Source organism: Oryzias melastigma, linkage group LG11 (assembly GCF_002922805.2).
Source record: "Oryzias melastigma strain HK-1 linkage group LG11, ASM292280v2, whole genome shotgun sequence".
In the NCBI taxonomy this organism is placed as follows: domain Eukaryota; kingdom Metazoa; phylum Chordata; class Actinopteri; order Beloniformes; family Adrianichthyidae; genus Oryzias; species Oryzias melastigma.
This window is the reverse complement of record NC_050522.1, coordinates 13,301,346-13,445,524: the sequence shown is the minus strand read 5'-3', so window position 1 is coordinate 13,445,524 and position 144,179 is coordinate 13,301,346. Positions and strand designations below refer to the sequence as shown.

The 144,179-nt window shown below is 40.7% G+C and overlaps 3 protein-coding genes and 1 long non-coding RNA gene across 6 annotated transcripts in view; all 4 read right to left on the bottom strand.

Annotated features, from left to right (window-relative positions):
• Positions 1 to 7,583, bottom strand: part of cica (capicua transcriptional repressor a) — a 37,789-nt gene extending 30,206 nt beyond the window's left edge. Inside the window, exons 1-2 of one of the 3 annotated variants that reach the window (XM_024299583.2) lie at positions 7,375 to 7,583; positions 1 to 3,578 (exon numbers count right to left, since the gene is read on the bottom strand). The exon at positions 1 to 3,578 is cut by the window's left edge and continues 33 nt beyond it. In XM_024299583.2, coding sequence (XP_024155351.1) covers positions 1 to 3,375 — 3,375 coding nt within the window. In that variant the 5' untranslated portion in view covers positions 3,376 to 3,578; positions 7,375 to 7,583. Of the gene's footprint in view, positions 3,579 to 6,706; positions 7,346 to 7,374 lie in introns of those variants that run through there. The other 2 variants (XM_024299597.2, XM_024299590.2) reach the window with 2 other exon arrangements.
• A 5,969-nt stretch (positions 7,584 to 13,552) lies between these two features.
• On the bottom strand, positions 13,553 to 43,933 carry erf (Ets2 repressor factor). Its single transcript, XM_024299609.2, has 5 exons — positions 43,177 to 43,933; positions 25,732 to 25,966; positions 18,799 to 18,911; positions 16,967 to 17,862; positions 13,553 to 16,888 (listed from the first exon to the last, which is right to left on the bottom strand). Exons 1-5 carry the CDS (start codon positions 43,196 to 43,198, stop codon positions 16,280 to 16,282), a joined length of 1,875 nt encoding a protein of 624 aa, XP_024155377.1. The 5' UTR covers positions 43,199 to 43,933; the 3' UTR covers positions 13,553 to 16,279.
• Positions 43,934 to 44,693: 760 nt separating this feature from the next.
• Positions 44,694 to 58,099, bottom strand: LOC118599401. Its single transcript, XR_004948735.1, has 3 exons — positions 57,714 to 58,099; positions 57,449 to 57,602; positions 44,694 to 45,907 (listed from the first exon to the last, which is right to left on the bottom strand). It is a non-coding gene; the product is annotated as an uncharacterized LOC118599401 (long non-coding RNA).
• A 13,815-nt stretch (positions 58,100 to 71,914) lies between these two features.
• Positions 71,915 to 133,188, bottom strand: LOC112137261 (POU domain, class 2, transcription factor 2). Its single transcript, XM_024259492.2, has 16 exons — positions 131,396 to 133,188; positions 88,247 to 88,312; positions 88,121 to 88,149; positions 87,907 to 87,963; positions 85,749 to 85,868; positions 83,492 to 83,752; positions 83,284 to 83,398; positions 82,446 to 82,537; positions 81,896 to 82,150; positions 81,674 to 81,815; positions 80,829 to 80,977; positions 80,402 to 80,599; positions 80,243 to 80,291; positions 79,607 to 79,745; positions 77,830 to 77,903; positions 71,915 to 74,780 (listed from the first exon to the last, which is right to left on the bottom strand). The coding sequence occupies exons 1-16, from the start codon at positions 131,493 to 131,495 to the stop codon at positions 74,398 to 74,400; spliced, it is 2,229 nt and encodes a 742-aa protein (XP_024115260.1). The 5' UTR covers positions 131,496 to 133,188; the 3' UTR covers positions 71,915 to 74,397.
• Positions 133,189 to 144,179: the final 10,991 nt, after the last annotated feature.

Genomic DNA, 144,179 nt, shown 5'->3' with positions numbered 1-144,179 from the left:
AGGGTTCCGCAGGAGAACTGCACCATTGGTGGTGGCCCCATTAATAGGAACAGGGGCCTGTAAGCCTATCGTTGTTGCATGTTGTGACTGGTTACGCTCTCTTGACCTACTTCTGTCTCGCCTTGCTAATGGACCATCAGAAAACTTGGTCAGAGGGACGTCTGGGTTTCGGACGATGACTGGAGAGTCACGGAGCGGTACAATCCGGCGTGGAGAGGGTTCTTGGGGTAGTGGAGAAGGAGTAGGGGAAACCAACATGGGTGGAGGTGTGGAGGCAGCAGAGGATGGAGGTCGACTGGTGGCACTGCGAGGATGGGTGAAGGAGAGTGAGGAGGGAGTTGTGGGCTGATTCTGAGGGGAAAGGACTCTGAAGGCTGCAGGACTATGGACAAGAGACTGGTCTCCTAACACCCCACTGCTTATACCAATCAGCTGCTGTTGTTCCTGTTTGGTTTGGCAGTCCTGGATTGCAGACAGTAGAGGAGGGGGATAGGTCTCATGCTTTCTCTTGCTTGGACTTATAGGAACTGAAAAGGTGAGGTTAGTCTGAAAAGATGGGACAATCCCTGATGGGTGCCGTTCTCTTTCACCTCCTGGTGTACCAATCTTAGTGCCACTAGGTTGACGATGGCGACGTGAAGGATGAGCAGTGATGGGGCTGAAATTGGCAGGGCGAAAGCCAAAGTGTGGAGAGGGTGAGGGTGACGGGGTTGGAGAAAAGGGTGACTGGTTTGATATGGGAGAGTATGAAGGTGTGCCAGAACGGGAACCACCTAAGCAGACGAGCATGGATGCTGCCTCACACTCATCATAGTCGAAACGAGAAAGGTCCTGGGGCAGCAGGGACGGAAGGACTAAACGGGGACGGGAGTCTCCTCCACGACTGCTGGCTTCACTGCTTTCCCGTGACGTCTCATCCCAGTCAAATTCTGAGCTGGCTCTCCCACCACTCAGTCGCAAGTCAGATGGTGTCAGAGTTCCTGTGCTACTGGCTCCACTTCTGTCCCGCCCACCTCCACTAGCCTCCATTTCCTTTGTCTTCATTGAAAGGTGTCTAGAGCAGTATCCCCGTCGCTGAGACTCCTTAGAGCAACCTTCCCGAGAGCACAGTCTTCTCCACTGTTTCCCATTAAACTTCTTTCGAATTCCTGTTGGTGTACACACAACATCTCCCTTCTTGTACTTCTGCTGGGCAGCTGTGAGTGGTGTACGGGAGCGTGAAGAGCTGGAGGAGGTTGAACTGGGACCTCCTCCTGCAGTAGAATTTCCCCCTGATGCCTTTTCTCCTCTGGAGGAGGATGTAGAGCAAGAGGAGATAGGAGGAATAGGAGGGAGCTGGGATGTTGCGATCACAGCACTGGCTGCACTTCCTGGATCAATGCCTATAAGAACAGGTGGAGGATGAGGGTTCATGGCCAGGTGGGTGGGGGGAAACCCAACGCCCCGCACCACAGATGGGTGGGTATTGAGGTAGCCAGGCTGGAGCTTAGAAACAATGTTGCGTTGCTGGGGGACTGTCATGGGTTTGGCACCAGGTATGATGGGGACCATGTTAAAGTGCGACACCTCCATGTCTTCTTCAGGGGTAAGCGGCATGTATGCATGGTGCTGCTGTGAAAGCTGCTGCACTTGCTTTGAGCTGTTCTCTCTTTCTCTGTCTCTGCTCTGATTTTTTAGGAGCACCCTCTCCCTTTTCACTTGTTCAAAATTATTCTCAATTTCCCACTCTCTGCCACTTGCCAGACTAAGAGCAGATTCTGGAGTTACTTGAGAGCTAATGTTATGGCCTGATGTTGAAGAAACAGGAATTATTCCTTGATAGGACATCCCCCTTCCCAACCCTGATGCTATTCCAGGGGTTAATCCTCCGCTAAGTCGACGCACCTCCTGCTCTACATCTATCTCTTCCCTTTCTTCCTGCTTTTCTTCCCTGTCTCGAGCACTAGATTCTCCTTCTCGTGTACCACTAGAGGGAAAGTCCAGGTCCCACGGCGGCACAAGAAGCCTAAGTGTTTGTCTAGAGACCCACACAGCCTGGGGAGCACTTCTACTATCTTCTTCATCTAGAGGGTAAGGTCTTTCTTCAGACAGCAGGACACGATAGCGGTTGGCCACAGCAGGATGTGTGTCTACCTCAGTCACCACACCTTCTTTGTACCACTGCCACTGACCCTCGTTACCATCTTCAGTTCTAAATGGCACACAGACATGGGTTCCAATTGGTATTGTATGAGCACCGGGTGGTGGTGCATCCAGAATTATGTCCACCACCCCTGGGGGGCTGTCATGGCAATAAGGATAACGGCAGAGCATCTTCTCTCCATTCAGTTGCACCTCCAAGGTTCCTGATTTACCGCTGACACTCCGTACCACCCCAGCCCCGAACACCAAGTCTGAACTCCTCTTGTCGTGCCTCATTTCTCCTCCTGCCTCTTCATTACTTCTTCTCTTTCGCTGACGGGCAAGGATTCGCTGGTTTTTTAGTCCTTTGGCCAGGGCGTCAGATAGAGCATTGGGTAGACTGGGTACTGAGTGTGCAGATGAATGGGAGACATCACGCGTGTCACCAACAACCTCCAGATCAGCCGAGTGCTCACTGGCGGTGTCTGTTGAAGAACACCGAGGCAGGGGGCTGGGGGACACTCTCTCTATGTCGGTTAACTCATCACTACCTACAGCCCTCTCTCCTACAAGTGACAAAGTAGGTGGGCCTACAGAATCCCGAGGCCCATCCGCCTCAGGACAGGCAGGGTGAAAGTCATCCATTAGGCTCCTGCTCTGACTGCTGCTGTCAGAATGCAAGTTGCTAATGTCGACCCCTGAACCAGTTGACCCCTCATTAAAGGCTCCAGTGCTCAGAGACGGAGGAGGTGTCACAGAGGAGGTGGGGTTGCTATGGTGACCGGCAGTAGATGACGAGCAGTGTTCAGATGTATACTTCTTTTTGGGAACACGGGACTTGAAGGTGGCTGTTTTTCGGTTGGAGGATGGGTTTGGACTGTTGTTGGCGCTCGGTGTACTACTATTACTACAACTACTGCCGCCGCTTTCACAGCTGCTTAAGGTTGACCTGGCAGATCTTTCCTCTGAGGATGTCAACAGTTTTCCCGAATCCATTACAATCGACTCTGGTAGCCTCTCCCCCTCAGAACTGTCCCGCGCTCTCATTAGGTCTGACGGAAAAGACTCTGGCTGTGAACTAGAGGAAAAAGAGGAAGATGTAATTTGGTTCAAAGGGGATCTGCTTGTGTCTCTATTCTCGTCCGAATCTCTCTTCTCTCCTCCATCTGAGGTATCCCCAGCCCCCCGACGCTTCCCTCCTTTCGCCCGGGTGGAGGGGGGAGAGCGCCGGCCCTGCTTTTTAATCGGTTTCATCTTTTCATCTAGCTTGATTTTTCTCCAAACAGCTCCTTTTATTTATTTATCCCAGAGTTTTCACTTGGCGCTTTTGGTTTGCTCGTCTTTTCCTGCTTCCCCCTCTTCTCTTTGCTCTATTTTCCTCCTCTGCCAGGGCCTCCCTCACTCATCCTGTCTTTTGTTGCGTGACTCCAGCACTTTTCCACTTTACTCCAGTGACTCTGGAAGAGAGGGAAAAGTTATTCAAAACAAAGTGAATCCACCGATATACAACATTTGACAAAACCATTATTAAAAAAAGCACAATTTTACTACAATACATATTTACTTCACTTTACATAAGAGGTCTTGGTCATATTACAGAACACCTGCATCCACCTGGTACACAGAGAAAACATGAGGCCAAACAGTAGGGTAAACAAAATGTAGGCTTACAACGCAGCATGGAAACAGCGAGGAGTGCTCTGCAATTTGCCCAGACAAGCCTCTCTACATGCACTCCTTACTCACACTAACACAAACACACACACACTCACTACTTCTTGGCCGGGGCAGTAGAGGCGGGGGAATTCCTTCTTCGTTCACATACTGAAACCCTCCCTTTCTCGCTCTGTCTCTCTCCGGCGACCTTTATCTAACAATTTCAAAGCAGACTAAATCCGCCTCTACAAACTCCATTTCATGTGGAGAACCATAACCAAACTACCCACTACTTTATTCCTCTGCATATATTTTTTCTTTGCAACAGTTACACTTTCTTTTTTAATCCCCTGACACCATTCTGTCTTTCTGTGATATTGATTTTAACCTCTTATTTGAAATTCCCTGTGGTCTCTATCCTCTTTTTGTGCTGCAATCATCCAGAAAAACAGAAGAACTGTTACTCCACGCCGGAGTCATTCAGCATATCTCTTATTCTGAGCAGGACTCATTCACAGTTCTGCCTCCATTTAGAGTGAAACTGATTGATTTTGCTGACTTGTTGAAGTGTTGTGTTTTTAACAAGTGTGTTTGCGGTGTGGCTGATGCATGCAGGACTTGCCTCAGGTCAAAGCTCCTCTATGTTCAGCCTCATTTCTTTGAAAAGAAAAAAAAAGCCGCCAAAGAAGCAGAAATCTGTAAACAACTTGCATATAGGACTCAAACCAGTACAGTATGCTCTGTCGTCTTTGTGTGATGTCTCACTCCTACTGCGATTTTCACTGTCAAAATGTTCTGTCTTGACGGCTATCGGCAATCACTAGACATGTCGACTTGTCAGAGACTGTCTGTTAACTTACATGTCTGACTGTCTGGCCCTGTTTCTCCATCCATCTATCCCTCCATTCATCCTCCCACATATCTCTCTGTCTGTTGGATTCCCATTTGCCGCCTTACTGTGGAGGCTCGCGTTAACCCAGGTTGCTTTAAAAACTAGAGAAATCCGCCTTCAGAGGCAAGTGTCGCCCGTCTCAAGGCCACACATAGAAAACATCTACATTTGTTTGAAAAAGGAGAGCACACCTTGTTTCGTTCTACCATTCAAAGTGCGAGGGAATTCCTGTCATCCTAACCTCGCCGTAAACTGAGGGAAATTCAGCAATACGTGAAAAACTCGAGTCGGGGAGCTGAGGTATAGCGTGAAGAACCCAAGTGCAGAGCATGACTCATTAGTGTACAACCATTTTTAGATGCGGCAGCTTGATGTAATCATTTTCTGTAGGACTTAATCAGTTGCTCACATAGTGGAGGTATTCTAACACACTCTTCTTTACATCACTTCAACTTATCCAATTACTTGCTTCAGTTATGGTGTTTAAAATATACTGGACATCCCAAGTTAGCCAATTTTAGCTGCCAGATTTCTACAGAGAAGATGAAAAAAAGAGGCTCAAATCATTATCCCTCTACCCACGTGCTTGACATCTTAGCACATTTTGCTTATTTAAAAACGTGTTTTGCTTCGGTACAAACTGCAAAGGCTGCAACAGGGATTGTAAAAGTCATACCCCAGTTATTTTGTTGTAATACTAACATAAACATTTAACAACAGGACCTATTAGCTAAGAACCGTCCTATTATTTCTAGCAACCTCCCACAGCATTGTGATGCCTGACCTGGTGCTGAACTTGCAGTGATGATCTTGGCTGTTTTTTTATTTTGCTTTGACATAGTTTAGAGGAGTCCTAAATTGATGGGCAGCTACCATTTGTACTCCACGTTCACCGCTTGGGTGAGTAGCAATCAAGTGCTGAATGCTGCCTTCCACCTTGAGCTCTGGGTTAGCAATGATCGCATGCATATTTTCTTCCTGCAACGCTTCTGCATTTTGGCTTCATTTACACTCGTTAAACAATGACAGTGTGTAATAAGTTGGGTGTTTTGTTTGTCTTATGTTGCCTAAATTGCACATCTTGTTAAAACCATGCTATTTGCATCATATCAGGGTGTGTAGCACCTCCAAACTTTTTGAATGTGTTCGATGCTTGCTGATAGCAGAGCTCCATGCAAATCCCCGTTTAATCCAGACTACGCAAAACAGTCACCATAAAATAATTTGGCAGCTGCCCTTACTTGGTCATGACACAGGCATGCTACATGTGTTTACTCAGTAGTGCGTTGAGTACAACAGCTGGCGTGAGAGCCACGGTCCTCATGATAACAGCTTAAAGGCACACTGATGCAACCTACTCTCTGCAGAATGAAATATGGAGCAAGAGTCCTTCTCTTGTGTGCAGCAATCATTTGGCACGGAGCAGGGGTGCGACTTAAATCTTATTATTTCTTTTTCTTTTTGCAGAGCTGCATTTAAGCTGATAGGAGTGTGTAGTAAACACCAGAGTTGGCAGAATCCAGCTGGCTAAAGTCATTTGAGGTGAGGAAAACAGCAGCAGCTGTTTTTCTGTGTTCCATTGACCTTTAACATTTTCTAGACTCTATTTTTGTCAATTTTATTCATCTAAACAGCCTTTAGTTTATCGTGGTATGTCAAATTTAAATTAAATGTATGTATTTGTTGCTTTTGATTGAGTTAAAAAGTAGTTTCATGAGTCCTTAAAGTTTATAACAGGCTTACAACAGATTTCCACAGCAGGCCAGGGACATATAACAGCAGAAACGAGCTTAATCCATAGATAACAGCTGCTAACTTCTTCCCCAGAGAATACAAACAACAAGCTACGATGTCGTAATCTCTGGTTTAACTGGATAGTACCGTGACAAGTCATCGTAGTACAGCGATTACTACCAGTTTTACTCCCCAGCACTGCAGGCCGTGGCGTGCAGCGACCAGGCCGCAGCTCCACGTACGAAAGGCCGCCAGGAAATCCTCCTCCCCGGGGATGAGAACCGGTTTAACGGGCATACTGACCCCTAATGCCCTCCCGGGCGACCCATATTCCCCGCGCGGGCGGTGTTCAGTCAGTGTCCCGTCCAGATGGATCCGCTCCCCGGGCACGCGCGTCCACAAACACCGCGCAAAAGTTAAGTTTGTCCAGCCAATCTGACGGTGGCAGTCGCCGGGACGTAAACAACTAACGCTGCCTCGGCAACTTTTGACGTTCGCGTTACTACGGCGGCGTTACAAAGTACCGAGAAAGCTCCCCGCAAACAAGTGCAAGGGGAAGGCCCGCAAAACAAGACACGCACTCATCCTAACGGCCGTGAGAAAGAAAGGAAGGGGCGGAGGAGGAGGAAAAACCCCGCACGAAAACGTGTCAGTCCGAGGACGAAGAACGGCACACTTTTCACTATTTGTCCGGCGACAGTTATGGCGTTGTATTCATTTCTAGAGGAAAAGTTTCTCGCTCGCGGTGTGTCGCCGCACCGCTCCCCTTTTTTTCCTCCCAACACAGAAAAACAGTCCGGCCGGACTATTTTTTTTTGAAAACAAAATCCGCCCAGATGTCAAAAACTACGCCGCTCAGATGAGCTGCTAACTGGGTTTCTGAGCATAGCAAACAAGCGTTAGCACCGCGGCTGGAGCACAACAAGCCTCACCGCAGTGCTGCAGGAGATTTGTAGGCAGCTGGTACTCACCGCGGCTAATATGGAGCCCGCGTGCCTTCCTCCGCGGAGTTCTCCGGCTAAAATGGGGGCCCGGTGACTAGCCGCCCGCACCTGCCAACTATCGGCCGCTCATTTTTATCCGGCGACGCAACTTTAAAGGAGGAAAAACTACTGCCCTGTACATTCTACTCTACAGTCGCAAAATGGTGAATGAAGCCCAGCAGCCCTGACAACCAGCCCGCGCGGCCAATAGCGACGCACGAATGAGTACAGTAGCCAATAGGAAGCGGTAGAAGTGGAGCGAGGGCGGGGCCGCGTGTCAAAGTAAATCTGATTGACAGGGTGGCTTGGCCAATCAGCGTGTGGGAAAACACAGAACAGCTGTTGGAAAAGCCAGACTGCTGTGACCAATAGGACTCCAGCATGGGTATGTCTGAGACTTCACACAGGCACGCAGAAGAGAAGTGAAACCTTCCTCTCTTCTATCTGTCTGTTTTTCTTTCCTTTTTTCATCCCTTTATCATTTATTTGTTTAAACAGTAGCGTGGAAACAACTGTGGACTCTGTTTTTATGAAAACATGTTAAATTGACCTGAAAAAAGAGCCTTTCTAAAACTTTAGGAGTGTATTTTTTGGAAAACTTTTGTCTTTAAAAGATAACTCTTTGCGGTTTTTGTTGTGTTTGTGTGTCCGCACTCCAGCGTGAGTAATCCACAGGTTATGTGTAGTTTCCACAAAGGCCAAAAACACCAACTCCCAAATTCTCAGCCTCAGCTCTCCATCTCACACACAGACAACTTTTTCCTTCTCTGAGCCAATCAGAGCTCACCAAAGCAGCGGAGCGTCCTTAAGTCCAGCCCCCTCCGCCAATCAGAGGAGCCTCTTGGAGCTATACGTCATCAGAGCGAAATGCGATTGGTCGAGAGGCTGGAGGTCTGCAGGCCAATGACCGTGTGCTGTGATGAGGTCATTATGCTTGTTGCCATCAGCTTGGCCAAACAGGAAGAGTGAAACCCAAGTGAGTAAATTGAACGCAGGATTATGGTTCCTAAGAGAGTGACCCAAATGCACAGCAGGTCCTGCCTGTGAACACACAGACAGACACAGGAGGTTGTGCACGGAGCAACACAACATGCAAATGATCAGACACAAACTCTTGAGCAACACAACCTGCAGGGACTTCGGACAACAGAACAACGTTGTTTTGTGACACAGTCAATGATTGTAGGATCTAGGTTGCTCCTATCATGCTCAGGGGACTCACAACTACACTAATGCAAGCAGTTACAACGGGGCGCACACATACAAGCAAGCACCTGCACACACAGCATAGTGAGAACACGCCTGAGCGTTATATAAGCTGTACGTGTGGTGCAGCATGCACACACAAGCGTGTACACACACAGGCGCTTGTGCAGACAAGGCAGTCTGCTAAGAGTCTGCAAACACAAAAACACTCTCGGGTTCTTTGCACACTCATGCTCATTAATTTATCAGTTGTGCATCACTTATTCCCATAACATGTGCAACATGTGACCGAAAAAGCAACGTGGCGAAGTGCAGGGAGACTCCACACCCATGGTGGTGTGAAGCACTGCAGTCTGACTGCTTCCTCTTGGAGGGCGGCTGGTTTCGTAACGCTCCATGAGGACAAGACACGAAGACGAGATTCAAGTTCAAGAAGCATTACAGACAGAACTGATGCAGGAGAGGAGTTGTGAATGAGCCCTGCAAATCCATGCGGTATTAACACCTTTAAGCACTTTCTAAGAACGCGGCTGAGGACTGCAGCTAAGCCCCTCCCAAATCCACGGGGCCATTGAACTACCAAAAGGCTCCAGGAGGCCCTGCACCACAACCAAGCCCACACTCATGCGAAATAGATCCAGCCTCTTCAGCAGGGCCAACATTTTCAAGTTGAGCAGATGTAAAAGCGATTCAGCAGCAGGTGTGAATGATTCACTCATACACTCACTCACAGACAATGCTTACACAATAAGCTCGTAAAGCTCTAAATAACCTCCTGGTGTTGGCTGAGCAGGTCATCCCAAATCTGTTTGAGCATCGGCGGAGAGGACCATGTGACAGCCCCCACAGTGACTCAGCAGCATTGCTGTCCTGTAATCATGTAATAATATTATTATCACTTTTCCATCCTTGACATGCAAACTGTAAAAACATTGCAGCTTCCAAGTAAATTTAGGTCTATGTGGCAGTTTTCTGCCAAACTGTTGTGTTACAAAAAGTAACTCTGACAGCATTCCCATGCTCACGTCAAAATGTGCAAACGAGCATGAGAGCCTGCAGTCCTTAAATAGCCATTAAACTGACTGATTGGCAGGAAACATGCACTCAACAAGAGAGCTGTCGACTTATGAAACTCAGAGATTCAACATGGAGGAGAGAAGAAGCAGACGGGCAAAGGGAATGCAAAAATCTGTACGTTGACCCCTTTATTACTACTTTAAAACCCACTCCAACAACAATATTCTTAAAGTATTTTCAAAACGGAGAAGAAAATTAAGATTAAAGTTGTGTTTGAGTATTTTTTTTAGCTAAAAGCAGACAAAAAATGTACGTTGAAGCTACAGTCGGTAGGCCGCAACCTCCCTCCTCCACTCCAATCTGATGCATCAACTTGCAGACAAATAGATCCATGAGCGTCTTCCTCATTCCATCTGTTTTAGAAATGTACGGCTGGATAGCTCCAATTTCGATCTCCATTTTTGTTGCATCACTAATGTTAGGATGGAGTTGTGAGGGGCTGTAAGCTAGCAGGAGAGTGTAAACAAAAGGATGATGGGAAATGAGGGAAGGCTTACTGTTCCACCCACAATTCAGAGGCGAATTTCTCCAGAAAACAACATCGATTTTGGCTTAAAACAGCATAATCATAATAAAAAAAAACCACTTAAAAGATAATCGGAGTGGGACTTTAGTATTTTAATGCCCATTTTTGCAGTTTTTCCACTCTGTTTAGGCCTGTTTACAGTATTTCTCCACCGATGCAGACGTCACATATTTTAGTACACACCTCTGCATCATGCTCACACACGCCATCAGCAATGCCAGGAAATGAATGTGCTTTGTCCTTTTCACTGCCTGGACGATCTCCTCCTCCTCCTATATGACACGTGAAACCTGACATCTGCTGAAACATGGACTCATTCAGACCCAGAGCGCATGTCCACTATCTCTTCACCCATCTCAGAGGAGCAGATGTCTTGTGTGTCATTGCAGAGATGATATATGGTTACTTCCAGGCACAGTGTAAAATGACAGTGACTTTTCAACCCGCTCCCGAGTCCGTGTGGCTGCATCGATTCTGACGACAGCTTCCCACACGCCGACATCTGAGAGCTTGAAGGTCACACACGTCTGATTGGGGTTTCTGGCCTTGACCTTTAACGGCGACTGTTAGGATTTTTACACTACTTTGCTCCATAAAATGATAAAAGATGTTTTTGCAGTTTCACTCTGGATGAGGTACTTTAACATTAAGGAGGATGTGACAAAGACTCAGCAGGTCTACTATGTGCAAAAAATAAGGTTAGCAATAGATAAAAAATGCAGATTTAGAGCTCATTTTTTGCCCAAAAAGGAACAACTAATGACTATATGAAACCGAAATAGTTTAGCTAGTCAGTCAAATGAGATAAATGAGCATTTCAAGCATAATTTCCTTAGTTTTATTATTATAAATACATATTTGTGAACCATATCTTGATTTTTCTTTTAATTTAATTGACATTCATTGTGTATTCATTTGGAACTAAGACTGACATCTTTGTGTTATCCATTGCACATGGTAACTGTTTTTTTTAACATGTTTAAGGTAAAAGAGCAACGCATGACACCTTCATTTATATCAATTAACAAAGAAAAATTAGAGAAAACAAAGATTTTGGTGTTTTAACATTTATAGCAGTTACTCCTTTTCACCAGTAGATGGTGCTGTCTCCATTGTTTCTGAGCCTTACTGAGTAACTCGTTTTTATTTTCTCTCCACAAGTGAATAAATGTGATTTAGAAATGATAAATTTGACATTTTTTATAATGGACTTTTCAAGTTTAATATTATTATCCAGATAACTCTCTTTATAGTTAATATTTTTCTTTGCTTTTAGGATGTTTTCCTCATATTACCTTTACTTAACCAGGAAAAGCCCCATTGAGATGACAAATATATGTTTGAAGGAAGTCCTGGCGCACACAACGGCTACACAAAACATTCAATAAGAACAGTGCAATTAAAAAACTATTTAAAACCTTTACAAGGATAAGTTTAAACTTACTCATGCAGACCAGATATTCTTTGTTTTTTGTAAAAGTTTAGGTTGTAATGTTGGGTTCCTCTGCTTGACGCCAGTTTTTATCTTCACTTTCAACCTTAAAACAAGCAAACACTGACATCAGCAGCAGCAGCAGCAACAGCAATGAGCGGCTGGATGTTGGTTTCAAGCTACAAGGACATTCCAGAAAAAATAATCATCAAACTTTTTCTTTGAGCTCTGATCTTCTACAAAAGCTTTCCCGGCTAAAAATCAGTCTGTCATACTCTTTGCTCATTTTTTACAAAACATCTACGCTCAGTTTCCCTTTAAAATGAGTTCAAAAAGTGATTTATCTCCTACCTATTTAAGTAATTTTGCAGTTTAGCCCAGCAGAAACCCAAAAGCTTGGCTCAAATGTTTAATTGGAGTGGAGCAACCCTGCCTCGTTACTAAGAGCTTTCTGTCGAATGCAACTTTAAGCCTTATTTTCTACATATATGTACTCAATCATCAGAAAGATGCCACAAGAACATGTTGAAAACACAGTTTTCATTGAAGCGAGTCTTTTAAGATATTCCTTGCATATTTTTTGTCTCTAGTTGAAGCTAAAACTGGCATAAACTGCTGTTGAAAGTTTCATTATGATTAATGGTGTCGATAATGAAACACACGAGCCGCATGCGTCTCTCAGAGGTTGCACAGATGAAAGTGAAGGCCTTTCAGTTTCACCGCAGGATAATTAACCCGTCTGCTGTGATCTGGTTTGTGTCTCGGCCTCTGAAGGCCGCGACCTCTGACCTCAGTCGTCAGCCGGAGAACAATTCCTCTCTGCTGGAGGCGAGGAGCTGGTCAGTCAGCCTTTTCATGCAGCCCACCGCCCTGAGGGGAGCGGAGGCCGCCTCACGCTTCAGCCCGACACAGAGGAGACCAGAAATGAAACGAGGAGTTGTTGTTTAACAGAGTTCTAACACTGAGAGAACAATCGCTTTATTCTGGAGGGTTTAGTGTCATATTTCCCCTTAAAAGGTTGCATTTTTACAGCTATATTTACTTTAAATGTTTTTAATTTAATACTCATCAAGGTTTAAAAATCTAACTTAAATAAGCCTAAACGCCCCTAAAAAAAGTGATCCGGCAAGGAAAGTTGCTGTATTCATTATTTCCATCTTAACTTCCAGCTTCAGATGGCAAACAGATGTCTAAAAAAAAACTTTGAATTTCAGTAAATTGCACAGCTAAAGTTCACAGAGCCAAAAATATTTAGTAGTCTTTTATTTGGACCAGAATCAAACTGGAACATTTAAGTTCCCGTTTTTTTTTCCAGGCAAACGACTGATTGATGTCATCTTAAATGCTGGTTTGAACTTTCTATGCAAACAATCTTTAGGCAAACATTTACAACATTATCCATGATGGCTTTATAATTGATCTCGCGAGACTTTTTTTGAGAAGGAACTTTAAGATTCAGTACTACTAACTGCCACTAGAGGGAGCCAGAGTTCCAGCGCGTGCAAAGCAGCTTCTTTAAGAAAGCTCAACAGCAAGCAGGTCAATTTTGACAAATTTTTGGAAAATTTGGATTCTTTACAATTTTTTGTAGACTTACTTTTCATTAAACTGATATTTCACCAATTGGATCTGTTCTCTTACTAGTAAACTTGCATTATTTATTAACAAAAAATGCAGGGAAAATTTCTGAAATGGTAAAAATACAAATAATCCTGAAAACAATACAATTATGATCTTCTACTCCATCTGATTTCTTGAAACAGTACATTAGTTTAAATGAAATATTTCAGTTTAAAGCCAAAAAAGTGCCTTTTCAGTTCCACAATTTGGATTAATGACTATCAAAAGTACTTCCAAAACTAGAAAACAGCGTCAGTGTCAGTCATGTTGGGATGAAAAATGGTAAATAAAGACAGAAAAAGCAAAACATTTCCACCTTTTTTTTAATGAACCCTGATTACTGTTGAATTACAAATGAAGATGAACAGATATAGAAGGAAAACAGAAGAATGGTACAAAGTGTCTTCTGGAGTGAAAGCTCACTAAAGGAGTGAACACAAGAGAAGACCAGAAACAGATTAGAGATAGGAAAGGGAGGGGGGCACATGTCAAATAACAAAACAAGTACAATGTTTTTTTTTTCTCTCTTACATAATCCTGCATAATGGCAAAAATATATGTACACAAGTAAAAAAAAAAAAAAAAAAAAAAACTGAAACCTGTAACCCCCGGCTGTATGTAGGCATTACTTGGCCCTCCGTTTTTCTGCTGGAACAATTACAAAATAAGCACGAGTACAAAAGGGAAAAACTGCACCAAAGCCGAGCTCATGAGTGCAAACTGGCACAAGAGATCACAAGAAAGCAGGAATTCAAGGAGAAGAGGCCAGGCCTAATCGAAAAGATAGTTTAAGAATATAATTACAGGGAAACGATAAAACATCTGAACAGAAAAAAACATGAGTTTGAAGCCACAACAGGTAAAGGCAGCACTGGTTGAAGAGCTCAGGTGCTTTCTTATCTCTTCCTCAGCAGACGGTGAAAACCTGCTCTGATCGGGACCAAAGAGCTACGTCTGTCTGCTGAGGGAAAAGGAGGATTTAAAGGAGACGACAATAAATCAGCCGCTTAGAGCATCCAGCCTAGATGAAGGTTTGTGTGCAGAAGGCTCAACCACACACGCACAAACACACACGAGCGCGTTTGGGAAGTCCCTCATTGCTGTTGAGGTTTTGTGATGCCGTTTCCTCTGTGTGTGTGTGTTTGTGTGTGGTGGGTGTAGTTTCTTTGGTTAGGCCTTCTACTCTTGAGAGACTGCGGGGGCGGCTGATGTCACCCGTGATGTCATGTTTCCCTTTATTGCAGCCGCAGAAAAGCCTCGCTCTAACCAGGACAGCGTGTGCCGCACACAAACACACACAACCCAAAGTCCAGGCGTATCTGCCGAAACCTGTCCTCCCGTCGCAAACTCTGGCTCCTGGATCCTCAGCAGATCTGGGTTCAACCACACTGCGGGACTTTGGATTGAGCGCCAGGAAGGAGCCGAACCCCACCCCACCGCAAACACGGCTGCTCGCAATGTAAATTAAAGTCCACCTCGCTCCATCACGCCCTCGCTCCTCTGAAAGCACGCGTTACATTTATTTTACAATATAAATATAAACTCTGATACTGGTGGCCTCTGTGGACACGGCGCGCCGCTCAGCACAAGGCGAAGGCGGAATTATACTGCTAACAATAGAATATATACACATCTTTACCGTCAAAAATAGGACTCTCCTGATTTGTATCAAATGACCGTATTGAAATATAACATTCGAATATATAGTTATGTTTCTTTTGTTTGTAAATGATCTGATTTCGTGGTTAAAAAAGCTGAAGGCATGGTGGTTTAGTCTAATACATTTAGCTGGGGCTTTCTAATAAAAACACATGTTGGCTTAGAAAAAGGCACAGTCTCCTCTATGGTTAAAAACGCACAAATAAAAGGTCATAAAAATAAAAGTTCTCTTTTCCATGTGAGTGAAGCGAACCTTGAGGCTCCGCATTCGTGACATGACTCCCGCTCTCTTCTAGACTAATCACTTTGCTTCTCAAAACATCACATGAACACGTTTGGTGATTCAATCCAAAATACAGAAGAAGGCCTTCGGATCACTGCAAATGCTCTTCAATACTGCCTCCAGAGTCGAACACGTCCAAAAGAACAAAAACAAAAGAGGAATGTAAGATCTTTAAGTTTAAGGGCGAAGCGCCCCTCAAAGGTCGTGTGAAGACACGAAAAGGCGGGGCAGCTGGTGTTGCTCTTGTTTCTCCGAGTCGAGGACAGTTCTTCCATCTCCTTGTTCGTAGCTCACCTGTCCATGAAAAGGACGTCTTTATACACTGTAGTGACAGAGCCGGAGCCGTTTCTGTCCAATCACGGACGACCTCCTTGAGTTGTGACAGCGCTCTTCAGGCTGCACACAGGAGGCACTTCTGTAATCTCTATCAGGACTGTCAAGTCTTTAGTAACATCAGGATGGTCCACCCAAGAGCTGGAGACTCACACCGGAGTTTCCCAGACATTCACCTCTGCTCTGAAGGTCGGTTTAGCCGTTTCAGACGAGATGTTGACCCACTGGAGGCCGCCTCCGCCTCCGTGGGGCTTGTCTAACGAGGCCTGAATGACAGCACAATCCAAGTCTGGTCATCTGTTAGTGTTAAAGTCAAAGCAGATCCAGCAGAGAGTCCGTGCACGGCAGCCGTATTTCATGAGCGCCGAGCAGCTGCTCGCTGACAGTACTGACCAACAGATTCTGCAGAAGTAGCAAAACCTGAAAGATTAAATTTAGATTTTTTTTTCTTTTAGTTTCCTGGAAACTTGTGTCATACGCAGGAAATTATTTTGTTCGGTAAGTAATTTCAGGAGCGTGTGCACGCGGCTGTGAGGTCAGTAAAGAGTGCCAGACAGCTCCTTTAATTATTGCACAATAAAGTAGTTTCCTGCCTATGACACGCCAAGAACCAAAGTTTGTGTCCGTTTCAGCCCTGAAGCTGCGCTGAACGAGAACCTGCTACATCTACTGCAGCTGGCCAGAGCTGCGGAGGCGCCGCGCTCCGCCGGAAACACCGGAGGAACTTCCCGAGGTGTTTCCTGGATGTGAGCGACACTCAGCAGCCGGCGTTCTCCAGGGACAGCTGCGCCGTCGCCCTCTGCAGCTCAGAACTGGATCTGCGCTGGGTGGGAGCGGGGGGCAGCATCAGCCCCAGGATCCCGTCCCGCCCTCCTCTGTTCTCGTCCTCCCCATCCCTCCTCCCGTCCACCTCGTCCTGGCCTTCAGCCTTAACTTTCTTGTCCTCCGCCTCGTCCCTCTCTCCGTCCGCCTCCATCCTCTGGTCTTCGCTCCAGCGCCGCTTGAAGCGGAGTTTGAGCGGGATGCAGCGTGTGCCCCCGGGGCTGATGGGGGGCTGACCCGGCTCGCTCTTCATGGTGGTGATGAGGGGGAAGGCGGGGCTACTCCCGATTGGGGGAGTGGCGGGCGTCTTGAAGACCTCCTCGTCGTCGTCATCGTCAGGGTGATTGGATGGAGGAAGAGCAGCAGAGGAGCAGCTGACTCCTCCGTTCATGTGGTGGTTGCTGTTCGGGTAAAGATGGCGGCGGCAGGCTGTGGGGGTTCCAAAGTCACCTTCTTCCTCCTCGTTGTTGTGATTCAGCTCCTCCTCCTCACTGAGGTCCGTCACCTCTACGTCTTCTTCTGACATGTCTGACATGGGCTCCACCTGAGGAGGAAGAACAGTTTAAAACGTTGCCCTCGCCATTTCCCTGAAATGCCTCGTTCTGAGCACGCTCAGACTCACCTTGATCTTAGGGGGGCCTCCTGCTATGACGGAATTACTCATCTGACCAGAACCCACAAGTGAGGATGTGTGGATGGAGGAAGAGGAGGAAGAGGACGCTGCCAAGGAGCTTCCTGCCTCCCTCTGCTTGCGCCCGAGGGGAGGGGGCTGCAGCTTGAACTTGAACGGCGACGGGTGCTGCTGACCCTCCTCTGCGCCCACCGGATGCTGACTGAGTGGGTGGGAGAGCTGCAAGGCGGGGGCGTGGAGGTGGTGTGCGGTGGCTTTCTCGGGGGTGGGGCGGTGGGGCTGAGGGACGATGATGTTGGGGTAATGCAGGAAAGCTCGGGGGCTGAGGTGGTAGTTGTAGACGGACTGGGTGTGGGCCTGCAAGTAGTGCTTCATGTCCTCCGGGTTGAAGGAGAAGTGGGAGCCCATCATGGGGGACGAGAGGGAGGGAGAGGGGGTGTAGGCCAGGTGGGGGGTGGGGGTCATTGATAAAGATGGGGACAGGAGGCTTCCTGGGCCGGGCAATGGGGAGACGGGGAAAGGGGACAGAGGATCTGGGTGAACCCTGTGTGCCGGTCTGTGCAGTCCTGCTGGGTTTTGAGACCCCCCAAAAACCCTAAACAAAGAATCGTGCGGCAGGCGAGGGGGCAGCAGACCCCTGAAGGCCCTGTCGGGCCCCACAGCTCTTTCGTCAGACCCCACGGCCTCCTCCAGCTCCGAGTTGGTGGAGGTGCCGTCACTGCAGTCGCTCACCGAGCCGCGGGCCATGCGGCGGGCCACGCCGCTGAAGATGCCCGGACTACGCAGCTCCTCGCTGGACGACAGCACCTCTGACGGCGTGGACGGGGGAAAGCGGAAGTGGGTTCCTCCAGTTGGTACAGGCGGGGCGCTCTGGGGGACTCCCCGACCTGTTAGGACAAAATCAGATGAATTGTTTACAGCAAATCCAGGACTCTAAATCTGAGAAAAAGCTCTTTTTTTAAGGCAGCTTGTTTCCCTCAGTAATCAGACACACAAAAACAACAACCATGAGTTGTGTGTGTCTGAATTACAAGTTCTCTTTTTAACCCTCCTCTTTTCTCTTCTGCCAGGGAGCCTGTGGCACTGCAGCAAATTCTTGGCTCGGGAACAGATGCCAGAATTAAATGTTGGAAAAGTTGTTCTTGCTGCCATCACAAACATGGGTTGGGTTCCTCTATTTTTCCAGTGCTGCTGAGTGACTGTGTGTGTGTGCGTCTCCCTCTCTTTTGGAAAAAGCCCGGGTCTCTGCCATGGGTGTCAGAGCGGAGGGGAACTGCATGTGTTTGTGCTATCCGCCATTAAAGTGTGCGAGCGTCTGTGCTCACGAGCCTATCCAGATTGGCGTGGGCACTCGTGTGTGTAACCATCACATGAAACCATCATATCACAAGATGTCAGTGTCTGGGCCACATCACACAGAGGCTATAATTAAAGTTTTGTGCTGCACTTATGTCACCCAGGATCCAGAGCTCCATCGGAGCCGTGTTTACCCTGGGTGGCCGGGACCAGACCCAGACATTAATTCCGGGAAAGCGGGATAGGGGATACGCTGGGACGTGGCACACGCTTGTATTAGACACTCAGACGTGCACACGTCTGACACGCGCCACCTCCATGGAAAACACTCCATACACCAGCATGTATGCTGTGTGTACTAAATGCTTTTTTCAAGTGTTAAACTCCACAGATTTTCCCTGCCAGGAATAACTCCAGCTGCAGGATCTCTGGTTCAGAGCTGCTTCTTCTGGCGTTTCACCCTTTGAGGCTCGACTTTCCACATCGGTGTTAATGTGTGCAAAACAAACGTGTGCATGTGTACATACCAGAGCCCATGTCGATGAAGGGGTAATTGACAAGCACGAGTTTGTTGAAGTTGAACTTATAGGTGAACCTCTTCCCTTTGGTCTTGTGGAGAATCCTCTTGTTGTAGTAGTATCTATAGAGACATACAGGAAAATGAGACCTTCCAGCAAGTGAGCGAAAAAATACAAAAACAGAAGTTGTCTGAAGACTGGACAAGAGACGGCTACAGCAGAGAGCTGATGACAGTAAAGACAATGGTTGAAATCAGAACCAGAGAGACAACAACGTTAAAATGTTCATTTATTCGAACACATTTAAGGTTTAAAGCCAATTTTAATAAAAACAAGGATGTCTAAATGTATTTTTGCCATTTATTGACCATTTTTTGCACCGTTCATTCTTAGTTAGCTTGTCGCAATTAGCATGTCTTGTAGTTTTCTCTTGATATTGAACAGCTACAGTTTCTTGGGATAGACACAAACGTTTCATTCTCTGTTGAATAAATATGCAAATTCACACTAGGTCCTCACTGCCATTTCTTTAACTAACAGTTGATATTTTAAAAATGAGATAAATTGTGTCAGAGAAAGGTTCACACAACAGTAATGCCACAGGTTTATAATGGCTGAAAACGTCATTTAGCCAAGCATAATCAAGAAATCAGATTTTGGGTTAGGGTTAGGATTTTGGCTTCTTGGAACCAGCAGGTACTTCGTCTTTGGAATGCAAGAGGGAAGGGGTTACTTGGTCCAGGTCGTTTATAGTCCATTGTAACAATCCAGGTTGGGATTTCTCGAAAGAATTAATTTGAAAAGAAGTCTTCATTATAAGGTAAAGTTCATCTGTCTGAGCTGAAAACAGTTTCCCTGGTTTGGTTCTGATTCTAGGTTCTACCACCTGGTTTCTTAGAGATCTTAGAACTCTGTTGGGGTTGTGAACCAACCACTAGATCTGACAGGTATTTGGGCCCCAAACCTTTAAGTGATTTATAAACTAGCAGCAGTCCTTTCAAAACTGTTCTATTTTTATCTGGTAGTGAATGGGCCTGACCAGAGCGATGTGGTCACTTCTTCTGGTTTTGGTTTTTGGCAGCAGCCGTCTGAATGGGCATGTGTGTAGTACTTTTTTTATGGTTGATGCTGCCTTTTTATTTTATTTTATACAAATAAATACATCTACATGCTCCAATAAATAAAAGTTCCAAACCACATGAAGTGTATGTAAATAGAGGCTTTACTTGGACCAGATCATACATGTTTCTTGCACCGTTTAAAGCTTTCATTTTTCATTTTCAACACAAAAGCCCTGGAGTGCAGTCACTAATTCATTATTCCAAACACATTCCAGATTCCTGCGTTTGGACAGGTTAGGGGTGTAAATGAAGGCATTTGAGTGTAAAAAAAACTATTATTTCAGAGTCAACTGTAAAGTGAGTTTCTTCAGTTTCAACCTTAAATTTCTGAACTTAGTGTGGTGTAAACTCCAGGTTAATCAAGATTAACCATCAATAGATTACAAGTGACTTTAGGCCATTTATTCATTTTTAAACTAACATTCAATAAGAAAAACAGCTTTGAAACACAAGAATAAAAGCTTTATATTTCTGATCTTTTTTGGCCATTTCCTTTTCAAAGGACAAACGTGAATGACTGTATGACATTGTGCAAAACGAAACAAAAAGGATGAACAAATGGCTCACATGATGGAGATACGTTGAAAAATCTCTGTTAGACTATAACAGCCATTCAGCCTTATCCAGGTGGCTCCATTAGAGGCAGAGTTAGTCATCATCCGTTCACAGACTGATGTAGAGGAGTGAAAAGAGCCGCCGACGGCTCACGTTAACCACAACCAAACGCCTTCCTGTGACTCACCAACCAACGCATTCAGATTTCTTTATAGAAAATTAACAAATAATCTCATTCAGCTCATTCGACTGGCCGCTTCATTGTGAAAATATAATATGCATCATTTCCAGGGCCATTAAGCGCAGAAGAGCTCCAAACGCATCTGCACAAAGGGGGACAAATTTTCCTGAAGTTGTAAATGAGCTTCCTGCCGAACATTTCTGATTGAGCTGCTCTCCAGCAGCAGAAGAGGCTTCACGTAAAACCACACAGCGGATAAAAGCTGAGTCATGCTGCTTTTGTAACTGCTCTTAATTCATTAAATCAATTCTTCTTCGCTCATCCGTCTCTCTGGATCGATTTCAAGAAGTTGCACATGTAACGTCTAGGGGTGCTCCAAGCAACATGACGAATGTTTATGAGTACAGCGTTTGTCCAGGAAGTCAACTTTATAAAGGCATTGTGTGACTCATTCATGACGTGGTGTGCTGGACACAACTGGAACACAACACTGGTCATTCGAGGGTGGCGCAACAGAGAACAAAGCAGAACAGAGAGAAGCGGAAGGCCGTCATTGGCTGGATGAGTAAAAGCTCTACTATCTGTGACAGACGTGAACACGACACACTGTTCAGGGGAAGAACAAACAACGTGCACAATGACTAATAATCCTAAAGAAACCTCTGCATAAAGGTTTTTTGATATCAAGTAAGTAGAACGTACAACAGAATCAAGTTAGTAAAGTATTCCTTACAGAGTCATTGTACAAACACTTCCTGTTCAGAGACTTTCTGAACTGTTTTTTTTCCTCTTATTTATTAACATTAATCAAATAATGGCATCTTCTGAGTGTTTTCTTTATCTTTAAATCATTTCCACTGCTGTGGGTTACTCATGGCAATGCATATTATTGAGTTTTCCACCCTAATGCTTCGACAGGTCTCTCAGTATGGCGGTATCTCATAAGTGGCTAAAATCAATGAGTCTGTAACATGTTGTATAACGTCTGTCAGGCTGCAAAAAACCGTCTTGAAATGACTGCTCGTTTCCAGTTCTATGAAAGGAGGGACGGTCAGTTTCTTACAAAACAGGGTTCTAAAACGGTTAAAAAATATGTTTAATATTCTGCACATCAAGAAAGAAAAACAAAAGTCACTCAATCATTTGTTGGAGAAAAAAAATTCTAAATCCTCCTTTAAAAATGCTGCTTCTCATTTTTGCTTTGATATAACTTTGTTCATGAACTACTAGAAAGTTAGATTAGATCACCTAACTTTACCTCTGCTGGCCTATTATAATCATAAAATCTACAATGAATCACATTTTAGGTAAATCCTGTGTTTTTACTAGTGAATATTTTCATAATGGTTTGCATGGTTTTAGCATTCAGCTGTCTTGTTGACGGCATGCTTCCTGTCAATAAGCCAGGAGCAACAGCTTGTTGAGGTCTGCAAAAGCTCTGAACTGTTGACTTATTTGCATATTTAGATTTGTGCTGGTATTCGTCACGACTGAATGATTCATCAGTGATTGTATTTTTCTCCTATTTGAGCACAAAAATTCATGGAACCTTAGAGTAAATTATTTAACTCTACAGATAAATGAGAGGGAATTTTAAAGTTCTGCAAAATGCATAACGGAATCTCATTTTCTCAAAGGTGACGGGCCGTGTTTGAGCGTGTGTGCCAACAATCTCAGAGCTGTGAAGCAAAAACCTTCAAGAGTGGAAAAAAAAAAAAAAAAAAAGTTCACGAGTGTGATAGATGGATGCGTCTTTGAACACGTCTGGGAAATGACCAGGCACATACTTGCGAAATGAACACACACACACACAAGCAAGTAAAGTCAACATGAAACACCCTGGCTCCCTCTCACCCCCCGACATCATCCCAACTTCCTCCAGATCAACTAGAAAGGACTTCTGGCTGTTTAGACTTTCTAAGTTTCTGCTTCAAACACACACATTTAAAAGCTGCAACAAAACCGACACACACTCTTAACACATGAATACGCACACGTGTGCAAACTGACTTCAAAAGCACAGAAGCATCAATCAAAGATGAAGAGAACTTTCTTCTAAAGGAAAGTCGTTGCAATTAATTAACAACTTGTTGTGCGTATAAAAAAAGTTTCTAGAAAAACCACAATAAAGAAAACGACGGACGGGGTTTGGTTTCAGCTCGCCTTAGATGTGAAACAGTTGCTTGAGATCAGAGAGGAAAACATTCTTGTTTTAGCACATTAAATGTTCGCAAACTAATGAACCTTCATGGGCTTGAACTATGTGAAAGACTGTAATTCATAAAATGGAGAAATTTTGATGATTATTAGCAAGTTTTTTTTTTATTATGGAGTGAAACCCAATAGCAATATTAACTGCTGTTGTGATAAACTTTCGTGCAGCAGGTTTTTGGGTTGTGGTTTACATCAAAGTTTACATCAAAGTATTCTGTTTAAAATTACCCAGAAATTGGCCATGTTGTGTCTTATTTCTAAGTTTATTAGTTGTACCTGGAGATAAGCAATATGATTTATTTGTTGTATCTTTGGAACAGTTATCTTAACAAGTTTAATTATGGTGGTTTTTGATTTGGTTTCTTTCATTTGTTGTTTTAGGTTGTTCCATATCTTGACTCCTTGAATTGAGACCATTGAGTGTATATATTCACTGGACAGCTCCCCCCCCCGTGTTCTAAAAAGGAAGTATCAGCTGATTCCAAAAAGTAAAAATCCTATAGACCTCTATTGAGAAATAGACAGTTATTCCTCAGTCATTCTATTTTTCAGAATAACCATTCTTGCTCTAATATCTTCTTCTTAACATCTTCTTTCTAATCCTAATTCTTTTTAAGATGCTTTTTCTTTATCGTAACATATTCAAAGTTGACCAATCAGATGGTTTCAGTAAAAGCATGTGGTGCCTGCTGGCCCCACCTCAAATGTTTGATTGACAGCTTCTCCAGAGCCCTCTTTCTGTGGAAGGAGTGTGGACTTTGAACAAGCTCACTTATGATTGGCGACCGTAGTTCCCCCCCAAAAAAGTGACTGACCGACTTGAACCAATCCCTGTCATCAAGTTTCAAAATGGTGGTGCCAGTATCAGGAAGCAATGGTGAGTGCTTTGGCCTGATTTCGCAAGGGCCAGAAGCAAGGCATTTTCTATGGGTGACGTCAACACCACTCTCTGTCCAGTGATTAATGTATATGTCTATGATTTAGATACATCTTTCCTTTGTTTTTGGTCTGAATTTTGGCAAAGAGTTGTTTTGGCTCATGGAGGGTCGTAGAGAAGAGCGAATGCATCTTCATCAGGTGTGTTTCCCTTGAAGCTCATGCTGCCACTTGGAGACTTCATGAAAATGGAAATTATAATTGTTGTAGGTATGGTATACACATTGTAAGGTATTTGGAAGAATAATGTAACTTGCATGCACTTATGTCGTATTCTGTCGTATGGTGCTGTAACACGGCACTCTAGTCATTAATAAGGTGCATGTACTGGCTCCTTATTGATTGCAGCCAAATATTCATGAACTGCATGTGTTCATGTGCCAGAACTACGCTCTGATTGTCTAATTTCCTTGAGCTCCTTGTGCAATGTGCAAGATTTGGGGGAGGTTGTAAAAATAGAAAATCTGTATGACGTGGCTGCATCTCACCTAATTCACCCTTATGTGTGTACGAATTCAATGAGTGGTCTATGATGTCAATATTTCTTGTGTTCCCCATACAAGTTTACCCTTTTTTTCCCCCCAAAGAGAGCCCATACCCAACCAAAGGAGCAGTTGTGATTAAAGCTTTAGCTGGGTTTTTTTTTTAGAGGTATAGATTTGTTTATATCTTCTTTCTTCTCCATTCAGAACAATAGGATATTTGTATATAGTTTATTTTATATGTATTTAAATGTTGTTATATTTGCGATTTTCTTCAAATTAAAAGTACTAATAATCAATCAAACCAAATGCCATTAGATTTTCTTATAAAAATACATCATATGTCTCAATATCTATAAGATATGAATAAATAAAAATACTGTTTTATCAGGTTATGTTGATCAAACAGACGAGGCAGATGGGCTGGAGGAGGGCTGACATCAAACAAGGTGTCGAGTCTTTGGGTGTGTGTGCATAAGCATGATCATGCGTGCGCGCGCGTTGACACAGCGCCGTTACTAGTCATCACCATGGCAGATGAGAACCTCCGCATGCTTTCAACCCAGGAGGCGACGGCGATGACTTATACTTGTCCGTGAGCGTGAGAGACTGAACATTTGTGAGGAGAACAGGAAAGCAGGCAGGTAGCTAAATAAAACTCGGCAGGATCTCGTGTGCTCCGTGGGGGGGTTGAAGCTGTACATTTCTAAACTAGCTGTCACCATGGAGTTTAAGCGTGAAGAGCAGATGCACACATCGAAACAAACCAGACGGTTTCTCTTTTTTTCAACACGAGCAGCTGGGATTAGGATCACATTTACTGATCTTACAATTAAATCCTTAAAAGATAAGATCAAATGTGCAAAACCAACAGTAAAAGTCTTTAACTTAATCATTTTAGGAAGATAATAACTATAATTAAGATAAAAAGGATCTTTTTTGGGTTAAACAGCCTGCCGAGGTTCTTGGATGAGTTTCTTTGTTCGTTGCATTTACCCTTTAAGTGTTTCAACTTTTTGGAATTTTCAAAATAAGAGTTCGTTATGAAAACGTTACAAGCAAACTAGGTTTCATTTTTCTAAAGGATGCTGCACAGTGTGGCATCTTCATGAAGCCATGTCTGAGGAGGGTTGTTTTGGGCTGTGATGATGAAAGGCCTCTATTCTGAGGGAGGAGGGTAAAACCATCCATGGGTGGGCGGCAAGTGTCATGATACTGACAGCTCCTTCCTGCATGTGCTGATGAAAATGTCATAAATTGATGCTAAACTGCAGCTGGCAGCCCTCAGTTTAGGCCTCATCAGCCTCCATGAAGCATCTCCACCTGCAGCTGAGAACCCAACCACGAACACACCTTCCATGCTGAACGCACTAGTGTGGGCACACTTCTTACAGGTGTGTTTCTATGTATATGAGGGTGTGGATTTACTACTACTCTGACTCTTTGCTCTCACCTTAGTGCTCGGCTGAGCTTGTCGTAGTTCATCTGAGGTTTGCACTTCCTTGCCCCCCACAAGCGAGCCACCTCGTCTGGGTCTTTGATCACAAACTCGCCGTAATCTCCCTGCCAGGCAATGACATCGTGGTACTCCTCCTTCCTCAGGAGCTCCAGGATGAAATGCCACAGCTGGATCTGCCGGGAGCCTGGGCTGGACTCTGGTTTATAGGCCCACTCAGGGAAGGCGAACCCTGCGGTGAGGAAAGCAAAACGGTCAATAAAACGGATGTTACAAAAGCTACAACAAAAAGATTTACCGCTTCCACTTGAGTTTCACTCTGCCTTGTTGTTGTTGGAGATAAACAGCTCTAGTGAAAATCTGATGGATTTTTTTGTGTAAATAAAGACATTTTTGACAAAGAACTGTGATGGGTCTTAGAAATCAGATAAAACCAGAATTTAGAATCTAATTCTTTCTTCTCTTTTAGCAGCGGATGACCATTCTGGTTCAAGCTGTTCCCACAGTCAGCAGCCATATCATGCTATCCCCACTATCAGCATCAAAGGAGGAAAATCAGCCCTGTTTTAGCAGATTATCAGGCCTTGAAATATGCACAGACAAAATATAAGATATGCTTTTATAACTACAATCAGAGCGCACACACACAGAAACTCACACAGACTATTATGCAAAAGATAAAAGTATAGGCTTTTTGTTGTAAAGCAGTGGGTGGCAGTAAAAGACTCAACACCACTTCAGGAGAAGGCCAGGCTGAAAGGCTGACTAGCAAAGGCTCGGTGACACACACATACACCTTATTAGGACCAGATGTGCCTTGGCAATCAGGCTGAGAAAACTGAGGGCGGGAAACATATGGGCACAATATAACATTGCTGAATTTAGTGTGTTCACCAAACTGCGACAGAGGCATACTAGCCTAAATAACTAGGGCATAATTGGTTTCCCACACTCTAAACTTCACCATATCTGCACAAAAGTGACTGTAACGATACGGTCAAGGAGAGATTAAAACAGTTTGAGAGTTTCAAGATCCAAGTTCAGTTAGCCTACCTTAGATGCCGCAATAAGTCATTAAGACACCAGATTGTACAGTTTGTTTTATGTTAACAGCATCAGAAAAAACTAGTGAAGTTATAGACTTAAACAGAAAAGTTTTAGATTTTTACATTTTGCTGCTTTGTCAGCATTTGATAGGAAAAAGCTTTGGGGAGGCTTCATAAAAGCCAAAGAACACTTAAAAACAAACACAAAAGCAGACTATCCTAATGAAAAACAGAAACAAGAAAACAAAAGCATGGGGGGCAAACTTCCCCTGAAGGTTTCAAAAGTATAAAAAGACACACCTGGTAATTAAACAAGATATGGAACAGCACACACGTTCGCATACAGTGTGTGTCTGGTTACTTTATAAAAACTGTAGCACATGGTCTACAAAACAGAATGAAGGAGGAGGATGACTAAAACTCTTCAGCTCCGTCTATGTGGACATCTTTTTTAGAAAGTTATTCACACTGTTTAAAGCTCACTTTGAAATGAACATGTGCTTCCTCTTATCCAGATACATATTACACTTTATTAGCAGGTGTAAATAGAACCGAAGTGAATCATGGAAAAACCTAACCTGGCAGGGAATTGTGATACCAAAGTCCACTATGAAACGTGCAGATATGTGTCGTCTGACTGCAATACAACTTGGTCTGCTGTCGCCGCACCAGCAGCAATGCAAACAAGAAAAATGCGACTGAGTAAATTTATTTATTTGGGTACAGAAAATAATAAAAAAAAATAGACCACATACAAAAAAATGTTTAAAAAAAAAGTATTTTTCCTTGTGGGACAACAATTTTTTGCTAGTCTGGTGGTTAAAAAGAACTGACAACACCAATTGTATCGCAGTTTGTGTGGTATTTGGTGTTTGCTGTTGAGTTTTTTTGTACTGCTGGGACCAAAGCAAGTCAGACTTCAATACCCAGTAAAAAAAATAGCCAATTTAAATTGCCAGAGACAAAGTAAGCAGCAAAAACCTGATCACTTCACCGAACAACTGCTTGAAAAGATTGCATTTTGTGTTTGCAATATACAGGCGTAGTGTGTCAAGTAACGGTAAAGAACAACTTAACAGTAAAATCTCATCTTTTTGATTTGATGAAAAGTGTATATTTAGACATTTGTGAAGTCTACAAAGAGTTTAAGGCCAAGGAAAAAAACGGTATGCGGTGCAGGGACAAAAGACCGTTTGAATAACTCCAGCCTTGTTTCCTTTTCTGAACATTTTTACAGCTTTTTTATAGTCTTTAAAAGGTCTGTATGAACGTTGCCAGCTTCATGTGCATCATTCAATGTAACTAAGTGTGTTGACTATGGTTCCAATTATAAACTAGTAGTGCGTATATCTGAAAGTAAGTGAACCTTCACTCTTGAACCTGACCAGATTTTTTTCCTTGCCTTGTTTGTATGACATAAAGGTTCCCCTGAACTCTGGTTCAACCACACACTTCTTGTAAGTGAACTCTGGTGTGTTTAATTACAGTGGGAATCCTGAATGGCATATTGAGTGAAGCAGAGGGTACTGACTTAATAAGTTGAGCATTACGAGGAGCAAAATAAAAAAGGTTTGCTCCTTTTTTCCATAGATAGTGCTCATTTTGGGTAACAAAGCCCTCAAATAGCTTCCAGCAATGTGAAGTTCAATGCAAAAGCAAAGCAAACTAAATGAAAGGTTTTTCTGCCCCCTGAGCAGTTTGCTAATACAGTAAGGTCTGGATGCATCTATACCGCAAGATTTAGGAATCAGAAAGACAATCAATAACAGTGACTAATAAACTACATCACAGCATCTCATGTTTTTTGAAACACAGAAAAGCAAGAAATGTAAGCGTGCTGTGACAGTTGCTAATAGCCATCTGAAAGCAGATTACTAATTGAGTACAAGTGTGTGATTCATGGTTTGGACAATACGGCTCTTGTTACTGGGGAAAGGTCACACGCTGTGACACAGAAAACGTACTGCTTTATGATGGGGTCCTGCAGAATATTAATAAAAGAAGTGCTCAAGTACAAAGACACTTGTGCACTGATATAAAAACTTGAAGCGAGTAAGGATGCTAATAGAAATTGAATTCACAAAGATGTACAACACAGGTTAGTGGGGAGAGGTAAGTGGGTTCATGCGTGGGTGCACATAGCACACAGACAAAACACAGGAATAGCAACGATGTCCAACTCGTGTGTATGTTGCAGATGTCTCTGCTGACTCATAGCTTGTTCGTTTGCCGTTCAGCTTTCGCAGATTCCTCATTTCTCCCCCTCAACATCATGGCCATTTATTTGCTTCTCTTCCCTTTTATTATTGTCCCTCCCTCACTTGGCCTTTCCAAAGAAACTCAGTCTCCTAGCAACAAAAGCTTTTAGCTCTAAAAATAAAAGGTGGAGTCACGACAAAACAAAATATCATTCAGTAACGGAAACTTGGTTGAAGAGTTTTGAATTTAAGTGCAGACTCAATTTGCTTATGGCAAAAAATTACAGTATTGGTTTTAAAAGATATCACATTGTTTCTTATCACAAAACAAAAGCAGATTTGGCCAAGAAACATTACTTGGCTTGGCTGTATCAGTAGAATGACCATTCAAAATCCTCGAGGGATGGTATTTTTTCCTGGTTATCTGAGTGAGATTTGGCTAACACCATTGGGAAGTAACAAGGTTAAAAAAAGAAGTAAATGACTGATACTCAGAGACTGGGATTATACAACTCTGATTGAGTCTTTGATATAATCCATGCAGGCTCACTACAACCTAATTTTCACCCTAATGAACTGGTGCTCGTGCCATTGCTTAGCTGGATCCACTAAGGTGCTTCAAGAAAAAAAATTCTGTTTTACATAAACACTGAGTCAAATAAGTACTATGTCAATACATCCCATGTTTTTGAATACGTCCGTCGAGACAGAAAGAAATGAAAAGCACTCGTGCAGAGATGGTAAACGCGTCAGAGTTTATTGTGCCCTCACAAGTACTGCCTGCGTCCTTGCAAACTTGTTCTGACATTCACAGTTGGACAACTTACAAGTTTATTTCAAATCAGTCCCTATTTATTACTAAAGGCAAAAAATGACAACTAGGTTTAAAGAAGAAGATAGTTCTTTGAACCGAATTTATGATCCATTCATAGTTCCCAATTGTTGACACATAACCTCATAAAGTATAGAAAAGTGGTTCTTTGCTCTCAAAGAGCTTGTCCTTGTGAAGAACTTTGCTTGAAAGCCAAAAGATTTAGGTAGGTAGTGAAAAGCCAAAGATTGATGCCAAGTCCGGCTCTGAAACTAGCTCTAGATCGAGTTTGGTGTATTAGCATACCTGCTACTTACAGCACACCAGTTGAATCACGCCATTCCCAAGGCGCCACAAGGGGTTGACTTCTTGTAGCCCTGGCTCCACTCATAAACTGTATTTACAGTCAGTATCTAGGCTTGGCTAACACATGCTTCCAACACGATATGGGGGCAGAGTTGCCTCCCTCTACTGGCTGGAAAATCGTGTGCACCACAATCTTGTTTTGGAGTCCAGGGAGTATGACCCACCAACACAAGGTTGGGCCAGTGGCCAGACCCTGAGGGTGGCATCAGACAGTAGGGGAGTACTTCACGGTCAGATGCCCCCACACAGCTCAACTAGGTCCCACAATTTCAAGGCTCGTAGGATTGCATGCATTTCTAAGTTTAGGTCTGATGAAGCTATTTTACTATTTCCCTGCAGTCCCACACCACCTGCACTGTCTCTTCCAAGAGAAACAAACAATCTGCAGGCGCAATCTGTGGGTGAGCCAGTTTGACATGCAGGTCTGCTTTGCTTTGGGCCTCTTACGTCACAATAGTTGGAATATCCCCTGTAATAACTGATTGGGGTACTGTAAATAGGGTCCATAGCCACTGAAACAAAACACAGCCTCCTCCACAAAAACTCCCTCCCTTAAAAAAAAAAAGTTTCAGTAACATGCCTATCCATCCATCTCCCATTTTTTCCCTCCCTTCCTCCTATTCTTTGGAGGATCTATATTTAGCCAGTGGAAAGGTCAGTCTGTGTCTGTCTGCAGGCTAATGATTCAGGGGCATGTGGAGCCACACACAAAGGTAACAGAGTGGGCTAAAAGACCCTGGACTGGCAGACTGCTGAAATCTGGTTGGTGTTTATCAGGGATGGGATCAGGACAATACAGAAAAGCAGGAAATAAATGGGTACATAGCAGGAAATGGGGATTCTCAGATGGGCGTAAACAACACTGGTATGTGCAAAAAGCTGCATTTTATGGGGGAAAAGAATCTCAACAAAATGTAAAGTTGATTCCTTCAAATTCAACTTTTATTTTTCTATATAAATCCAGGTGTGAGTCAAACTTGTTCTGAAAATGAACTAGTTTTTGGTGATTAAGTTCTAATCATATACACAAAACTGTCTGCTTTCTATGTTTGCTTTTCAAACCTAAGTGTCTCTTTGCGACACTTTAAACAGTTTTAATGAGGAGGGATGAACCACAAACTACTGTTTTAACAACAGTCTGCTCCTAACGGAGCTAATCTCATAATTACCCTGAAAGGATGCAGGTCAGATTGGAGGAGCCAGCAGCATCGAGACACGGAACAGATAAGAGGTGAGGAAGAAGAACTTGGGTGGAAGTTTAGAGATAAAACTAAAAGGTGAGGGAAAAAAACATTTAAAAAATTGAGATCTGCAGGTGAACAACATAAACCTTCACTTTAGCTCTCACCATTATATAAATCTTACAGATACTGATAGACTAAAAGATATTCAGGAAGAGAAGATGGGGACAATGAGGACAATGAAACAGATATCATTTTAATTTCATAGAGTACTGTAATATTATTCCTTTCTAGCTTTATGCATCTTTAGAGTAAACCGTTTGCTCCATTTGAGGATAGGAAGCCATTATAGTCTGGAATTCTAAAATGAAGCCAGACAGAAATCTGTCGCGTCCTGGAAAAGTCCAAAATACCTTTAAGTCAGCCAAGACTATGATTACGCAGCTCCTGGATTTGTTTATGTATGTTTTTCCTTTATGTGTGAATTCCACAGCCAGTCATTAGGAGACAAAGCTGCAGCTCCTTCAGTGGATTCCATTTTTGCTTGTTTCAATCTGATGTAGACTTAAACTTGTGTCCAACCAGCGTCAACTCAGCTGCTTAAAGAGCATAGATCAGAAACACAAACCCAACACCATCACATCATCAATGATCTAACAGCTCAGAAGCTTATATCTTCTAATCTGTGGAAGCTTGAGCCAAAATTGAAGGCAGATTATTTTCAGGCCTATTTTCCCAGAGGGGGAAGCAGATGCAAATACACATGCCCTGGAACTCGTTTGTGCTTGCTTTTCTTTGAGAAAATGGCAGTCCGCACCCCCCACCCCCACCCAGTACATTTAACTCTAATGAGCTTCTGGCAGCTCGACTACGAAGCAGGAGAACTTTTTTGCCTATATCTAGAAGGGGAACTCAGTGTATGGATGAGAAAAAGTGTTCTGCTACAGCAGCAGTATCCTAGAATGAAGTTTATGTCACTGTGCTGTCACTTATTCCAGCGGCAGACGTAAATCGAACATGTAGTACCTTTATTGGCGGTGGTCGGGGACAATAGACGACAGATCATTGTCACATTTTAGACATAAAATTCAAAAAGTCAATGTGAGAGCTTACAGAGTGAAGTCTGAGGCTGTAAATCGAGAAAAAAACAACAAATAACTTTAAAGTCAGGCACATGCTTAGTGGTAAGCATAATCAAATTGGACCTGTTCTTCAGTGTGCTACAGGGAGCTGCAACTGTGCCACACAAAATATGATCAAGAGAGTTTAAAGTAGTATTTAAACGTAAAATGAAAAGCCCACAAAAAGACTGCTTTCAATCATTAAAAAAAACAGAGAGAAAACATCTTCCATAGATATAGATAATAGTCAAGAATATCAAATAAGACCACATCCATTAGTTGATCCATTTAAGTCCCACTCCAATCATCTTTTGATCTTTCGTAAAAGCGTTCCCAGTGGCCTTTTAATTATGATTATGCTGTTTTTAGACCGAACAAAAAACCTTTGTTGTTTACTGAAACATAGTTTCTGCAAAGCGGCAGGAGTCCATAAGAAATTCACCTCTGAGTTGTGAGTGGGATCTTTGGCGCAGAAAAAACCTGTCCTCATTGTTTACACTCTCTCCCGCTAGCTTACAGCCCCTATCTACAACCCCAACTTAATATTAGCGGTGCAATAAAAAGGAGAACCAATATCAGAGGTATCCAGCTGTACAATTTTGAGCCAGATTCCAGCTGAGATGAGTAAAACTGAGATGTGCATGGATCTATGCGTCTGCATCAGAATGAGGCAGGGTAGGGAGCTGTGTTTAAACATCTTTTTTTTGTCTGCTCCTGATTCACCCCTATTTGAACTAATAAATGCTCAGAAACACGGCTTTAATCAAAATGTTCTTTATATTTGTCCCCCATTATGAGAAAAATGCAACAAGAGCACTTTAAAAACACAGTTTGTGTTGGAGTGAGTCCTTAAAATTAGATTTATTTAATGATAAAAAAAAAGTGAAATCTTAAATAATATTCACACATTTCAAAGGATTTCAGAGCAGGAGTGGTAGAAAAAAAAAGCTAAAATCTCAAATCTGGCTTCAGTGATTTGATTCCAAATTACTATTATTTTCTCTCCAACATGCAGCAAAGAGGCCAACAATGCAAAATTGTGGGATCTCAGTTATTGAATTTAACTATCTGAGCACAAGTGTGCATGAATAAATACATTTAACCAAACACATGCAGGTGTTTCTAGTGACTCTACAGCTGCAAAAATAAGAGAGTGGATGACAGACCTAATATTATTATACCAAGTGACAGTCATCTAACACATCCACCTCCCTAATCTTTTTTCTTTTTCGCTAACAGAATAGGCGACACCATTGATTATGCCATTTTCCTTTTTTAAATATAACTAAACTGGAACTGGACACAAAAATATGGGTTTACATTTCTATTTAAGGAGAGCTGCACAAAATTAATCTTTTTTAGGTGACAAAACCTTAAGTTAAGAGTCCAACCAACTCAAATTCTAACCGTTAAAAGAAGGCATCAAAACAAAATTGCTATTGAGAAAATAATAGATTAAATACAAGCATCTCAGTGTGAGTCAGCAGTAATTTTCTACCAACTGGTTAATTTTTTACTACAACCTTCAGAATAATCGATAATTCCAGGAATAACTTGACACTTTCTATTAACATGAAACAAGCAGAAAATATTAAAAAAAAACTGTTCAATAAAACTTTATGGAACAAAAGTAAGCGTTGGTAAACAATCATTGATATGTTTTAATTTCAGTTTGTCTTGTTAATAAAATGTATTGAAAGTCAGGTAAATATAAGATGATTTTGTTTTTGACAAAGAGTGGATAGATCAGCGCTTATATTAAGAATCTTTTTATTAAACTGCAAAAAACTTTAGTAACAAAGAAGTTAAATCATTCTGCAAATACAGCAGTTCCTAAAATATTATTAATACAATTATTTTTAAAAAGATTAAATAAATTAAAAATCTTGTTTGAACATTTTAAAGCAACAACATCTTTTGTGAAGATATTTTGATTGAGATGGTATAACAGTAAATTAAGAACAACCCCTTTTTTGAAGATAAAAAATATATATCCTTAATATTTTCCAGCTTAAGCTTTTTGGGTAAAGAAATGTTTACATTTAGAAAAAAGGATAAGCTAAAATGTGGCACAAAAATGTCAAAACAAAAGTTAAAAATTTAAGTTAATGTTTGAGAAAAGTACCAAAATAGAAATAATGGATTTAGCTTTGGAACTGAGAGTGCCGTTTCATCATTCGGAGGCATAACTAAAAAGTAACACAAACAGGTCCCTGAAGATAACACTAACTGGATGTAGTCGACTTCAAAAGCCAAATATCAGCCATCATGTCTGGCACGTGTTTTTGAGTTTCTTTACTCCGGGCAGCAATAATGATAACCCCAACCTGGAGAATAAAACTGTAAAGCATTCCAAACCAGTTCTACTTGACCCCCCCATGAACATCGACCACCATGCACAGCTGCAGATAAGCCTGAAGGCTCTGCTAGCTGTCAATAAATGGAGACAACCTTTCCATGCAGTTTGTTCTTGAGTCAGATGTAAGTTCTTCTTCAGGTGCCAGAACACTGCGGTTCTAACCGTTGGATTCATGAATATTGGCGTGTTCATCAATAGCAGAGTAATTTGCTCGTGAATGTCTGAAAATGGTAAAGACGACCAACATGGGACTTTCTACATGACGTTTGCTGGTGTTAGTCAGCTTTTCCTCAAAGCCACCACACGCTTAATTTTTCTATTGCATTAAACACAGATCTTTCAGTGTGTAGACAGAGTGGCTCGCTTACTGTGTAAAAACATTTAAGACAGAGGCACGGTGGCGTCACCACAAGGAGCCTGCAGCCCAAATGAACACAAAACGCTCACAAGCTGCAATGAAGAAATAAAAAGGGTATGGCAGTGTGTGTGTTAATGCAAGACAGATATCACCCATTTTGGTGGCGCGTGGGGGGCCCAGACTCTTAATAAAATGGGGATGATGTGAGGCGGTGAGATGAGCAAATAAGTTTCAGACGAGCTGATTTTTCAGATCTAATTTTCAGATTTAGGTCCAATAGAAACTAACACAGTCACAGACTCTGGGTTTCCAGAGACCTACAGGGACGCAAGACTGCTTTTATGGCTTAGGTCAACTTTTTAGTTTAACAGAAAGTGATACCACTATTTTACATTTTTCTTATTTGAGCAATGAGTATATAACACACGCTCGAATATAAAAAAATGTTTGGGATTTAAAGATGTGTAGCAAACATAATCGAAGATGGTCTGCTGATGGAGATAAAAAGGGCCCTTTGGAGAATAGCTAACTAGTCTTTCTCACTGCCATTGTTAATGTACTTTATTGTGTATTTGATTTCAAACCAAGAAGATACTGACCTGAATGTCATGGAACTTGAAAGAAAAAGTTGAAGCAAAATATCTTAAATGAAATGTCCTTATACACTTGCAACAACTGATGGTCAGATTGGGTAACTGAAGACAAATGCAGCCTTTGATTTGTTGCGTGAACACCAAATACGATTGATGTGGCGAAGTTGGCCAGATTATATGTTAAATCTATGTAACCAAAGAGTGAGAGTCCCTATGGTGAAATTTGTGAGTGGCAGTGAGTTTCAGGCAGCACAGAAGTACGACAAGTCAATAAATGGTAAAGTTAAAGACCTGAACTTCGATAAATATTCTTGTGTCAATAAATCATAAAGTCAGCTTTGAGTTTTGATGTGTTCATGGATGTGTGGTTTCTGTTTGTTCTGAACTTCATGATGGTTTTTCAAATTTGTATAGAGTCAAGAATAAAAAGGTCCTCTCCTTTTACATTTTGTTTTCTTCTTACACAGTCTAATGGGGAGAGCAAGTCTTCAAGCTGGGTTGTGGAGTCGGAAGTACCGCTGAAAGCGGCCAACATCCAGACGCAGTTCTTTCAGTCAATGGTGAAACTCACTGTGCTGATAGTGACTGAATGTTTTCATAAACTCAGACTCGGTGCTTGTTGACCTCTCTAACAAAGAAAAAGGAAAAGACAAAAAACCCAACAACTCTGACAAGCCTCCATGCCTCCCATAATGCAGCAGTGAGCCCTTAAAATAAAGGCTATAGCAGTAGAACTTCTGTCAGGCAAACTGATGGTTCATGAAGACGTGTTTGGACACACATATGAGTGAATTTCTTATATAGCAAAAGAGAGGTGGTGTTAAATGTTGCTTTCAACAGGAGTGTGAAGCAGATGTAAGCCAAACAAAGCAAATAAAAAAGTATATTGGTTTGTAATCACTAAACCATCGTAAAACATACTTTTTTAGAGGCAGCTGTGGTACTTCTACTTACATGTGAGTAAAATATGCGATGCATACATTTGAGCCAAGAAGTGAATGCAAAAAGGCTCTTTGCGCTGTGTACATTTGGGCCTCCACATAGCACAAGCACAGTGTATTAATCAGCCACAAAAACCAACAAAGCTGCATATTTCCCAGCAGTGCAATAAATATAGAGCAAGTGCAACTCTGTGCTGCCAAATTGATCATTTTTTCTTTTATTTGAGTTTTCCAGCACAAGCATATATAGAAAAATGTAGGCAACAGCTGACCAGATCTTTTAAGGTTCCTAATTTTAATTATTTTTACAACTTCCATTTTAATTACAAATTAAAATATCAGAATGGTTCAAAATCTAAATTGGACCTTGCAGCTTTTTGTGTAAAATAGAAGTAATATTTTGCTTATTCCAATAAATAACATTCATCACAAACAGACGTGTACATACAGTAGAATAATCAGACTAAACTGTGTTTTTTACAACAGGAACAGAATGACCAACATTTTTTGCTCAGCGGTTTTTCTGACCCTCACAAAATGAAGTGCTTAAGTGTTTTACAAAACATCAGCACCAAACAGATTTTTTTTTTTTTTTGGGAGGAATTTGTTGTGGTTGAAGTGTGTCCACAGCCGCAGCTCTCTACCACAACAGGTTTTATGAAGAAATTTGGCACAGTTTGATCACAGTTGGTATAAATTGTAATCTATTATCTAACCAGGTCTTTTGCTTTTAGTAACAAGACTATTAGTTTTTTTTGTCAGCTCGGTTGTTCGTTAAAAAGTGTAATACCATGAAGAGTTCAGACAGGAAAGGTTTGAAGAACAATAAAACAGTCAAAACAACCACAAAACCTTTTTTTTACTGTAACCTGTTGGCAGGATGCCTCGAAGTTGCTTTTAAAGTGGCTTTTTAAAAACTTGCATCATTTTAAATCTATTTCTGACATATAAAGGGGTACTCCAGTCGTTTTTTTACTAAAAAAAAAAGTTTATACATAGTAAAAGTTTTTAAGGGCACATCTTTGAACAATTTTACTGCACACAAGTTACAATAACTCAGTAATCTCACTATTTTTATTTTAGTTTTAAGTTCAGACCTGATTGTTTTATTTTTATTTCAATCAAGACTTTTCACAGTTAAAGTAGCAACAACGGACCAACTACAACAAAAAATAAAAACAGTCACAAGCTGTCTAAATGCAACTGAAACCATGAGCTATGAGCAAACCAGAGCTTCATTGAGTATAATGCAGAGTTGTAAGCACTGATCAGATATCCTCAAAAGAGGAAGTTCACACATAAGTAATTCTTAAGTGTGGTTTACAAAAAAAAGCATTGTAGCCGGAAACCTTGTATCCTGTCAGGTGTCTCTCAGAGGTTAGTACTGCAGCAGAACTCTTCCTTATCTGCTCACCGAAGTGAGTCAGTTCCACTTCATCTGCTGCTTCTTTTTATCAACCCTCACAGAGCTTCCACAGATTCACTCAGTCATAAATCCTTACGGATACTGAGCTGACAGACTCAAAGATAGTTAGAAGGACGAGCACATTCTTTGGATTAAGGGTCTGTCTTTCAGAAACGCCTGTTCACTGGATGAGCATGCTGTTGTCTTTATTATTGTTGTTTTTTTTTTGTTTTGTTTTTGTTTTTTCGGAGCTCTGGTACATTCAAACACTAAAGGCATCCAATCAATGGCAGAATCGTCCATCACAGGAAGAAAAACTCCCTTATCAGTGCTTGAAAACAAACATGTTTGTGATGCAGTTAGGCCTGAAGATGCTTCACAACTGAACTGACAAAGCAATCTAGTTTTAATCTGAAAGTTCAGTTCTTTCCTGTGTGTTCAAGCCAGCATAGGTTGCAGCAAACAACCTTCAACACTTCAAGAGCCATTCGAGTCGATTTCTTACAGACTACAACCCAATAAGAGCCTCGAACTCTTTCTTCACCTTTTTGGAAAAAGGAGACACTGCTTTATATTTTGTTGTTGTTTCCGTTATGATAAATATAAATGAACTATTGACTTTTGGCTTAAATAAAACAAAATATTTGCATTTTTTAACTTTTGACAGAAGCTCGCATTACTTATTTTCAAAATATAAGTCGCCCTGTACCACATAGGATTATCTCAATGCAGTAAATGTAGCAGTAGGTAGAGTAATGTCAGCAGTGAGAAGAAAAGCACAATTTGTTTTACTGTTGTTGGTGCATCTCAGACAGAAATCAGGAATCAGAACTAAGAGATCCTTACCATTTTTTTTGGACTACGAACCACACATAAGCCTTGAAAATAAATATAATCTGGCGTGCCTTATGTATGAATTGAGGGTGTCTTTACTGATCTCTAATTGATTCTAAGTGACATACAGCGCTCCAAAATATGTCAAAATGCTTTAGTACGACTTTGGAAAACTACGAAGTACACCGCTGGATGGATTGTTGGAGCATTATAGCCTTGTTTCCACTGATTACTGTTTGTTAGGGTCTAGTAATATTTAAGTGAACTTTTGCACTCAAAGTTGGACCATCATTACCCATGTGGGGTGAAGCTAAAAGCAACAATGGAGGTCATCCACCAGCTTATTTTTTCCACTTGGCTTTTGGTATTTCATATATATATATATATATATATATATATATATATATATATATATATATATATATATATACGCACACACAAAGCATTTAATGTTGTTTGAGAGACAAGTGCCGGCAGCGAAAAGGAATACTGCCACTTTCTTGGCACTTTCTTTTGTTGTAATGACCTTACGCCAATCAACAGGTTTCAACAGTAGCTCTGCCCTAACCAGTACGTTCCATTCCATTTTTATTTACCTACAACCAACGAGGGGCCAAAGAAATTGTAAGGTTCAGTCCGGCTTCATGGGTCCATTTTATAATGGAAACACTCAAAATACCGGACTAGACCATACCATTCTGCTCAGTGGAGAGATACGCAAGATAGTTCATCTGTTAGCAAATGAGTTGATTAAAGTTTGACTTACTTGACATTTTTGTTTCAATAGATGTGTCTCGTAGTCTAAAAAAATGCTACTTTTTTAAAATTAAAAACATTTTTGCTTTTCTTTAACCGGAGAGCAACAATCTAGGGGTAAAAGAGCCACATGTGGCTCTGGAGCTTCAGGCTGCAGACTCCTGACTTAGACTAGAAGAACTATAAAAACGCGATGATGGTATTTCATCATCCCCAATCTACCAAAACACACACCTGCAATGTAACATCACAAAGTCCCTATTTCCAATGGAATTACAGTATAATAGAACAGATGCTGGTTTAGATCTTTAACTAAAAATAAATATGTCTCTTTATCATAACCTATAACCTGTTTTGTGGTATTATATTAAGTCATTCTAAAGCGACCGTCCATCTTTCCTGTGTGCAAGATTTTTATTTGTTTAGCCACCACGACCCACATCCAACAACCTGTTGCCTAGAGTCTAAGCTTTGCACGGGTCACCAAAGCCAGCGCACACACACTTCCAGGAAAGAGGCCTCCTGTAACATCAAGAGACGATCATCGCAGCACTGACCTGTGCTGCCGCTCGACAGCACACCAGAGGAATACTGACGTCACTCTGCTGCAGATTTTCCAGCCTCTGCTTGCCTAGGCTTGGCTCAACAGTAATCAGGAATGTGATCAGGCCAGGCTCTGGGTCAAACCTGATCACTCAAAGTAACCACATAATGGTAGGAAAACCTGGGGGAAAGTACATCCTGTAAATAGTTTTAGCGCTTTAATTGTTCTTCTCTGTCATCTTGGGGAGAGGTGCACATTTCCCCCCAACAGAGGGATTTTCTTTTTTTTTTTTCAACAGGCTGGTGCTGCTGAGCAGAAAAGGTTCAAAGGTCGTGTGTTTACCATACAGCCGGTTCTTTGAACAGTTAAAAACACAAGATCAAACTAGTGCAGTTTTGCCTGATTAAGTTAAAAGCCATAGGGACCCACAAGAGCACCCCAGAACCTCAAAAAAAGAAAGAATACAGCCTGTAATTCTTTCCTTTTATCATGGTGACATCAAATCATATAGACATTGCGTCCCAAAAACAGACTGCATAACCACATCAATGTACATCTGTCACCAGCACCTCTTCTTAAACTTTCTTTGACACAAACAACTTGGCCTCGACTTGTGTAATTGTGCTGTTTGTTCTGCTGCCAACAACAGTGTTATTCAATGTTTCTGCGACACAGAAACACAAGAGACAATGTCGCCTGACAATGGGTGTATTCATGTTTTCGGCATGGGGGTCATCAGCTTTGGTCTTCAAGATCCACCAGTAAACATGGAGGCGTCCAGCGGTTCTCATTGAGGACGTTTAAATTTGCCGGTGAAACGCTCACTTTGCTGCAACCACACTAGCTGTCAGGTGAAGCCACACGGGAAGATATATGGACACGCACGTGGCTGGAAGTGTGCAGGCATGCAGACACACTGAGGCACAATGCAGTCCCAGTAATAAACGGGAGCCCTGCCCTTAACACCAGCTAATTGCTCATGTATGGCTCCTTTCACTCCATCCAGGCAAAAACGCAACAAAGCCAGCCCGCTCGCCAGTCCTGCCTGCCTGCCTGCAGCCGTGACGTCTCACATGTGGCGCGTTGTTGATATAAGGAGGAACACAAGCGGAAAATCGGGAGCTTGTGCTGATGGTGCCAGACTTCTGACTTCCTGATGGGAACAAAGCGGAGTTTAACCGATCTTTTTACTGTTGATGTATGGTCACATTTGCATAAAGCAGAAATAAAAACAAACAAACCATTCACCCCCCAAAGAAAAGAAAAAAAGTCAAGTAAATTTCCAACTATTTAACTGTACAGATGCCATTTGAAAGCAGTCCCATCTCGCCAGCTTTACTTTAATCCCCGGGAACAAAAAGCTGATATGAAGCGTACTGTGAATGCAGAAAAACAGGAACCACTAAGAGCGGCTTTCACTTAAAAGTGTTGTCCGTGGTAGCTCATGCAAGCCTTGCGTGAGCTTAGATAGCACAGAAATACACAAATAAATCAGACAGTTATTCATAAGCGGACAAAGGCGGGTCTCATCTGTCCTGCTACTCATCTGTCCTGCTACATTCTAACAAAACAAAAAGATTGATCAACTTTGACATTGCTACGTATTATTCTACACATCTTGTGGTGTTTAGCACTGCATTTAAACATACAAAACAAAATGATATTTCGTCTAAAATTAGTCAATCTTTGACTTACATTTTAAATTTATTTAGTACATCTCAACTAGAGATGAAAAAGTAAGAAAGAGTTGTCTAGTTTGTGCTGATTATTAGTGAGTGCTCCAAAAAGTTGTTTTCTAGATCATGGACTTCTGACCATGGCCATCTAAACAAACTCTGCACATTGTTACCTTGGATCTACAAAGATAAAACGCCCACAGAGTAGTGCTACACCAAAAACACCCCCGTATGAAAAATGGTGTTCAGGTTATCTATAATAGTTTGGAACAGAAAAAGTTCCAGAGGTCATATTTCAAATTATTAGGTTGTGCTGTGGCATTCCTTTTTTTAAACATCCATTATGGTTGCTGGATCTATGCCTGCCTCAGATTACTACAAAACACTTCAAAACAAACTAACTTTTAGAGCACACAATAGAGGAAAACTCTGATCGTTTCAATGACAATGACAGTCAAGGAGAGATTTTTGGAAAGTTTTAGAGTAAGTTTTAATTTAAAACGCTAAAAGTAAAGTGGAAACTAGGTTTTGTCCACAAATAAATCATTTTTAAATCATAAAAATAAGCACCACGTGATCTAAGACAAAAACAAAAATTGGCCTAGCGTGACATTTTGGGTGCCAAATAAAACATAAGGTCACTTTCTATTTTTGTGAGGATTTTATCATGAAAATAGCACTAATTATTAATACATACACTATTAAAACAATCTAATTGCACATGGATGAAAGCCAAACAAAATAAAAAAATAGTCCTATCTGATCTTTCAAACTACTATCTTCGCAGGATTCATAATTCAAATCACTTCAAAACTCCTGCTTTGTTGAAATGAGAGTGAATCTGTTATCTGGGTGACAATAAACTTTTACAAAACATTATTTAAAAGTTTGAAATCAGAGATCTTTTCAGGAAAGCTCCGGGAAATCCACTTACAGTTGTCCTTACTGTACAAAAACTACATAAGAGCTTACTTTTTACAGTTATAAATAAAAGTTTAAACCTTTTTATCCTTCAAAAGTGGAGAAGAAAGCTTATTTTAAGCGTAAAACTGATCTGCAACTTCTAAAAGTAACTGTAAGCGGACAAAAACAAGCGGCACGCATGGATTCGCTAAAGCGCCATGAATTTGTCACACTTTCCGCGAGCCAGGAGTTTGCTAGCATGCTAAGCGGCTAGCCGTCGTTGTTTTCATTTTTAAAAAACAAGAATAGAATTCCAAAACTCAACTTTAAAGGTGCAACAATTGACTTACCCGATTCTACCGGGGTTTTCATCTTTGTTGGCGTCTTGGACGAGCCGCTTGGGTGACTTTTCACGTCGACTGGTAACTTTAGATGTTGGTTAGCCTTTAGCCCCGCTAGCAACGGCACCCCACTCCTCCCTCCGATGTTGTTCTCACGAGCGGCTCGTTCGGAGGAACCTGACCCGATCGAGAGGAGCTCGGCCGGAAAGTTAAACAAAATAAATAAAAATAAAAAAAATCAGACTCTAACTTGTGATATGAGATTAGCTGTTATGATCTACGTTTGTTTTAAAAAGTTTATCCCAAGGAAATCAAGTTTCTACTTCAGGGTTTGTATTAAAAGTTGCCCCGAGCCTCTAGTGGGGAAATCCAGTCGAGCGGGTCTGAATGGCGCAGGTCAAAGTTTGGAGGAGTCACGCTGTCGTTGGAAGGTGTTGAGGCAATGGAATGCGAGCAGTTCAGAAAAATTCATCTAGTTTGTTGCAGCGATGTGGCGTGGCTCAAGCGCTCCTCCGCGCCATCGTCCCCGCAGCAGCAGCGGCACATCAGGGAGGAAGAAAAGTACCGAAGACCAAGTCGCTCCTCTGTCTGTCTGCCCCCTCTTCCTCCGGCTCGGAGTTTTTCTTTTTCCACTCACTCAGTCACTTCGTGTTCTCTCATCCCCCCCTTCCTCCGCCGGGGTGTCGTGTTTCTCTCTCCTCCTGCCACACGGGGCCGCCCACGCTGACCCACGGAGGGAGGGAGAGGAGGAAGAGAGTGAAGAACCGAACGCCCACCTCACAACAAAGATCGTCTATGATTTAAGATTTATCCATCATGGCTGTGACAATTTAATTGATTTTATGAATGTGTTATCTCGTTTGTTTTATTTAAATACATTTCATACATACACACGTATATGCAAATAAATCTAAGGTTACATTTTAAGCAGACAAAAATGAAAATTATAGGGTCATTTTTTGTTTAATACTCATTAATTATACTCAATATTGAAACTTAGCACACTTGTATTATTATTATTATTGATTATAAAACACATAATACAATGAAAACAAGAAGATAAAAAAACATTTAAAAATGCTATCATTTTTGATCTATTGTAAACTGTCTTTTAATTATGATTATGCTATTTTTCTCCAAAATGGGGTTTAAAAAGTGTTGTTTGCTAGTAGATAGTTTCTGCAAAGCGGCAGTTGTTCATTTAATTCGTCTTTAAGTTGTGGGCAGATGTGGGCACAGAGTAAGCCTGCCACCACATCCCATCATCCATCAGTTTAAAGTCTCTGCCACTGACTTACAGCCCCTCACAACCAAACATTAGCAGCTGAACTATAATGGCAAACATTATTGGAGCTATATATGCTATAGCTAGATGTTAGCTTTGGAGAGGAATAAGAAGACGTACATGGATTGAGTCGTCTACAAGAATGGAACGGAAAAGGGTGTTGCATGTCGTTTTGCGTCAATGTCACAACTACAAGCTTTTTCTGCCAGCATTTTTTCATTTGCTTGTGCTTGACAAGGATTTAAAAAAAATAAATGCCCAGAAATGCTATTTAAAGCTTAATTTTCTCTATGTATGCGATCCATCATGACAAAAATCAGAGAAGAACATGCTAAAAACACAATTTTTATTCAGTTAAAATATGGCAAACATGTGAGTTTTAGGCAAAAACTCTTTAGGATCAGGTCTGACTGATGTACAAATCAGCTTAAAGGTTTGGGGCAGACACAATCTTATTTATTTATATTATTATTTATTTTTTGGTACAATGTGATTTTGTCAGCCTTAAACATTTTTTTTATTTAAATTGTATACTTATATACTTATAGAAGGCCCAGACAGTCCCAGTCTCATGCACACACATATTCACACGCTGCTGCCAAACATTGGTGCCAACCTAGGATCACCGGGAGCAATGAAAGATTCAGTGTCTTGCCCAGGGGCACTTTGACACATGAGCAAAGTGGGAATTGAGCCTGTGGTCTTCCAATCAGAGGTTGACCACTCGATCACGACTGACCATCAGATTGGAATGATTATTAATACACAATCAATGTATGACATATTTGTCCTTGTAACTTTGTCATACATTTTCATTCTTTAAATGTGTATATTTCTACTTTATTTTTTTCTTGCATTTTTAGTTTACAACCATTATTGGATTCTATGTAGCTACATGTTCAATTATGCTCTATTTTATTATAAATTGCAATATGCACATAATGTGTTTGGTGTGGAATGTTTAAATTGGACTAAAGGTAATAAACATGTCCTTAGAATCATTATGTTCGGGTCCTGAAAGAAAATGCGTCGCAGTTGACATCCTCCCATGGATAGACGATCTTTGTAAAAGGAGCCGCCGCTCGCTCCTGGAGATGCCGCCTCTCTTCGTTTTGGTGGCTAGCTCCTGTTTGGCGCGTCACGGCGTTGCTGTGGAGACCCATCACCGCCGCGGGTGACAAGAGGCGCCGTGTTTACCTGTAAACTGCGACAGCGAGGCAGCCAAGCCGCCGCCACTCGCCGTTTAAATGTTCGTTGAAGCAAAGGAAAGTCTGGTTCTCCTGCTCCGATGGCCCGAATGAGACATTTACATAGTTTGTCATTAAAAAATAAATAAAAAAAAGCGTCGCCTGTAGTTCCTCAGAGCCTTAATTGAGTCGCATGTGCTCACATAACACACACCCACATTCTTCTTTCTTCCGCTGCTGAAGAGCCCTTCAGCGTCTCCATCAGCTCCTGGAGACACAAGAGGGAGAAGCAACGTGAAAGAATTACAGGAGCTCCAGAGAAAAAGGCGCGTGAATGGAGGGTCCAATCTCGTGTCCCCAAGCCATTCATCACGATCAATCTCTTAATGTGTGGGAAATGAGTCAGTGGGTGAAGCATCAAACTGACGCACAACATGGAAACTAATGTTATACATTAGAAAACAGAAAAACACCTCCTCCCATCCTTCTCTGTTTTTTTCCCTTTAAACCCACATCTTTTCCTCCTCCTCCTCCTCTTCATCCCACTGATAAGTTTCTTCATAATGCCAGATTTCACACGATTTCTTCCCGATCGAATTAGTTTAGACACTTGTCATCTATTCTATAATAACTTATTCAACCATCTGATAACACATGTCACATCTTCTTTCTCTGGAGATGTACATTTATTGTTTTATAATGTTCTCCCATAGATTTCTGAAAAATGAAAGAACAGACCATAATGTTGTGATTTGAACAACAGTAGTGTTATGAAAGGTACTTCCAAACTGTAATACATTACAGATTACTTGTGATTTCATTGGAATTCCTTACCCTTTATATTACTGTCTCTGAGTCATTAAGCTGTAGTTTTTGTATTCTAAAATAGTCAAATTAAGCACCTAAACTTTTCCTCGGAGTCTCTTTGAAAATCTAGTGTACATCAATGCTCTCTAGATTGCCAAATTTAGACCACAATGCATTGCATTTGAATAATTTGGGTGAAAAAATTTGTTTTTATGTATTTTTTCACATACCATCTACTGTATGTTTTCATCATCAAAACACAGTAAATAGTCTGTGTAAAATGCGGTTTTTAATACGGTTTTACTACATGAAATTGGTGATGCCATATTAGCCCTTTATAAAATATTAAGCATTGATTTTAAAGTACAGGGCATTATATTCTGTGGTTTCTTTTAGTAAATATGGAATAGGGAAGGAATTGGGACATAGTCGTAGTCTACTACACAAGTTACTCAACATGTAAGAAGGTAAAAACTCCTTAAATATTATTAGTAATGCCCTATACAAATCCATTGAAGCAAAAATGCATTACTATGATACAATATGATATGTATTACTCTGTATTATTTAAATTTTCAAGAGTTTTCAAGAGCCCCTTTCTTGAACTAAACTTATTCAGTTTACCAGATTTTCTGCACCGTCAAAAACATGTTCTATTTTCAAACTAACATCACATGTTAGTTATAAAACCGATGTTGTTGTGTGTTTTCTGACCACTGGCAGCTATATGGTAACGTAGATAACCGGCGGCTATTAATGATGTCATCAAGTGGTAGTATATAGTGCACTATATAGTGCGTTCGCCATTTTATAGAGCTGTCCGAATCTACAATTCCAAAATTGAATACTCTAGAAATTTCCCAGAAGTCTTTGCAAAAAACTAGCATGAATCGATGCTCACTATTAGCAAATATATACCACAATGCATTGCGGTCAAACAATTTTTGCAAAAAAAACGTGTTTATATGTGAAATATTCGTATTGATTTGATTTTCACTTTATCAAACTGGTGATGTCATATCTGGTGTTTAGAAAATAAAATAAAAAGCAATGAGAATGGTGTCTTAATTGCTTTTAAAATCCAGGGCACTATAGTCCTGCACTATATGAGCTTTAGTAGTTTGAGATTATGGTCAGAATTCAGATATAGCCACTATTTATTCCTTATCTCTCCACTTGGAGGGATAAATGAAGGGATAGGGAAAAGCTGTGGGGAGAGGGAAGGCAGCTTGGATTCAGCTTAACTCTTGTTTGTACATATTAGCAACATTGGAAGTATTGGCAAAATTACAAAACTTGCAACTCCCAACCTTGTTTGCAACAAGTAAAAAATTAGACTGATAGCACTAAAAAAAATGTGAATGTGACTATGCTAACTCCCAACCATAGTAACAGGCCAATACCGCTAAAAGTTAGCCACATTAGCCACGTTAGCATCAAACCTTTTGTACAACTCGTGAAAAAATAGACTAATATTTTGACAACACCGTTTATTTCTCACAATAAATTCAACATCAGTAAATTCCATCAGAGTTAATCCTTATATAAACCCCTCTGGATTATAAGGGGCACTTTTGTAATTAAAAAAAAAGGCTTTTAGGCGCCCCTTACAGTAGCTATAGTGCGGAAAATACGGTACTTTTATGATTCAAAGAGTGCAGAAAAGCTTGAGTTTTGAGGCTTTTTACATTTCCTCAATACATTTTCCTTTCATTTTGTGTCTTTGCAACCTTTTAAAACTCAGTGAACGCAGTTTTAATTGTAAATTATTTTATATAGGTCCTCTACTTTGAGAAAAATGCTACAAGAACATGCTAAAAACACAAAAATAAGATTTTCATTGGAGTGGGTCTTTTAACTGTTTTAATTAAGCAACAGGGGACAGCATTAGTCCCTCCCACATCTCAAAGCTTTTACTCCCCTGATTGTGAAACAGAAGTACAGACTCCTGCAGAAGATCATTACAGTTGTAGAAGGTGACATTCCATATATCATTTTTGTAGTTTAGCAACAAACATGACAGGACACATAGAAAACAGCGATTTCCATGGGTGTGACTGGATCCCGATGGGTTGTTGTTGGTGACAAATTGCAAACAACATTCATAAAAGGAATTCTCAAATATCTCAAAACATTTTAAGTGGTATGTAGTTTCCTTAGAAGCAAAAAAAGCAAAAACTCGAAATAGCAACAAGCTTGCACTTGTCCACAAAAATTCTCATTTTCACTTAGTTGAGTCACAAAGGGTGACAAAGGTTAAACGGCTTTGTGACAGACCGGTAATTGAAGTTTTGACCCTCTGGAGACAGTTGAAAATTGTAAGCAATTGTTTAGCATTCCAGCTAAGTTAGCTTTAGCTTTGTTATACAGTTTTTAAGCTAGGATCATTGAAGAAGCTTTTAGCTGATATTTCCTTAAGCTACGTTCACACCGGGCATTTGACACACGTTAGGTGTTCACACTGGGAAGGAGGGCATTGATTCTTCTTCTTGTTCTTTTTCTACTGTCCACTAGCGCATGTCCACCAACAACAGTTAAAAGAGGCTTATAGTGTGCGAAATGTAGAAGAAACAAACTCCAAGTAGGAATGAGACGAGAATGGAAAAATACCATGACGACAGTTTACATGCTAAAATCATGGAGTGTTAAGGATCTGCAATATTTAAGTCAGCATTGGCTGCAACACACTTTATTATGACAAAATATAGATAGAAGTCAGAGAAAAACCTCTTTCCACTCATTCTTTTTCGACAGTGCGCCTTGAAAAGTTCAGCGCTGCAGGACGTGTGAAAGAAAGACGCTGGGTGGGGCAATGCAACAGATTTTACACGTCCTTCACTGCTGAACTCTTGCTCAACCTGAGAATGTGTGAAGATGAACACCTAAAGCGTGAATAAAACTCAGGTTCCATTTGTTTGACAAGTCTGTGTTTGAGATTTCTTTTGAAAAGGCTGAGAAAATATATATTTTAGAGACATTTTCTTCCTCCGTGCATTGCTTAGAGAACAGCTGTATTTACAAGAAACTCCTGCCCTTACTGGAAAAGCACAAGTTACAGTGTAAAGTGAGATTTTTTTTTAATGAGATTGGAGAATTTTCTTGAGCAACAACAGATGTATGCAGCCGTGTAGGTGGGGAGATGCCGCTGATCAGCAGGAAACTTTCTATACAAATCAAATAGCAACTTCCTACCACCTATTCATTCAAATCGAATAGTTTCTTCTTCAGTTGAAGCCCCATACACAAGTGTGTGTTTATTCCATCATGCACTTCCTGTCATAGCTTTCTGTAATGGGACCTGGGTATTTCACAAACCCAAAACCATATAGGGATGCTCTGAAAGTTCAGTTCAAAGCTAAAGGTACATTTTAACCCTCGTGCTCTCTTATGGGGTCCAGATGACCCCACCTTCATATTGATATTTGATCCCTCCCATGACAAATGTGGAAAGGATTTCATGTCGGCCAGGGACACTAATGAAGATAAAAAAAAAAAAAAAATCCTTGAAAAAAACAAAAGTTCAGCAGTTTCTTGTATATATAAACTTGTGTATTTAAACTTACAAACATAACATAAAAAAACGTAAAATATATGATCACATACCTGCGATGGACAGGCAAACCATCCAGGATGTAATTTGTCTTTGCCCAACATTGTGTGGGATAGGCTCCAGCAACCCCATTGATTAGGAAATTGATGCTTAAATTCTATATTAAAAATGTATAATTCTGTTATGAAATGACATAGGAAGTTTAATCTGCGTTCTGGTGAAAAGCAAATGTTTTGTAAAAAAACAAGTACATGTGATTTATCTCTGTTATTAGTCCTTTAACAGCTGTGGTTATGTGGTTGATATTGTTTTTTATTCTTATGCGTAAGAATGAAAAAAGAACAGATCCGTCTTGATATTATGTAAAAATCACAAGTGGAAAAACCAAACGACTGCACTCAGCATCAGTGGCACTGAAGTGCTGGAAGTCAGCAGCAGCGAGGAGTCCCGGAAGTCATTTTCTGATGATGCAACAGTGTTGGCGAGGCGTGGGCCTGGTCGGGGGATGTGAACCGCGGCTGCATGTGAAAGCATCATCAACAAAGGCTCAGTGGGAGACTTGATGCTCATGTAGGCGGGAGCTGGTCAAGTGAGTGTGGCTAGCTGATCACCAGGGTCGCTCTCAACGCTTTACTGAGGTGCAAATGAGCCCAATCAGAGAACGAGAGCACTCAATCAGCTCTGACTCATAAATGACAAAAAGTTACATCAATAAGAACATCTGGGGTCATGATGTCAGCTCTTTGTAGGTGATGGCAGAAGGACAAATGGGTATGCCTCCCGTAATACCAGTGTCATTTGTGTTAATTAAAAAATAAGAAAAAAACAACAAGACTTTAAAGTAACTTGTTGTTGAGAAAAATATTAAGGGAACATTTTAAAGTTTTTCTTTTTAAATTGAGAGAAAATATGAAAAAGGAAATAAAAAAATTGGAATGTAACTTTTTTTTAATCAATAAAAAGCTATACTTAGTCACACGTTTGCTAAAATTAAAGAAAAAAACTGAAAATACAGAAAAAAATAAATAAATCACTGATCCTTGAGATTTGGGATAAAACTGAAACGTCTCATTTATATTAAGAATAAATCATAAAAACATTATTGCCAGGCTTACTGAGCTAGATCTAAAGAAATTGTGAATAATACTGTTGTGCTTTAGCATAGATTAGTACTTTTGGGGATATTTTTGCTGAAATATATGACTATTTGTAAGGACACATCATGTTATTTCTTTAGCAAAAGGTCATATTAGTTACCAGCATTGAAAACTCCTTTAACTGTAAAAATATTTTTTTAAATAGAAAAGAAATTCAACATTTTTTTTTACTATTTCAAGCCCCCTCCAACTTCTTTGATCTACTGTAAAAGCGTTCATAGTTATCTTTTTTTATCGTTTTAGTCAAATGAAAAGTTGAACATAGTTTCTGCATTAGAAATTTGTCTGAGTTGTGGGCAGGAGTACTGGTATGGAGTAAGCCCGCCTTCATTTCCCATCATCCATCTGTTTATATGCTCAACTGCAAGCTTACAGCTCGTCACAATCCCAACCTAACATTACTACTGCAACAAAAATGATGGATCCAATGGATCAATTTGTCTACAAGTGGATGCATCAGAATGGAACAGAAAAGTAGTAGTACAGTAACTTCTCTGTCACACCTACAAGCTTTTCCCAATGGCATTTTTTCATCTGTTCTTCAGTCACATGGTTAGAATAATGAGATACTCAGAAATGCAATTTTAATCCTAATTTTCTTTTCATCATCAGAAAAACTCCAGAAGAACATGTCAAAACACCAAAAACATGATTTTCACTTGAGTTGGTCTTTCAAATTTCATGTTTTTTTTTGTTTAGTTTAGTTTCTGTTGTTTTATGTGATTTAAAAAATGCGTTTTCTATATAAGAAAGCAGGAATCAGATAAGTTTGGAAACAGGAAAACAGACCCGAGGGGGCAAATGGCAGCAGGGCAACGCCCAGAGTGAGCAGCACTGACTGCTGACAACAGGACTGTAAGGGGAGAGGCCGTTCACACCAGCCCATCTGCATGCACAAGAAAACACCTTTTTGTCTCCATTCTTCACACACACACAGTCACAGAGCAGAGGAAAGTCAAAAGGAGAAGGTTCGTGACACCACAGACTGAGCTAGAGAGGCCGGAGGGGAAAGTTTGCCTCTGTCTGTGTTTTTCAGCCTGAGTTGGGGTGATGAAGACATTTTCCATGTCGTGTTCCTTTGCACCATGACAGTATGTTTGTGGAATAAAGAGGCCCTTGTCTGTGTTTCTGTCTGTCGGTCCGTCCACCTCGAGGGCCAGTCAGATGACGCCTGTCAGTTCCTCTGCAGCTCTTGTGTTTTAGCCTAAGCAGTCTTAGATCTGCAGACACAAAAAACTCAAATGTAGAGAAGAAACTCAAAGACATTTAATAAAAAAAAAAGAAAACAGAGCTGGAGGAAAACTGTGAGGGAAAGTGCAGGCCAGGAGAGAGAGAAAAACAGCAAGGCGGATGGTGAATGGGCTCTTTGTGATCAAAAGGCTTGTTTATTTTCTTGGCGCTTGAACTCTTCAGGAGCCACATTGGGTCTGTCTGCGCCGTCTAGCTCGCGTCCTCATCGCCTGCCCCACATCCCAGCAACTGGCCGACAGAAGCCGGGTCAGCTCGGAACCACAACAATCCCATCAAGTATAGGGAAAAGGAGTTTTAAACAGCCGAACCATTCAAAGGCTCACCGTGCAAAAACATCCTAAGCTGTGGAACAGTTTACTTCAGTCTCAGTCAAGGTTTTCTTTTTTTGTTTCTTTTGAATGTGCTCAGTGTTTCTAGGCTTATTTTTTCCCCTATTGACTCTGAACTGAAAAGACTTTTGTTTAAAGGCTTTGGTTCATGAAACTTCCACTGTTTTTCTGATTTCTACTTTTGATGTTTTTCATGGTACATTGTTCATGCTCTTTAGGAATTCCAACATAAGAACACAAAAATACAAGTGTGCTCTTTCTATAGAAGCACATGCAGGAAATTTCAATTCTACTGGCATTAAACAGGAACTCAGCTCAAGGATCTCACCCATTAAGATATCTTTCTTTGTAATCTGGACAACAATAACACTAACTACTCAAACATCCATGTTTTCAGATCTGATTAAACCTTTAACACCGGAGCTCCAAGGTTTATGTTCTTTGATTTACTGTAACTTTTCACCCGTTAACACGATTGACGTAATTCCAGCAGATTCAGAAGGAGAAATGGGTTTTCAAACCACAATCTTCTTACTGCTCAATACAACTACTACCACTACTTCTATTAATATCATAATTATTAATTATAATACTTAATACAGAAAAAAATACTCATATTTTTTTGTTGTTATATGCAAATTCTTTGTAGATTATGAGTTTTATGTATGTAGTTCATTTTGATTACATTCTGATTTATTTAATTTGATTTCAAACATGTAAGACTATGCAAAAATACTTAAAAAAAAACAAAGAAATCAATGCAATCACCTTTTATAAAAGAAAAGTCACAAACCGAATTCAATAAGAACATGTTTGAAAAGGGGATAGGCAGATGCAAATGCTTATTTAAGCCTATCCCTTTATGTATTTTTCCAGAAACTTAAATAATACTATGATTTTCTTAAGCCTTTCAGAATGAACTATATTCATATATGATCATACATAACCTTCGGAACACTAAAAAACAGATTACGTAGGAAATGTTAATACGTTTTCGAGAGTTTTTTCTTGTTTGAGCTGGAATTTATTAAAGACCAGTAACAACTGGAAGATATGTGGTATTCTGCATCTAAAATAAACAGTTCTTTGCTGATCACCGGTGGCTCTGAGGAGAAATTGAGTGTTGGTGTTAGACTGGGTACGGTGCTTTCAGAGCAGACTCTTCCTAGAGGGGGCTTTCTCACGATGTTACGTCAGATTGTGAGGACCCGCTCGTTTTCGTGGGTATGGGAGGGGCTGCTGCAGACAGCGCAGGTTTTTAGAGGATTACTCTTAAATGCATGAACGGATCAAAATACCGCTTCGGGGTTCTTCATAGAGAGGAATCAACAGTATAATGCACTTTAAAACTCAAAAAGTAGAATTTTAAGTGGAAATTTAAAATAACATTCTTGAGATGGAATCAAACTTGACACCGTATTTTTAGGTTTTTTTGCTTTAAATAAAGTTTTTTTCATTGTCAAGAGTTTGGCGCAATTTCTTTTGACTAATTTCAATATTTCTATAGCTTTTAATGAGACAAAAACTCTGTCAAGTGAAAGAATAAGTGAAAAAATCTTAAAACCTTAAAAAAATAATTTATTATCTGAAAATAAAGTTTTTAATCTTTGAAAGTATCAAATATTTTGCATTGTGAGAGAAAAGTTACAGCAGTCATCCTTAGAGGATCTGGATCCAAAAAGAGGATCTTCAGTAGAACAAGTTCCAGACCAACTTTTCTGCTTCTCTATTTTAAAAGTTTTATTTGACACTTCTATTACTGCAAGTCACCTGTTCAAACCACAGCAGGCCTGATGAAAGTCACTAAACAGTGAGAGTCCAGAGAGAGCTCTGGAGCATCTCTGACCTGAAGTCCTCCTCTCCTGAGGATGTTTTACACGATACGAGGGGGACCTTCCCTGCATCCCGTCAGGGGCCAACACAGTTGTATGCAGTCAGTCACACTCCCGCACAAACGCTCTCTGTTCCCGTCTCCCCCGCTGACCTCCTCACCCCCTCCCCCTGCTCTCTTTCTGTTTTCTGTCTGGGTCTCTCTGCCTCTCTCCCCGCAGCTGGTATTCACACATGTTTAATGGGATTAACACGCTACCGCGTCAGGCGGAGGGGAACGAGAGAAATGGGCAAAAGAGTGGTGGAGGATGAAGCCATGGAAGAAATGGGGGGGGGGAGCCAAGTGAGAGGAAAGAGGGAGCCTCTGAAAAGAATGTACAGTGGAAAGAAAGCGGGTTGATTTTAAACTACAAGAGGTCATGAGGGACAATTCAGGAACCATTTGGACTCCGTTTGCATTCGGCCAGAGCAGCAATTGCAGAAAAAATGCAGTTAAATAAGCAATCATGAATGTAAACACTGAGAAAGCAGGAGGGCTGCAACTCAATCTGTAGACATAAAGTCATAAAGCACAGCAACAAATAACTGACTCACATTTTCAATGATATGTTAAAGACTGATGAAAGACTGATGGTCTTGTAGCTTTTTTTTATCACAATGGAGGATATTTATAAAGAAAAATCAAATTAATATATAATTTCTGAGCATATATTTATTGTGCTATCCTAGGAATGTTTACATTAAAAGTGGGGTCATCTGGACTTTTTTTTCAATTATTTTTTTTTTTTATCTTCACTGGTGTCTGTGGCAGATTTGAAATCCTGTCCACCTTTTTCACACACCAATATAAGTGTGGGGTCATCTGGACCCTATAAGAGAACACAAGGGTTAAATTGTCGTAAATGTGGGGTTATGAGGCGCTGTAGGCTAGTAGGAGAGAGTATAAAGAAAGGGATGATGGGAAAGGGGATTGGGCTTACGTTACAGCTCCACTTTCAATTCATAGGTGAATTACTGATGAACTTTCACTGCTCTGCAGAAATTTATTTGGCTAAAAACAGCATAATCAGAATCAAAAGACCACTGGGAACGATTAGAAAATATCTCAAAAGAGGATCTGAGTGGCTCTTTAAAGCAAAATCCACTGTGGAAGATACTTTTATTAGACTTCTGTTTGTTAAGCACCCTAACAATACAGTCAGTGTTGTCCTTTTGGGAACAAACTTTAGTTTTATGGATCTTTTCTCAAATTTCTATTAGTGAGTTTGGAATACACCTTTTTTTTAAAGGAAAAACAGAGTCGAAGTCAATGAACGTTGATAGGAACACCTATTGAAAGCTATCTCCTCAAGCTTTCGGAGCGTCCAATCTGAAAGAAAATGAAATGCGAGGCCAGAGTCAGGTTTGAGGGAGAGGCCTTCAAGGATGACCTCATGAGTCATATTAGAACTTTTTGCTGTTCCTGTGCCAGATCTCCAACGAAGAGAGACAAGAAGAACACGAGTGAGAGAAACTTGAGAGGCAGAGCAGACAGATGGGCGGCAACAGCAGCGAGGGGAGAAAAGTGGGAGCTGGACGGTAAGTGAACGAGTGGAAGTGGACATAATGAAGAGGAGCAGCCAGGAGTGATAGAAATAGATAGAGAGGTATGTATGAAATGGTGTTAGTCTATATCCAGCTCAGCCAGCATGTGTTAACAGGCTCCTCTGACAATCTCTGAAGGATCTCCCTCTTCCTATTACTATTGGCACCCAGCACCACTTCCTCCCGTGATACACTCCAGAAATATCCAGACTGCTCCGTCATGTGTCAATACAGAGAGGCTGTGAGCGCTGCAGGAAACACTAAGCTCACGTGTAATCCAAGACTGGATCTCCAAGTTCTACTTTGGTATTGATTTACAGCATTTCCTGGAATTTCTCTCAGCTGTTCCTCGAGGACTAGCTTGTACTTGTTAAGCTCTGTTGTGGTCATCCCCGTGTGTATAAAGCAAGTCACTACCCTGGATTGTAATGGTACGATAATGTGTGGCCTCTTTATTCAAATCTAGCTGCTTATGAACTAAGTTAGAGCAGAAAATAATGATTAAAAGATTTGTTTGAATTAATAAAAATGGTTTAAATTTGTATATTTTGTGCAGTTTGTGCTGTAAATGCTGTGGTTGTTAAAAATATATATTTATGGAAAATATATATATATAGGCATTTTTAACATGTTATTGTAGCATTTTTCTCTTGATAGAGGACATGCTTAAAGAAAATTTGCAATTCTGAGTATTTCTTTACTCAAATTGTTGTAAATCAGGAGCAGACAAAAAAAGGTGCTTATAAAGAATTGTACTTGTGATGTAGAAAATACCCTGGATGGGCCACAAGCTCTCTCCTCCGATGCATTAATTTGCAGAAAAATAGATCCATGAACGGATTTGTTTTTCTCGTCTGAGCTGATATCTGGCTCAAAACTGTACAGCGGGATGGCACCAGTATTGCTCGCCATTTTCTGCTGCACCTCTAATGTTTGGTTGGGGGTGCGAGAGGCTGTAAGCTAGCAGGAGACAGTGTAAACAGATGGATAATGGGAAATTTAGGAAGCTTTTGTTGCACCAAAAGTCCAGCCCACAACTCCGAGGTGAATTGAACTACTGCCGCTCTGCAGAAACTATGTCCTAAAAATATGACTTTTTTTAAAGCAAAAACAGCTTAATAATAATAATAATAATAGTAATAATAATAATAAAATGATTTTATAATACACTAGGACTTTTAATTTGCTCCACAATTTGGCTTTTTTGTGGTGGTTTTGACATACTGGAACTCTTCTCTTCATATTGTTCTATTTTGTTTTTATTCAAGCTTTCTGCATCATTGGACAGCACAGAGACTCACCGTGTGTGCGGTGTTGCCATGTCTTGCTCGTACGTCGTATCCTAGCAGCCAATCTCCTCTTCAGTTCAATGTTGCTCCAGAGCTCCTTTGTGCTTTCAGGTAATGTTTAATTCTGCTGCTAGAAGCCCTAACTGGTTCTGCTACTTTCTCTTCACTGAAAAAAAGCCACAGAATGATCAACAGGTGTACCATTACCTGCACCATGTGTTCTGCTGAAACAGAAAATGATCGAAATCCAGCTGAGCTGAGAGGCGTTTTTCAACACCTGTTACATTGCTCGATTGGCAACCTCAAGTCCAAAAGCTGAAGAAGGCCTATGAAGTACACGGTGTGGAGTTAACGTGGCAGAAATGTCATAAAAGTGGATTAGACACAAATCACATAAAGTTTAAAGGGTCAAATGGGGCACGAATGCAGGTTTAAAACCTACACTTGACCCCTGAGTGAAGCCCAACAGTCTGAAGGTCATAGGTCAGTCAGTTGAGGATGTTTTGGGTTCATCATTTTCTTCCACCAGAGAAAAGTATTTATTTCCTGTTCACTTTTCTTTTCTAAAAAAAAGGTTAAAAGTCCACCAGTTAAAAATTTTACTTACTCCTTTGTACTCAAACTCAAACTTTATTTATTTGTATGGCGCTTTTCAGTCAAATGAAACTCAAAGCGCTTAACATAAAAGCAAATAAAACATATAATAAAAACGCAAAAAAAAAAAAAAAACTGTGTTTAAAAACAAAATCACACAGTGAAAACAGGACATGCTATTGTAGTTCTGAAAAAATGAGTTGGAATACCTGAAATGAACAAGTATTTAAGTATCAAATATTGGAGCATATTTGAAAATTTTTTATTTAGTTATTTATTTTTTTTGGTAGTAATTTTGATAATATATATAAGGCTTGAAAAGTAGGGTTGGGTATTGCAATCATTCCCAGAATTGATTTGATTCCCCAGAGCCTGGATCAATTCGATTCCAATTTTTTTCCGATTCTCGCGATCCTCTCAATTCAATTTGATTCAATTACATTTTCAGCTCACTCGGTTTGCGCATTTAAACACATTTGTTTAAAAATAGATATATATGTTTTTAAGATATTTAAATTATTTTGGCACAGTTCACATACTTTAAAATGTAGTAGTGAAATAGCAATGACATTGTTAATATCATACAGTGTTACATGGATTCTCTAACGGAGAAGCTCCAACAATTGTTCTGCCTCTCCTGGAGGGCGTTTCAGTTTGACCACTAGGTGGCGATTGCGCTATAGCATTTAGCCTTATACAAGAAGAAGAAGAAAACATGAGCAAAAAACTGCGGTTCATAACGGCTATTTAAAAAAAAAAAAAAAAATGGAATGTTTCTGTTAAAGAGTTTAGAAAAGAACGCCTCCAAGTATATAAAGATGTTCATTTAGTCAGCAATGTATGCTTACGTCGACCGAATGTTAGCATTATCCTAAATCCTATCATTCGTTAGCTTCAAGCTAGCGAAGTTTAGCATTATGCATTAGATCGATCTCTACTTTTATGGGTAAATTATTGATCTGTTAAGCTTAGATCGATTTTATCAACCCAGCCCTTTTGAAAAGAGCAAAATCGATATTTCATGGCTCATAACCCCATATTTCTCAGTAGTATGACTCCACAATATGACAGCTTTACATAAACATTTTCATATGTTGAATAAAATTATGGTATTTTTTGACAGAATTTTGATGAATTTAGTACACGAGAACATTTTTGCTCTTGCATATTCATGTGTAGCACAATCGAAAAAAACTAATTCTCCCTTATAGATCTTATATAGCGTTTTTAGCATGTTCTGATGGCATTTTTCTTTTATGATGGAGGACATGGATAAAGACAATTAAGAATAAAGTTGAAAATCTGAGTATTTATGCAAATCATAGTGAATAAAGAGCAGATGAAGAAATGCTGTTTGAAAAAGCTTCTTTGTGACGTAAAACTACAACCATCAAGGCTCCCGACTCCGCTCCATTCTGATCCAATCACCTGTAGACAAATAAATCCACGTACATCTTTTGTTTTTCTTGTCTGAGCTGGCCTCTGGCTCATAACTGTATGGTTGGATAGCTCCATTATTGCTGTTGACCAATCATTGTGCCACTGCTAATGTTGGGTAGGGGTGTGAGGGGCTGCAAGCTAGCAGGAGAATGTGTAAACAAGAGGGATGATGGGATATGAGGGAAGGCTTACGTCTTTACTAAAGATGATATTTTAAGCTACTTTCTGTGGACTTACAAAGACAATTTTCAAAATGTATTTTCCAGAAAGTGAACAATACAAAGTTCAACCATTCCATCAGTCAAACATTATCTTCCACCATCAGCATTTCCATCTCTCTGTTTACATTATCACAGGTCCTACTTGTGGAGGCGTGCGTTATTCCTGCTTTTCCACCCCCACATGAAAGTAATGGCATGTGGTGTGCTGCTGTTTGCTGCATTGCATCCTGTCGAGTTTAAAGGACTGTATGAAAAATGTATTCAAAATTCTGTGTTTATTTTTGGAGGCAAATTAATACAAAAATTAAAATAAATATGTAGCTAAATCAAGCAAATGAACCTTTAAAAAAACTACAGATGCGGGGAAAAAATCAATTTGGCAATATATCGTGATATTTCAATTGACGATACTTATATCAGTTTAACATTCTGGCAAGATTATATTAAATTAATTAGATTTGAACATCCTTCAGTGTCTTATTTTTGTTGTCCATCTAAACCCGTGACTGCACAGCACACTTAGCCTCTTTCTTTTTTTTTAATCCTTAAAAAAAGTGAAAAATTGCTCCGGTACAGTCTAGGGATTTATTGCGATATGTATAGCGGGATACGTATCGTATCGCCAGACTCTTGCCAATTTACACCCCAATCAAAAACACAGATTTGATGTGAAATGATAAAATGTAGCCTCCACTCTAGTATTAGGATAGTGTGGACTGACTGAGTCACAGCAGAGTGAAGAAGGTTCAATGCCAGCTCTAGTTTTCGGCAGCGATTTTGTCGCGGTCGACGCCTGTTTGACAGTAGTTCATTCATGTGATTTTACTGTCTGTTGACAGTAGAGACAGAAAAGTATGTAAAAGTTGACAAGGCTCACAGCGTGACAGGCCAACAAAAACACCAAAGAAGCTCTTAGATTCGCTCCAGTGTTGATTTAAAAATCTGTGGCTTGGATGCAGAGCGACAGGTTCAGGAGGGTGTTATTCCTGCTGCGATTCTCATCTGCAGGAGAAGCTGGAGCTGTCCTTGCACCTCTTCTGTTTTCCTGAAGCGCTTCACATCCTTTCCTTCTGTCTTCCTCTCACTTCTTCTCCTCTGGGTCTGTTCTTTGTCTCTCAGTCCTGCTTCCTCTCCTTCTTTTTATTGCTGACAGATGTGAGACTCAGCAGCCGGCTTTGGCCCCTTTTCTCCATCCTCCCCGTTCTTATTGTTTGAACAAATTGTATATGTTCGGCCTGACATGTATAGTCTACTGTCTTCTGCTTCGCAGGCATGTGAGGTCCTGCTGAATGTTGACACTTGTCTGTACATGAGTGTTGTCCAGAATGAGTACAGAATTGTTTTGAAAATCCCGGGACGTTTCTTTTGTTCAAATCGAAATAGAAAAGATTATGTAGAAGATTTTTTTTCTTCCTAATTGACTCTTAAGCATTTCTTTTGGCAAATTTCATATATTAAAGGAAGCATTTGTGGTTTTTACTGTTATCTGGCATTCCTAAAGCTGAATTTGTTTTGTTGTGAACGGTTATAATGTCCTTATTTTCAACAGAAAAGATCATGTGGGATATAAGACAGTTCCTCTGACCACACGGTGATGCTGCCACCCACAATTAGGAGGATTTCTTTCACTGTCTGAAGTTCTGTGAAGGTGAAAGTTGGCAAAATGAGAGTATAAAATATCAAGTGTCGGCTGGTGCAGGGTGGGGAGTGGTGGGCTTGGCTGCACACAGCTACGCTCGGGTGGCTTTGGATTGAGACTGAGTTTGTCTGAGTTGGGTTGGGATTGGCTGGCGCTGTGTTTGTGTAGGTTTGGCTGGATTAGCAGAGCGGGAAGCGGCCTATAGGACTCGCAGTATGCTCCAGTCCTGCGCTTTTTGGCTGAAGTTGAGAGCACGACGGGAACAGACATCACACCAGGGCTGCGGTGATCAGACAGCCAGACAACACCAGCCATCCAGCCAACCGCAAGCAGCCGGCCACCTACCACACACCCCAGGCACACAGTTTGTTTCTATGGCTACACAGTGACTGTGTGCATCACCGCGGTTACCAGAGCACTGTGTCTGGAGGTGTCTGAACCTCAGCGAGACCGGCAAATGTCAGATGTGTACGCGGTGCCGTGCTTTCACATGCATTTGCGTTTCAGGCGTGTTGCCATGTGCTCCCATCCCGAAACCTGAGCACAAATGAAATCAATCACTGCAGCTTAAAAAATACAAAGACGAAACAAAATTGACTTAAACAAAAAAAGTGCAAGGAGATGCTGCTGTATTTAAACCTTAGGTGGAAAGTATGAAGCGTTTTTCCAGTTGGTGTGCTTGGTTGCCTGTGCAACCTCCAGTCGTGGATGGAGACAGTTTTTCTAGACTGGCAGACGCGTTATGGTTCACTACAGGGGACCGCTCTTCAACGTGCTGCTGGGAAAGTCCATCCAATGGATGAATCAAAAAAGAAAAACAGATCGTTGTCAAACATGTTGGTTAAATCCTCTACAACGCTGTGTGGGAGGAGCCTTAGGAGTATTGATCGCAGCCATGAATAAAATGGACACACATCCAACTGCTCATTTGAAATTACACAAGTTCCTTTCAGAAAAAAAGGCAAAATATGTTGATTTGTTGTTTGAGACAACCAGAAAGGCCTTTCAAGAGCTCCACTGGTCACATGACACCCCCTCTACTTAAACTTAGTTCTAATCTTGAATGTAAAAATGGCTGCTTGTGCTACAAGCCACCTTACAATTACCTGTTACCATGTTTTTAAACCAATTTTAAGGATGAAAGTCCCATTGAGAGCTCCTTTCTTGGTCCTCCAACATCAGCATTTGGAGTATTTTGCTACAATATAATGCCATGAAAGCAATGGAAAAGATGAACGCCTGTGATCTGGAGGGAAAAGAAGAAGATTTGTTGATGTACCTGCAAACGTAGAGAAAATAAAGAAAAACAAAACTGAGGACTGGGTTTGTTCACTTAACAGACCAAATGTGGTTTTGGGGCAAGATTTTGGAGCAAAATACAGAATATCATCTAATGTGTGACAGTTAAGGCATAAAAGTAGCAGGGCTCCCCTTTGCTTAATCCAACCACGATCATCCAAAAGCAAATTAACCACATTTGGGGTTAAATATACTTGTCAAAGATGGAAAATGATTCAGTCAATATGAAACAGTTACAACAGCAACTACCTCTTTTTAAAAAAAAATATTCAAGCAATTGTTGCAGCCTGGAAACATTACATTTATTTATTCTAATTTAGATATTGAGAGATGTTTTAACAATGAGGATACTGTTTCTGGCTTAGCATTGTGATTGTATTTTAGATATTTACTATTTTATTTTAAATATGCATTTTAGATGTAGTACAATACCCTTTTTGGAGTGTGCGCATGTGCATGAGAGAGATTTGTTTGGATGTGTACACGATCACGTTCTCTTGTTCCACGACCTCCGAAAAGTAAAAAAAATACACTAATTTCTGGGCGAATAAAGTTCCCAAAATGAAGACCGAGTCTTGTCTACTTTCAAGGGTACAACACAATCTAGCAACAATCTTTGTAAGAAATATTAAAAAACAACTAATATAGAGAGTTTTGCACTAAACTAGCTGAATCCTAAAACATTAATAGTTTCAAGAAAAATTTTTATTATTGTATCTCTGCAAGAAAAATAATCTTATCAAGAAAAAATTCAGTAACAAAAGAGTCTTAGTTTGAGAAAACGTGTTGGTGATAAGAATGTTTCTCTTAAATTAAGATTTTTTTAACTCCATTAGCAGATTTTATTAAATAAATTCCCCAATAAGGTAGGAACTTTTTGTCTAGTTTTGCATTGTGTTACGAAGCCAACTATCCGGATCCAGTTTTTTCAGTCAGAGTTTAAAGCGATAAACTGAAGGATGCAAATAGAATCAGAGAAGTTTGAGTGATAAAATTAAGAAGCCATAAACAAAACCAACTGTTGGTTTTATGATAATTTCTAATCGGATCTGTTTGTTCTGTCATTTCTATATTTATTCAAAACAACTTCAGCCGGCGTGATGTGTTTGCACTGGTTTTGCAGTGTAAACTATTTAACTGTTGAGATGTAATTTACATGTGAAATGTGGCGAAACAGGCAAACTCCAATAATGAAGCCGTTACAGTCAAATCAAGGAAATTCACGTTTGCATGGATTACAGGCCGACACAGAAAGAGAAAATTTAAATGACAAGATGAGACGGTTTATTCCTTTCTACAATATTATCCTGAATTATATAACAAAAAAAAGATTGTGTTTCAATTGTTGAACTTGAAGCTAAATTGACATGTCTGCACTCATCCCTCCATTAAACTGGAATCAGTTTGGTGATAAACACAGATCTTCAGGTGAGGAACAGCATCCAACATTCTTTCAGACACATTTCATCCAGGGGATGACTGACAGCAAAACAACAGCCTGTAGGGGGCGTGTCTCCTGCTGGGGGGGTTGAAATGGGAGAGAACTGTGCACAAACACTGACATCATATAATTTGGGGGAAATGTGTTTAGACTTCATCTAGGATGGTTAAGTAGTGAGGAAAACGTACCAAATGAAGCCTGAAAATGAGATATATGCATGTAGAGGTGTGATGTGGCTCATGGAGGTTTTTTCTATTAATTCTATTCCTGTCAGATGTTTATTTGCAGTTTTAGATTATTTTTTCAGTGACTTATTTTATGACAAAAATGTAGTTTTCCCGTATTATGAATTACTGGGTTCTCTTGCACAAGGTAGTGATTTATAAATAGGCTGTAACTTGTGTATTTCTTATTTATTTGCTAGAAATTTTTATCAAAATTTTGTTTATTTTTATTGACAGTTTATTAAGTAAGTTGATTATTTTGAGAACTTTCTTTTTTCTGTAGTGTTCTGCTGATCCATATCTTTGAATTTCTCCACCGACAGACAATTAATAGTAATAATCTAATCTAATCCAATCCCCTGGTGGTGAACCCAGTACGACGTGTTGGGATGTGTGGATAGCCAGAAGATGTTATGATCTTTGGCACCACAGCAGCTCCATACCTCGGTGAGCTTGTTGGACGACTGTCAAATTAAATGTTGTTTAGAGAAACATCAACAATTTCTCAACTTTTTTTCCCTCCCAAACAAATTGCAGCCAACTTCTTCAAACATTTTTTTAAACGTATAAAATGTTTAACCTTTTCAACAGTTTGAATCTAAAAGCTTGTTTGAATCTAGTAAAAATGTACATCTAGTTGGGGGATTGAAATTGAGAAGTGATAAACCAATAAAACTCAAAAAAACTGTTCACACTCTATGAAGTCGTCACTGTTAGCCACAAATTTTTACATCATTATTTAAAAATAATAAATAGGAATATATTGCCCCCAATTTTATTTCATTTTGAATGCCCAGACCTGAGACAACCAAGTCATGTTGTAGTGAACAGCGCCATCTACTGTCCATTTTTTAAAACACTCACATTGAACCACTTGTTCAGATACCAGAAGTAAAAAAAAAAGTATCTTCAGCATTTTGTTAGTATTTACTATTTCTATGGTATATTCTCAAAATGTTTAAAGTTTAGCAACTGAAATAAAATAAATGTTTCAAAATTGGTCTAAAAGTGCACTATAAATGTTGAAAGCTGTATGTTTTACCACTAAGTCTATAGTGATTAAATGTGTATTTTGTATCGTTTTAAGTAAGTATATCTGTGTGTTCAGGCTCAAAACAAACAAAAAAGTCAATAAAAAATAAAAAAATATATATAGTTTATATGTAAAAACTATAAAATGTTAATCAGATTCTGCATGTTGTCTCACTTATGAAATGAGTTTGTTTACCATAAATACACTTTAACTGTTAAAGACAGATTGTCAACAAAGGAAATCATATTTTTACAGTTTATTTGTATGATAATGAATCGATAATGATAATCACCTCAAGACATGTCTAATGTTTCTTAAGGTTTAAATGGGAAAAATGTGATAAACACATTTAATTTTATTTCAAGATTTCCTTTTTCATAAAAATATCAAATTGTTTGGATATTTTTTAACTCATTTTTAAAATGATTTGCTTTAGAAGGTGATCTCTTCGGCATAAATCCTGTTTTAGGAAAGTGAGCTGTATCATTTTTATTGGGAATTCCTTTAAATGAAAAGCACATGGGTAAATATTTAAGAACACACGACACGGTCCTGCTCTTCTGCTCCGCAGCGCTCAGCATCAGGTCTGCGTTGGGTAAAAATGCCGCCGATTCCAAGAGTGTTTCCCACCTGGCGTTTTATTTGGGTTTTCACACGTTTGGCCCGTTCACATCTGGCACACAGAGTGCGTAAAGGTGCAAACATAGAGGTTCATTCATGTTTTATGGAGCATGAAGCAGGCAGAGAAAAAGACAGAGTCGGTTTCTTCTTTGAGGCGCAGAAGGTGAAGTTGGTCCCGAGGGTCCTGTGTGGTTTGCAACTTGTTGGTTCCCAGAAGAGAACCTGGTGCTGACTGGAAACACACAAACAGACCCGGGCCACCCAGATCTGAACCACCCAGGACCAATAGCACCATCATTATTTAATAAAACAAATTTCACGAGGGAGGTGGCCGAGTTTCAGAACGTTTGAAGACTCATATCTGCAGTTTAGCTAGCAGCTAACAAAAAACGACCAACACAAATGAAGGAATAACCAGAAGAACTTTTATCGTAGGGAAGAGCACCAGCAACTGTGGTTCTGCTGATCTGTGACATTCTAAACTCTCTTACAACTTTGGATCCAGCTCATAAAAGTCTGATGAAAAGGTATGGCTGCTGAGAAGAACAGGTTTCCTTGAAAAGGACGTTTCATCTTCATTCCTTCTAAAGCAACAACACACCTCTGAGCAGCTGAGTAAAGCATCGCCACAGACAGAAGAAAGTTGTGAGAGTGGAGGAGAGTTTATGACAGGCCCCCGATCCTGCTCCGAGATCCTTCAATTATTTAGTTCTTACTCCCTGGTGCAACAGCCAAACACGTGTTGGTACAAGAATGTAACATACAGCGCAGCCTTGACTTGACAAAAGTCTGAGAGCGAGAAACAGGCTGAAAAATTCATAAAACGCCATCTGAAGCCTGTAGAATCGGAGATGTTCGGTCAAACTTGCTAAAATGTGCAGTTAGGAGATTTATTAATTATTCTTGTTTTAATTGAAAGTATTATTTGCCACAGGCAGGGATGAGTGGAAAATTTCCATCTGGCAAAAAAAAAACATTTTTCCACTTAGAGACTCACTAATGAAAATTGTGTTTTTAACATGTTCTTGTGGCATTTTCTGATGATTGAGGACATGAATGACCTTTCTGAGTCTATTTGCTCAAATCGTTGTGGTTCAGTTTGTAAAAAAGAGCGTATTTGATTTATCTGTTTAACTCAACTTCCACAACATAAAAACAAGAGAGCTTCTCCTCAGCTCTGTTCAAACTTCAGCATGAACACAATCCAGATTATTTCACCAACAAAATTCACATTTGAATGTGGATAAAAGAGAAAATCCAACCATCCTCACACATTTGACTCTTAATCCTTTTTGTTGTTGAGGCAGAACCACTATGAACTGAATAGTGTTCTTTCCTGGGGAGGAAATTACAAAAAAAAAAAATTAAATATAAAGCATATAAAGTGGTTAAAAAAAAATCAAAATTTTAAGCTAAACTGGAGGTTTTTCAGCGCCCTCTACTGTATTTTTACAGTTACTGCGTCAGACTAAAATAATTTATTTTCTCATTTATTCACTCCAACATTAAAACCATCAGTTTAGTTGAAAACACACTTTCCTGGTTCTGTCTGTTTTATGGTGTACAATCAGGATCAGCTTATAGTGACTGAAAAACCAGAATGTAAATTTGAAAAAAAAAAACAGTTGTAAACTTAAAATTTGTAAGTTTGAAGGAAATATTGAAAATTAAATAGAATTAAAAAATGGAAACTTCAAAGATACACTTTAATTGCAGACTCTTTTAGTCCATAAAACATACAAAATACATAAATACACTCATAAAAAAACATAACTATACTTTCAATGTTTCCACAGCTGTGATGAATATCTTGGCATCATTGTAAGTCACTTTTAGTCTGTGAAGGCTGACTTTTTTATAGTCCGACCAAAGGTGTGCAGTGTACAGTGGAGTGCAGTGCGCTCTAAATAAGGTCATTCTCTAAGGTCAGGCTGCTGGAGTCCAGCTGAAATGAGACGACAGACCACCAAAGTCATCAGCGTTCATCGGATGATTTACCACAGTGCCTCCAACCATGCAGCCATTTCTACAGCAGATTAACTGCTTAGACTTAAAGAAGTGTTAGAAAATGAAAAAGTAAATTTGAAACGTGAATTAAAAAAAATAACTGAAAATGTAAAACTGTTACCAAAATGAAAAATTATTTTTATTTGTAACAACTGTTTTGTATTTTTGTTTTTTTCCTCTTGTTTTCAGTTCTTAATTTGCTATTTTAATTTAGAATGATCAATTTTATTTTTTTCAAATATTAAATATTTCCTTGAAGTTTAAAAATGTAAAAAATTTACTTTTTTATTTTTTTTATTTTTTCCAATTTTACAACGTGCCCACCACGGTGGTGCAAGAGTTTTCTCCGGGAACTCCGGCTAACTCTAAATTGTCCCTAGGTGTGAAAGTGAGTGTGAATCTGTGACAGACCGGCGACCTGTCCAGGGTGTATCCTGCTGGCTCCGGCAGCCCCAAAAGGGAGAAAAATTAGTTTATAAAATGGATGGATGGATTTAAAACCTAATTTTTAATTCACTTTAAGCTGATCCCGATTTGACCCCTCACTTTTCATCACACCTCTCTTAATTTTGTAAAAAAAAACAGAGTCAAAGACACAGAAATGACTTTGGTCTAAATTTGCACTTTATTTCTAACACTTACAGGTTTGTTTCATCCCATTTCTCAGCCCGTCCCCCCCTCCCTTCCAAAGAAAAATCAAAACCAAAACCATAAAACAACAGGCACACAGATAGCGATGAGTTTAGGGGACAGTAGAGAACAAGTTGAAACCCAAACGTTTCCAACAGAATCAAGTTTTGGGTAAAACTCAGACAGAAAAAGTTGGAGCTCAAAAAACAGCATAAGCATACTTTAAAACAGAACACAGATCCCGCCCCTCCCACCCCTTCCTTTAAAAAAAACAAAAAAAAAAACAAGTCATTAAAGCAGATACTTGAATTCACGGAGTGGTCTTCTGTTCATCACTGTCCTCGTTAAGCTATATTAAAGAACACTTCTGGAGTTTACATCATAAAATCGTCGAGGTTGCAGATATCAACGTGAGAAGCTACAGTGGAGCTCTTTGGTTTTTCACTGTTGAGGTTATTTTTTTTCTTCTTTAGCAGTAAAATCTATCTTGTCCTTTTAACCTTTGGATTTAAGCTGCATTGTAGAAAAAATAGAAAGGAAAAGGTTTTATTTTTTAACTTTCTCCTCGATAAATCCACGACAACGAGGGCCGAACGATCCTGCCTGAAGTTAATCCTTTTTTTTTACTCTGTCCGCTAACAGGAATTGAATGTTTTTTTTGTTTTCATCAAGGCCAAAAGAAGTCTTTTATGTTTCCAGATGACTTGAGAGGTTCAGGAAAATTCACAGCCACAGAAGAACTTCATTAAAAAGCTGCCAATGCCTGAAGTGCTGTTATTTGTGGCCGTTTAGGTCAAACTCAGGCGCTGGATGTCACTATCAGTGCGAACGAGAACCCTGAATGCTTATATACACATGGAATGACCGAGTGTGTGAGTTTGTAGTGTAGCGTCCCGCTGTGGCAGGTTTAGCTTTGGTATCAATCTGGGTCCACCGCAGGCGAGTGCGACTGCGCAGGCACACATACAGGCGGAGCTGCACTGCTGCGGGGGCAAACGACGCAGGAAATATAGCTTGGAGTTTCGCTTTGACCACCGCTCTGTTTTTTTGTTTTGTTTTTCAGTCCCCACAGTGAACCTGGAACACAGCCGAGTGCGACTCACTGAAACAACATTTTTCTCAAACTGGTAAACAGGATTTTGTTTTTCTCCCTTCAACAGCAGTGATGAGTACACACACACACACACACAGCAACACCCCCCAACACCCCCAAACATGGAGGTTAAAGCCATTGGAACAAGCGGTCGATGAAATTCCTGCAATCTTCACATCCCTCACTCCTGAGTTCAGACAAATCATGTCTTTTGTGTTTTGTCTTTCTTCATTAAAGCTGAGTGTCTATTTGGTTTTTCATCAGAGGATCAGAGGTATGTGTCGACCCCCCCAGCCCTGCATTAAGACAGAGGGAACGAGACGCAAGGAGGAGACGCAAAGGGAGGAAATTCACTCACCCAGGAGGCAACGGAAAAGTTGAGACCGAATCAGCTAGGGCTGTGTATTGGCAAGAGCAATGTGATACGTATCGCGATACTCGGCTCACGATACGATATGTATCACAATATATCCCAAGACTGTACCAGAACAAATTTTCACCATTAAAGAGTATGATTTAGAAAAAACCTGAATATTAATCAATGTTTATAAAACAGTAAAATAATACTGAGCACTGCAACTGTATCTCATATACAAGTTGCTTTTACAAAGGCAAATTTATAATGTAATAAATAATTAATTAAATATCGCCATGTCAGCATTTTTAATTGATATATGCATTGGCTAATAAAGTGTCGCGATACATCACTGAATTGATTTTATCTACACCCCTACACATGGCTGATAACCACTGACTGTATATGAGAACTGGACTGAGTGACTAAACAGGAAGTACTCGCTGGCTCCAAGAAGCCAAAATCCCATAGATTTCAATTGAGAAACTAACAGCTGTCATTCTGTTCATCAGAATAACTACTCTTGCTCTCATACCTACTTTTTTTTAGATGATCATGATAAAACGAACTTTTTTCAAGATCTTTTTTCTTCATTGCAAGTTATTCAGGTGGTGAACTAGCCGATCAGTATGTGGTCTCACATCAGACGTTCAAAATGCTTGACAGGTTGTGTCCCAATTCCTTCACTACTCACTACATAGTACATTATATTTTGTAGGGCTGTTCGAATTCCAAAATCAAGTGCCCCAGAAATTTCCCAGAAGTCTCTGCAACAAACCAGAATGCATCGATGTTCACTAGTTTAGGGAGTATAGACCACAATGTATTGCGCTCCAACAATTTAGGTGAAAATGTTTATTTTAATTTACTTTTTTTTATAAACCATCCACGCTTTCATCACCAGAACAGAGTTGATTCATAAATAATTTTGTAAGATGCTTGGATTTACAAACTGTTTACTTTGTGAAATCGTCATATTTTTCTTTTAATAAATTAGGTGATGTCTGAATAGCTTTTAAAATCCAGGGCACTAGATAGTTCTGCACTATATGTTTTTTAAGTAGTTAGGGAGGGAATCTGGACATAGCCAGATTGACCGTTTTCAGCTGTACTCCTGATTGGCAAGAATGGTTGCCATAGAAACGACTCGGAACAATCCCTGCTTACTGATGTCGTCTGGTTCCAACATGGTGGCGTCCATATTGTGAAAAAATGGCGAGTGAATTGATGTGTTTGGTTGGAGCTGAAAGTAAGTCATTTTCTATATGTGACTCTGTCCAGTTCTCATATACAGTCAATGGTTATAACACACCTGAAAATTGTAAGTCAATAAAACTTTTCGGCTTAAAAGCCATGAAAAAAGAACAAATATGCTAAAATATTACAGTTCTAAAAAATATGAAAAAAACACCAGTAGTTAATGATTTTCTTGCTGTGTTACCGGGGTAACCACTTGGGGGTTTCTAATTTGACCACGTCTGGTACAAAAACCATAAGTGAACTCTTGCCAAACAAAACCACTGATCGCTTTTCACATGAGTGGTCAGTAAAGGTGACATGAAAGTCGGAAAAAGTCGGAACCTGATATTGAGAAGTTCCTCCGCCGCGGTTTTCCCGCCTCCTCTCTCCCTCGTCTCCCGTTTCAACAGTCGTTAGGTTTGGGTTTGCTCTGAAACATTCGTCTGAGATCTTCTCGCCTTGAGCTCAAGAACACCTTTCTGCCTCACTATAACCCCTGAAAAGCTAGTACAAAGAGGACTTAAATAGAATCCAATAAATACATAAATAAGAATCAATAAATAAATAAGGTTAGAGACATTATAGACATAATATTCCACATCTCCAGAAAAGCACACACCTTCCTCACACAATAAATACAAGTTTTTTTTTTTTCCAACAAGGAACCTGTGAGGAGTTTTAAAGCTTTTGGTTCTCGAACCATCGTCTCGGGTCAAAGGATAAAACATGAGTGGATGAACATGTCTTATGGTGTGAAGTTTGTCTTAAAGCTGGTTTTGCTTTCACGTCTCTTCCAATCACTCCGATCGTTTCTCCCAAAAGATGGGGGACATTTGGGCAAAAACGTGCTGGTTTTCATCGTCAGTCAGGCGGCTGAAGATGCATTCAGTCTGATCTGATCCAAATGAGAGTGGAGGGGTCAGATAGAGGAGGGATCAGTGAGACGGTGAAAGCTGGAGGAATCATCTCGGCACTCATGCAGGAACGTGATCTGACACACAGCTTGTGCATTGGTCAACAGGTTGTTGTATTTGGTTTGTAAAAAATAAACAACTTGCTTTTGGTTTTCAGTTTTGGCTTCTCAATGTAAAACATTCTGTATGAACCGAAGAGTATTTTTTTTTTCGTCTTTTTCTATCATGGAAGCTACATTTTTACAGTTAGCGCAAAGGAAAAGTTAAAAAAACCTGGAGCACAATCAAATATGAAAACCTCCCATCCTCCTTCACAAGCAAAAACCAATGAGACGAACCCAGACATCAGGAACAGACGCACAACGCAAAGAAAACAAATCAAAATCTATATATTCTTAAAGTCAGTTTGTTGAGGTTACTCCTTACTCCGTCTGTCCGGGAAAGGAAAGTGAGAAGAAAGCTGTCGGCAGAGGGAGGGAAGGAGGGAGCGGTTCTGTCTGTTGACACGAGGACTGCAATCACAGTTAAATACGGACAGACAGGGCTTTACTCACCCCTTTTCTCCCCAGCTCCCCCCCTCGTGGTTTGTATTTGGTTTGCTTACAGTTTAATCATTCATACTAGTAGCAGTTAAAGTAGCTTTGGGTTTTGAGTTACTTTTTGGTGTTTTTTTTTTTTTTCCGCTGCTTCAAGCGCTCTTCTTTTGTCCTGCGCTCCCCCCGCCCTCCCGGCAGCTTATTCCAACCTTTGGCTCCTCAGCTCCTGACCGCTACTCCTTCTCCTCCTCATCTCTTTTTTGGCCCTTTGATGTGATCTTTGGAGACAAAGGAGAGGGGCAGATGGGAGGGATGCAGGGAGGGCAGGGTTTGGGGGCAGTTTGGGGAACGTTGGTGTTTCACCTCCTCCTTTTGTTCTTTTTTTTTGGTTTTTGTCTTTGTTAAGCTTGCAGGACATGTGTGTGTGTGTGTGTTTCTCCTTTGACACTGCTGAGGTTTGTCTGGACACTCGTCTCCAGGCGAATCCAGAGACAACGCTGCCAGAGGTTAGGCTTTGGTATCCGAGAGTGACTGTCTGGTGGGAGAAGATGAGCGGTCTGGAAGATGGCGTGATGTGGAGTGGGAACAAATCAAAGACAGAAAACAATGCAAAAGAAAGCATAATCTTTTGCCTTTGGTGTAAGCAAACTCTTTGTGTCATACTTCGGAGTCCATACTTTGGTTTTCAGACATTAGGTGAATGTTGAGGATGAATATTTGGTTGATAAAATCCCTTTTTTTTAATTAAAAAACATAAAACCCCTGGGAATAATGACACCAACCATCCCAGGAGAGAATTTTTAGGTTACTTTGTTCAACGTGGGCTGTCATTATAGAGGTGAACTGATCTGTTGCTTTTGTTGTGATGTAAAGTTGGATGATCAGTCTAAAAGTTGCAAAGACAGGGAGGTAGATATCCTGGGTTCAGGTGTAACAAACGTCCAATGAATGATGAGTACAAAACAATAGAAAAATAGATGCAAATCTTTGTCTAAAAAATGGAAAAACAAAATCAATCCTGTATGAAATGATGATGAATAAGAGCTGGACAGATCACGAGTAAAAGTCTTTTGGAACTAAAGCTTTTCTCTCCGTTTGTTGTTGTCTTTTTGGTTTCAGTTTTTTGGTATTTTGGAGATTTTGGTTTACATCAAACAAGTGTGTGTTCCTGTCAGGCATCCTCCTCTCAAGCATCATGTGACCATCCGGACGCATGTCAGTCTTTTCCTCGCCTCCCGTTTCTCACACACAGTCTTCATCCCTGCCCTCATCACATTTTTTTCTGTTGTCTCCAGCCTCTAAAAGCAGGTCATACGTTTTTTTTTCTTTTTTTAAATGTCAGGCAAAAATGCTTTTCAGTTCCGCCTCTCCAGGTGAAGATAATTATTTGGTTTTCATGTCTGTCCCCCCCTTGCTCAGCAGTTCTCTCTATCTTCTCCGTTCTTCCTCTCTCCTCTTCCTCCCCCTCATCCGTCTGTGTACAATTTTTGGCTTCAGAAGACTTCAGTGGGGAGGAACCCAGAGAGAGGCCAAACCAGGGAGAAGCAGACAGAGAGATGGCTTTGGTTGAAAGGCGAGGTTGTAGATTTAGATTCTTAAAGCTCCATTGATGCTCTTCTTCTTCCTCCTCCTCCTCCTTCAGCACAGAGAAGGCTCTTTGGCTGTCACTCAGCGATCAGTCGGCCATGGTCCCGCCCAAGGTGGGTGGCGAAGCTTCGCTGAAGGAACAGAAAGAGGCGGGGCTTGAACAAGGGGATACCGACTCCTCCGGGCACAGAGTGGGGCTCATGAGGTTGCTGGTGCCAGTGGGCGGAGACTGGCAAAAAGAGGGCCTCAGGCCACACCCACTGCCGGCGCTGCTGCTGACCAACCCCATGGTGGGCGTGGAGGTTGTCGCCATGGAGCCGGTCACCATGGGCAGGAGGCCGGGGCGGTTGAGGAAGAGAGAGGGGCGAAGAGAAGGGGAAACAGCGGCGCCCCCAGGTCCGCCTAGAAGGATGTGACCCTGACCCCCTTCAAGACTGGAGAGAGGCAGCTGCCCGCCACTGGCTGCCAGCGCTGGTCAGGGGGAGAAGATGAAGAAGCAATAACAGAGAAAGAACAGAGGATTAGAAAAAAGAGAGGCAGAAGAAAGAAACTACAATCATGATGGTCAGGTATAGAGATGACGGACATAACGTTTATCTACAAGTAAAAAAATACTTTTTACAACTAAAAAGTATGACCATATGAAGTGCAGAACATGAATGAGTTCATCTGCGTTATGGAGCATGCAGAAATTCATTCTGTTGTTGGTGAAGTTTAATGGAAGCCTAGATTGTTCTGGTAGGAGATTTCAGCTCATCTGTCTTGTTGGTATGGTTGTCCTGCATCTTCCTCTAAACAAAAGCCTATAGAATCCATTGGGGGTTTAGGGAAAATCGAATCGTTGACATATCGCGATATTTCATTTGGCAATACTTGTATCGATTTAAAATGTTGACAAGACAATATTTAATTATTTACGAGCAAACGTAGTTTTGCTTCTGACTTTTGCTTTTTACTTAAACTCTCGACCGCTAGTAGACAGCACAGAAATTTACCAAAAGAAAAACTCCATTAATTTGAGGGTAGAAGCAACTTGTATTTGAGATACAGTTGCAGGGCTTGGCATTGAGATCATTAAATAAAATAAAATTTACCATTTTATTAACATGAAAGGCGTATTAATATTCAGTTTTTTTCTAAGTCATACTCTTTAAAAAAAATTGTGAAAAATTATTCTGGTACAGTCTTAGGATATATCCTGATATGTATCGTATCGTCAGACACATATGACACGTATTGTATCACCCGACCATTGCCAATACACACCCCTAGAATCCATATGGGGTTTAGTCCTGGTAAGGAATACAATGCTCCCTAAAACAGCAGTTGAGCAGGTACCAAATACTTCTACTCCTGATTATGTAGGTAGTATTAATGATGATATGGTTCCTAAAACCACCCCTAACTAAAAACTTTACTCTGGACCTCAAGCTACTTGAATCTGTGCTTTTCTTGTTTTCTTCCAAACTAAATAGAACAAAATGACTTTCATCTGACAGAAGCACTTGGGACCATTGACCACCACTAAAGTTATTTTAGTCCCTAGTTCTGTTTCAAAGGCTATTTGGGACAAGACATTTGTAGCATGTTTCAAGGATACATCAATGGTTCCTGGGGCAACGATTACACCGTTAAATTTCCCCCAAAGTCCGTCAATGGGTTTTACTTTAAGATCCTTTGAGGCAAACTCCAAAATGTGTTAGGACTACACATTCTCATTCTCAGTTAATCATATATGGACGTGTGGTTCGGGCCCCCACCGCGCCCCTTTTTGACGTTTTTGGCTCGTTTTTTGACGCGATTTTTACATGCTGGCCGTTCCCAATCAAATCACAGTGTTGGATATGGTACCGGGTTAGGGTACCGGCCAACGTCCCGAGAGTTGGGAACCCCTGATTAGCATATGCATTGTTTCCCTGTCTGTGGCCTGGTACCAAGCGGACCTCAGACTGGTATCTGTTCACGGCCCAGAGGTTGGGGACCCCTGATTTGATGGACATAGCCCGCATGTCAAAAAATTATGAGTTGGGGACACGCAAAACATCAAAAAGTGGAACGGAGGGGGCCCGAACCATGTGTCCATGTATGACGAGTAAGGAGTGAGAATGCATTGGTTTGAATGCAGCACTCTGTGAAGAGCCTACTAAGGGGCGGAGCTAGCAAAAAACTTTGCCCCAAACTTGCCCCCCAAATTTCGAGTCAATATTAGCCTCAAAGATGAAAAAAATCATCAATACGTATTTTTTCTCTTTTGATTTGTAACTGTCTTCCAGTCTGATGTTTTGCCCTCCTTCCAAAGTCTTCTTTCCCTCTCCTGCCCCAAAATAAAATGTTCTAGCTCCGCCCCTTAGCCTGCTTCCTCAGCTAAGATTGTCTGTTCTATCTTCCTTATTTAAGTCGTCAATGACTGTCTTTGGAAAACTGTGTCATGAGACTGACTGATGAAGACTAATAAAAAGATTAAAGTCCAGAGAAACCTTCACTTTTGTTTTAAATGATTAATCTGACAATAAAGGGACACTATGAGTAAAACAAAGCCTGACTTATTTATTTAATCTTCATTTTCTAAAACACAGAGTTTAAGGTTGAAAAAACATCAATCTGTATTTGATAAAAGTATAAAATTTCACATATAAGCAAAAACCTAAAAAAATCATATATAAAAATATATTTTCAGGTTGAAAACCAGTTTTTCAAATCTTGTTTTTTGAAAACTCTAAGTAATCAGATTAGCGCTCAGTGGGTTGACACTCTGCTCCTACAGAGCGACACCTGTGAGGTTCTGAATTCAGCGTAACGGTAAACACTTTTATCCATTACACTGCCATAAGGGCAAGCATTGAGAGTGTGTGTGGCCCCAGAGGGAGCCAAGCCTGGACTCCTGTCTTGTAAATACTTCATTTCAACTCTCTTTCACTGAAGCTCCTCTTTCAGCCCAAAAGTTGTGTGCGAGCCCACAGTGCCTGCACTGCAGTTTCCATAACAGACTGCATCCTTCTCATCAACACATGGCCTGGAGGACGGCGGCTCTGAATGATGCTGAACAGAGCGCCAGAAAAAGATGTGAATTGGTGCTATAGGCAGATGGAGCACATGACGGATTCAAAGCGGAGCTTTCTTGTGATGCTTAATTGATTTGGCAGCACATCATTTCTCTCAAAAAAGGCCCGTTTCCAGAGGAAACTAGTTCTTTAGCCAGCAGCTCCTGATATTGTGAGAGATGGGATTGTGTCTGCTCAAATGTTTACGGTAAGATGACTTGGCCTCTTAAGCTTTGCCATAAGGGGCCCCTAGTCAGCCTGTGATAATAGCAGGCCATTGTATGAGAATGAAATCGAAATCTTTCACCATACTAAGCAATTCCAAAAGTTTGTCCTAAGAGGAGGGCCTGGGTTTGCTGTGGGCTCCAGTCATCTAAGACTTTGCAGGGGGGTGGATGGAGGGTAAAATGGGTAGGAGCTTTTAGAAATGGAGTCATGAAGACTTGCTGAGATGGGAGGGGGGCACACTAAACACACACCTTGCATGGTAGCCAGGGGATTACTGCCAATGAGGGCCTGGTTCATCCCTGTGCTTACTCCCATCATTGTGTTCCTAAAATGTGGACAATGACACGTTCACACAATCACACACGGACATTCACACATGTAGGGAAATGGTTTACAGGTCAAATAGTGTCAGACAATTCAGATCACACACATTAATTTATTAACACCATAAAGTCTTAATATTCTGTTTTCAGACAAATTTAAAATTTTTGCTAGACATTTTTAGTCACTATTTCAGGATTTTTATATTCTAAAATCAACTTACTTAATGAAAAGACATTATTTTAATGGTTTGATCATTTTCTTTTTAAATGTTTTTTTTCCATCTTATTCGTAGGTCATTTTTTTGCAGTTCATGGTTTAAATTACGGATTTATATTATTAAGCATAAAACTACAGGAAAAGGGTTGTTCATAACCAGATTTTTATTCATATATAGAACTACAACATCAGCAGATCCCTGACATCAGTTCAGGACGGGATTCTCAGTTTTACCATCAACTCAATTTGAAAACATGTAAAATTGGTTCTTTTCCTGCTTTAGAGAACAACCTGTTAACACTTTTCTGTGAACATGCTGAGACAAACAACTCTGTGGTATAACCTGATGCTTCAGATCAAATATCAAACACACGTTAGGAGCACAAACTGATTTGTTAGTGTTGTAGAGTTCAGAGTCAGAGTACATATGCAGTTTTTAAACTTAACCCGTTAATGATGCCTGTTGGCAACACTTAAACTGCGCTCTGAAGTTTATAAGAAAATCCTATAAAGCAAGACTCTCACAGGAATAAGACAGAAAGTAAAATAGGCAAAATATATTGATAGTTTATAAAACAAATAATAGAATCAGAATATATGTCAATTTAAAGTAGAATTAACTTAGAAAATAAACATTTAGAGGACTGAAATGGCATTCTTTTAACAAATGCAGGAGGATTTTAAAGAATTAGAAAGTTAAACTAATTTAAAAGGAATCCAAGTAATTTAATGAAGAACATGTCTTTGAAAATACATTCTTTTTAAAGTTTTAACATTCTAAAGTTTGAGTTGTTACCATATTTTCTGGGCTATAAGTCGCTCTAGAGTATTAAAATACATGATAAAGAAAAAAAAATATAGAAAGGAAGGAAAATTTGCACTTTTTAGAGAAATGTATTTGACACAATACAGGAACAAGAACAGACGCTTCATCTGGAAAGGTAAATAACAATAATAATAATAAAAGATATTTGTAACACATTGGTGCTTATTTAGCTTTATGAAACATATAATCTAGTATATTAGCGCAATATATGAACAACTGTTCCAATAACCATATCATAAAGAACATAGTAAAAAGTCAACTAAACTTTATATTATTTTAAATACTAAATCCGTTGAATTCTTCACCCTCAGTCTCGTTTTGGATCTAAGTGCTTCTTCTGTGTTGCTGTCAGTACAGATACTCACATCTACTGTGCCTTCCAGTGGATATTTTTTAAAAATCATATATAAGTCGCACCTGAGTATAAGTCTCACCCTTGGCAAAACTATGCAAAAAAACAAAAAAAACAACTTATACTAAAAAAAATATGGTAATATAATTAGAAATAACATTTTAGTTTTGAAATGTGCATTATTAAACAAGAAAAATTGAAAGAATAAAATAATTTAAAACACATTTAGTAGAATCTAAAGTTAACAAATAAAAATAAAAAAATCTCCTACATTTGTATGTTCTTTCTCAGTGTGTCATTACTGACTCACCCAGTGTTGAGCCCTGAGCTACCAAAGCTGGGCGGGGCCGGGCTGGCTGTGCTATGAGGAGGCGGAGTCACAGAAGAGGAGATGGTGGCTGAGCTGACAGGAGTCATGGGGCAGGATGCTGAAGGTGAGGGGGTGGCGCCTGAGAAGAGGAGCAGATGGATGTAGATTTGTCAGTTTGCTGTCGCTGGAACAAGAGAGTCACCGTTAGTGAGCAAGCGTCGTCTTCCTCCACCGTCTGGATCCATTCCATGAAAGTTGTAGTTTTTTTAGGGGTTGACCCAACAGACCAATAAATTTTCAGCTGTGTTTGTTACCTGTCAGGTCATTTGTCACGTGTGTGATGTCTGGGACGGCTCACGCTGTAGCCCCAGTCTATAAATCACCAGGATGAGTCATGGATGCGAACAGCTGCTGCACTACCACCGTGATGTCAATAAGGCTTCATTGTTTTTTACTTCTCACTTTCTGTCGCAGAAATCATTTTTTAAGTGAGGACTCTTCAGCGTTTCATCAAATCAACAGAAGTCAATAACAACACGGACAGATCGGCGTCTTGTAAATATGTCAGGAGCAGTTCAATCTTTCCCTCACCAACCTTTGGGTTCAAAACTGAGAAGTAAAGTAATTACTGCTCACCTGTTGTGCTGAGGCTGGTGGTGACCTGGGACAGACCCTGACTCGATATCTAGACGTGGAAGAGGAGGAAAGAGAGAAATTCCATCTGGCTGTCAAACTAAATATCAGGTCAACGTCTGAAACGACACAATTTAGACCCGAAGCGGTGGCGGGTGGTACCATGTGTGGGCTGTAGCAGGGGGCTTTGTGCGTCACGACAGGCGAAGTCTGGCTGGGCAGAGGAGGGGTGGTGCTGCTGGACGGGTTGATGCGCTTCTCCTTCTGCCGACGGTTGCAGAACCAAACGCGGATCACCTCCTTCTCCATGTTGAGCTGCTCAGCCATCAGCAGGATCTCCTCTGATGTGGGCTTCTGGTTCTGAGGAAGGGAATGTTCCAAATTAACAAATGTTCACCCCAACATCCCTATTTATGGTAGTTAAGGTAAGTCTTGGAGTGTAGGTGTCAACCAATTAATGGCCAGGCTGATTATTAGCATATTATTAAAAACAGTCTGTGTCTTTTACTCACTCGAGGAAACAAGCAGCAGAAATAAAACTTTTTTCAATCGATTTTTTTCCTTGATTGGATAGTTAAAGGGAGCGTACCGTGCTGAAGTTGCGCTCCAGGACCACTCGGACGTTGGTCTCGATGCTGGTGCGTTTCTTCCGGCGCCGTCCTGGCAGACCCTCTATGCCCAGCAAGGGGGAGGAGATGGAGGAGGGGCTGGGCAGCATGCTGTCCACAGCCATCGTTTCTGAAAGAACAGTGGAAAAGTGAAAGGATGTGGAGAAAAAAACGACTAAGACGAGGAGAAATGAGGAGTGGAGATGAATGAATGAAGGCTGTTTTTCTAGTGTTTTGTACTTTTGGACTGTAATTTCTGTCTCTATTTTGATTTATATTTTCTTTTCTTCTGTTATATTTTATTTCTGTGCATAAATCCCAGATTACTTTCATTCCTAGAGACTTTGTGACAGTTTTGGAGTCATTTAATTAGCTTTTCTTGTCTTAATGTTGCATGCTTTTACAATCACCAAGACTTAGGTGTCAAATCTCAAATTATTTGGATCTTTTGTATCTGACGTCATGGCTCCATCACAGGAAAATCTGAGGGATTTTTTAATTTGAAGGCCTGAAAATGTAAGTACAGATAGATTTTGAGACAAGATGCCACCAATTCTAAAGGATTTTGACATTAAATTTTAAATGACGTGTAGAAACAAGATCAATTCACAGCTTAATAGATATAATTAAATCAGTGATAACATTTCACAGGTCCTGAATTTTGAGGTAAATTTTGAGACAGTTTTCACACATTTAGAGGATCAAATTACATTTTTTAATGTCAAATATAAGTAACATCTATGATTTAAACCCTCTTTTAAAAAGGATCAAATGTCATTCCAAGACGATCGCTGTGTAACCTCTGCTCCTCCTGTCAGGAGCTCACCTGCGTCACTCAGCCACTTCTCCAGCAGCGGCTTCAGCTTGCACATGTTCTTAAAGCTCAGGTTTAGAGCTTCAAAGCGGGAGATAGTGGTCTGACTAAAGTCGTTGCCGTACAGCTTCCCCATGGCCACGCCGACATCACCCTGGTGAGCAGAGAGAATCAGAGTCACTCCGACAGCTGTCAAACCCCGCCAAAGTCCACCTCCACTCGTCGGTGCTCCACCTGCGTGAATCCCAGCTTTATGCGTCGCTGTTTAAAGGTGCGGGCGAACTGCTCCAGCTCCTCCAGGTCGCTGGGCTCTTCACCCATGTGGGGCCCCTGACCTGCTGGGGTCAGGCTGGAGGATAAGGAGGCGGCCATGGCACTGCTGGATGCAGAGGTGGCTCCAGCAGATGTCACAACGCTGCTGCTCCCACCGGGAACCGCGGCACTCCCACCCCCGCCGCCGCTGCTGCCCGCATCGCTGATCTTGTCTCTCTGCAGAAAATATTTGCTTTAACCTAAAATCCAACCGGATTAAACCCTGAACTCATCCAAATAAATGACATCCTGCATTCTCATACTGTTTGCATTTGCATTTATGCACACACCAGCTTCCCTGAGAGGATTTAATGCTTAATATTCTTCCATCTGATAGAAATCAGCAGATTTTTTGGGTCAAAAATGACATTTCTGATTTAGTTACATATAAACAAAAAAGCAACTATAAAAAATAGCAGAGATTTTCTACTGGTCCCATCCTTTCTTTTCCCCTCATGCAGAGATTTCCCACCTGTGCTTGGAGTCCCATTCGAGGGGGGGTTGTTATCAGTCCTGCTGCGCTTTGCTGAGGTAGCTGGATCAGATTGGGAGTTGAAAGCAAACCTGGGAAAGAAAAAGCATCAGGTTAAAGTGACATTTCATTGGAGAAGACGGAAAGTGTCTCTGTCACAGTTTTGTTGAGAGGAGAGTTATTTTAATTTGGGGTTAATTTGTGCGCAGCACTTTGCTCTAAAATCACAACCCTCAAGGATTTTTATTTATGCAACAGACTTTAAAAGTACATTTTCACAAAATCTAGCAGGTGTTTGTTGCATTTATGATAAACATTATTTTGAAAATCATTAAAAAATCTTTGACACTTTTGTTCAATATTTTGAGAATGTTTAAAATTGTATTTGATTGGTTTATTTCAAGCACTTTTAAACATATATTTCAGATTTATTTAAGTTAGTATTTCATACTTTTGTCTTTAATGGGGCTTTTCCTAAGTTGTCCAAACCATGAATAATGTATTTGTTGCAAAAATGATTTTGTTAACAAATCAAATATTTTTTTAGAAAACTATAAAACCGAATTAAATGCAACAATCATTAAATATTATTATCTTTTCATTTGGAAATCCTGTTTTCTAATTTTGCAGAAACAAGCAGAGAACACAGGCATGTTGTTGACGCTCCACTCTGACAAAAATTGTCTTTTTGTGGCATTTTTCTGACAATGGCAATAAAATATAAAAAACAAATTTTTTTGGTAAAATTTTGGTCAGAAGCAGCAATTTTTTAAAGGATCTACAATAAATATAGATCAAACGATGATGGGAGTGGGACTTTAAGGCTGCAGGTCCTCACCCTGCTGTTGCTGCTGAGCCTGCGTCGGCTGCGACAGGAGGAATTGGGCAGGAGACTGGAGGGGATGACCAGGCATCAGAACCAGCTGCTGGAGCTGCAGCAGCTGCTGGATGTCCTACAACACAAGCAGATCCAAAAAAGTCCCACACATGTCTATAATCTAATGAACAGTTAGATTAAAAACATGCTTCATTCCTGCTGGTCGTACCTGTGCTGTGAGCTGGATCGGCTGAGAGAGGGCCAGCTGTGGCGGAGCGGCCTGCACCGCTTGCTCTTGTTTGGTCTGCTGCGACTGCTGCTGCGGCTGGGATTGCGTTTGGTTCTGCTGCTGGTTAGCTTGCTGCTGTGCAGCGGCTTGGGCGGCATGAGCGGCATGGGCGGCGTTGGACTGCTGAACGGCCGCCGCTAAAAGCTGAGCCTGAGCCTGTTGAAGGAGCAGCTGCTGCTGGGCCGGAAGGAGAGCGGCAAGCTGGGAGTGAGCCGGAAGAAGAGGAGTCGAGGAGAAGAGAAGAGGATGTAAACATGCAGGGATGAGAGGAACAGGTGTCAGGGGAAGGGCAGGAGAGCACGAGTGACAGGAGAACGAAGGATGGAGGAAGGAGTGATGGGGGAGAAAGGAAACACATAAGCAGAGCATTCCCAGAACAGCGGTGTTTGTGAATCTGTTAGCAGACAGAGACAGCATGCCAGAGCAGGACAAACGGGGACAGTCACCCTCTTTACGAACAAATGTTTCACTGTCACATGGAGGAAATGGAAGATTTTCCACAATAAGGGTTATTTATTTTTTGCTTAAGAGAAAACTCTTCAGTCTCTTGGAGCATGCGTTATTCTGTGGGTATTTTAAGTCACAAAAAAGTATATCAAAACTTGTTTGGTCTTAAATTTATCTGACTGGTGACCTCCCGACTTAGTCAACCTTTGAAACAAGATCTGAAACTTACAACAACAAAAAAAGCTTAAAAATGTTAAATTGTGCCAAGAAAACTCATTCATTTTTTTAATATATTATTTTCCTAAATAAGTAAAAACTACTAAAATAAAGAGGTTTACTTGCATAACTGGCTCATTAGGGTGAATCGATACTGACAATCACACAAAATTCATCAATTTTTAATCTGAAATGGATTATGGGGCCACCGACAAACAGTTTGAAGGTGATAAAGACCTAAAAAGTCTCAAAAAAGTCTCCGGCTTTGTCCAAATTCCCTCCCTGCTCTCTAATTACTAAAAACGATGTTGTGCAGAACTATCTGGTATGCTAGTTTTTAAAACCAAATTGGATACCATGCTCACTATTATTTTATTTATTTATTTTTTTGAATGACACATATGACCTAACCAATTTTCTGAAGTAAAAACCAAATAATTTGACAGTTTTATGAAGACTATTTATAAATCCACTGTGTTTTGATGACACAAACTTGGCTGGTTAAAAAAATAACATATATATATTTTTTCCTCATGTAAATTAGTTAAAAACACAATGAATTGTGGTCATATTGAGCATTGATGCACATTGTTTTTTTGCAGAGACTTCTGGGAAATTTAAAGGGCACTCCATTTGGAATTGTGGATTTATACAGCTTTATAAAATTGTGAATGTGCTATAAAGTGCACGAAGTAGTGAGTAAGTGAAATAATTCAGACACAATCTCAACTGTGATGGAAAAAAAAAGACTCGAGGTTTGATCTTAGTTTGTAGATGCAAGGAGGGAGAATTTTTAAGGGAAATAGACTTGATTCAATTTGACTTAAAACTCTATTTACTGCAGTACTGGTTCTTCTTTTAATAGATTAAAAAAAAATTTTAGTATGTATTTCCTTTTAGACAACTAAACTGTCCAAAGGTGCAAACTGGCATAAAAAATATGAGTATGACTTTGAAATAAACTCAACTTGAATAATAATTCATTGCAATAAAATGGCTAACTTAATTTTATCTAATGATTACAATGCTAAGCACTACTCCTGTATCTCATATAAAAGTTTATTTTACTCAAGCAAATTCATTGTGTAATAAATAATCAATCAAATATTGCCATGTTAGCATTTTATATCCATACAAGTATCACCGATTGAAGTATGGCGATATATTGCTTTTTTTTCCCACCCCTTCTAACGACTCAACCCGGTGTACTATGAATTAAAGAAAGAAAAGAAAAGAAAAAAAGACATAATAATAATTTTAAAAAATGCATCTTGTTTACATTTTTTTTATTTTTATTTCTAGTTCTGACTAAGAACCAGTGAAATATTTCATTATGTCGAGCAAAGTAAAACCTGCAGAATTTAACCTTTTGTGTTTGTGTGGAAATCCTGCAGCCAGTAAACAAACAAAACAAAGTGCTGCACCACACAGGGTTTCATGTTGAATGACAAAACACAGGGAAATTTGCCTTGCGTCTGATGTGATTGCTGTTCTTCCAGTGTTTCACCCTCACAGAATTGGATTCTATGCTCACCCCTGCTAGCTGACTGCCAGCGAGCATCAGCTGGGTGTGGTGGTGCTGAGCCTGCTGCTGCTGCTGCTGGGAGGGAGGCGCGATGCCGTGCGTCATCTCGGATCTCTCTTCACTCTTTCCCTGAGAGAGAAGACAAATATACCTTTACAGAGAGTCATTTTAAGAGTGTATTAATGCCTGGATCATGCTCCATCACTTCCCACACTGACACGCTCTAAGATCTCGGGGCTGATGCGCTCAGCCGCCGTCATCCATCACTGCATCCACCGCTTTGATAACTTCTTAGAGTGAGGAGGTTAAGGATGATCCGAGTGAAAAATACTTGTTCTGATGATGAACAAACCCAGAGGTTTGCCTCCTTTATAAAAAAATGAACCTATTAGGTTATTTTCTGATTCACAGAAACAATAAGAGGAGGAATATTTTCATTACAAAGTTTAACTCGTTGCTTATCACCTTTTCCAGGATTGTTTCCTTTTTTCAAAAGGACAAGTCAATTTTTCGGCTTTTATAGTGTCAGAAAAAAAATCCAGCAGGCATTGACCTCTGACCCCTAGCTGTCATTACCTGCAAACATCCCTGTCATTTCTCATCCATCACAGTGGCTCTGAGCTTTGTGTGTCAGTCACTCAGCGTCACCTCATTCACATCCTCTTTTCTTTCTGCTTTTTTCTCTGCGGGCTCCTTTTCTTCTCTGCAGTGCAGGTGAGCACAGAACCGTGCGATATCCCGCTACAACAGATCCACTTTGGCAGAAAGCAAAGTGGCACAGGACAGATGAGGCGCGAAGGGGGTCAGAAATCCATTTATGTCGGATCAGATCTTTATTTTGTAATCAATCAAATAAATTAAAAACGTTCTAATTCAAAATTAAACAAAATTTAAAAAATGATTGTATTAGGAAAAAGGCGCAGGTATGACACCTCCATTGACTCTTATAAAAAGAACAAAGAAAACTTTTCCATCCATCTGGACAAAAAAGCTCCTTCCTGTGTCTTCTCATCGATTCACCTGCAGAAACGACCTGTAGAGTCCCTGGAGTTTGCTCCTTCTGCACAAACATGGCCCTGTCCAGCTCTCCCCTCCTTCACACCAATTTTTCTGGTTTATAAATGTTTTTATGGCCTTGGATTGTCATATCTATCTGATATAATTTTACAATATGATCCCTCGCAGACATTGAGGTCCTCTGGCACAGACGTCTTCCTAGAGTTACAATCCAAACTCACAGTGAGGCTTCATTAGGTTATTGTAACCTCCCAGAGAGCCAGTTTATGTTTTTAAATCTAGCTTTTAGCTAAAATGCATTGAGTATGGAATATATTTGATTTTTAAATAATTTTATCTCTATTTTTTTTTCATTTTGTGACTGTCTTTCCATTAATTTCTATTTATACCTCCTTTTACTTTTTCTGTATTTTTAGACGTTTTAACTCCATCGTTGCATTGAGATATTTCGGGTCTGGCTGCTTGCTTTGATCAGGCAGGTTCCCACGGCGACGTCCTCTGTGACTACAATTGAGTTGGTCTTTGGCGTGAACAGTTCCCCAAAATATCACTTCCTCATTTCAGCATCAAGCCAGGTTTCCACATCAATTTCTACAATTTTTACAATGTGACTGTTATTTATGAGTCATTCTATGTCTCATTTTGTTGGGTGTGAGGTGTCAGGAGGGTTCAGGACATTCTGTGTTTCATCATTTGATTTTTATTTGATTAGAACCTGTAAAGGACTCTGTACAAAAATAATAATTTACCAGTAAATAAGAAAATTAATAAAAATGATATATAATAACATTTAAAACGAGTAAATAGTCAGCATCAACACAGGAAGAAAGATGAGACAAAAATGCAATTTTCTTACAAAAAAACTCAAAATACGAAGCAGAAACTAAACCAGCTCTGCCCTAAGACTATAAAAGATTGTAAGTTCAAATCCATGGTCACACCAAAGAAATGGGACCCAAAGCCTCCCTGCTTGACACTCAGCCTTAAGAGGTTGAAATGGGGGGGTAAACCACCAAATGGTTCTCAAACTGTGTCTGCAGCTCACCGCTCCCCCAGGGGATAGGCGGAGAACAAATGTCACACACTTCAGTCACACTCTTAATGTAACCATAACTTTGTTATTAGACGGTGCGTTCTGCGTCTGGCTCACCTTGGTGCCGGTTGATGAGGGCGAGAGGCTGTAGGGGCTGGATTTTATCGTCTGAACCTAAAAATGGAACACAAATCATATTAGAAACACTTAACACCAACACAAGTAAAATGCAACATGTTTTAATGCATTAATTCTATTAAAAGGATCTTTTATATAAACATTAAACTTTGATTAAAAAAAAAACTAAACAAAAATAAAGGTGAATGCTAACCTGCTCATCAGGGCTGTTTCTGTCAGAGTCTGGGGAAAAATGAATAGAACGACAAAATCATGTATTCATCCATGAGCTCTTTAATGTTGGTGTCTCAGGGAAATGTTTAGTGTTTATTTCTTGTACCTGAACTATCCCCTGGGTAGTCCACTCCAGGCTTCTCCTCCCCTGATGCTTTGGCCATCTTAATATCTGCAGAAAACAGGAAGACAAACATCACTGAAGAGCAGGAAACAAAAAATAAATAAATAAAAAAGAATCTTGAGACAGTTTTTGCACTGTTTTTGCACAAAGGATTTAAGCAAACGCTAATATGCTTAATATGTTACTCTTAATTTCACCTAAATAAAACAAAAGCTTAAAGTTTGATGTGTTATTTTAAAAGAAAATATTGTTGCATTGATATAACAAGTATGGAAATAAACCTGCTTGAAAAACACACAATAAAGAGATACATTTTTGCTAAAAATTAAAACACTGAAAATATGAAATAATTTTAAAAAAGTATTTAGAAGCTTCTTTTAGCTCACGGATGCAAAAACATCACAGCAGAACGAAGACGACTCTGGTAAGAAAACTCCAAATGAAAGAATAAAAGGAAAAGCTGAATTTATGAAAAAGTTTGAGAAAATGATTGATATTTTGCTTTGAAAACTGAAAATGAATGAATGATTTTGGTTTTCTTTCAGAAAATGCAGGTAAAATAAGCATTTTTATTTTGCTCATAGTGTTTGTTTTCTATTTAAAAAATGTGAAAAAACTTAATAATTCTTTTCTTTAAAACTGATAATCTAGTAAAATGGATTTGTGCTCATTTAGACCCTCAATGACTTTTACATCAGTTGTTTGCAATGACAACGACCTCCCCATTAGTGTGGTTTTCATTTAAATTTGAGGTGAATGTTAAAAAGGTTTTGAGCTTTGAAAATTTTTGGTTTAAAACAAATATAACAAGAACTATGATGCATTATTGTGAATGCAAGAAAACAACTTGTTTTTAAATTACATTTGTACATGCTTTTGACCTTGTCTTTGCTTTGTTTTGGATTTATACATTTTTATTTTGTTTTTAACATGTTTGATCATTGTTATATAACATAAAACTGTTCTATCCAAATCTTTGTTTTTTTTTTGCAGTAAAAAACGTATGAATTTTACTGTTCGGAATTGAGTTTTTGTGGAAAGATAGTGAAAATTATTGAAAAAAATAAAGAAAGCAAAGATGGATATTAGCATTGCACTAAAAAACTGATAGTTTTTTGTCTGCACTGATCCTTATAAACCTGAAACTCTGTTTTAGTCTTTGAGTTCCAACTGTAATGACCCCAAAGAATTAGGAATGGGAGATAACTTCCAAACTGTCCAGGCTGTTTCCTCTGCTCGCCTCTGGGACTGCAGCAGTAATTGGCGCACCGCAGGAACTGCTTACCTGAGCACCAGACATTAGTCAGTACCACCATCTCCAGTAAGCCCCTCTTCGTCTAAACACTTCCCTCTAAACTTCTGTCTTATACTTTTTCCCTCACAACTTTTCCAATAAACGGCTAATCTACGCTGTGACGCCGGCTCAAGCAGAAAGGACAAAGTTCAGCGAAGACACAGTGAGAGGGAGCCTAATATTTGAGTCTGTGTGATTTATTGCACAAACTCTGTGTTCACCGCATGCTTGGCATCTTATAGAAAAGCAGACGAGTGAAAATAATCAAAGGAAACCTCATAAAAACCGCCGCTGACGTCCTCTGTCCTGCTGCTTGTTTGTTACAGAAATGTCTTGCAGACTGGTCGCCTTCTGACAATGTGCTCACGCCGTGAGACGATGGAATAAAGAGCGTGTTTGAGCAGGAAAATGTAAACAAAAGGAAAGGGTTTCTTGGAAATGATATATATAAAGCCTGTGCGAGTGCGGTGTGTACATGCGGTAATCTCATCATGAGGGTCAAAGTGAGGTTCAAGGTGTGGCGAGGGAAGATGGAGAGACGCCACAGACAGGAAAAACTGAAAAAGACAATAAAATATTGAAATAAAGCCCATTTATTTTTTTACTATCAGTGATACATGTTTATAAGAATCCAGTTTTATGCAAAAAAAAAACATTTAAATAAGCAAACAATTGTTCCCCAAAACAAAATTTATGTCTTGTAGTTATTTTGTCAACTGAGTTTGCAGTTGCACATTGGAACCAGAGGGTGGCAGCACTCTCCTAGATACAATCAATAGGAGTGTGTTTGTGCTGCCCATAATGAAAGAAAGCCCTTTCTTATTCAATGAAATCATAATTGTTTTTTATTTAAATACCTAAAAACAGGAGGATGAAAATAACAAAAAACAAACACTTTTATGGTGAAATAAAAGAGTTCTTATCAGTACAAAATATCCTTAAGTGACTGATTAAAATCCTATTATACCACAGATGGATGTGGTGTATTCACTGCTGCTGTTAACACATGAGGTGCTGATCGACGTCGCCACAGTCAGATCTTTGAAAAACCAAATCAATCCTCCAGCAGGACCAAACATAAAAAGTGTTTTAGTTAAACTGTATTAAAAAAGACCTTTATTATGAAAAGCTCCTTCATCTTCTCAGCATGCGAAGGGAGAGACTCAATAAAAACATGTTACCATCCTCCCCCCTCCTCCGTATAATGTCTGAACTGCCCCTAACCCCTCTGGCCATGGAGTCTTTTAAAGCCCACCTCCTCCACTCGTGTGGGCTCACACATCCAGCACGTCCCAGACCACCGTCCACCTCCATCCCGCAGCTTTTTCCATCTCTGTGAGGTCATTTCCATCCTACTTTTCAGAAGTTTTAGTTCATTTCAGAGAAATTGGATGCAAACATAAGAGGTCACGAGAGGCCGCTGGGCAGATGATGTATCTGTCCTACGGCACAGACACGGCCGCTGGGGTTGTGTGAGGTGGTGGGGTACAGGGTCACTGTCAGCGAATTACAAAAAAAAGTGGAGTAAGTGAGAAAGAAGAGGGAACACTCCCAAATTCTCCCCACCCTTCCTACCCCTGCACTCTCCCTCCTTTTGCCCACCCACCCCGCCTCGGTCATGCCTGTCAGGGGCCGGTGACAGACGGCGCGTGGGTTTGTGCGCGTGTTTGAGGAGGGTGGGGTGGGGTGGTGCTGTTTGGCGTGTGGATGTCAAAGGTCAGACACATGGCCGCTGCCACCTCGCGCTGCACACTTAAAGCTCACACACCCAAGCTGCCTGTGTTTTCCACCTGTCTTTAGCCCCCCTCCCTCCCGCCCCACGCAGGAGCAAACAAACGCACCCCCAGCGCAGAGGAGCCGAGGCGCCGAGGAGCTGATCGCAACGGCTGCAGAGGCAAAAAAAACACACAGATGCTACCAAAAATGAGCTTTTAATAGACACTTCTTTACTGGGAACTCCATTCGCTCATGCTTTTATTTTCTTAATTAAACTAATTTCTCATAAATAAATAAAAAAAAATGCCATTAAAAATGATAAAAATTTTAACATTTGATCAAAAGAGCACACAACTGGTAAAAAAAAAAGCTTTTGATAGACACTTTTCTTAATTAAACTAATTTCTCATAAACAAATAAAAACGACATTAAAAATGATAAAAAAACTGGAACATTAGTTTAAAAGGGCACACAACTGATAAAAAAATGTCTTTTTATAGACACTTCTTTGCTCCATACCCCCATGCTTTTATTTTCTTAATTAAACATATTTCTTAATTAAACAAATAAAAACAAACAAAAACTAAAATAAAAGAAAAAAAATATTAACATTTAATCAAAAGGGCAGGCAACTGATAAAACAAATATTTTTATAGACTTTTTTTCTGTTTTATTAATTGAACTATTTTCAAATAAAAAAATACAATTAAAGTTTTTAGTTTTTTAACGTCTAAACCTTTAAATAATGAATTTTTGATTAAATTATGTTTAGATATTTCTTTAAAAAGTACATTTTCCCCCTCATTTTCAATGCCTCTCTTCCCCTTCAGACTCTTTTGGCTCCATTTAAGTCAGCTCTGTTAAAGCTATCGCACTAACATGATTCTGGAATAAATATTTTGATTAAAAAAATAAAAAAATAAAATAAAATTCCAGGTGATCACAAAAAAGACTAAACTGACCAAAAAATTTCAAAAGGCAACAAAACGCGAGCTTTCTGCAGAACGCTGTAAACAACTCCATCAACATTTTTAAGTCTTCACGAGATTCTTTTCCATTCCTCATAAATGAACTTCGATTAAAGAAGATTTTTTTAATTTTTATTTAGTTAAAAGACACATGATTTTATCTCATGATCTCATGCAGTTGTAATTGAGTCTCAGATAAAAGGATTCCCCTTTTTGTTTTCTCTCAGTAACATGAAACCCGGAGCATCGCTGCAGCTGAGCTTTAGCCGGCTTCTCATCAAAACTTTTGCAGCTCCTCGTTTGACTTGTTTTTCCACCAATGAAGAGCTGCTTTGAAAGGGAGCGGAATTGCTTCCTTCAGTTGTCCGCGCAGACCATTTGTGCTTTCTGACCCGACTTTTTCAGTAACAGCTGCTGCTTTAGCTGCAGATTTATAGATGATGTTGACCTGAGGACTGATTATGTTTATGACACGCATCCCATTACGGGAAGAACAACGCTGGGGAGGGGGAGGCTGATTTATGTCACTTTGAAACTTCACATGTGCTTTTATCTTTTGTGTTAAACCATGTATACATGACTGCATTTAATGTTTCGGCATTTTATTCAGCACGTCTGAGAAAAGCAGGATTGACTTATTTTAATGGTCTTCACAAAACAAAGACGAGGAAGAGCTCAGAGGATGTGGACACACCAGCTATTGTTGCTTTTAATGAGAGAACATTCTGCTTTATGTCGGCTTGGCAGCCTCTGAACTGACTCCTAGGAACTATATAAAACATACTTGTACTTTTTAAATCTTCATATCTTTGATAAACCAGAAGATTAGACACATGTACACGAGGAAGTTTCCAGCTATAAATTGAGCTCATAAATGATAAAATATGCCAGAAAAGACATGGAAGGGCTGAATTTGGTGTTGTTTCTTATGAGGATGATCCATAAACTTGCTTGTGGTGTCAAAGACGTGAGGCTGCAGACGCTGTAGCGGGTGTTCTGCTTTTGTGCGGTTCCGATGGTAGGATCGTGAAGACAAGCAGTCATTGTGAACAAAGGTGACACACAAGGAGTCAAAAAAGAAATAAAATCTTTAGTCCCTTTCATGCTAGAATTGGAGACTCATTCGAAGCGATGCTGTAGTTCATTAGGAACAATTCAAAAATAAAAACAACTTTTTTAAAGATCTACTAGAGTGTGCTTCAGTTTCTTCATTGTGAGGGATTTTCTTCACCCCTCTGCTTGAACACAATTTCTGCAGCCATGACAGCATTTTGTCTTATTTAAAGCAATTTCTGGGATGTTGTTTTTTCCACGAGCCTGCCTCCCAGTATTCCCACTTGCCTGTCTTGCTGCAGGTCTTGGTCTGTCTCAGTATGATGTTACTTTGACAGATTAGCTGCCATTAAGCCTCTGTGTCCGGTGGAACCAGATTATTTCTGTCTCAGAGTAACATTTGTATCATTAAAACTACAGTTTGTCCCCCTCCCTCCCTACACACACGTCTTTGTGCTGTAATCTCTCCTTCACTCTCCATCCCCTCTACATCTCTGTCTGCCGCCACCTTCCTCCCCCTCTCCTCCAGCAGTGGTCAGCCGCAGCGGTCAGGGCACCGCTGGACAGCGCTCTGCTAACACAGGACACACCGCTTGGTTGCCAGGCAACAGCAAGAAAGATCACTGTGTATGTGTGTGTGTGTCTTCATCTGTTGTGTATGTGAGCTCCTGCTCACATGTTTGGTGTGTACCTGTGAGAGTGTTAATCATTAAGAATAAACATGTTTCCCTGCCTGTAGCTGAGATGTCAGTGTGAGGCAAACAAAGCGCTGAATGCTAATGCCTGCACAGCTGATCTCACCTGAGCTGTGAGGATCACAGCCGTTTTCAGGTGCTCCTCAGGAAAGTAGAGAAATTAAAGCCCAAACTCTATTCAAAGTGACCCTGTGAGGGATAGTGTTGAAAATCTGTTTATTTCTGCCAAAAGAAAAACTATTTCCATCTTTTTTTCTGCCTTCTATTTCCCTTTAAATAAGCTCCATACATGCAGGATCTGTCTGAATAACACATCCCCAAAAAAAAAAATTCAATTTCAAGACACCCACTCAGAATCTGCTGAGGCCCCCCTGTAAGATAATGTTCTTTCTGAGGACTTTTATATACATAAATATCGACTCCTTACACCTCCTCTGCATGCACTTATCTCCGGCTGCGTACGGAGGAAGCTGCGCTCTACCTGCGAGTAAACGCTGCGTGCAGGAGGTGATTTGTCTGCGAGTCATGTGGGTGTTTTCTTTGAGTTTATGCACAACCGGAGAAGGTACCGCATCCGTGTGATGCCGCGTATGGGCGCATGTGTGTTCATGGAAGCGTGCAACAGTGCGAGAGCTTTCCGAATATGTCTCTGGAGTGTTTATTATATCCGATACAGTACCTCTTTCTCGCACCACATATTTCTGTGCCGATCGATTCTTCTGACTCCCGACAAGACAATAATCGCACCACCCTCCCTCTCTCCTTCTCTCCACCATTATTACTGCCCTCCCCAAGGGGAACAACGCAGGGATGGAGGGATGAAAACAGAGAAATAAGAGGACGGAGGGCAAAGGGAGGAGGAAATGACCACCACATGCTACTTCCCTACCCAGAATCCTTGTGTCGTAAAGATGGAGGTGCAAGAAAAGTGAGGAGGGGAGGGAAGCTGGAAAGAAATGAGCAAGAGCCGACGAGCGGACGCTGTGAATTCTGTGAAATTTGGGGATAATGGTGGAGGCAAGGAGACATGACAGAGATGGTTTCAAAGACAGAAAACAAGGGGAGGAGAAGGGGAGAAAACGGCGGGGGTGATGGAGAGAACAGAGGCGGTAATGGTGATGGGACAGTGTGGAAGACACATGAGGAGAGGGTGCAAAACAATGAGAGAAAGAAGATCAAAAAAATAATACGATAAACAGATAACAAATAAACCGAATCTGGGAATCGTGGCTGAAAGTGGGAAAATAATGAGGCCTGCTGGAAAAGCAGGAGGGAGGATGGAGAGAGCAGGAGGGAGGGAAGGAAGAGGGCAGAGCTGAGAGACAAATTAACAAACGTGAAACAGTAAAGGCAGATTAAACAAGGAAGAAAATAAATGAGAAATGGAGCACAATTAGGAAAAATGAGTAAACGGTCCCGTTTGGGTGCGTGGGTAGGGAGCGGGGGGCGCAGCAGCATGACCGAGCATCCTCGCAGGAAATAGCAGGAAGGAGAAAATGGTGACAATTGGACTAACAAAGACACACAGCCTTGCCTTGATGGTCTGTGTGTGAGTGATTGGATGAGAAGGGAGGGGGGCCGATTGTGAGCAACAGAGTAAATGACAAAATGAAACGACAGGGTGGACAGAAAGATGACCGAAAAATGAGACGGGCTGCGAAAAAGAGGAGAATGAAAGGCCTCGACAAAGACCTGCGGCCGCCGCTTCAAGCTGGACGTGCGCGCTTGCAAAGAGAAATTCCCACAAAAGTAAAAAAAAAATAATAATAATAAAAATATTTTTATCTGATTTAGCAATAAACGTGTACATCTTTGGGCAAGAAAATACAACTTAAACGTCCATTAAAACTCCTGCAGATTGAACGGCGCCATTTCTCGACGACGACGGCTCAGAGGACCCCATAAGTCGAAGGACGGCGGAGTTTTCTCTTCCAGAGGATCGTATTATCCTTCTATTTGGAGTTATGAGGCTGTCATGTGACCCGCAGGGATATTTATGTTCAGACTAATTGGATCCAGGCTGAAAATCCCGCCACTGAGTCAGAAAAAATAAAGCCAGTAAACCCGCAGAAGCCTTTCATGGCTGGTTTTGTCAGTGCAATGACGGGCTTTAACTCTTGATTCTGGTCTTATTTCTGTGCCTGAGTCTGAGACGACGGCAGCTCGCTCTACAAGTGCAAACAAAATGGCAAATAAATGCCGGGATCCGGTGAGTCGATCCCACAGTCCTGTCTTTCAGCCGTGGACGTCCGGTGATCTATGGTGCGTGCTGTGAGCCATTAGACGGCCGGGTTTACAGGTTTATCGATTGGACCCGACTTAAATTGGCTCCCAATTAAACAGAGCACTTATTTGACCTCTTTACCCCTTCCTGTCCTTACCTTTCCTGTCCCCTTAAATATCCCCCTCGCCTTCATCCCCTCTTTATTTTCCCTCGCACCGAGCCTCTCTCCATCAACACATCCATCTCTCGCTCAGCGTAATACCTCCACTCCCTTCCCCCCCTCATCTGTGGCCATCACCCTATCCCCATTCCATGTTAGCAGCACCTACCCCCTTCTATATAAACCCCCCGTCTCATCATATGGAGCTGCGCTTGCTTCACCTCGCTGTCCTTCCCTGAAATGTGATCTTTGCTCTGTTTGGCTTTCACACTTTCTCACAGTCAATCCATCAATCGCTCCTTAAATAACAATGATGAATTATTAAACGTATTTATTCAAACAGCATTAATTATAAAATATCAGCAGCCCGACGAGCTCTGAGGAAGAGGGGAGGTAAGGAGAAGGTGGACGGTGAGGTGCTTTCTAGTTAGGGTAGAAAATTGGGGAAAGAAAAGAAGAAGAGAGGTGAAAACGGAGGGGGGGTTAGGAAATTGGTGTGGCTAGCGGAACAGCTCCCCTCCCTCCTCACCCTGCCCCCCCCATCCCTTCCCCTCTCTGCTTTGTATTCTGTGGAGATGACAGGGGGAAAGCTTTATTGCTCTGAGTTTGTATCGATCGGGGCCCCACAGAGGGGGTAGCCAGACCCGTGCACAACTGAGGCCCTTTCGCAAAGGCCGCTGATAGCTGCTCGCAGCCCCCACCTCACACCTCACACCCTGCCTTCCCGTCTCTTCTTTCTATTTCTTTGAAAATTGCTGGCTCCTTTTCTAGTTTTGAGAGGTCAAGAGACATAAAAAAAGAGCTTTGGCTTCTTTTTACCTGCGTGCACCTGAAAGCAGCATCTGAGTGCAAATGAGTGCAAACTCTGCCTCACCTGCAGAAAGCATCAGAGGTGAGACATGAATATGCTCCCGCGTAACTCGCTCCCACACCAAAGCACAACCCCCGGCTGCGGGGGCTGAGCTGCCGTCCTGACCGGAGCCGCATCCGAAATCCCTAATCTGGGAGCGTGACCGTCCTCCGTTCCAGCAGGCAGGGATCAGGGCGCTCCGGGCGGACTCTGAATTTGGGGATAAGATGGGATGCAGGTTCTAAAATCACCCCTAAGGAGGAATGGGATGGAAAGGGGCATAGAGGGGGAGAAAGGCAAGTGGTATGATTTGCCCCCACCCTCTGTGCCCTTTTTCTATGAATCCAACATTATGCCCCGGAAAAGTGGGCAGATGAGCCCTTTTCACAGTCATACAAAGACAAATATACATAGAAAAGGCCCTTTCTCTTTAGAAAAACTGACTAAACTGACTAGCTGCAGTAAAAAATATCTAATACTAATCTAAAAAGAGAAATATCCTTTCAGACAAAAGCTGGAAATGTTTTTAAGGCAGTTTTGTGATCTAAAATAGGGAAATCGGTGAAAAACAAAGTATCAGGCTTCAATTCCGGCCACAAGGATGTGGTTCCGTTGACGTCCTCTCTGAGCCTCCACTCTTTTTCCACTGTTCCCTCTGTGTGCATAAAAAAAAAAAAGAAACACCCATCATCTAACGACGCCACCATTTTTTTTTCCATGACGTATTTAGTTTCAAGTGGAGCTGAAAGTAGGAAGATTCCAGGAAAACCAAGGATGACGGGTTACAGGTGTAAACTAAAACTAGTGCACGCTGCGTGGCTTTTAGAGCCGCACGCAAAAAACATTCTAGATCAATTATTTTGCCCAATACATGTACAGAGAGGGCAGCCAATGGTCCGTCTCTGATTGATGGATTCAATAAATCTGCAGCGATGAGGATAAACGGCGCCACATTAGTAAGTAAGTTAAAAAAAAGACATAAAAAAATGTCAAATCTGAGACGTTTGAACTGGTGGGTCAGTCTTAAACCACAGCCGCCACCGTCCACTTCAACTCCATTTTGTTGGCATAGGCAGCAGAAAAAGACAGACGGACAGAAAGAGACGGACGGGTGGACGGGGAAGGATGGGCGCTCAAGGCCGCAGCGTTCTGACCCCTCTCCCATCGAGTCTTTCTCTCCAGAGTGGCTGTTATCTCTCTATTTTTACACTCTTTCCATCAACAGACTGCCCCAGACCCACTTATGTTCACTCAGTAAATGACACACACACACACATACAGAAATACACAAAATCACAGATGTAGACAATGACGGCGGTGCTGCTGAGCCATTGAGAGTCATTAAGCAAGTGTGCCTCTGATGTACGCTTCGTGAGTCTGAGCGCGCTCGCTGTAACCTTTTACAGACGCTGCCGTGCTGTTTGACCACATGTCTGATCAAAAGCCGTTTTCTTTGGCATTAACGCTGGTTTAGAAATGCTTCTCTGCAATGCTGGGCTTCACTTTGTATGTATTATATTTGACTGAAGCTTGAGTGAATCTTTTGGAAAAAAAAAAAGATAAAAGCTTGCCCGGCATCAAGGTTGCTCCATTCAAGTGATTTTTAAATAAAAGTTATTTTCCCCCCTTTTCTTTAAAGTACTATTTCACTACTTCATAAATAAGTGTTTTCATATGAAGAAAGTTAAATCTAAATTGTGAGAGACGTGATAATTGGCATAATTCTGGAAAATGCACAAATAAAAAAGAAATGCACAGCAATAATGACACTGGCGGAGTTAAGGCAAGCGACCTGCACACTCAGACGCAATTACAGGCTTCCAGGGTGGACATAATTATAACAACACAGAGAAAATAGGTGTGCGAGTCACTGTCATCGTATGGATCAGATCCATAGGGGGTAGACTATACAATAACGACCAATTTAATGGAAAAGTCTGTCTTTTTCTGTGTGGAATATGAGTTTGTGGCTAACACAGGGGTACCAGCATGACGCCGGTCCACGTTTCACAGCAATAATACACCGTAAACATCACATGTCGTATCATTTGCACTACAATCGGCCTTTTTTCTGTGTGTGTGTGTGCAGGACACGGGTCTTTGTTCACTGTGGATGAAACCACACACTTGGACCTCCACACAAACACACACCGTCACACGCTGCCTGGCTGACTGACCTAGCACCATTTCACACTACTGACCAGTACAAATTGGATAAGGGTCCATTCTCTCTGCACCAGCACACTCGCACACCAGTCCGCGCACACACACAAACGCACGCAACAAGCTCAAAATGGCCGAAATGCTGCGGTTAGAGCCGCTCTGCGGCGTGTAAAGTTCTGTTAGAGATAAGGAAGGCCTCCCCTCCTCCTCACAATGACCAGACGCTAAAAATGAGGAGGAAAAAATAGTAGATTTGATTCAATTTCCAGTGTTTGTGTACACCACTTTCACATCATCTCTTTTGATCCTACTTGTCTTTGTTGCTTAACCCAAGTGTGTTTTTTTTTTTTTTTTTTTTTAGAACTTCGCTCTTTTATTAACTGACGCGACCTCGCATATCTCCGGCAACATAAAATCTGTTGTTGTCCTAATGATCAATATGCAGCACCTCTGCAGCATAGAGCTTACAGCACGCTAACCTTTGCTTTCATGGGGCCCCCCCCTGCCGGCACCCGTCACCCTATTCAGCTTCATACAGAGCCGTGCGGTTCAGCATGGCCTTGCCGTACCCCCCGCCGCACCTCATTGTGCGGAGGTCCGCGTGCTGCCTCCGTCTCTGATGTTTGCCTTTATGTTCAGGCCTTGTTTGTAAATGTCCACGCCAGCAGCTAAATGGAAGACATAAAAAAAACCAATACATATATGCTTTCTATGCAACTATTCATTTTTGAAAGGAAGTCTTATTTATTTTAAGTTTTCAATAAAAACTTTAATAGTTGCTGGCTCAGTCTGAAGTTGAGAAGTTTAATAAAAATCTTTTTTTTTTCTTATGAAGAAAATATACTTGCCACTTTTCTTTTTTACAATACAGAGTTCAGCAACTATTATAAAAAACATTATTAAAAGGAGATAAGAAATCTGTCAAAGTATTTCACTCAAAAGAAAGAATTATATTCTGAAAAATAAAGAAATATGTATTTACAATTTATTCACCGCTTCTATTCATGTCCTTCACTTAAACAATATTAACTTTAAAATAACTTTTCCTGAGGCGTTGGTGCACTTCTTTAACCTGATGTGTGCTGCACTTCCTTTATTAAATTACTTTCTATGAAAGGAGCTCAGATCTGCCCTTTAAATGCAGGGAAAAAAGAGATAAAAGACCAGCGTTTGTGCCATTTAACAAGAAAAAAAAACCATCTGAACAAAAAAAGGACAAAAAAAATGAAGAGTCCAAAAGATCCTATTTTTTCTCTTTTGGAAAGGATTTCTTTAATTAACTCCAGAAGCGAATGTTTTCCGGATGTCACATTGTTCACAGGCACCTCTATTATCATCTGCTACAGATCAGTCTACATCATTAGGTCAGGCACAAATAGATAAATTATAGGATGTCACAGTGGAGCCAAACAGCAGCTTTAAAATCCCACTCTGATCATCTACGGATCTTTGATAAAAGCATTCACAATGGTATTTGATTAATAATTATGCCACTTTTTAAAAAATAAACCAGAGTGGGTCTTTAAAGTCCAAATAAAACTATAAGAAAGGAGAAAAAAATCCTAATTTTCCTTTACAGAACTACAGACCCTTTGAGATGTTTTTCACCTTGTTTATTTATACATATTTTATTTCTCTGACTCATACTACAATAATACACATATTGACAGAGTTCTATAGAGAGGTAGTGTTTGCTTTGAGTATCGGACATCCAGCTGCAACTACTTGCAAATACTACTGCAAATATCTTTTAACTACTAAAAAACCTGGAAGAAACTTTGTGAACAAAGAATTGTGAAAATATGTAGGGTTAATTTTTAAAAGGCAACAGAAAACTCAAATTTGAATAAGTGATTGAGAAGAGAAGCAGAAAAACTTCCCACAGCGCTGATGTAGATATGTATTTGTGAATATTTGCAGACCGCGTGTGTGCTCACAGAGGCGTGCCATGTGGCCCGCTCTGTTTACATTTGTTGACGGGGGCACACCGGGTGATATCTCACGGTAATCAATGAACAAGGGGAGCGAACGGGGGGAGGAGGGGATTGGAAGAGGAAAAAATCGTTAAGGAAAGCAGGTTATCTCCTGTCATTAATGGAGGGATTCCCGCGTGGAGGAGGGGGCTGGCAGGGAGCGCAGGGGAAAGACTTGGATTCATTGAGAAAAAACAGCGTGTTTGGCATGGAGAGAAAGCAGACAATTATCTATATTGATTAAAGCCAGCCAGCCAGCACGGAGAAGACAGAAAACTATGGCTGGATCAATAGGGAGGGAGGGGAAAAAAAAGGAGCGGGAGAGATGGAGGGCCAAGAAGGAGGGATATCTGCACACGGACGGGACGGTGACATGGAGACAAGACTTTAGAGGTAAGAGGAGAAAGACCCTGTTATGAGGAGGAGATGAATTAAGGGGGGAAAAGTTTGAACAGAGAGGCAGGAAAAGTGTTAATGAAAATGATTGCTGGAGTTTTGATGACTCAGCATGTAATCTGCTAGAAGAGGAGTGTGTGAGCGGATCGATGAGAACAACTGTACCTACAGATGGTAGGAATTTATGACAAGAGAAAGCGGTGAAGAAGCCAAATGGTAAATGGATGAAGTGATCGAGATTATAAAACATCCTGCAGATGATATTTAAGCTAAATAAATACAGCAGAAATGATCACAATAACATTTTCTGTAATTGTTAAACTGGTGCCACTGGTATTATAAAGCCTCGTTTCCACTGAGCGGTCTGAACCGGACCGGTCCACTCCTGGACGGTTTAGAACGGTCCGGGCAATTCAAGTGAGCATTTCCATCGAGTGTTAGACCATAATGGTGCGATTCTGCGCGGATTCTGTGTGTCTCCGGTCCCCAACCACTACAAATAAGGTAGGAATACTGAATGCAAATATTTTAATATTGTTTGCAAGAAAATTACAGGAGGTGAAGAAGAATCCAGACGAACAGAGGACAAAACTTATGGCTTGAATCTTAAGTCGGGAAAAGCGCTGGTAGGACGCTTGGTGTTGTCGTAATACCTTTCCGCCAATCAATTAATTTAATTGAATGACGAGAGTAGCTCCGCCCTAACTGGTCTGTTCCATATATGTATGGACCTACAACCAAAGGGGGACCAACAGTGGTATAATGGAAATGCACAAAATATCATACCGGACCGATTAAGTCCGGTCTGGACCACTCTGTGGAAACAAGGCAAAAGTGTTGGTTACCATGGAAATGTAGTTCTTGCTCTAATTCTATCTTTGATGTATGACGCAAACCAGTTTAAGGCTCTGATGAAAATTGTGTTTTTGGTGTTTTAACATGTTCTTGCATCCTTTTTCTCATTATGGAGTACATATATTAAGAAAATTAGGATTAAAATTGAATTTCTGAGTATTTCTTTATTTAAATTGTTGGTAACTATAGCAGACAAAAAATTAAATTTTGTACTTGGAAGCCAGATCACAAGCTCCCTGCTCTGCTCCCTTATGATCCAATCACTTGAAGAAAAATATCTTTGTTTTCCTTGTCTGACCTGGAATCTGCCTCAAAACTGTACGGTTGGATAACTCCAATATTGCTTACCATTTTTGTTGCACCTGCAATGTAAGGTTGGGGTTGTGAGGGGCAGTAAGCTAGCACAAAATAATATAGAAAAGATGAATGTTTAAGAATGCAAAAAAAAAAAGTTCCAGGAATGATGAAGGGGCTGGATTGAGTTTGTGTTACCTAAAAAGAAAAAGATGTATGACGGGATGTGGAGGCAGGCTTACTTGTCCACAACTCAGAGGGGAATTTCAAATGAATTGCTGCTGCTCAGAAGAAACAATTTCCAAGAAAACAGGCACAACAATTAAATTTTAGTTTAATTATTTTTGGCTAAAAATGGAAAAATCATAATTAAAAGACAACTAGGAGCGGAACACTTTTATAATGATGAATAAAGTGGTACTTTAAAGATTTTATGTACATATTTAAATGATAAAATCAACGGTAAATCAGAAAAGAACATCTTGTTATTGAAATTATTGTTTCTCAATCCTGTTTACTCAATTTTCCAGTTCCATTTTTTACGGCTACCTTACTTCTTCAACTTTTCTTCCCATTTTCTGCACAGTTTGCCTCTCTTTTCAGTCTCCCCATCTCTATTCTTTCCATCTCTCCTCACTTCTTTCTCCATCTATCTCCCCGTCCACAGGGCCAACCTGATGGTCACCGAGGTGCTGTAGTGAGCAGTATGGAGGATTGTAGGTCTGAGGTAAAATGGTCCTTAAATGGCTCTAGATCTCACACTGGCTTTATTGATGCTCTGGCCTGACGCCAGTTGGCCACATCGCTATGTGTGTGTGTGTGTGTTGGTGTGTCTGTCTGTCGAGGGAACAGTGGCACTGATTGCTATGTTGATGATACAGAACAGTAAGACACCTCAGAAAGCTTCTTAGCACAGACGGTGCAGGGAGACGAGTCAGAAAAGGCGGAGAAGACAAATCTGAGTTGGTTCTCTCTGAAGACACAGTTTAAAAATATATGAGTGAAGCATCACTAAACAGAGTTAGTGTTTAGCATCTACGAATTGCAGTTTTAACAAATCCGAGCAATAAATCCCAATGCAACACTCCCTGCTCTCATGATGTGGATTATTCAATTGTCCTGAACCTGCTCCAACAGTTTTCCCAAAAGTTTAGTTTACATTCAGGGACGTGTGAGTGGTGAACTCTACAGATGCTCTCACTGCCCTCATGTGAGCTTCACAGCCGCAAACAGAATCACATCAGGGAGAGTTTTGGAAGAGACATTGAAGCATTTACAAAGTAAAGGTCACGGCGCCCACTTATGGCATATTCAATCTCTGGAGCTAAATAATGTGAAACACTAAAGGCTCACATAAAGAGGCATGTCATTTGACGCCTGAATTCAGATCGCAGGTTCAAGAAAGCACAAAAATCTGAGCTTCTTTTTCTATCTACATTTTTGGTAACAATAAAAGTAAATGTTAACTTCAAAGGTGTAATATTCCATGTGTTAATAAACCTGTTTGAGCTGCAAGCCAAACTGTGGAAAACTATGCATTTTGACTGTGCTAATCCTGAACCAGTTGTCTGTGGGAGGGGCCAAGTCACTGGTGCAGAATCAAAATTATTTTTCAAGAAAAGTTTTAGCTCAATTTTTAACCATCACTTTTGTGTTGAAGGTTGGCCCGAATGTTTTTATTTTTGCAAAAAACCCCTTTACAAAAATCTAGAGCAGAAGATGAAGATAAAGTTAAAGTCCCATTAGTTGCCACGCACCGTAATGTGTGAAATTTGTTCTGCATTTGACCCATCCCCTGGGGGAGCGGTGAGGTGCAGACACAGCTGCACTTGGAAACCCCCCAAACCAATCCCTTATTGCTGAGTATCAAGAATGGAGGCACTGGGTCCCATTTTTAGTCTTTGGTACGACTCAGTCTGGATTTGAACTCATGACCTTCCAGTCTCAGGGTGGACACTCTACCACAAGGCCACTGAGCTGGTTGGAAGATGGAAAAACTGTGGCTTTTGTGTAAAAATAAAAGTCAAACGCCTATTTGATGAGTTACAAGAGTGAGAAATAGGACAGTGGTCACACTTACACACTCGACTGTTGTGCGTTTTGTTAATTTCAACAAAATCAGAGCTACGAAACTGTTAATTTAAATGTTTAATTCTTCTATTTTTTTGCTGAATATTAAAATATGATATTATGAAATGAAAACTAACAGGCTTGTCCGTGTCTTTGCAACAGGAAACCTTAAAGTAGCTAACCTTAAATTACACCCACAAAAAAAACTTCAGTGCTGCTAACCAGCTTAGACTGACTTGTAAAAACATTTCAATAAACAGAGGAAACTTTGTGTTGGTTAATTAAAATCTTCCTTAGCTTAAAGTTGAGTTATAAAATATATGAAAAATGTATGCAATGACTAAACAATTAGAAAGTGATGTAACTCAATAGTTTTCAGGCTTTTTTGCAACAAGGAGCGAAACATCTATTAAAATGTGTAATTATTTATAGTGTAACACCTATTATATATTTTTTTATAAATCCATCCTTTAATGAGCTTATGCATCATAAATCTAAGAATTGAGTTAAAATGGAAGTTTTTGTTTTATTCATAGAGAATTTATTGGAGAATTTATGAATTGTTGGAAAAGAGTAAATTTGATTTCTAAAACAATTTTACTGAAAATGATACATGTGTTTAACAGTATTTTTAGTTTTTAATTCCTTTTCAACAATCCATATACTATCTGTAAATCATTTACTAAATAACAGATAAGAGGTAAGTTTGGCGACAGCAAAATCCATCAATGCATTTTGCAACATAAGTTAAACATTGATGAAAAATAAAGAAAAGGATCAAGTATAAAAGTGCAAAACCAACATGGCTCCTATGTTTCCTCTCACATTCTAAATAAATACACACAAGCACACACACACAAGGGGGAGAGACGTGAATATCTTCAGTCACTCTCAGTTAGGAGTCTCATCCACATTGTGGCTGGATGTCGACCCTCTTCTCCTCCAGTTGATCTTGTCATTTTTGCCGGATTTTATGCAACACTGGAGCAGCGTGTGCGCTCGTCAAACACACAACTGTGAACAGATGGACAAACACAATCGGCATGCTTTCCCACTAGTCTCCCACTCAAACAGTCCAACGGAGCCGCCAAAAGTCAGAGCAATGTCAGAACTAGAACATCTGCACCCCATTGATGATATGCAGACGTCTCATTAGCACTTCTATCTCGTAGGAATAGCCATAAAAAACATCTAAATCTGCAATTGATAAACGACCGAACTCAATAAAATACAATTTCCTCTGGCAGACGAGATTAAATTAGGAATGCAAAAGGTATTTGTTTGGCCAGCGGTGTGGGATGGAAAAAAAGAGCAAAGTGTGACGAGGGGTTGGAGAGATCATGCTTATGAAAAATAAATTTCAAAAAGCCAGCATTACCTTTGCTCAGGCCAGAGCTTCAGCCTTTGCATTTCAATGTGAGGGGCAGCCTCCATTATTTATGATGCTTTACACCTCAAAACCACAGCCTACCTCACTCTCTCCACCACCTTATCCCCATAGTAACCACTAACCCTCAGTCTCCAGGAGCACCGCTGACAGCGGCCTGCGGGATGGTTCGGTACCAGTAGGCATTTGATGAGCCACATCCCACTGGAGGTTCTAAACTAGTTTAATGCTTTAAGGATTTTACAAACTTAAGTATACAAAGGATGCCCGTCACCTCTTTGAACTTTTTTCAGCGGTTTATGTAACATCACTAAATGTCTATTCCATGTTCAAAAGTCTTCTGTTTATCCTCTTACTCTCCCCAAAACAAAATACTATCCATCTCTTCACATCATAGATGTTACAGTGAGATACATACAATACATTCATTGTGATAGAAAACAAACATGCTATATAATCAATGATCCAAAGTGTTCTCAGTGGTCTCTTAAATTATGATTATGCTGTTTTCAGCCAAAACTTAATGTTTTCTGGCACATAATTTCTGCAGAGCGGCAATAGTTCTTTAAAAATTAATCTTAAAATTCAAAATCAACCCCGCCGCCCCTTCCCCTCGCCATTGCTGAGAGCTCAGGGCAGGGAGATTGTGGCTCAAGGCAAATATTTATAAGACATTTTTGATTTGAAATTAATTATTTTCAGATTACATATAATTAAACAAAGATAAATTATACAATTTCCTCTAAAACCCTATTATTTTTCTAACCAATTCATAAAAAAACGCCATATGCTATATTTAAACAACCTCTTCCATAAATGCTAGGTTAAGTTCAAAGTGGATCTTGTGTATCTTAATGTAGGAAATCCGCTCAGTATGGAAGCTCAGAGTTGAATTCAGAATAACTGTCACATGAACTGTGAAATATTATGAACACTTCAATTCATTTGAATAACAAGAAATACAAAAATCTTTGAGTCTGTTTGAAAAAAAACTCTTCAACTAAAGAATTAGGCGAATGTCTTCGTTGTAAAAGACATAAAAAAAAGATTGTTTTTTTAAAAACAGACAGACTGGACCATTCTTTTCTGAAAGGAGAGACAGTCCAATCCCACAATTCTTTGTGGTCGCAACATTGAAAGTGCAGCGTTAACCGATTGTTTGAAATCAAAGTTGAGAAGCGTGGAAGCATCAAAGACACGCTCACAAACTGTCTATACTTTCCTGCAGTAAATTCATTTTTGGTAATCTACCAGTGTTCCTTGTATGAACTTGGCAGCCGCTGTCGATAAACAGAGCTAAACCTGCTGAACGGATCCTCCTTAAGACATCAGACTGCTTTTATTTATTTATTTTTTATAGAATCATTTTGTGTTGTTCAAGATGATATGATTTTATGTTTTACACGACACATTTACAGCTCATCTGAATACATTTGTTGGTACATTGTTCAGCTTGCAGAGATTTGTGTCGGCTGTTGTCTTTCACGCAGTTACAGGAAGTGCTGACAACAAAAGCCAAGATCGTCTTTTTCCGTTTCCTTTTAAGTCCTTTTGACTCTTTAGTTCGCTGACTGTGTCAAGATAAAAGACAGAAAAATGAAAGAAGGTGGATTTTTTTTTTCAAAGGACTGAAACATCCCATTTTAACTGACGAGAAGAGAAGAAAAAAGTCAGCAATTAATTTAAAGAGTTTTCATTTGCTGTTAGTAATGGGCACGTTAAATGCAGAATTATTGACAAGAATTTTCTGTCAGTGTCATTTTTTTACTACTGATTATTACTAGTAGAATGCTACCCGAGGTTAGTGTCATCACTCAAACTTTTAAGGTCAGAAATCTAAATTAAAAAAATAAAAAATTGTGCAAAAATTGGAAATGTAAAAAATGTAAGGCAGCAATATTAAGAATACTTTAACCTTTTTCAGTGCATTTACAGTTTTTAATGGAGTATCTTTAGAAAATACTAAAATTGTCCATATTTGTGCAATTTATAGTCAGTAATTTATTAAATTTAAGAGCTCATTTGTGGTTTTGGGAATCCCCGCAACTACTATAATAATAACTTAAATGGAGCACACTCCACTCTTAAATAAGCTCTGAGTCAAAGCCATCATGCCCCTGAGGATTCTTCATCTTTTCTTTGGTCTCCTCAGAGCAAAATTGCAACACAATCATAATATTAGCTACATTATGAGGAAGCTGGGAAAAAAAAGTAAGACGCAAAGGATGAAGAACTGTAATGACCCTAAAGACCCACTCCAATGAAAATTGTGTTCTTAACATGTTCTCATAGGATTTTTATCATGATGGAAGATATTTATGAAGAAAATTAAGATTAAAACTGCTGGACAGCGTGGCGAGCTTCGCCACCCACTGGCTGGCAGAGCTAGCAGTTTCGCCGCCCTGCTCAGTGAAGCCAATGTGGGCAAACATAGGTGGGGCCCACATTTTCTGCCCTCTTTTAAATTACATGGGGCCCACTTGGCCTTGCTGGCTGGGGAGTTGTGAGCGAAACTGTTGGCACGAAGTAAGCTTTTCCTTATTTCCCATCATCCCTTTGTTTACAAGCTCCCCCGTTAGCTTACAGCCCCTTATAACACCAAGCTAACGATAGCGGTGGAACACAAATGCTCGAGTTACCTAGCCTTAAAGTTTTGAGTCAGTTGCCAGCACAGACGAGAAAAACAAAGACGTACATTAATTTTTTTGTCTACAGGTAAAAACATGAGCAGGGAGCTTGTGACCACCGACTGTCTATGTCATAGCTACACACTTTTTCCAACGGCATTTTTGTTTTGTCTGCTCCTGATTCCCAACAATTTGAATGTAGAAATACTGAGAAATGTACTTTTAAGATTAATTTTCTTTTATATATGTTCTCCATCATAAAAACACCAAAAACACAATTTTAATCAGAGTGGGTCTTTAAGTTCAGATCCGTCCGGACTGCAGAACTCAAAAGGCTGACATGTGCAGCACAGTCATAGCGGGCCGGCGTGCAGTTAAATTGTAAAATGAAACTAATGTAATAACTGCAGAGCCTAGAAAGGATGAGCCTTTTCATGGTGGAAGATTTATAGTTTGTGAGCGCACAAGAATCTCCATTTCCTGAATTAGAAGAGAGCTGACCCTGGCCCGGTGACAATTGTTGGTGTGCGGCGTTGGAACATCTGCCAGACATTAGTCAAGCACACCATCGCCTTAAATGATGGAGCTTCTGAGGGGATTGTAAATTACAATAAGAACGAGGGGCAACATCCATCAGTCCATCCATCTGTGTGTGCGCGTGTGTGTCCAGACCGTCGGACAAAGGGCCTGCTGCCGCTTTACGCTGACCAAAAGCTCTGCTGGTCAGACTTAATGAACCTTACCCCACCCCCGCCTAACTCCATCTCTAACACACACACACATATATGCACACCACCACCCATCCCCCCCATAGTCCCGCTCTTTGCTCTCCAGCTCCACCTTGGCCTGCAGTCGCCGTGTCACTGCTAATATTGACGACACCCCCCTCGACTGCCTCCCTGCCCTCCCTCCCTCCCTTCCGCCGCTTTGGCTGGCAGCCGCTGTTGTCCACATCTCACCTCATCCATAGTAGACAGTATTGATTTTCAGCACAGAAAATAAAAAAGGCCATGAATTTTAATGCCTCACTGTCTGTCTGTCTGTCTGTCGGCCTCCTGCTCTCTTAGTACTCGTCTTTACCTCCTCTCCTTTTATTCAAAGAACCCGTTCTTTCTCTCGGCTCCTCTGATGTCTCTCTGTCCGTCCCTTTCCCTCTGACTTCCTTTCTTCTCTGAGGAGTGATTCCCCTCCTTTTCTTCTCTTGACCAAACCCGCCATCCCGGTGCTGGATTTTTTCTCTTTAAGATTTTCTTCTCTAAGGAAGGATGCAGGCGAAAGAGGAAGAATTTAGACAGAAAATGAATTTCTAATGATGGTACAATGTGGGTTTTTTAAGGGTGTAATGATTCATTTTAACAACATAATTTGTGGTTACCGAGCCGATTCATAGTCAATATTGGTTCATTTTAAACGATCCGATTCACTGACCCAAATTGATCCAGGATATCTTTAGCCAAAATTCAACCAGTGTGACTCCAGAGATAAATACCTGGTAGTGATCAATGCAGGTGAAGTTTTCTAGATTCCTTGTATTTCATGCCAGATAATCAAGTCTACAATAAATATGTATACAAACAAACAAATAAATAAGAATTTATGGCAAATCCGCTCACATTTAGTTTCATAAAGTTTATTTTTCACATCAAAATGTACTTTTTAATGAGTATATTTTTGATTTTTTTTGTATTGACTAATGTAGAGGATTTTTCTTTCTGATAATAATTAATGATTATCATCAGGGAAAGTCATTTGCATTGATCAATGCTGGGAGTCTGGGGTGTGTTCGGATCATTGTCATCAGTAGGATCTTTTAAAATGATTGGTGCCGGGGATCTGGGATATATTTAGATAATATATATGTAAATAAATAAATTTATATGTAAATAAAATATAATATAAAATTCTTGCTCGATCAGAAAGTCTGGATGTTAAGGCAGTAAATTGTTTGACAAGATCTTCAATTTGAGTCTGGCCACAGCTAAACTCTTTTAGCCAGACCAAAACTCTTTTGGATTTTTCTTGTAAAGTATGGGAAAAAACAGAAAGTAAACTCATCCTTCTAGGAATCATGAACTCCCATTTCAGCCTCTTTTTTTCCTTATTTTAAAGGAAATAATATATATATTCTGTGAGTAATTTTATCAACGTGAGGGGAAAACACAGCACTTGGAGGCGGTTGGGGGGAGCTGACAAGTTGAAGTATAGTGATTTCACCACTCAGAAGGAGAAGAAGAAGGTGTCAATTGCCATCAATGATAGGGTTGTATGCATCTGCCAGCACAGACTGCATATCATTGATGGCAGGCTCAAACAGTTTGCAGAAAAATGATCAATTTTCAGGAATCAGGAAGGATATTTGTGAAGTTTAAATGTCAGCTGTTGGCTGCAATGATTGTGATAAATTGCTTGGAGGAAAAGCTATTTATTATTACATTAAAGGGGAAAGAACACAGAAGAACATTGTGATAGCTGCAGTTTGTGTTCGACAAGTTTCTGAAAAACTGGCTAAAAAATAACTTTACACAACTATCACTTAACACTAATGGCAATATTTTTTAATTAAGTTCTTCAGAACCTAAATATAAATACCAAATATCCGGTACTAATAGCTGAAACTGAATTTTATTGTAGTTTGTGTTCTCTATAGTACAATAAACACGCATTCAACATTTAATCTCCAGATTTGGAGTCAGTCAGTTCCAGGATACTTGAGCAAAATCTTCCACTGACCAAAACGATTACTTATTCCCGTCACATATTGTGTAGGTCTATGTGTATGAACGCGTGCGGGCTCTTTATATCTTTTGCGTGTTTAACACAAAGTCCCCTTCAAGTCTCACAAAGTTACTCAGTTCCTTGTCATCTCTTCCCTCATATTCAAGTTAGAAACCTTGAGATTTATTGATAAATAGATCCTTTCTTTCTTAAGTGAACCTGTTGATGAAAAGGTGTTGTTTGTAGTAAAGATCATTAAGATAGAGAATGGGTGTTTTTTTTTACATTTTTAAGGCCAAAGTGCACTGATGTTTATAGTTATGGTTGATTAAAGTTGCTTTAACAACACAAAAAAGATAACTTTAGTGAAGTATATTGTAGCGCAAATTCAGTGTAAGTTTAAACCGTATATCACCAATTGTATGCTATTTTATTCATGTATTTCTAGGACCCCTTTCTCAATACCACGGTCCAAAATTTCTTTAAAACCCGATGGACATAACTTGGTCCATGTTTTCTCCCCTGTAATTCATCATTGTACCACTAGAGGCAGTAGAAGGGCTTATTTATGCTCATTTCAAAATGGCCTCTTCCATAAAATCTTAACACTTTTGGCGGGAAAATGTTTTGCTCATTTTCAAGACTTTTTGTTAGATTAACTTAACTATTGTTATTTTTTATTATTACTTGCTGCTTTAAAAAGTGCAAAATTTGTTGAGTAATAAATCCGTTTAGTACAGGTACACCATGTTGAAACTGTGTGGATCACATTTGAGACACTGGGTAAATAAGGCGATTTCTACGGAACACTCGTGTCAATATGTTACCATCTTAAAGTCCCACTCCAACTATATTTTGTTCTATTGTAAAATTGTTTCCAGTGGTCTCTCTTAATTATGATTATGTAGTTTTTAGCCAAAATCAAAAAGCCTGTGAAGTTTTTTAAGACATATTTCTTGCGCATCCACAAATTTAAACTCATTAGAAATTTGCCTTTTCGGTTGTGGGCGGGACTGTTGCTGTGAAAGTTAGCCTAAGTTAAAATCCCAGCATGCCTTTGCTTACATGTTCACTAGTTAGTTTACAGCTCCTTGCAAGCCCAAGTTAACATTAGCTTAGCACAAAAAAGCAGAGCAACATTGGAGCTATCTAGCTGTACATTTATTAGATACCAGCTCAGATGAGGAAAACAAAAACATACGTGGATCTATTTGTCCACAAGTGGAGAATTTAGAATTGTGGTGGATAAGAGATACTTTGGGCCACCCATGGCAGTTGCTGCGTAACAAATCTGAGCTTTATCTAAACACAGGTTTTCATCCCAACCTGATCCAACACAATTTAGATAAAGAAATACTCAGAAATGCAGTTTTAATCTTAAATTATTTCACATATGTATATATATTTTAAACATATCATAAGAAAAATGCTACAAGAACATGTTTAAAAACACCAGAAAGATGATTTTCATTGGAGTGGGTCTTTAAACTAACATTGTTGTGGGGAAAAACTTACCAAATTACCCAACGTTTATTAAATGAAACTATCTGTATTTCTTAAAAAAAATGACATGGCCTGTTTTTATTTAAAAAAAATCTTAACAGGGTTAGACCAGTTCAGCATTTGATCACTTTGATTACTTTTCCCAGATGACATGAATGTCTTCCTCAAAAATCATGAATATGATTTGTGGCACTCGAAATGTCTATAACAAAAAGGTTGATTTCTTTTATCGGATTTATCCTCTTCTACTTCTAACAACCTCGAGTGTTTCTTTGGCACCCAGTTCCAGAGATAAAAAGAGAGTTGTCCATCCCTCCCACACACAAACAAACCTGTGCAGAAAACAGACCTGTTCCTCCCTTTCTTTTGTCTCTAACATTCACAGTCATTTTGTGTCCTCGGCGTAAAGCAGGTTCATGTGGAAAATGACGGCACTGGCTTGTCTGAGCACTCTCGGCATGCATCTGAGAACAGCCATTAGCAGCCGGCTAGCTTTGGTTCAGAGAGGGCAGATGTCAGGCTCCATTTGCTGGATAACCTTCAGGCCAGCTCAATCAGCTGTCAATTGGGATACTTTCAAAACAAACTCCGGCCCATTATCAGGAAGAATGTCCACAAACACAAGCAGCGGGTTAAATGTCAGATTCCTGAAGAAATTGTTTTCCCACTTAGCGTATCCTTGGACTTTGTGAAGCTCTGCATCTCCTCAAGGAATGTCTCTTAAAGCTTTCCCACAAAATAAAAGAAAAGAAAAAAAAAACAAAATAAAAATATTTGTATCTTTTGTGAGGATAATCTGTGTGGAATGTGCTCAGTACAATGCTGAGGTTTTTCATCCATTTATTTATTTCCATTACTTCACAAAGACTGGGTATTTATTCATCTCACTGTGTCCTCTGCTGGCGAGCGGCGATGCTCCGGGACAATGGAGATATTTCTCTGTTTATTGAAAGCTTAGTTATTTTCAGTAAACTCTGCATTCACTCAATTCATCCACTGTTAAATCTAAAACCTGAAGGACAATGTGCATGTGTGGAGACGTTTGTGCATGTCTGCTTTCAAAAAAAAACAACCTTCTTTCGGGGCATAATGTGGGTTTATTCCCCACAAATATGAATTGAGCCGTTTAGGAAAAAAAGACTTAAGATTTAATCTTGAATTCTCAGATGATTCAACCACCTCTGCAACAACTAAATGGTGGCAGGATGCGGTGCACCATGGAGTTCAGTTGGTGCACATGAATAAAATAATAAGAAGCTTCTAAAAAACATCACTTTCGAGGCTCGGTCACTGACAATGCACTTAAACACAGGGTCCTCCCAATCTTGTTAATCCACTCATCCACTCAATGTCAAGTCCACCGTCTGTGCGTCCGTCTGGCTAGCTGACCCAAGCCCCACCCACCTTGACCCTGACCATGACCCTGGAGCACCAACCCCCATAGCAGGCCCATCTCTGAAGGACAATGGAGCCAGTGGACAGAAACAGGACTTCCAGAGAGGAGAGGTTTGGTTCACATGGACTTTTAGGTTTTATGTAAACTAATAAATATATCCAACTTCACTAAATTCAGTGTCATTATTTCCCCCTTTACACCGACACCCCACAAACCTATTCTATTTTTGTCTAAATTGATTTTACAGCCTGAAAGCAAATTTCAGCTAAAGCACATTTTTTATTCCTTACCCGCTTGCTCATCACCAAACCAAAAAACCTCTCATTGACCCTCCAAAAGAAGAAGAAAAAAAAAAAAGAACAACCCAACGCAGGTCATCCCCACCCCCCTCCCTTCTTCTGGTCCTCCCTGCCTGCCAGATCTGGTCCGTTGTGGTCCTCCTGACCCCGCGTGGCCCGGGCCGTCCCGGGACTTGAACTTGAGACTTGACACAACAGCCCGGCCAGGCACGGACAGATGAAAGAAGAATGAGCGGGTGACGGGGGTCGCTTGCATATGGATCATAGGGGGCAAAGGAACTGGAGGGGGGGAAGGCTGAGGTTAGAGGTCAAAGGTTAACCCCCTGCATCCCAGAATCCCGCACGGACCGCTCCCTAACTGACGAGCAGACAAAGGGGACGAGGAGGAGGAGGAGGAGGGGAAGCCACAGCTGAAGGAGGGAGCGCCGAAGACTGTTGGGCTCACATGTGCCGCAGCTGAAGGACAAAAGCACTAATTCATGAGCACACGTGGACACAGAGACGCCTTCAAACAGCCTTACAATTCTTTCAGCCAGGGGCTCTGAAGCCATCATTTCACAATCGTCCTTCAAAAACAAACATTTTAGCATTCTGCTGAGAAGAAACAGCTTGCTGTGATAACTTGTTCAGACTTAAAAAGTAAATTAACAATAAAATAATAATCTACATGGATCAAGTGAAAAAAATGTGTTCATCTTGATGTCAGTGATTAATTAAAAGTCTAAGAGGTTGCTTAGAAATCTTGAAAAAAACTTGAAAAGCTCTAAAGGAGGAAGAGTAGAATGAAGATGTAATGCACAGACACCTGTTTTACCACTAACTTGAGGTTATGAAAAGTATTAAAAACTATATTGAACGAAGAAACAGTGTTCATCACAGTGTTCTGCAAAACAGAAAAGTGTCAAGAAACAATGTACAGAAATAAGATGGTGAATCAACTGTCTTGTGATGCCCTCTGAGATCAATTAATTACACCACATAAAACTGGAAAAATATGATTTTTCATTGCCTTTGATGACTGACTTTCATTATCATGAAAAAAAATGTGAATATTTAAAATTTTGCCATCTTTAACTGATTTTATTTCCATCAAAACTTTGAATTTTCAATGCAGCTTCAGGTCCACACGGATAAAACTGATTCTTAAAACCATCTCTTCATTCAAAAAACATATTGTTGCCAATTGTACAGATATGATTAATTATTATTATTTTTCTTTATGGTAAAAGTTTAAGATTTTTATCAATCATGTAAAAAACAACCACAAAAATTGAGGAGTCACGTTTTTTGGTAATGACATAAATTTTATCCATTATTTTAAAAAGTTCTCTTATATAGATCTTCTATTGAGCCTGACAAAAAAAAAAAAAAAAGTAGAATTAGTTTGAAAATGATATTTGACCCCAAAAGGGATATATCAGGTTAAGAAAATTGATGGATAGATGGATTGATCTTGGATTTCTTTGCAGGAGTAACCCAAGGTCATCACTTGGCAAATTCTTCCATGCAACGTTGCATCACTCCATTAAGGTTCGCAGAGCACCTGTATTCCAACAGCTCTGTCTTCAAGTCCCAAATAAACATATTTCTCTCTTGCAGAGGTCTCACCTTGACCGGACAGTTTCAAACCTTGACGCTTAAACAAACCTTTATAAATATTTCCTGCTGCGCTTCAGACCGTTGTCCTGTTGCATCATGCAGCTTCTACCAGACGTTTAGAGGAGCTCACGACTGCCAGGTGTCCGTGGCTTACTATTGTGCTGGACAGATGATATGGGAACTTTTTGCTGCAACATTTTGCTCGTTTTTCACCAAACAAGGTGGATGGATGATGGTCAAAGTTTCATTTGTATATAAAGCATTATTCTAGAAGGTATTTTGGTTTGTTCAAGTGTTTTGGAAACTGCACCAAATAAATATGAGTATTGTTTATTATTGCAGAACCAATTAAATTTTACAAACTTAGACTATGACCTTGTAAATTAGGAGTTTGTGACGGTTGGCAGACTGCAGATGTTTGTCCAGGTGAGACCTGAAAAAGTGGCGGCAGACGCTGTGAAAAAGGCCGTAATCATGCCGGCGAGCTTGTCACGTTCCTGACATTGAAGCATTGCGTCAGAAATGTTATACTGTTTGATGCGTCAGTATTTCCCAGCTGAATGACTAAGGCCAACAAGGTGCAAATAAAATGAATGCTTTGTCTACTGCAGTAATGGATGACTGACAGACTGTGTGAGTGAGCTGCCATCCAACCATGTTCTCTGACCCTGACAAGGCTTCAGTTGCAGAGCTGGTTACACGAAACAACCCTGTGTATGTGCGGGTCGGTGTGTGTCTGTGTAGGAGAACATGAGCGGGCTCGTCAGTGATGCCTCCCCGCCTGAGGCACACACTGGCGAAATGGACCTCACCCAGTCAGTGAGACACTGACACGGACAGAGGGCTCTGCGTCTGTGGGAGTGTGAAAGCCGAGCGGCTAGATAGCGATGGGCTGTGTGGCTCCAGCCACCACGTTTAAGCCACGCCGTTGTGTTGTGGGCCATCACGGCTGCTGTTGCGGTTAGATAGATAGGAGGATTGAGGCTGGTCAGGGCTCTTTCAAACCCCAAGAGAGCGGAAAGGGAGTGAGTGCTGGGCCTAAATGCAGATCTCCTTAGCTTATACCCCCGAGGGACGCAGACACAGGGCCATTTTGTGGGAGAGAATCGTGCTGCCGAGCGGACAGCGGATTTACCATATTCATACAGCTCTAGAAGGGAGGAGGGAGACATCTTTACCATTTCACTGCTATGACTGTATGTGGGTACAGGGGCTGGGATGGCTGCTAAAACCCCTAGAGGGAACCATTAAGGAGAACCTCGCTCACTCCTCACATCTCTCATCTTCATCCTCCATATCTTCCTGCCTTCCTTTCTCATATAAAGTACGAGGCCTCTCTCATTCTTTCCATATCCCCGCTAATAAGGTAGAATAGTTCAGCCAAGGCCAAAGCTAAAACCCAGCAATATCGCCTTTCTCTACTTAGAAGTGGCTGGAAATAAAACGCAGGGGCGCAGCTGTAAGCAGCTATTTTCCAGGCACAGGCCATGATGAAAGATGTGTCAGTGCTAAAAAGTACAGCTGCTATATTGCTGCTGCTGCTTCTCCAGTGTGGAGAAAACAGCTAAGATTCATATCAATGGCTTTGATTGAAGCAGTGGGAGAAACCCGCCAGTGGACGGTTTGTCAGAGATGTCAACATCGGTGTGTGTGTGTGTGTGTGTGTGGTTGGGGGGGCTGCCCAGGATTGGGATTTGTGGAAAGATCTGTTCAGATGTGGTAGGAAGTGTGTGAGCGTGCTGTGTCCATGTTGGAGCACGCATGTGTGTGAAAGCACCTTTGCGTGTGTGAACTTTGAGCTAGGAAGTGTTAGGGAGAAGGCCGAGTGGGCTAACAGATGCATATCCAATATGAAGAGGTTGAAGTGACGAGCTCAATCTTCCCTGGAGAGCAAAGGAGGATTGAGATTGAGATGCAGGAGGAGGAGTAAGGGAAAGCAGGGAGGGAGGGGTGTCGTACAACAGATTAATTTCATTTCTGGACAGTGCACTCCTCCGCCGACGGAAAAAAAAGCGCAGGATAATAAAAAAGGATGAAGAAGAAGAGATGAGGGGTGCAATGATAAGGAGGTGAGAAGGGAGGGTAGGAAAAAGGTTGGGGAAAAAAAAAAGAATTTCCCATTTTTTTATCTGATGTAGTAAATGTGTGTGTACTTTATGCGGAGAGATTGGATCCACGGTGTGTGAAGACGATTATGTGTTCAAATCTGCGATTAAGTGAGTCTGGCCTCTGAGCAGGCAAACAGTAACCTGCAACTTCACAGCCCACAAAAGCTGCTTTAAATTATGCAAAGCCCCAAAATTCCCTCAAAATAAAGATCTTCTCTCACAAAATAAAAAGTCACTCCAGGCTACACTGTGGATAGGTAAACAAGCTCTGCATGTTTGAAGACTCACTTATGTGATGGTGGTTGTTCAAGAAAGACACTAGAAGTCAGTCAAAAATGGGAAGATTGTACAGAATAACTTTTACTCTTTTGTATTTATGTATCGAAAGGTGCAACCCTGAAAACAAATGTGCTGTAGACTAAATTAGAATGTACCTAAATTAATGATGATTAATTACTCTAACTCTCCAGCCATTTATGCAACTGACGTAATTCCAGTGGATTCTGAAGGGGAGAAAAGAAGCCTTGGACTGACGAGCAACGCTTCACGGTAGTGAAGTGCTTACACAATCAGCATAAACAGTCGAAGAAAGAGCGTGTAATATTTAGGTGTTGCCAGTGACATCTCTGTTGTTATTTTAAAAACCTCTGTTCTCCATTTATCAGAAAAATATCATAAGACTCCATAAAGGCAATAAACCAAGCCTCATTTAAAGATCCAAGCTGATGAAAATTGGGTTTTGGTGTTTTTAACGTGTTTTGGTACCATTTTTCTGATGATGGAAAAAATAGGTAAAGAAAATTTGACTTAAGCTGCATTCCTGAGTATTTCTTCATTCAAATTGTTCTGAATCAGGAGCGGCTGCAAAAATGCTGTTGGAAAAACCTTGTAGGTGTGACATAGAAGCTAAAATCTGTGGGTCATGATTTGCCTGCTCTGGTTCTGCATCCACTTGTTGACAAATAGATCCAAGCACGTCTTTTTTTTTCTTTGTCAGAGCTGGCATCTGCCTCAAACTGTACAGTTAGATATCTCCAATATTGCAAGTCATTTTTGGGGTGTGAAGGACTGTAAGCTAGTGGGAGAGCATGCGGATAATGGGAAACGGGAGCAGGCTTATGCTGTGCCAACTATCTCGTCCACGACTCAGAAGTGAATTTCTAATGAACTCCTGCCGCTCAGCAGAAACTATGTCCTAGAAAACAACACAGGCTTTTTTATATTGGCTAAAACATCACAATCATAATTAAAAGACCACTGGAAACGTTTTTACAATAGATCAACAAAAGATGATCAAAGCAGGACTTTCAACAAACGTCAAGCTTTCTCCTAACTTTGCCACTCAAATTACTCGGCGAGCCCTTCAACATTGGACTCTGTTTGCGTATGGTGCAGGTCGATAACACTGTAAATGCAGATCCACTCTATAGCAAACAAAATAAAGTACAAAAAATGATGTGCATTTTGTTTAGAAAACATATCTGACTGCCTGGAGTGGACGCACCTTATTGTGAAACATTGGAAGCATGATTGTCAAGCCTTCGCCTCCTTTCCTGAACCATTAGAGAGAAGTTTTTGAGTTCTACGGAGGGAGAAGGCCGCTGCGATGATGGATAAAAACATTTAGAGAAAAATCCTCAATTTGATTCAGAGGTTGTTCCACTCACTGGAGGAAAATTTTTAGATTTACGTTTCAAAAATTAGGACACACAAAAGAGGCCGTTTGTGTGTGTATGCGTGTTTTTTTTGTATTAGTTCCGATCCTGAACAATTGTTTTTTCCCTGTTTCGGCAGAATGAAAAATGACAACACTTCAGGAACCCACAGGAAAGCATCTCTACATTTTTAATGCCTTCTTGGAAAGTTTGGATCTCAGTATGTGGAGGCTACTCTACATTGCACAGAAAAAACCTCACAAAAGAGCTGGGTAACTCGATGAAAAAACATACGTTTCCTTTTATTCATCTGAGCTTCAAAGCCAAGATAGGTCAGTTTACTCAAATTTACATTTACCTTTAACAACTGAAGATGAATAAACTAATGTTCATTCAGAACAGACACTGTGTTCAGGTGTCATTATGAGGTACTTTAGCTCCACTCCATTCTCAATAACATTTCACGCTGTTTAGCATCAAGAGAGGTGTTTGATGATGAAGTGGTGTATCGCCTCCACTTAGCTTCTCCTGAAAAGTACTTATCTTTGTCATTTCCTTCATGTATTTTGGTGCCTTTTGACTAACAGAGTGGCCCTGAACTGGCTGGGTTTAGAGAGGTTGATGTGAGTCAATGGAAGCGGCAACAGCCATACCAAGGACACAGACTCATTATGTACAAAACTTCTTTATGCACACAATGCTGTGGTTTTTCACAGTCTCACTCCTGATGGGAGTTAAATGTTGGTGGAAAATGAAAGGTGTAGAGAAAGGTTTTTGCTCTTTCCACTCGAGTGGCTGGGACCTCAACCTGATGTTTACCCTTGATGCTTCTGACAGGTAAAGATTTACGTCCACCAAATATTACTGTCTCCAAGACCAGTTATCTGTGACGAATAAGAAAATGACACCTTAAAAAACAAGCAAATGGACCAAGAAATGCACAGCATATGACCACTATTTTTTTTTTTTTGCTTTAATTTAACCGGCACTCAAAAAGCTTCCAAGCAGGATTCGGTGTGTGCATTACCTGCAGCATACACAGTCCTTGCAGGCACTTGAAGGGGAGTGGTTCAGTGTCCAGCACTGCTTTCACACTGTCTTTACGCTTGTTGAAATTTCACATCTTTCCACCACTTGGTACCTTTTCTGCCGTATTGACAGGAGTGTGGACAGGAGGATTGCCAACAAAACAAATGCTCCCAAGGTGGAAAAAAAAGAAAACCAAATTAGCATGAAAACACCAAAACACTTGAGTTTTTCATACTTTGTGCCTATATCTGGAGGACAGTTCAGTTATGAGCGGCATCAGCTGTACAATCTGACAAAAACACCTTGTAAAAGCCCTTGAGATTGTTGTCTGGTGAAAATATATGTGGGTGAAAATGAGTCACGGAGAGTAAGTGCATGATTTGGGAGCGTGTGCACGTCTGTATGTTTGTGTGCTTCATGGGTTTAGCTGGGTACAGGAGATTGAGGCACTAACCAGAGCACTCAGATTTATTAAAAAGGGCTGGACCCACCGCCTGTCCACCTCCCGCCCTCCCACCATTCCTTTCACTCTCCATCGTCTATTGTTGTCACTTTACTTCTGTCTTTGTGCATACATACTGCCCCCCCCTCCCTGCATGATATTCTCGTTTCACTAAAAACCCTTCACAGTCACTGCTGGCCCCCTCAATAAGGCAGGCTTAAGGGGTAGAAGGACAGGAAGGACGAGGTGTTTCTGAGGTAAATGTGGGGAACCCCTGCCCCCACTTCCTATCCATCGTCCTCTTTCATCTAAAGCCCCCTTCTTGCCCCAAAGTTCATTACCATAACTCTTGTCTGCTAAATTAAATTGGGGGGTCTAAATCTTCCTTCAAGCCCAAAACAGCACTGACCTGCAGTTGGTGGATGGAGGGGGGGTCGGAAGAGGAGACAAAAGAGGTGGAATCCAATCTAACTAACCTCACTTTTCTCAACCAACTTTATTAGCTAAATGTATCAGCGGTGGAAAGAATGGCATTGTTGCCTGCAAAGATTTATGCTGCCTGGTTACACACACACACACACACAGCTAGTCAATCACAATTACAGGCATACAAAAGTGCCGTACAAAGGACACGTGTAAGCTCACTGTGTGTGGTTTACTTGGTACAAACTAAGTTGGCGAGCATTAAACGTCTCTGCGGTGCTGCAAAGGAGGAGACTGCATTACAGAGGCGCGCATAAACATGCAAACACTCAGAAGAGACAGCTCCAACACACACAGGCGCAGAAACGCACACAACGCTCCTCTTATCCACGGCTCTGTCATTTTAATCTCTATAAAAGTCCTGCACCTTTGAGACGGCTAGAGCGTACATCAAGACGAGCTTACTCACACTTCCACAGGAAGGCTTTGTGCGAGATCACACACTGGCTTCATTATGTCAGAAAGCTGTGAAGGAGGACAGGAGCCTTTCCTAAGCCCTCTTCTCTCTATTCATGCAAGCTGAGGAACAAGATCCCTGCCTTCAGGTTGGCACAAAAGACCAGCACGTCTGTATTACACACAGCAGCAAACACTGACGGACGTTACAGACAAACTTACAGAACTGCAGCAGCCTTTAAAACTAGATCCACCTTGTAACATCAAAATTCAATTTTTTAAAAATTTTGGGTTGAAGAATTCCTAAAATCAATTCTCCATGTTTATTTTACTGCAAGTAAAAAACAAAAAACATGAAAGATAGCGCTGACAGACTTTGGACCAAAAATATCACAGAAAGCTCTGTGGTTAGATGGGGAAAAGGTAAAAAAAATGATAAATTATTTTCTGTTTTGTTTGCAATTTTTTTCCTAAGTCAACAATCTGGGGAATTTATTTCAAGACCTTTACCATATGTTTGTGCATACAGGACAGGACCAATGTCAAAATCAACTGGACACTTGGAGAACTAAAGTGAGGACTTTCTGATGCACATGTGGTGAAGATTAGTATTACATCCTGATGTTTTCTGATCTAAAGTGAACATTTTCCGATTCCGTAAAAGTAAAAACGCATAAAAAAAACTGTAAACTAAGACAAGTCACATACATTTTTTCAGGTTAAAAACAGACTAGATCTATTAATCAGGTGTTAAACCAGCATTTTTGTGCTATACTTTGAATAATTTATTGCTCAGGGCTATGCTCTTCCATTTCCAGATGCATTGTTTATGAGGACCCACTCACACCAGGTGTTCCACACCTTTTTCTTCCTGCTCAATTTGCCAATTTAAATCTGGGCGAGCGAGATGCCACTGTTAATCCCCCCTTACAGTAAGTGGGAGAGTATGGGCTCTATTCATCAAAGAAAGAAAGAAGAAGAAAAAATATTTAAGAGCTTAAAAGTGTTTTCCGGTATGTTCTGTCTTATAGTGTGGGTTGGAGTTTGGTTGTGAATTTTTGAAGAGGCATTTTATACAATTAACAGCTCCTGTTTGATGTTTTTGAGATAAACGCAGGGCTGCCAGATTGAAATGATGCATTCAGAGGAGGGACAGTGAATTTTTTAGCAAACGGACACCAAGGTTGGAGTTCCTGGAAAAGAGACCTACCGGAAGACAATAACACTGGGAATCACATAGAATACATTTTGGATTTGGTGAACTGGGCACCTTTGTTTTTGAATCCCACTGTGTTCGTTCTACACTAGAGTCCCCTCACGTGATAAGAACTGAACTGAACTCAGGTAAAATGTGTTCAGGAACAATGCGGAACACAGGGGTGTGAATAGAACTTTATTTTGTGTCATAAGTCATGTTGTGTTTTTGTGCTTCCAAAATTAAACTTTCGTCGTACCTGGCAAAATGGATGATAGTGTTATCTGCAGTGTTAACGTGTCATATTGTGTGGGTACAATATGGCACAAATACGTTTTATAAAATAAAAAAAATGTTTTAAAAATTTTATAAAAATACAATTTTGTAAAAATGTTATCTTGAAAGTAGAACCGAAGTTTAAAAGGACCTCTTTCTAGTTTCTTCAGCTTTTTGTCACAAAACTGATGCAATGACGGACTGGAAGCTCCTGCGTAAAGCTTGCATTGCAATGAGTGGAGACAGACGTCAGACGCAGACATGATACAGGCAATGTAAACATTCTGATTAATTAATGAATTCTCAGTTTGTTTGTGGTGAAAGCAATGCCACAGAGACGCAAAGCAATGGAGACGCACTGGAGACGAACCAGTGTAGAGTGTTCCCCCGCTTATTCGTGTTTCATTATTCGCGGCTCCACGTATTTGCAGATTTTTTTCAGTCACGTGAATCTTCCTGTTCAACACAAAAACTCAAGATAACTCAAGATGCTTGTATGAAACTTAACGTTCGAGGGAAGCGGGGGTGGGGGTTCTCCGTGTTTGCGGATAATGGGTTTTTGCGGATGTTGCTGGTCCCCAACCCCCCAAAATAAGAGGGGAATACTGTAACTCAGGCATTACTGTAACATGGTGGTGGGAGGATCACGCTCAGGAGCTGTTTTTTCCACCTCATGTTAGAAAATCTTGAATTTAGAAATACTGTGACAAAACTGGCTGCTAGTCTGTTTCTCAGTCTTTGATCAAGTCATTGAGCAAGACGATGATCTAAACCATCAATCAGAATTAGACTATTTTAGATTGGTCCAAAACAAGGTTGGTCCACAATCACACTTCTAAAGTGGATTTTGTTCTTTTAATTGTTATTTATAAAACTCTAGCTTTATACTTTCTTGGAACCAGGTGTAGTAGTAATGCCTCTCTATGTTATTTTAATGAAAAATGTAGTATTTTCTTTGGTTTGATGACATGGGGAATAACTTTGATGAGGACTGCTTGTTAAGCACAGGTCTAACCTCACAGACACACCTAATCATTAGATGGAAAGTGGCGGTCCGTCCAGATGAGCCATTAAAGTGTTGAGTGGCCTTCCCACCGGTCTCCTTCCTTCATTTGTTCTCTTTTCTTTCTGCTGTCACATCTTCTGGCTGAACACAACAGGCTGCAGTGTGGACCGAGGCAGGGGAAAAGGGTGAGGTAAAAGTGAGAGGTAGAAACGCGCGAGGAGACAGCCTTATAAGCTGTGAGGGAAGTGAATAGGCAAAGAGTTCTTTATGTGCACAAGGAGAAAAGCCTATCTACAGACATCTTGTTGGACAATGGGACCGAGCGCCCAGAGTGCGTTCGATTAAGGGTCCGTACTGGCGTTAAACCAGAAAAAGTCCCTTGCTGTGTCCACGATTCATTATTTAGCGAGAGTGTAAAGTGGACGAGGAAAAGGCTCACACACCTACATCCACAACGCTGGCACAAGCCATTAGGGAACAGCCATTTTATACAAACTATAAGTACTTATGAAGTACACATCCTACTCGTGTTTCCATGGTCATACATAGTGAAAACACAGTGATGTATGACTCCTGAATGCATACCCAGGCCAGGACACATGGGGCAGACTCACATAGCTTGAGTACAGCCAATTTAGCCTTTAATGGTCTTTGGGACCATTAGGGCCAACCAAGTTGACCGCCCAGTGCAGCATGCATGTGCTTTATGTGCAGACAACAGCGTTTACCTGAACTCTTTTCCTCTTATGAGTGTGTCTAATGGTCTATGAATGTTTCCACGGTAACAAAAGGAGTTTATAGTTGGAAAGACCGACACCCGGAGACGGACGTAAGGGAAAAAGGGGGGCGGGTTCAAGTGACCATGTTTTGATAACAGCGAGACTTTCTCTTCATATCTGCACAGCAGGTAGCAGAAAGCAAAGTGCTCTTTATTGTCTAACAAAAATAAAAACATCTGAGTGTGTATCTGCTTTTGAGTGTAAAAGTGAGTTCAAGGCTGCACACACAGGTTTGTAAGCGCTTGAAGATCATTTATGAGAATTATTTTTACATGCCGTTTCCTTTGATCGAACTTGGATCGAATTCCCTTTTTCAGCACGATATTCTTTTGAAATGTTGTCAACAAAATGGCCTTAAACTTAAAAAAAACCTTGTGTAAACATCAATCAAACAATGCAAATGAGTTAAGGAGTGAAAACCCCAAAACTGCTTCTTGTTTTAGCAACATATTGTTGCTTAATTTAAAAGAATATCAAAATAACAAGTATAAGGACAATTCCCACATATTACTATTATTAGCGTTTTTAATGAAAGCAAACACAAAAAATAACTTTGAATGACACAAAAATGTCAAAATACATTTCTACTGTAAAACTTAACTTCAAATGATTCTGCTGTACTTCTGTTTTACTTCAAAATATCCCCAAAAACTTAAAAGAAGTATAGGCTACCCCAGCAAATAAAAAATCTTTTTTTGTGTGTGTATGTAATGAGGTTTGGGCCAGAGCAAAAAAAAAAAACATCCAGTTCTTAGATGAAAGTCCGAAAGCCATCCTCTGTAATGTTAAGAGTTGTGACAGTTCTCTCATCAGACGTTTAACTGCAGTGCTACCCAGCCCATAATTCTGGGTTATGATCGTCTGAACACTTAATCCAGTTATAATCACCAGCGAAAAGCAAAACCCTGGTAGATCTAAAGAATGAACAGCAACATGTGCTGTACAAGACCAGCCCGTTAAAAAATTAAACGACAAAAAAAGGGCGAGAAGTTTAAGAAAACTAAAAGAACAAAAACATATCTAGATTCTTTTGATGCTTAAAATGTAAAATCTTTCCTGTGTCAGCTCATTTTCTAAATCTGAAGGATTTCAATAATGAGGAATATTTGTGGGCACATTTATGTTTAGCTTATTTAACTCTAGGAGTAGACAACATAAGTAAACATCGACCTCAGCTCACTTGCAAGTGAACCCTGTTGCGAATTACGGACAAATAATCCAGGGGGAAGACATGCATTTCAAGTTAAAAGAAAACTTGAGGTTTTATTTAGTGTATTGAAAAGTAATAGAATGCTCACAGAACCAACCTACTTCTTTGTTAGAACTCAGTTTGGATAAGAAACCAAGATTTTTCCAGGCAGTTAATTCAGTTCATTTGCTGACTGATTTAACAGAGTTTCCCAGATTAATTGTGTCTGGAAACATCTGATGAAATAGACATTTGATCCTGTCTTCAATGATAGAAAAGAAGGCGGAAAGACGGCTCTAAGTTTTTAAAATGAAATCTCAATCTACACAAAAACAACAAGACAAATGTTCTGTGTTGTAATGTGTGCAGGAATTTTAAGTGGCAGATGCATTCTTGGATGCAGTGCGTTTCTGTGTGTGTGTGTGAGTCTTCCACCCGCCCAGGGTGGGAGTATGGCGGTTTAACGCAATAAAGCATGTTGTATTGACATCTGTGTTGTGTCTATTGATTCCCCATTATGGAGTTAACAAACCCGCCTGGACGCTTTGTCATTCGCAATCACGTTAACACCGGGACTTACCAACTATGCCGCGGCGTTTAAAGCCTGATCCATACACACGCACGTGCACACACATGAATGCAAAGTCAGGTGTCCCAGTGTGCACGCACCATCTCCCATTCCTTCACATTCACGGCGAGCATTGAGGTGGCCACACACATTCACATATTCACAAGCCATGCGCAACCGCAAATTCTCAAGCCCACACATCAGCGATCCACACACACACATGCACACGCGCACACGTAGAGTGGTGGGAGAGAAGTCAATGCCTGCTAATCAATACTGGTGGAAGGTTAAAACCACTCACACAATGTGCAGCTATGAGCTTCTTGTGGTTTACCACACATGCTGGAACGATCCATAACTGACCTCAACGTGCAATTATTGAATTGTCTAACTGTCTGTGCACACACACACACATTCACAAACACATACATTCCAGTCTGCATGAATTCTCCCAAAAAACCACAAATGTTTACAAAGTTCTGACAACAGCGAGGCATCATCTTCAGACCAAATACACACTGTTTAACAGACACGAACTTTGATGAACATACACACAGTCACCACAAATGCACAGTTTTCACACACTGACGGATAATTATGCCGGCCTCTGCTGGGCTCAGTTTGTTGTAACCCTGACACCACAACAAGCTCCCAGGCTGTGCGAGGTGCAAATCTGGGCGAGGGGGGGGCAGCAACTCTGAACACTGTTTGTGTGTGAGATGCTGGTGAATGTGTGGGAAGGAGGTCTTTGCTTCAACTCTGCAGTGTTGTGAAAAGAGCACCTCCGCCATGTTGTCTAAACTATGCTGGGGTTTTTTCTGCCGTTTTTAATTACATTTTTGTGTCTTTGACGCTGGTCTTTTTTCTACAATCAACAATTTATTTTGTCATTTTTCCTGATGGAACGATCCCAGACGACAGGGAGCAGGCTGAAGTGAGCAGGCTGGACCGGAGGGTCAAAATGAACATTTGGCCGAATAACGGCAGCTCCAATAAGAGGCCTCTCTGAGAAACCAACATAAATAAAGCATCCCCAGAATTGGACAGCTCTTAGTTTTATAGAGGCCACAGGGCCCCTGGAGGATTTTACAGCAGTGTACATAAAATAAAAGAGCATTTAGATTTTCTTTGTTGTGGTGCAGAGCAGAGACAGACCACAGGCACCCTTCATGCTGCCCTCCACAGTCTGGGCTCCGAAAACCACAACAAAAAAAAAAACACTTTCATCTGATCCACACGCTGCAAGAAAACAGGAGCCACCTAAAAGTCTAAATGTTTAGCTAAACGATTGCACAAATAACAGGACCCCTGCTATGCAAGTTATGCCTTCCTGCTGTTTTTTGACGGGGCAACATGGAGGAGATGTCAGGGTTCATCTTCATCTGTTGCAACTCTTCGACTGGTACAGATCCACATGAAATTCTGAAACTTTTTACAAATCATGAAATTAAATTAAAATCTGTGAAAATTAGGAATATGAAAAGACAGATTGATGTGAACTCCGAACTCTGTGTATTAATGACACATTGGAAATTAAACCTCACACTCAAACAGCAAAAGCATCAGACTTACATGATTTCATTTGATTTTTTTTATAGAAAACCACCTTCCTTTACAAATCACAAATATAAGGGATTATAATTTCACTTGGTGTTGTTAGCTCTCACACGCCATAATTTGGGATGCCTTCATATAAAAATGGTAAAACTATAATTTCATTATGCTATTCTTCTCATGAAGAAATATAACACATCTAAAGAAGTGTTTTTTTATTTATTATAAAAGTGTTTGGCTGCGTGTACGGCGAGCTGAGGTCAGTGGTTTCAACGCTGCAGTGTTTAGGAGTCGAGCCAACAATAAACCTATAAGCTCTCAGTTTAGATCCACTGCAGAGCCGCTGTCTGCTGGCGTCTGCTGTTCAGGTCTGCCCCCCCCAACCCACCCGCTCCGCCACTGAACCCCACTCCCCCTCATCTCCGACTTTTGACACCCCGTCTGTGCTCCCCCCCACCCATAACGCGAGCACATCACCCAGATGCGCACGCGCTCAAGCAGACGCCGGCCATCGCTCGGATTTGAGGTAGGGAGGTTGCAGGGAATCATGGGTAACAGGGTTAGCTAAACTGGCTTAGATGGCCCAGCCAAAACACACAGGGCAAATCCAATTCAACAGCCTCCCTATGTGAGCTGAGAGTGGAAGGAGGGGGAGCGGGGATGCTAGCTTCTGCTTTGAGGAAAGACTTTGCAGGAATAAGAAAACTATGCAAAGATGGAAAAAGAGAGTTCTCTTCAAAGCTAATCCTACTTTCCACCCTTAAATCATGCATGAAAAGGTCATAATTTCTGACTTATTCCTCCACAGAATCTTTGCGTTGACAATAATTTCAATTATTTATATATTCCTTTATATACTTGTTTTTTTTTTTTGTTCAAATTCCTTTTTTCACTTATTGTAATGTTATTTCAGCCCCCTTCAGTTCATTTATGTATCCACTTTTTCTTAATTTCCTTACAGTGTCCACATATCTTCTTTACCTGATCTCTTTTTCTTTAATTTTCTAAAATAAAAAAACACACACAGCGACATTGAACTTACACCTAAAAAGCACAGTCAAGTTGCTTGTCAAAACCAACAGAAGCAGCTCTTGTTAAAATCTCAGCAGTTTTCCACTTCGGACACTGACTTCAGGCGATGCCATGTACTACTGTGGCGTGTCTGACACAGCTCTGCATAAAGACTCACAGAAATGTGTCCTTCAGGATTTCTGTCAGGGTGGATGGAGCTGGTGGAGACGGAGCAGCTGTCCACCTCAGACATGCACAAACTCAACACACATTATTACAGATATTTAAGCTGTTTTTAACTCCAGTGACCAAAAAAACAGAAAATTAAACAAAAATATATATATTTAAAAATGTTAAATCATATTTAGGTTTTAACCCCTTTAACAATATAGATGAGATCAGACAGACGTTCAGCAAAACAATCCAATTATGAAGTATAGCGCAGAAGATTTTCTTATTCCATCAATCAAGGCTTTCTAAAGTAAAACATCTGACTTTTTTTGTTTTAATTTGAAAATATCTTGGAAAAATATTCCTTTCCCAGCATCTTGAATCATTCCACACCAGTAAACTTTCTCCCTTTAGTCAAACTCAACCTCACACAGGTCTTCCCATCGTGGCCCCCGTCAGGGATCAATACATCCTGATCGATAGATGACCATGAATATCAACCCCAAACCTGACCAAGAAGCCTCCAGGAGAGGAGGAGGAGAGACAGATGCAGGATGGGAAGGAGGGATGAATGAAAGAGGAGGATGAGGAGTGGGATGAATGGATAAAAATGACCCACAAATGCATGTTTATGCTGCATTTGGGGTGTGACTGGCAGGTTGGATATTTTTTATCATTACTTTTTATGAATTTTTAAACATATTTTTATGTAAAAAAGATAATCTGGAAGGATAAAAAGTAGCAGGTGTAAAAATATTCTTGATATTTAATGATTTTTTCCTAATAAACACTTGAAATTAAGCTAAATTTGAGAAATGACAAACATTTAAGGCAATTAAATGATATAAAAATGAGCACTCTAATAAGCTTTTGTGCATGCTATACTTAAAACAACAATTATAAAACTTTGAAGCTCATTTGATGTATTTTAAACTTTAAATGTGACATTTATATGTATTATTTGTGAAAGAGTTGTGCAGTGGGACTCGGTGGAGGTGCAGCGTGCTGAGGGGCCGTGGGGAGCCCTCTTACCGGGGCTGGACCGCGGAGCCAGCGAGGACTTGAGTCTCCAGGCGCTGAAGTCGGACGCTGTTCTCTGAAAGACGAAGGGCACCGGCAGGGGGACAAACATGGTCCTCTGTCGACCTGGTGGCCGTTGCTTTTTTTTGTTTGTCTTTTCTTTGAGTCTCACTTTCTCCTCTCCTCCGGTCTGTCGTCCTGCCGTGGTTCTTTGGCCTGTCTCTACTTCTTCTATTATTGTTTTCTTCCAGGTGTGCGTAAACGCTGGAGAGGATGGACGCAGGAGAAGAAACGAAGTATTTGCCTTTTTTTTCTCTTCTGCGTCTCAACAGATTCACATCTCTCAGTAGTTGGTGGGGGTACAAATAAAGCTACAGCAGTTTCTCCGTGCAGGAGGATGCAGCTCGCAGGGTGACTGGCTGCTGGACGGGATCACATCAGCCATGCGGATCTAGAACAGATGCGCGCCGCGATCGGACTCCGGCTCAGATTTGGTTTGACTTTGCTGAAGAGGGATTGAAGCTCCTGTGCGCTCATTCAAAGGTTCAAAGCCCGTCCTGCGTCGGTCCTCTCCGTAAGTAAAAATGGGAAAACTGTTCAACTGGAGTGCTTCTTTGTGTTTTTTTGGTTCTCCTAAAAGATTTGGTTTGTAGCTGGCTGGTCCACTGAAGAATATACAGAAGAAAAAGCAAAAGGATTATTTGGTTAAATGAGTGGAATTCTAAAGTAAGGCTTTTACGCAGGCACCCCTTGTCTGACTTTCGCTCCTCCCTCTCCTCCTCTCGCCGTGTCTTTCTCCCTCTTTCTCTAGCAGGGGTCACTAATTAAGCAGGAATCGATGGAGAAATAAACGTGGGAATCCATATCAATCAGTTCGCCAGTCCTCGGCTTTCTCCTCCTCGCTTCAGTTGAGGAGGAAGAGGAGCGGAGAAAGCGCGGTCCCTCTCAGGCTGTGCCGTTCTTTCTTTGGCGCCGCTGCTCCATCGGCCGCTGTCTCCCGCGTGCCAGAAATCCCCCGCGCGCCGATCAGAACGGGCAGACGTGAAAACTCCGGTGGTTTCTGTCCGACGCCGCGCAGCCGGAACGCACTCTGGCACGGCGAAGCGCTCTGACCGGGAGACAGACTGCGAGATACCCCCCACCCCTTCCTCCTTCTCTCTCTTTTACCCCCTCTTCCCTCCCCTTCTTGCCTCGAGCCCCTTTCACCCCCAGCGCACACTCAAATATGCACGCAGATACACACAAACTCAACACCCCATCCCCTGATAAATATTTCTTTTTCATCCCTTCTGTTGGGCATTTTTCAGTTCTGGGGCTCCACGTGACACCCCTTTAATAATAACAACAACAATAACCGTGTTCCCACAGATTATGTCCAAATTACATTTAATTTACGCGCACATCCAAACACGTTTTCTAATCCCGTACAAGGCGAGCAGAGATCCAGCCCATTGATCTTCTGATTATTTCATTATAATGAAGCCAATAATCACATCATCCCTGCCTGGCCTCCACAGATCGATCGCCTCTACACAATATGCGGACATGAATTCAAACGGGAGCCTTTGATGCATATTTCAGCAGGTGGATCCTTCCTTCTCCCTCATACAGATTTACGTGGCTCCGGCCTCCACAAGGTCACCTGCAGCCCTCGTGCTGCACCTCCCTTCCACGGAGGTGAACCACCAAAGCCCGTGGAGTCACCCGCGGGCGCTAAACTAGTAATTATTTTAGGGCTGCGCGCGCGTAAAATGTGCGTCAAATGTCAGCTGGACGTGCGGCTTTTCCCCCCATTCAGGCAAACGGGTTGTGTGTGCGTCCCGGGAAAAGTGCACCTCCTCTCCCCGTTCCGTGCCGCGCGCGTACACTCGAGATGATCACCGACATGGATTTTTTTAAATAGAAAAATCCATGCGCTAAACATCGCAGTCGATACTGGAAAGCCGAGCGGAGCGCGCGCACACACCTCTCCAACCCCCACCCCCCATCCTCTCGCACGCGCTCCGAGGTGAGACTGAGCTGTTAATAAGTTATCGATCAATTACGGGCCTCGTCGTTGGAACGGCCTCGGGCTCTATGCCAATGCTAATGTCCAGGAAGGGAGAGGAAGATAAGCCCATCAAACACCTGCTACATGGACGCACTCCACCAGCAGCTTCCTGCGCGCACTTTGCATCTTTTTCTTCTCTTTTTTGGTGGATGGGGGGCAGGTTCATTGCATTGTGGGGGCCATGGGGTTATTTCAGATTGCCACCATCACTTACAGCTGAGTTTTGCCACATTAATACACACTATTTTTAAGTTTCCTTACAGTTTAAATCTTCAAATGTTACACATTTAGAGTGTTTTAAATAACACAAAGTAAGGAATGATGTGAGATGATAAAGCCCCTCAATTAAGAAAAATACAAAAATAAGCTCACTCCCCATTGACAGATGACATCCAGCAAGAGAGCGGCAAGAAGAGGGAGGAGGGGGGAGAGGCCGAATAAAGAAACGACCGGTTGTCCCTCAGGAGCCCCCCTCTCTGGAAGAGGCCAAGTGCAGAGGAGCCCCGAACCAAACTCCTTCCAGACAAAAGCAATTATTTCTCGCAGAATATAGTGTGTTTTGTGCGTCCATTGCGTGGAGGGGAGGGAGGAGTGTGTGTGGATTTGAGGGAGAGGAGAAGAATAAGGCACGCGGCGGGCCTCATCAATAGCAATATGTTCTTTTTCCACCTTCTGGAATATCCATGCCTTCAGAACGGCTCTGCAACCTGCTGCGGGAGATGCCTCGCCTGACATTAGGGGCCGAAGCGGACTTCTGATCAGCTGCACACAAAGAGACAGTCGTGGAAGAGCAAACACACACAGTCCAGACCTGCGTGAAGCTGATCCACGCAAACATCTGCAGCCTTTGAAAGGGAAAAGTTTGGGCTTTTCACACAAAAATCAAACTGTAAAAACACAAATAAAAGGAGAGCAAATTCTTCCGTCTGCAGCTGGATCACATTGTGTTTGTTGTCTGTTTGTAAGTCAGTGTGTGTGTGTGTGCATGAGAGAGAGTTCATTGTTAAATGGCAGTGTCATGTTGACAAACGAGTTGGTTGAATTAAATTCTCCCTCATCAATAACAAGGAGGGGGGGGCAATCAATACCAGCTTACAATTATATCACCTCATACACCTCTGCTGCTGTAACCACACACACACAATGAAGGAAAGAATCATTACTGGTCCGTTACACAAGGCTTAATAAAACTATAAAATATTCACACAGTGCAGGAAAGCTGCATTGCCATTACTTGGACATAATAAAGGGCGCACAAACACAGAATCTCTGTGTTACTTAACAATTTTTTTTTTCTTTTTTTCGTATCTTTCTTTTCCACACATCTCTGTTCTTTTTCACTTGCAGCCTGACTAAGTAATCAATTCTGACAGATTCTCAATAGGCCAGTCGCCGGCCCTGCCAATATTTCTCCCACATATCCATTATTCCTCTCAGGCCGCAGAGGACAAACAAAAGAGTAAAACACGACGCCGTCGATACGCCACCTTGATACAATCATCGAGGCGGATCGATCCTTTTGCTTACAGCTCATGAGCTCGCCTCCACCTGGTCCGCGCTGGAAATCACAGGGAGTGTGAAAATCAGCTCCCTCATTTCTGCGCTCTTATCTTCACAGACAGAGAAATTCTCTTTCATTACACACATCATTTCATTTTTGCCTTTGGAGCCGTTCTCCTCTGTTAAAGGGATGTGTTTCACGCCTGTTCTGCATCCTCGTTCATGCTGGACTAGTTGTAATGGATTTAAGGTGTAAAACAGGGTTTTGGAGAACGGTCAAGCGCACCTCTGCTTGTTTAAGTTGGCAGATAATCTGCACACGCCGCTTTGAGGAATCGCTAGTGTTTGCAGCGCAGACATGCAAACATGTGCAACAAAGCCTGGAAGCGTGAGACAGGTTCAAGCAAAATGAGAGAAAGGCTTCTGGTTTCTCAGCCCAAACAGCTTAGCTTAGCACAAATGCAGCATCAAGGCTTGAGGTAATGCCAATGACATGGATGGAGATTTCCAACGCATGCAGCTGAGGGTGTGTGGTGGGAAGGTGGGGATAGATAGGAGCCTTAAACAGAGAGGATCAGACCCAGCTCTCCTGAACACCATGGAATACGATCAAGAGAGGAAAAGTGTGTGTGGAATTAAAGCAAAGCAGCTTAAAAAAAATTAAAGAAAAAAAAATCCTTTTAAAACAGCAAGTTTCACCATCAAAGCATTAAAGCAAACACATCTTATTCTTTTCCTGCTGTCTCCTTAGAGATTTCATTCAGAGGAACTTTTTTCCAAACTCGTGTGGAGAAATGATCCGAAAGTTCCCTCCTTCGCCTCACTCGTTCACGACGCTCACACACAGCCTCCGTGATGCTCGCGGAGAGGAGGCGAGACAGACAGAGTGTGTCTGCGCGCGCGTGGGTAGATTTAGAAGTGCGGATCAATGAGAAATGTAGAAATCAATGCACTTAGCGGTGGGAAATCAATGGGGCCTAATCGGGATGCCAATGGCACAAGTCAAAACAATTAAGAGGGAAGAAAAATGTTTAACGACCCCCTCAGCCCCAACCTACCCCGATGCTTACACAAGGGCCGCGGAGAGGATGAACGAGGGATGCTGAGAATGTGGAGAGGAGGATAACAGAGGATGTGACCGCAGAACCATGGGGTTAAATGTGTTTGTTGTGGAAGCCGCCTCTGAAGTTGCTGGTTTGAATCCAACAGCTCTAGTAGGCACACACAAGACTGAGACCAAGTGAATGAGATTGTGAGATTGTGGATGTTTTGTTTGTGATCCAGAAAGGTTATTCATAAGAATCACAGGGAGTATTCAGACTGGAAAAGTCTGTTGGTCCAAACCGAATCTTAATTTGGTCCGCATCAAGTCGTGAACCTTGCGTTTGGTCTGTATTCAGACTGCTGTCAACCGGACATTTCTGTTTCAAAGTAAAGCTTGTAAACAAAACCACGTTACTAAAGATCTCTTCAGTCATTTGCCAGGAAGTACGTCGGGTACAACACTTTTTACTGCTACTTTGGTCCATTGGTGGCATCCTGCAAGATGGACGCTGATGATGGCTAAGAAGGTATGATGAGAAGTGTCTATAACATAAAAATTGTTGAAAAAAGTGTGAGAACCAATGTGTATCATGTTAAAAGTTGCATTAATGAGCCTGAATTCATCTGACCACATTTAGTTTCTGTATCTCATTTAGGGGTCAGCCAAAATATTGAAACTGCGATATATCTCAATATTTAGAACTGCGATTGATTCTCGATGGGTTCTTACCAAGTATCGATTTTTTACTTTTGTATCATTTCATCTTTGTTCTGTTGTTAACAACAATTTTGCACTAATTAGTGGCACTGTTGTTAATGTTCACTATTGTTAACACTGAATTTCACAATTGTTTCCAATTCAATTGGTGTCTATGTTTGTCAAAGACATAGTATTATTGATTTGCACAAAAGTGTCTATTATTTGTTGCACAAAATAAGAAAAGTTGTTTAATATGAACGTGTTCAAGCTAAAAAATGGAATGGGAATATATTTTCCCCAAAAATGTGTTCTTCTATATAATCTGAGTTAATAGAGAAGATTTTTACCAATTTTCCCCAATATTGTGATATCGATATTGTGAGCCATGTATCGCATTGTATCGTGAGGTACCCAGTGATTCCCAGCCCTAATCTCACCATCATGAATGCTTGCTTTCTACTCTCTTTACTTCCCATAATGCCCGGCTATGGTGGCCATTTTGGTACAGTTATTCCACTCAAAGCACAGAGCCTATTCAGAATCAGGAAACTTGGATTCAACCGGAGCCAAGTCCAATTGGAAACACCTCAAAAGATGAGTCTGAGAACGAAACAAAATGGTTCACTTTAAGCGAACCAAATGTGTCCAATCTGAATACACCCACAGATTTTAATTTTGTCCCTTGGGTTAGGAGACTTCATGAACTCATTGGAGCTCTGAAGAGAGAAGTTTCTATTGGATTCACAAAAAAGGCCTCTCCACAATAAACTTTTCTGACACCAGTTTTAAAGTGTCCACAGACAAGTGATTGAGGAGTTATCATTTACCAGGAAGACCATAAAAAATCCAGAAATGTTAGTCAGAATTTAAAATGGTACATTGAACGTCTCAAATGTTACTTAGTCTTTCAGGTTTTCCTGCAGATCACCAGTAAGAGACAGAAATCATTTCAACAGAACAGTCCTTTTTAACAAAATAAGAGTTGCACAGCTTCATTTGGAATTCTGAATAAATCTATTAATTAGGACGTCACACTCTTGCCAAAAATTATAGGTCCTTATAACAACTAAAAATTCTATAATCAAGCAAACCTAAATTACATTTATTATTAATTAAATATTTTTGTGTTTAGGCCTGAACAACTTCAGTAAAAAGGTCTGCAGCTTCCACCTCCAGAGAGCTTTCTGTTGAATTTGAAGGATTCCAGCTATTACAAGAATGTAATTTCCCTTTACAGAGACAGTTTTCAAGCCACTTTTCAGATTGACTCTTGTGATACTCGAGATTTCGAGAGCAGCTCTGTTTAAAGATGGTGATGGATATGAAACTGTGTGGAAGTATTGTGAGGGGAGGAACAGGTGGTGGAGGTGAGAGGATTTGGTTCTGTCAAATGCCTCCTTTAAATTGTGGGTAAAACAATGTAGCATTAAAAAACAAAAAAAGCAGAAATAGGGAAGGAAAAAATAAATGAATAAATAAAAATCCACAAATCAGAGTTGATCTGGGATGCAGAGAAAGCAAGTGGTCAGTGTGCATGCTCTAGGACCGTGGCTGAATGTTTAGTGTGTGCATGAACGGGAGGTGGTGGAGGTGGTGGTGGTGGGGTTGATCTTGGGCCAATCAATAGCAGCAGGCTCTCTTACGACCCCTGAGTTCCTCCTGGCTTGGCTGGCAGGCTGGAAATCAATGGGCCGGCCCAATAACTCTGGATGGTGTGTGGATTAGTGAACTGTCAACTAATCAGAGAGTTCCTGAATCTGACACCACAGCTATTAACCTATCGATATGACACTTGGCACTGACACACACTCACAGAGATATATGTGTATTGATGAAGGCACACACACACATGCATGCATGCCTGAAGGTGGTTCCCATGTATCAGCTGCATGTTTGGTGATGTTTCTGAACTTGTGTAGATCCTATGTGCACACATGACATTCCAAACCGCAACGCTGAAGACACAAAATGTTTTTAATAATATTAAAGCAAAGTAAAACTCTGCAGAGGACTGAATAAAATGGTAAAATGTAAAAAAATAAAATAAAATAGTTACACTTAGAAATTAAAGATTTGTTGATAAAATGGGCAATTTAAACCAGTTGACACAACAAACACATACACTACCATAACACACATTCATCAGAACAAAAACTGTACCAAAACCTATAATCTACTAGAAAACAGACAACTAACACATGCTTAAACGGGAACTCATTTGACTAGAACACACACTTAACCAGAACTCACATTCTACCAGACTACACACTACAAGAATACATGCTCTACCTCAACACATAGGCCCAATCCAAATTATTCCCTTCTCCCTTCCCCTCCATTTGAAGGGGCAGTTTAAGTGCAAGTGTGTCAGGAAATTTATTTTTTAAATTTCCCCCTCCTAGCAGAGGGATACAAAGTCCTCTGTCGCCAGGGTAAACCGCATCGTGCCGAGAAGCGCTTTTCTTCACGTGGGTGCGCTCTAAAGCACAGAAGTTTTCATTTAAATGCAAGTAATGACTTTTTTTGTAGTATGACCTTTATAAAGTTATAAAACCGCTGTTGTTATGTATATTCAAGCGCTGGAAAGTCTGCGCTAACGCTTGCAGACCGGCTTTTGTTGGTGACGTCATTGAAAAAGAGTGACGTCTGAATTATGAGACACTATTTTTTCATAACTTTCCGTTTGGAGGGTCAAATAAAGGGGAAGGGAAGAATTTGGATTGGGCCATATTCTACCAGAACACAAATTTAACCAGAACTCACACTACCAGAAAACACATTCTACCAGAACCCAGATTGTCTGAACACATTCTACCAGAATACACTTTACTAGAACACACACACTACCAGAACACAAGTTTTCCTAGAACACACTTTCTACATATGCTTTTGATTCAAAGACCCTTTAATCAGTTTCACTTAATTTTTTGTCCTAACTCAGGTCATTTTGACCTCTGACCTCCATATAACTACTAACTCTGAAGTTTAGCACTAATTTATTTCAACAGGGATTAAAAACTTACACCAAGTCCTGATTCAATGCAGTGACAAACTATTATAGTTCCTCCAAATGCCTAAATTGTTATTTTTATTCCAATTCCTTAACACCCTTTTGTTGAAAGTAGTCTTGTCTTGATCTTCTACCAAAGAACTTCTAGATGCAGTTTATATCAGAGCTGTTGCTTCATTCTATATTATTCTCCTCCATTCTTCTGGATTTTTCTACTTTTTTCTTTTTTTGAAAGGGGGTGGGGGGGTGTTGAGGAAGCAGAAAGGAGATTATTTTGGAGGGTAATTCCATTGAAAACGCTCCGAAATAACTTGACTTGGCATGTGCCTATACAAGGCTGCACAAAGGGCTGCAGGAGCTCCATTCAGCGGTGGGGGTAAAGGAAGAGAAGCCAGACAAAAGCTTGCGTGCAAGTCCGAAGCAAAAACGAAGGAGAGGAGGAGGAAAAAAAAAAGGAAATCACCTGCGAGGGGCAAATACGGAAAGGAAAAGAAGAAAAGATGATCAGGCTGTAGAGATGTAAACACTGGTTTAACACCTTGTTAAAGCATCTGCAGAAAATGTATGCAGATGATGCAGGTTTCTATGTTTTTATAGCCGCCTGAAATGAATCAATTTGAACTTTTTTTAAAAAGAGAGAAGAAAATACCAGAGAATGTAAGAAATGAAAAAAGAAAGCCAGGAGGAAAAAAGAGGAAGAAAGGCTGCAGAATCAGAGGATTGGTGGTGGTTGGGGGGGAGCGCTGCTGTCTAATGATAAGAGCTGCAGAAAAAAAAAAGAGAGAGTGAGTCCGGGGCTAAAAGAAAGAGGAAAAGAGGCAGGTCACCACATTACAGCCATCAAGAGAAAGGCAGGGGTAGATGTGGGTAAAAAAAAAAAAAAGGGAGGGGGGGGCAAGAGATTAGAAAACATATGCAGTGGAGTAGTGAGGGATTAGAGGGTGGACGAGAGCTGGAAGGAGGAGAAGAATGCTTTTTTTGGGGATGAGAGGAGGGGTACAGGGGAGGAATGGAAAGGAACAAGTACTTGGTAAGGCGTTTTTACTACCTCATCGGTTTTATCCCGCGCCCCCACCTTCAGCCGCCACCCCAACAGCACCCACGCACCTTCGTCTTTGCACATTGGGGATGATTGGTGTACCCGGAGTTAAAGGGAGGGATGGGCAGAGGCCGTTGGATGGATCCTCCCTCTGGTGGTTTATTTGCTGTAAATAAAAGACACGGGTCGGAAAACGATCCGGATAAATCTTGGATAAATACATAAATCTATCACAATTCCTGTAGGTTTTTGCAAAAATGTTTGAAATTTTGGGTGTAAGAAATGAGCTAAAACTGACATTTTTCAGTCAATATTGTTCAGTTATAAAAGGATGAAAGATTTTTCCTAACAGTGTTAAAAACAATTTTGTTTCCTGTTTGTTCCCTTTGCATGGATCTGAAACCTTAAAAGCTCAAATGTATCAAAAAACTAAAATCACTCAGGTGAAGACGCATAAAATCTTCAAAAAATCTTTCAACAAACGCATCACCTTCCAACAGGAGGACTACTCTTTGTTCACTTGTGGCTCCTCTTAAAAAATCGGAGACAAAGCCCAGATTTTTTCGAGCCAGCCTGGCCCGGCCCGGCCCGGCCCGGCCCGGCAGAAGTATGATCTGTCCTCTCTCTGATGTCGTCCATGTGAAGCCTGAGAACCTCTGACCCTCCTGCTGATCCACTCGAGTGCCGAACCCCAGGGAAGGTGGAGAACAGCGGAGCTTCTAGTGTGGCATTCCGATTCAATGCATCCACCTTAATTTAAGTGATAGCATCACCTTTAAAGCATAATTCTCAATAGCAAGTCGAAAATGCCCTCAATTTCAGAACTGAATCCAATGTGATTCGTAAAAATTGCAGGAATTCAGTGATGATATTAAATATTGTAAAATGTCTAGGACTTCGCGATCCAATCGCTTTAGTTTGGCCTTTATGCAGAAAACACCAGCATGCACAACCATAAAATATAAGTTGCATGTTTTTTTGTTGTTTTGACATATCTTTTACTTTAACAAATTATAAATGTATGTAAAATAATCTTCTGTCTGTTTTTAAATTAAATACTCATTGAAGTAAATTCCTGGAATAGTTGATATTTAGAAATATTCACACATCTGCACTTGAAAATCCAAAACTGATTAAATCTCTTATATTTAAAAAAAAACCATCTTTACACATTGACCAAATGGAAAATGCTAAATATTTGGTGAAGAAGTAAGTAGAGAGGATCTTTTAGGGTCTGCAAACTGGTAGTTGCCAAAGCCTGAGTGCTTTTGCTTTTAAGCAGGTTTTTTGTGTGTGTAGTGTGTGTGAGTTGGGTGTTAAAGGAGTCAAGGTCAGCTAATTACATAAAGCTGCAGAAAGATGAAAATAAAACCTAAAAAAAAGAAGAGTCAAACAAAAGAAATAATGACACATGCTGTTCTTAGAAAACAAAGTTACCACTAAAGGTCAATTTCTTTTCTTTTAGATTTTTTCTAAATTCTTCCTTTTTTGTTCACCATTTATTTGTTTTACCAAATGCAGATGCTGCTTTAAAAAACTACAAAAATATATATTTTTCCTTACAAAACTCTAGGTTTCTTCCTTGGTCGACACCCTGCTGAGCCCCGTGCACACAAACACACACTCCTGATCTGGAGAGGTCAACATTTGGTGGATGAGGTCAGGCGTCTGGGATGAAGTTGACCTGTGACCTGCAGGGCACGATCGCCGGCTCGCATCCTAACCAGCTGGACAATGAGCGGGCAGTAAACGCCTGCTCTGGTTCGGGGGGGTGTTTTGCTGGTTTGTGTTTACTCTAATGTCTATTTCAATGGGATTTACCTCATCTCAGAGGGTCGTGCTGGTGGTTAGCACCGCCGAATAAATACCGATCAGGCCGGGGTCATCCATACTCAAATTCTGCCCTTCAGCCAGTCCTGCAAACACCCGTAGCTTCTCCCTCACTTGGGTTAATATCTCATTACCTCCTGTTATCTTTACACCAGTCGCCACGGCAACATCCATTCAGACGTCAGCTGACAATTCCCAGAAGCCTGTGAGCTGCAGATCAGACAAGCAATGACCAGATTATTGGAAATCAATCCAGAGGAGTTACTGTTTCCCTGACCTGCAAGACTCACTTCCCTATTTACCGAGGAACGCCGGTCACACGCCGGCTGGATGAGGTTTACACAGATGTCAATACATGCAATGATTAGTCAGTACAGGAGTGTGATGACTGTGGTTAAGGTGCACTGCTCTGATAATAAAGACTCGCTGAAGTAAATCTTCAGGTAAAATGCTTTAAAAAGAAATAAGGCTATATATCAAAGCGGTATTATCGGCCACTTTGAAATGAATTCTTTTAATTCCTGAGTGTCCCACAGATGAGGGGGATCCACAGGGGGCAGAGGGGCCCTTCATGTGAGGGACTTCTCTTTCTTATCAGCCACTGAACAGTCCTGATCCTTATTTTCCACGCTGCAATGAGGAAATATTATGGAAGAGGCTTAGCCACACAACTGGACCGCCTTGCTCAGTTGTGTCACTGATGGAGCATTTTAAAAAGCTCAAAACGGTAAAATTAGCTTAATGTGTGATTTATCTACATTTTTACTTTCATCTTATAATTCAAGAATGACTAAGTCATTGTTTCTCTTTTTTTGTTGCAATGAAATAAAATAATAAAAAAAAATAGTCACGTTACAGGTGTAAAGGAAGGCTTACCAGAGCAAATTTCGCATTTTTATTGAGTAAATTCTGAGTTATACACCACAAATACACTCTTTAATAGATATTTTAATAGATGTTTAAGACATAAATCGTTTTAAACCGAAGCTAACTGAGCTAAATGTAAAACTCACCCGAGATTCGGCCTCACTGACCCGGAAGTGCTCAAGGTGGACGGATACCTTCAAAGGATTTATCGTGATGTTGGTGTGAGTGAAGCGGCCTCCGCATGCAGAGGCCGTCTGACCTCTCACCCTGCGGTCAGGAGGAGGGCTGTGACCCCTCAAACCAGACAGACACTACTTCCAAAAAATATTTTTAAGACAATGCCATTAAAACAAAATGTATCAAGTGAGGTAAAACATTTTACAGCATCTGCTAATCAAATTTAAAAAGTGCGAAGACAAGAAAATGTAGTCCCTTTGAAACCAACTGATAGGCAACACGATTTTTTTTATTTCGAAAAAAATGAGCGCAAGTGTTTTGTGATTTGTTAACATATTTTTTTTTCTGTTACTAAATTCACGAAAGCTTTGTAGCCAGTCAGCTGTGGACAGGCAGCACTCCTAATTTGATATTAAAATTCATAAATTCATAAGAAGTAGTTTGGACAGAAAATCGATCGATGACAAATTTGAAAGTCTTTTTCAATCCCGATGAGGGGGTGTCCCGTCCAGGGGTCACTGCATGTCCGTCTACTCAAAAAAGGCTCCTGTAGGCTGCAGCTTTGAGGCTCAGTCTCTG

What these genes read in the sequence shown, in the direction of transcription:
- erf (XM_024299609.2), bottom strand. Translation starts at nt 43,198, where the DNA reads ATGAAAACCCCGGTAGAATCGG. An exon ending in CTTCATCGACATGGGCTCTG is followed by an intron (nt 17,863 to 18,798) that starts GTATGTACACAT and finishes TTGTCCTAACAG; the next exon opens with GTCGGGGAGTCCCCCAGAGC. An exon ending in GAGGCCCCCCTAAGATCAAG is followed by an intron (nt 16,889 to 16,966) that starts GTGAGTCTGAGC and finishes CTTCCTCCTCAG; the next exon opens with GTGGAGCCCATGTCAGACAT.
- LOC112137261 (XM_024259492.2), bottom strand. Translation starts at nt 131,495, where the DNA reads ATGTTTGTCCCCCTGCCGGTGCCCTTCGTCTTTCAGAGAACAGCGTCC. An exon ending in GAAACAGCCCTGATGAGCAG is followed by an intron (nt 87,964 to 88,120) that starts GTTAGCATTCAC and finishes TTCCATTTTTAG; the next exon opens with GTTCAGACGATAAAATCCAG. An exon ending in TCCCCTGGCTACCATGCAAG is followed by an intron (nt 74,781 to 77,829) that starts GTGTGTGTTTAG and finishes CCCCCTGACCAG; the next exon opens with CGCTGGCAGCCAGTGGCGGG.